This window comes from Pseudorca crassidens, chromosome X (assembly GCF_039906515.1).
Source record: "Pseudorca crassidens isolate mPseCra1 chromosome X, mPseCra1.hap1, whole genome shotgun sequence".
In the NCBI taxonomy this organism is placed as follows: domain Eukaryota; kingdom Metazoa; phylum Chordata; class Mammalia; order Artiodactyla; family Delphinidae; genus Pseudorca; species Pseudorca crassidens.
Window position 1 is genome coordinate 78,052,600 of NC_090317.1, and position 144,179 is coordinate 78,196,778.

Sequence of the window (144,179 nt, forward strand, 5' to 3'; positions counted from 1 at the left end):
GTTGCAGTTTGATTGGAGCATGGGATTTTTTGAATAGGGAAATATAAGATTGACCTGTGAAACAAAGACCTATATGTAGAAAAGAAATTACTGGAAAGAGAATCCAGCAATGTATTTACCGCGATTGTGTTTGAGAGCTGGTATACTAAGTAATTTTCTTCTTTTTTGTATTTTTCAAAATAAGCATGCATCATTTTTATACCAAAGAAACAAAAAAGGTATATTTTATTTTTTCTTGAGGGAAGATGAATTGTGTCAGGTTATCGAGGTGGACTTGAAAGGACCTATAGGTTAGTATAGTGGAGGCCTGGGGTCTCCTAACCACCAACCCGCCAATTCTGCCACTGTGTGACTTTGGATAAATCTGTTTCAGTTGCCGTATCTGTAAATTCATTAATTGATTTTAAAAATGCTTACTGAGCACCTACTATGAGCCAAGTTCTAGGTGCTGGGGATATAGCAGCAAACAAAACAGAGAAAAATTCCTGCTCTGTTTATTCTAAGCTTTAAAATAAAAGTCTTCTTATTTTCATCATGTGAAATCTTCAAAAGTATCCCCTACTTCCTCAGACTACATAAGGCCTGTTGGCACGCTTTATTCTCCATAGGCCCTATTGAGGAACTTACGTGTTGGTTCCTATGCCTGTCTGAAGACACCTAAACATTCCTATTAACATTTCCTCAGCTGCTCACCCCTTCAATGATACCACCTGTTTGTTCAGTGACCTTGGACCACATCTTCAATGATTCTTTCTTCCCTCTAAGGTCACTTTCTAAACCAACCAACTAATATACCTTCATTTCCACAACTCCCAAGGGATCAGGCCATGGGAAAGAGGGTCCGAGATCTACCTTCATCTACCATGGGCAAATGCCCCATTGCCCTTGGTGCCCTGTTCCAAATTCAGCTTGGTACTATTCAGCAGACTTAGGTGAACACCTGTGCCAGGCATGGTGCTGGACTGCCTGGTAAAATCTTTGCAAAGAGATAGAGTTTTAGATGGGTAGCTCTGCATTCTCTAGAGATCTCCAAGTTTCAGAGAAACAGGGTAATAAAAAAGTATGTCTCTCTGTTCTTAAGGAGCCTCTGAAAGAAAGGCCTTGGTCCTAGTGTTAATTCTGTCACTGTTTCCTTACTTCAGAATGGGAAGTGCTGATGAGGGGCAGTATCTCATTTAAGGATAGGTTTCCTGGAAATATTCCAGGGTGCAAAGACTGAAGATGGCCACTTAGAGAGAACTCTAAGTCTACAGGGAGCATTCCTAGACTGGTATCCCCAAACCTAGAGCAGAGCTCAGTAGCCTTAAAACCCTATGATAATCTCAGATTCACTGTTATAGGGATGGTGGGTGATAGGGAGGGGTGTGGTCAGAGAAAGAACTATAGATGTAGCCCAATGTAAGGTTCTCCCTGCTATCAATGAACACAATGCCCTAAGCCTAAGTGGCTTGCTGAGAGCAAGGAACTAATCATATCAACATTCAGCCAAGGTTTGCTTCCTTTTTCCCACATCTTGCCCTTTCTTAGCCCTTTCTATAAGAATCTAAGACCAAGGCCAGTCCTACTGCCCTACACTCCACTCCAGCTACTTGACCTTTCTGTGACTCAGTGTCCTTAGCTGTAAAATGGAAATAATAATGGTACAACTTCACAGGGCTGAGGAGAGGGTGACATGAGTTAATCTAAGTAAGTGCCTAGTGCATTTACTAGTGCATTATTACCATCATCAATATTATAACAAGTGGTATTTAATGAGTCCAAGGTAAGTTTTGAGACTCAAGGCGTATCTGAGGATGGAATGTTACTTTAAGGAAGGTATACCCCTCAACCCAGGAGAAAGAGAAATTTTTCCAAGCCTTAGGAGTGACAAAATATCATCCCACAAGAAAAAATTCAATAGCCTCTTTTTGGAGCATCTACCACCTTTCCTCAGGAGCAAATGACCCATACCTGCCTAGAGAGGGAAGGAGAGCAAAACGAAAATATCAAAACAAAACACAAAACAAAACAAACAAAAAACGCCAGACTTGACCCTGATGCCACACCAGATAAGGTGGGACCCTAATCTCTTTGGGCTTCAGTTTCCTCAGCTACCATATAGAATAATGGTACTAACTTTATTGGGTTGTGGAGACTATCATGGATATAACAGAGGTGAAAACAGTTTTCAACTATAATACATGCTCCAAACATAAGGTCTTAATGGGGACAGAAACTAACTGCTCCTGCCACAAGAAGAATTTAAACTGTACTTAAGGAAGAACTTCCTGGTAACTCAGGGTTTTCTATTATTGCAATGGGTTAGGGAGAGGGAAGAAGAAAGAGACAGTGACATCCTTGATAATCAGAAGCCATGTGCTCTGCCTGGCTTGGCGCTAGTATAATCTTTTCTCCCAACAGGAGAAAGGTCTAATTTCTGATGATCCCTTCCTCACTGAAGATCCCAGCTTTCTTTGGTTGCTGGACAGCCTAACACTGTGAGTATCATACCCAGCTTCTGTTTGCATTCAGTTTCCCCCTTTCCTTCCTTCCTATCTTCCATCTTCCTTCTTTCTTTCCTTCCTTCCATCTTCCTTCCTTTCTCCTTCCCTCTCTCCCTTCCTTTCTTTGTAAAAATTATTCCCTGACATACATCAACTACTGCAGTCCCGTGTGGGGAACTGTAATTGCCAATCACCTGTTCTCTTCCTTAGCCCCTCCTTCTTGCCCTGTCCCAACACTCCTTCCACATCCCTTCATCCCATTATCTAGATCCCTGTCTTGGGAAGATGAATTAAACTGTGGTGGTAGTATCAGATTTGAAGTTTTACTGAATCTACTCAGGGGATAGGCGAACATCACTCTCAGCCCTCTAGCTCCGAACAGCTTGCTTGGACTTCAGTAAGGCTGAAATTCTCAAATTTCAAAGGGCAAAAGGAGGAAAGTTGGGAATTTGAGTGTGAGAGGGACTAGGAAGGTGTGAGCCTTTAATGGCCATCACCATTAATGGTCTTTAATGGACATTCACCATCCTGTGTGTTTTAGGGAAGGGAAAGGGGACCAAAAAGACTAATAATAATGCTTCTAAAGCACCTACTATATACTGGGTAGTTCGTGTGGTTAGGATTATTATTGGTCCTCCATCTTACGGAGGAGGAAATGGAGGATCTGAGAGATGAAATAACCTCTCCAAGAGTACACAGTTAGTACGTACAAGTGCTGGAACTGACACCCAGAACTGCCTGATTTTTCCAGCCCAAACAGGCAATGGTCAATTAGAAACTGGCATAAAAAGTGGACACTCTGACCACTAGATGCAAGTATTTTTTTTGAAGTATAGTTGATTTACAATGCTGTGTTAGTTTCTGGTGTAATTAAAGTGATTTAGTTACATATATATGTATACATATATATCTGTATACATATGTGTATATATAATATTCTTTTTCATATTCATTTCCATTATAGTTTATTACAAGATATTTAATATAGTTCCCTGTGCTATACAGTAGGACCTTGTTGTTTATCTATTTTATATATAGTAGTTTTTATCTGCTAATCTCAAACTCCCAATTTATCCCTCCCCCACACTCTTTCCCCCTTGGTAACCAGAAATTTGTTTTCTGTGTCTGTGAGTCTGTTTCTATTTTGCAAATAAGTTCATTTGTATCACATTTTAGATTCCACATATAAGTGATATCACATGGTATTTGTCTTTCTCTGTCTGACTTACTTCACCAGCATGATGATCTCTAGGTCCTTTCATGTTGCAGCAAATGGCATTATTTAATTTTTGTTTATGGCTGAGTAGTATTCCATTGTGTGTGTGTGTGTGTGTGTGTGTGTATTTTATATATATATATATATATATATATATATATATATATAGCATCTTCTTTATCCATTCATCTGTTGATGGACATTTATGTTGCTTCCATGTCTTGGTTTTTGTAAATTGTGCTGCTATGAATATTGGGGTACATGTATCTTTTTGAATTAGAGTTTTCTCTGAATATATGCCCAGGAGTGGGATTGCTGGATCAAGGCAACTTTTCAGTTTTTTAAGGAACCTCCATACTGTTTTCCATAGTGGATGCACCAATTTACATTCCCACCAACAGTGTAGGAGGGCTCCCTTTTCTCCACACCCTCTCCAGCATTTATTATTTGTAGACATTTTAATGGTGGCCATTCTGACTGGTGTGAGGTGATACCTCATTGTAGTTTTGATTTTCATTTCTCTAATAATTAGCGATGTTGAGTAGAAGCAAGTAATTTAGGATGTGACTTTGGTCAAATCACTTCTCCTCTCAGCTTCCTCTTCCTCATCTGTATAATGGGGTTTGAGTTGGGTTGGTTTGGGGAAAGTGGAAGCAAAGGTGTTGGGCCACATGATATTAAAGATCTTGTAGACCACTGACATTTTCTATGTCTCAGGTGTTATGAATATGTTCCTCATGGTCATGCTCCTTTGGGATGCTTGGTATTGAATGAGATGGGTAATAAAAAAGGTCATTTGCCAGGAAGACAGATGATTTCTTTCCCTCCAGACATACAGGTTGAGAGCAGGGCATCAGTCAGACCAGAGAGTGGATACGGGGCTCTGGGCTAGGTGCTGACTGGGGAACTGCACAATTAGGGACGTAGATCATGGGGCAGACAACTTGTGTACATTTTCCCTCTCAAAATATCTTCTTTTAGGCATAAATTCCAAAACTTATCTAATATTTGCAATCACTTGGAGTGAGAGTTCTTTCAATTACAGATTGCCAGACATTTCCCTTGAATATTCTGAACCAACATATTTGGGGTGGGATTGATTCCTCCAAAGTTGGATGGTCCCTCACACGTGGCACAGACCTTTTTCCAAAGGGTCCTCAGCTGAGACTAACATCCATCAAAAGTGATAGTAACAAATCCTAAAGAATAGAACGGAAATAAGTACAGAAATCATGAATAGGAAAAGAACAGCCAAGTTTCTTAAGTATAGTATACATTGATTGATTTGCCCATATTAAAGAATCCTTGCATCCCTCAGATAGTTCCCAGCTGATCATGGTGTATAATCCTTTTAATATGTTGTTGGATTTGGTTTACTAGGATTTTTGCATCAATGTTCATCAGTGATATTGGCATGTAATTTTCTTTTTTTGTGATATCTTTGTCTGGTTTTGGTATCAGGGTGATGGTGGCCTTGTATAATGAGCTTGGAAGTGTTCCTTACTCTGAAATTTTTTAGAAGACTTTCAGAAGGATACGGGTTAACCCTACTCTAAATGTTTGGTAGAATTCAACTGTGAAGCCATCTGGTCCTGGACTTTTGTTTGTTGGAAGAATTTTAATCACAGTTTCAATTTCAGTATACGTGATTGGTGTGTTCATATATTCAATTTCTTCCTAGTTCAGCCTTGGAAGGTAGGACCTTTCTAAGAATTTGTCCTTTCTTCTATGTTGTCCATTTTATTATCATACAGTTGCTTGTAGTAGTCTCTCACGATCCTTTGTATTTCTGTGGTGACAGTTGTAACTTATTTTTCATTTCTAATTTTATTCATTTGAGTCCTCTCCCTTTTTTTCTTCATGAGTCTAGCTAAGGCTTATCAATTTTATTTATCATCACAAAAAAAACACCTTTTAGTCATTTATCTTTGCTACTGTTTTCTTCATCTCTGTTTTGTTTATTTCTGCTCTGATCTTGATGATGTTTTTCTTCTACTAACTTTAGGTTTTGCTTGTTCTTCTTTCTCCAGTTGCTGTAGGTGTAAGGTTAACTTGTTTATTTGAGATTTTACTTATTTCCTCAGGTAAGACTGTACTGCTATAAACTTCCCTCTTAGAACTGCTTTTGCAGTTTCCCATACATTTTCGTTCGTTGTGTTTTGGTTGTCACTTGTCTCTTGGTATTGTTTTTATTTCCTCTTTGATTTCTTCAGTGACCCAGTAGTTGTTCAGTAACATATTATTTAGCCTCCATGTGTTTGTGTTCTTTACAATGTTTTTCCCTGTAATTGATTTCTAATCTCATAATATTGTGGTCAGAAAAGATGCTTGATATGATTTCAATATTTTTTAATTTACCGAGGCTTGATTTGTTACCCAATATGTGATCTATCCTGAAGAATGTTCTGTGTGCACTTGAGATGAAAGTATATTCTGTGCTTTTGATGGAATGTGCTATAAATATCAATTAAGTCTATCTGGTCTAATATGTCATTTAAGGCTTGTGTTTCCTCTTTAATTTTCAGTCTGGATGATCTGTCCATTTGTTTCAGTGGGGTGTTAAACTCCCCCACTATTATTGTGTTACTTTTGATTTCCCCTTTTATGGCTGTTAGCATTTGCCTTATATATTGAGGTGTTCCCATGTTGTGTACATATATATTTACAATTGTTATATCTTCTTCTTGGATTGACCCCTTGATCATTATGTAGTGTCCTTCCTTGTCTCTTGTATCAGTCTTTATTTTAAAGTTTATTTTGTCTAATGTGAGTATTGCTACTCCAGCTTTCTTTTGACTTCTATTTGCATGGAATATCTTTTTCCATCTACTCACTTTCAGTCTGGATGTGTCCCTAGGTCTGATGCGGTCTCTTGTAGACAGCATATATATGGGTCTTGTTTTTGTATCCATTCAACTAGTCTGTGTCTTTTGTTTGGAGCATTTAATCCATTTACATTTAAGGTAACTATCAATATGTAAGTTCCTATTTCCATTTTCTAATTGTTTTGGCTTTAGTTTTGTAGGTCTTTTTTCTTCCCTTCCTCTTTTGTTCTCTTCTCTTGTGGTTTGAGGATCATCTTTTTGTATTTGGGTTGCTTTTATTTTTGTGTGTGTATTTATTGTAGTTTTTGGGTTGCTTTTCCTATGAAGTTTTGATATAGCAGTCTATACATGTACAAGGTTGTTTTAAGTTGCTGGTCTCTTAATTTCAAATGCAATTCCCATATTCTGCCTTTGTACTCTCCACTTCTCATGCTTGCTCGTTTTGATATCATATTTGTGTATGGATGGTTTCCTGCATTTCCTGTATGTTTGCTTTTACCAGTGAGCTTTCCCACTTGTGGTTTTCTAGTTTACAGTTGTGGCCTCTTTTTTTCCCCTTGCTAGAGAGGTTCCTTTAGCATTTGTTGTAAAGCTGGACTGGATGTGCAGAATTCTCTTAGCTTTTTTTTTGTCTGTAAAGCTTTTGACTTCTCCATCGAATCTGAATGAGAGCCTTGCTGGGTAGAGTACTCTTGGTTGTACATTTTTCTCTTTCATCACTTTTTTTTTTTACATCTTTATCAGAGTATAATTGCTTTACAATGGTGTGTTAGTTTCTGCTTTATAACAAAGTGAATCAGTTATACATATGCATATGTTCCCATATCTCCTCCCTCTTGCAACTCCCTCCCTCCCACCCTCCCTATCCAACCTATCCAGGTGGTCAAAAGGCACCGAGCTGATCTCCCTGTGCTATGCGGCTGCTTCCCATTGGCTATCTATTTTACGTTTCATAGTGTATATATGCCCATGCCACTCTCTCACTTTGTCACAGCTTACCCTTCTCCCTCCCCATATCCTCAAGTCTATTCTCTAGTAGGTCTGTGTCTTTATTCCTGTCTTACCCCTAGGTTCTTCATGACATTTTTTTCCTTAAATTCCATATATATGTGTTAGCATACGGTATTTGTCTTTCTCTTTCTGACTTACTTCACTCTGTATGACAGACTCTAGGCCTATCCACCTCATTACAAATAGCTCAATTTCGTTTCTTTTTATGGCTGAGTAATATTGCATTGTATGTAAGTGCCACATCTTCTTTATCCATTCATCCGATGATGGACACTTAGGTTGTTTCCATCTCCTGGCTATTGTAAATACAGCTGCAATGAATATTTTGGTACGTGACTCTTTTGGGATTATGGTTTTCTCAGGGTGTATACCCAGTAGTGGGATTGCTGGGTCACATGGTAGTTCTAATTGTAGATTTTTAAGGAACATCCATACTGTTCTCCATAGCGGCTGTACCAATTCACATTGCCACCAGCAGTGCAAGAGTGTTCCCTTTTCTCCACACCCTCTCTAGCATTTATTGTTTCTAGATATTTTGATCATGGCCATTCTGACTGGTGTGAGATGATATCTCATTGTAGTTTTCATTTGCATTTGTCTAATGATTAATGATGTTGAGCATTCTTTCATGTGTTTGTTGGCAGTCTGTATTATCTTCTTTGGAGAAATGTCTATTTAGGTCTTCTGCCCATTTTTGGACTGGGTTGTTTATTTTTTTATTATTGAGCTGCAATGAGCTGCTTATAAATTTTGGAGATTACTCCTTTTTCAGTTGCTTCATTTGTAAATATTTTCTCCCATTCTGAGGGTTGTCTTTTAATCTTGTTTATGGTTTCCTTTGCTGGCCAAAAGCTTTGAAGTTTCATTAGGTCCCATTTGTTTATTTTTAGTTTTATTTCCATTTCTCTAGGAGGTGGGTCAAAAATGATCTTGCTGTGACTTATGTCATAGAGTGTGCTGCCTATATTTTCTTCCAAGAGTTTGATAGTTTCTGGCCTAACATTTAGGTCTTTAATCCATTTTCAGCTTATTTTTGTGTATGGTGTTAGGGAGCATTCTAATCTCATACTTTTACATGTATCTGTCCAGTTTTCCCAGCACCACTTATTGAAGAGGCTGTCCTTTCTCCACTGTACATTCCTGCCTCCTTTATCAAAGATAAGGTGACCATATGTGCGGGGCTTTATCTCTGGGCTTTCTATCCTTTTCCATTGATCTATCTTTCTGTTTTTGGTCCAGGACCATACTGTCTTGATTACTGTGAATTTGCAGTATAGTCTGAAGTCAGGGAGCCTGATTCCTCCAGCACTGTTTTTCGTTCTCAAGGTTGCCTTGGCTATTCAGGGTCACTTGTGTTTCCATAGAAACTGTGAAATTTTTTGTTCTACTTCTGTGAAAAATGCCAGTGGTAGTCTGATAGGGATTGCATTGAATCTGTAGATTGCTTTGGGTAGTAGAGTCATTTTCACAATGTTGATTCTTCCAATCCAAGAACGTGGTATATCTCTCCATCTATTTGTATCATCTTTAATTTCTTTCATCAGTGTCTTATAATTTTCTGCTACAGGTCTTTTGTCTCCTTAGGTAGGTTTATTCCTAGATATTTTATTCTTTTTGTTGCATTGGTAAATGGGGGTGTTTTCTTGATTTCACTTTCCAATTTTTTCATCATTACTGTATAGGAATGCCAGAGATTTCTGTGCATTAATTTTGTAGCCTGCTATTTTACCAAATGCACTAATTAGCTCTAGTAGTTTTCTGGTAGCATCTTTAGGATTCTCTATGTATAGTATCATGTCATCTGCAAACAATGACAGCCTTGCATCTTCTTTTCCAATATGGATTCCTTTATTTCCTTTTCTTCTCTTGTTGCTGTGGCTAAAACTTCCAAAACTATGTTGAATACAAGTGGTGAGAGTGGAAAACCTTGTCTTGGTCCTTATCTTAGTGGAAATGTTTTCAGTTGTTCATCGTTGAGGACGATGTTGGCTGTGGGTTTGTCATATATGGCCTTTAGTATGTTGAGGAAAGTTCCCTCTATGCCTACTTCTGCAGGGCTTTTATCATAAATCGGTGTTGAATTTTGTTGAAAGCTTTCTCTGCATCTGTTGAGATGATCATATGGTCTTTCTCCTTTAATTTGTTAATATGGTGTTAATATGGTTGATTGATTTGCATATATTGAAGAATCCTTGCATTCCTGGAATAAACCCCATTTGATCATGGTGTATGATCCTTTCAATGTGCTGTTGGATTCTGTTTGCAACTATTCTTTTTTAAGATTTTTGCATCTATGTTCATCAGTGATATTGGCCTGTAGTTTTCGCTCTTTGTGACATCCTTGCTTTGTTTTGGTATCAGGGTGATGGTGGCCTCATAGAATGAGTTTGGGAGTGTTCCTCCCTCTGCTATATTTTGGAAGAGTTTGGGAAGGATAGGTGTTAGCTCTTCTCTAAATGTTTGATAGATTTCTCCTGTGAATCTCTATGATCCTGGGCTTTTGTTTGTTGGAAGATTTCTAATCACATTCTCAAGTTCAGTGCTTGTGATTGGTCTGTTCATATTTTCTATTTCTTCATGATTCAGTCCTGGCAGTTTGTGCATTTCTAAAAATTTGTTCATTTCTTCCAGATTGTCCATTTTATTGGCATAGAGTTGCTTGTAGTAATCTCTCATGATCTTTTGTATTTCTGCAGTGTCAGTTCTTACTGCTCCTTTTTCATTTCTAATTCTATTGATTTGAGTCTTCTCCCTTTTTCTCTTGGTGATTCTGGCTAATGGTTTATCAATTTTGTTTATTTTCTCAAAGAACCAGCTTTTAGTTTTATTGATCTTTGCTATTGTTTCCTTCAATTCTTTTTCATTTATTTCTTATCTTTATGATTTCTTTCCTTTTGCTAAGTTTGGGGCGTTTTTTTCTTCTTTCTCTAATTGCTTGAGGTGCAAGATTATGTTGTTTATTCGAGATTCCTGTTTCTTAAGGTACGATTGTATTGCTATAAACTCCCCTCTTAGAACTGCTTTTCCTGCATCCCATAGGTTTTGGGTCGTCGTGTCTCCATTGTCATTTGTTTCTAGGTATTTTTTTATTTCCTCTTTGATTTCTTCAGTGATCACTTCGTTATTAAGTAGTGTATGGTTTAGCCTCCATGTGTTTGTATTTTTACAGATCCTTTCCTCTAATTGATATCTAGTCTCAGAGCGTTGTGGTCAGAAAAGATACTTGATACAATTTCAATTTTCTTATATTTACCAAGGCTTGATTTATGACCCAAGATATGATCTATCCTGGAGAATGTTCCATGAGCACTTGAGAAAAATGTGTATTCTGTTGTTTTTGGGTGGAATGTCCTATAAATATCAATTAAGTCCATCTCATTTAATGTATATTTAAAGCTTGTGTTTCCTTATTTATTTTCATTTTGGATGATCTGTCAATTGGTGAAAGTGAGGTGTTAAAGTCCCCTACTATGAATGTGTTACTGTTGATTTCCCCTTTTATGGCTGTTAGTATTTGCCTGATGTATTATGGTGCTCCTATGTTTGGTGCATAAATATTTACAACTTTTATGTCTTCTTCTTGGATCGATCCCTTTATCATTATGTAGTGTCCTTCTTTGTCTCTTCTAATAGTCTTTATTTTAAAGTCTATTTTGTCTGATATGAGAATTGCTATTCCAGCTTTCTTGTGGTTTCCATTTGCATGGAATATCTTTTTCCATCCCCTTACTTTCAGTCTGTATGTGTCTCTAAGTCTTAAGTTGGTCTCTTGTAGACAGCATATATATGAATCTTCTTTTTGTATCCATTCAGCCAGTCTGTGTCTTTTGGTGGGAGCATTTAAGCCATTTACAGTTAAGGTAATTATCGATATGTATGTTCCTATTTCCATTTTCCTAATTGTTTTGGATTTGTTATCGAAGGTCTTTTCCTTCTCTTGTGTTTCTTGCCTAGAGAAGTTCCTTTAGCATTTGTTGTAAAGCTGGTTTGGTGGTGCTGAACTCTCTCAGCTTTTGCTTGTCTGTAAAGGTTTTAATTTCTCCATCAAATCTGAATGAGATTCTTGCTGAGTAGAGTAATCTTGGTTGTAGTTTTCTCTCCTTCATCACTTTAAATATGTCCTGCCAGTCCCTTCTGGTTGGCAGAGTTTCTGCTGAAAGATCAGTTGTTAACCTTATGGGGATTCCTTTGTGTGTTATTTGTTGTTTTTCCCTTGCTGCTTTTAATATGTTTTCTTTGTATTTAATTTTTGACAGTTTGATTAGTATGTGTCTTGGCATGTTTCTCCTTTGATTTATCCTGTATGGAACTCTCTGTGCTTCCTGGACTTAGTTAACTATTTCCTTTCCCATATTAGGGAAATTTTCAACTATAATCTCTTCAAATATTTTCTCAGTCCCTTTATTTTTCTCTTCTTCTTCTGGAACCCCTATAATTCGAATGTTGGTGCGTTTAATGTTGTCCCAGATGTCTCTGAGACTGTCCTCGGTTCTTTTCATTCTTTTTTCTTTATTCTGCTCTGCAGTAGTTATTTCCACTATTTTATCTTCCAGGTCACTTATCCGTTTTTCTGCCTCAGTTATTCTACTATTGATCCCATCTAGAGTAGTTTTAATTTCATTTATTGTGCTGTTCTTCATTGCTTGTTTCATCTTTAGTTCTTCTAGGTGCTTGTAAAATGTTTCTTGCATTTTGTCTATTCTATTTCCAAGATTTTGGATCATCTTTACTATCATTTTTCTGAATTCTTTTTCAGGTAGACTGCCTATTTCCTCTTCATTTGTTAGGTTTTGTGGGTTTTTATCTTGCTCCTTCATCTGCTGTGTGTTTTTCTGTCTTCTCATGTTGCTTATCGTACTGTGTTTGAGGTCTCCTTTCTGCAGGCTGCAGGTTCGTAGTTCCCGTTGTTTTTGGTGTCTGTCCCCAGTGGCTCAGGTTGGTTCAGTGGGTTGTGTAGGCTTCCTGGTGGAGGGGACTAGTGCCTGTGTTCTGATGGATGAGACTGGATCTTGTCTTTCTGGTGGGCAGATCCACGTCTGGTGGTATGTTTAGGGGTATCTGTGGACTTATTATGATTTTAGGCAGCCTCTCTGCTAATGGGTGGGGTTGTGTTCCTGTCTTTCTAGTTGTTTGGCATAGGGTGTCCAGCACTGTAGCTTGCTGGTCGTTGAGTGAAGCTGTGTGCTGGTTTTGTGATGGAGATCTCTGGGAGATTTTCACTGTTTGATATTATGTGGAGCTGGGAGGTCTCTTGTGGACCAGTGTCCTGAAGTTGGCTCTCGACCTCAGAGGCACAGCACTGACTCCTGGCTGGAGCACCAAGAGACTTTCATCCACACCACTCACAATAAAAGGGAGAAAAATGAGAAAGAAAGAAAGAAAGAAAGAAAGAAAGAAAGAAAGAAAGAAAGAAAGAAAGAAAGAAAGAAAGAAAGAAAGAAAGAAAGAAAGAAAGAAAGAAAGAAAGAAAGAAAGGAAGGAAGAAAGAAAGAAAGAAAGAAAGAAAGAAAGAAAGAAAGGAAGAAAGAAAGAAAGAGGATAAAATAAAGTTATTAAAATAAAAAATAATTATTAAGAAAAAATTTTTTTAAAAGAAAAAAACCCCACAAAAATGGATGGATAGAACCCTAGGACAAATGGTGAAAGCAAAGCTATACAGACAAAATCTCACACAGAAGCATACACATACACTTTCACAGAAAGAGGAAAAGGGGAAAAGATCATAAATCTTGCTCTCAAAGTCCACCTACTCAATTTTGTATGATTCGTTGTCTATTCAGGTATTCCACAGATGCAGGGTACATCAAGTTGATTGTGGAGATTTAATCTGCTGCTCCTGAGGCTGCTGGAGGGATTTTTCTTTCTCTTCTTTGTTCAGACAGTTCCCAGAGCTCACCTTTGGATTTGACCCTGCTTCTGCGTGTAGGTCGTCAGAGGGCGTCTGTTCTTCGCTCAGACAGGAAGGGGTTAAAGAAGCAGCTGATTCGGGGGCTCTGGCTCACTCAGTCTGGGGGGAGGGAGGGGTGCAGATGCGGGTTGAGCCTGCGGCAGCAGAGGCCGGCGGGATGTTGCACCAGCCTGAGACGAGCCGTGCGTTCTCCCAAGGAAGTTGTCCCTGGATACCGGGACCCTGGCAGTGGCGGGCTGCACAGGCTCCCCGGAAGGGAGGTGTGGAGAGTGACCTGTGCTCGCACAGAGGCTTCTTGGTGGCGGCAGCAGCAGCCTTAGCGTCTCATGGTCGTCTCTGTGGTCCGTGCTGTTAGCCACGACTCACACCCGTCTCTGGAGCTCCTTTAAGCAGCGCTCTTAATCCCCTGTCCTCACCCACCAGGAAACAAAGAGGGAAGAAAAAGTCTCTTGCCTCTTCGGCAGGTCCAGACTTTTCCCGAACTCCCTCCCGGCTAGCCGTGGTGCACTAACCCCTTCAGGTTATGTTCACGCTGCCAACCCCAGTCCTCTCCCTGCACTCTGACCAAAGCCCGAGCCTCAGCTCCCAGCCCCAGCCCATTCCGGTGGGTGAGCAGACAAGCCTCTCGGGCTGGTAGTGCTGGTCCACTGATCCTCTGTGCGGGAATCTCTCCACTTTGCCCTCCACATCCTGGTGGCTGCACTCTCCTCCACGGCTCTGTAGCTTCCCCCCTCTGCCACCCGCAGTCTCCGCCCATGAAGGGGCTTCCTAGTGTGTGGAAACCTTTCCTCCTTCACAGCTCCCTCCCACTGGTGCAGGTCCCATCCCTATTCTTTTGTCTGTGTTTATTCTTTGTTCTTTTGTCCTACCCAGGTACGTGGGGGCTTTCTTGCCTTTTGGGAGTTCTGAGGACTTCTGTCAGCGTTCAGTCGGTGTTCTGTAGGAGTTGTTCCACTTGTAGATGTATTTCTGATGTATCTGAGTAGCGTTGGAGGGCAAGAGGACCGGGGAGCCCTCAGGAAGAGAAGGAGGCGGCAGAGAATGGGCTTCCCAGGCCTCCGTCTGCCACAGCTCCAACCCCTCCGGAAGGAAACCCTTGTGTGAGGAGACTCTTTCGTCACTTTAAACATATCATGCCACTCCCTTCTGGTCTTCAGGGTTTCTGCTGAAAAATCAGCTGATAGCCTTATGGAGATTCCCTTATATTGTGTCTGTTGCTTTTCCCTTATTGCTTTTAATATTTTTTCTTTGTATTTAATTTTTGTTCGTTTGATTATATGTCTCAGCATGTTCCTCCTTGGGTTTATCCTGTATGGGACACTCTGGGTTTCCTGGATCTCGGTGACTATTTCCATATTAGGGAAGTTTTAGACTACAGTCTGTTCAAATATTTTCTGAGACACTTTCTCTTTCTCTTCTTCTGGGATCTCTATAATTCGAATGTTGGTGCATTAAAAGTTGTCTCAGAGGTCTCTGAGACTGTGCTCATTTCTTTTCATTCTTTTTTTTTTAATTCTCTTCTGTGGCAGTGATTTCCACCATTCCATCTTCCAGCTCACGTATCCGTTCTGCCTCAGTTATTCTGCTATTGATTCCTTCTAGTTTATTTTTCATTTTAGTTATTTTATTGTTCATCTCTGTTTGTTTGTTCTTCTAGGTCTTTGTTAAACATTTCTTGTATTATCTTCTCAATCTGTGCCTCCATTCTTTTTCTGAGATCTTGGATCATCTTTACTATCATTACTCTGAATTATTTTTCAGGTAGTTTGCCTATCTCCTCTTCATTTAGTTGTTCTTATAGGTTTTTATCTTGCTTGTTCATCTGCAACATATTTCTCTGTCTTCTCATTTTGTCTAGCTTACTGTGTTTGTGGTCTCCTTTCCACAGGCTGCAGAATCGTAGATCCTCTTTCCTCTGTTGTCTGCCCCCTGGTGGGTGAGATTTGTCTAGGGGCTTGTGCAGGCTTCCTGGTGGGAGGGTCTGGTGCCTCCCCTCCTGTGAGTGGAGCTAGGTCTTGTCCCTGTGGTTGGCAGGGCAATGTCAAGGGTTGTGTTTTGGGGTGTCTGTGAGCTTAATACAACTTTAGGCAGCCTGTCTGCTGATGGGTGGGGCTGTGTTCCTGTCTTGCTGGTTGTTTGGCCTGAGATGTTCCAGCACTGGAGCCTGCTGTCTGTTGGGTGGGGCCAGCTCTTGGTGTAGAGGTGGGTACCTCTGGGAGAGCTCACAGTGATTAATATTCCCTGGGGCCTCCACTACCTATCCCCTTGCCGCCACAGTGAGCTACATACAGCTAACCCCGCCTCTCTAGGAGATGCTCCAAGACCCCTAGGTAGGTCTAGACCTGTGTTCCTATGGAAGTACTGCTTTTTGCTGGGTTCCACTGTACATGAGGCCTTGTGTGTGCTCTCCAAGAGGAAATGTCCCTGTGTAGCCTGCATCTGCATGGGGTTAATTTTTTTTTTTTTTTTTGGTCAAGGGCTCTTTTTAGTATGGATGACTGCCACCTCTTTCCTCAGTGTGTGCTGGTCATTTTTCCCTTGATAGGGTGTTTGATTGGTGTCTTGGTGACCAGAGCCTACCCTGGATATTGAGTGGGGCCTCCCCTTTGCTGTGTGGTTGTCACTGCCCTGTCAGGGACAGTGTCTTCTCCTTAGTTTTTGGAGTAGTGGCCCCCAGTTCTGTTTCTTTACTGTGTTTCTGATCTGCGTTGCAAGGTAGGTGGGATTGGAGCACTCCCACTGGGAGAGAAGGCACTGAGAATTCTTCCTCTGGAGCTGTTCAACTGTGTGTGTGCTCTGTTGTGTCTCCTTTCACCCATTGTGCTGGCTCACAAAGTACACTGTTGTTGGGACTGGTCTCAGTCCTTTCACCATGGGTATGCTGGCAATTGGCTCTGGTGTCTCTCAGGCACTCTTTCACCAGGCCACCAGTGCAGAATCACTGTGGTCAGGTCCCAGGACTGCAGTAATCATGTACCTGGACCTGCTATGGGAGCTATTGAAGTAGCTCAAATTCTGGCCTGACCCAACCCCCATGTGTACATGCCCACAAATCCCACATCTGCTAAAGCCAGACCCATCTCAGCTGCAGGAGCACTTGTCTGTTCGGATGTTGTGCAGGTGCTGAATTTAGGAAGCCTTTAGCAGAGTTATAACTCTACCATTCACACTGGTGGGAGGAGAGATTTCAGCTCTCCTTCCTTAGTCACACCACCTCTGGGACTCAGCTGTGGTTTCAGTCTCACCTCTGCATGTGGGCCACCCACTGGCATCTGCTCCAAAGTCTACCAGAGCACACAAGCTTGTCAAGTGGGAGGGAGCTGCAAAGGCGATGGGGCAAGCGGGCTGCCCAGGAAGGAGGGAGCAGAGGCAGAAATCGGAGCTAGCATGTTGCCCAGGTGGGGAGGGGCAGAGGAGGCGTCGGTCGTGTAAGCCTACTCCTGCGGGGCCCCTCCCTAGTGCCCATGGAGGCAGGGGTCAGCATCTGAGGGCAGAAGCTGCAATGGTGGCCCCACCCTTTGCACCTCACACAACAATGGTGCTTTGCTTCTCTGGTGGTCCGGGCTTCTTCCATGAGCACTCCTGTTTGCAGATTTCCTTACTCCCGTCCCCTCAGGCTGTCTCTTCACAGCCAACAGCAGTCCCCTCCCCATGTCTGCTCTCCAAACCCCACGTTCCAGCACCCATCCCCCTTGTGCACTGGCAGACACCCATCTCAGCCTAGGGTGTGCAGAGCTAGATGGCACAGACCATCTGTGTAGGTCTTACTCTGTCTTGCCTGCCACATACCGGTTGCTGTGCTCTCCTCCAAGCCCCCGAAGCTCCCCTTCTGTCCCAGCTGATCTCCTCACCAGTGAGGGGCCTTCCCCAGATGCAGAAACTTCTCCTCTTCTTTAGTTCTCCCCCAACCAGGGGTGCAGGTCCCATCCCACTTCCTTTCCTCTTCCTTTTCCCTTCTTTCTTTTGGCCTACCTGGTTATGTGGGGATATTTCTTGACCTTTTAGGTGTCTGAGGTCCTCTGCTAGTGTTCAGCATGTGCTCTGTGAGAATAGTTCCATATGTAGATGTATTCTTGCTGCATTTGTGGGGAGAGATGAACTCCATATCCTCCTACTCCTCCACCATCTTGACCTCCCTCTTTGCCATTTTAATGTGTCTTGGTGGTGTCCTCTTTGGGTTGAGCCTGTTTGGGACTCTGTGCTTTCTAGACCTGGGTGCCTGTTTCCTTTCCCAAGTTAGGTAAGTTTTCAGCTATGATGTCTCCAACATGTTCCCTGTACATTCGTCTCTCTCTCTCTCTCTCTCTCTCTCTCTCCCCTCCTTCTGTGACCCCTATAATGCAAAAATTAGTATGCTTTATTTTGTCCCTGAGGTGTCTTAAACTATCCTAATTTTTTAAAATTCACTTTTCTTTTTTCTGTTCAACTTCGGTAATTTCAACTACTTTGCCTTCCAGCTTGCTGATTCATTCTTCTGTATCCTATAATCTACTGTTCATTCATTCTAGTGTATTTTTTATTTCAATTATTGTATTCTTCAGCTATGTTTGGTTCTTTCTCTATCTATATTTTCTATTTGTTAAAATTCTCTGTCTGTTCATTCATTCTTCTCCCAAGTTCATTAAGCATTTATGATTGTTATCTTGAACTCCTTTTTGGGTAGGTTACTTATCTCCATTTATTTTCTTTTTCTGAGGTTATATCTTGTTTGTTTGTTTTTTTTGTGGTACACGGGCCTCTCACTGTTGTGGCCTCTCCCGTTGTGGAGCACAGGCTCTGGACGCACAGGCTCAGCAGCTACGGCTCACGGGCCCAGCTGCTCTGCGGCGTGTGGGATCCTCCCGGACCGGGGCATGAACCCATGTCCCCTGCATCGGCAGGCGGACTCTCAACCACTGCGCCACCAGGGAAGCCCTCTTGTTCTTTCATTTGGAAGATAGTACTCTGTCTCTTCATTTTGCCTAATTTTCTCTGTTTATTTCTATGTATTATGTAGGTCTGTTACATTTTCTGACTTGGAGAAGTGGCCTTATGTAGGAGACATCCTATGAGGCCCAGAAGCATACTCTTCTCTGGTGACCAGAGCTATATTCTCTAGTGGTAACTTCCATGTTGGTTGCATGGGCCCTACTCTGTGGCAAGGCCTACTACTGTGGTTGTGCTGGTAGGTGAAGATGGCCACCAGCCCAGTTGACTGCCAGGCCCTGCCTTATGTGATGGTCACTGGCCCACTGGCTCACTGGCAGGCAGGGCTGGTCCTGGTGCAGCTGGCTGCAGGGCCCAGGGGACTCAGGGTTAGTGCTGGCCCACTGGTGGTGAGTAAGCCTCCGGCATTTGTTAAATTAAAGGGAGAACTCCAAAATAGTGCTTGCCAGCATGAGTGTCCTCACAGTAAAATGAGTTCCCCAAAATGGCTACTGCCAGCATCTCCATCCCCAGGGAGATTCTCAATTGCTCTCTCTCTCTCTCTCTCTCTCTCTGGGAGGCTCTCTAAGATCATCAGTGTGTCTGACCCAGGCTCCTTTCAAATTACTGCCTCTGCACTGGGACTTGGAGCATGTAAAATTGTTAATAGCAGAGTCTCTGTTTCCTCTGGCTCTCCGATATGCAAGCCCTGCTGGTGTCAAAGCCAGATGTTCTGAAGGTTTGCTTTCCTGGGGCAAGACTCCTGGGCTGGGAAGCCTGATGTGGGGTTCAGACCCCTTGCTCCTTGGGGAGAACCTATGCAATTGTCATTATCTTCCCATTTGTGGGTTGCACACCTGGAGGTGTGGGCCTTGACTATACCATGTCCCTGCCCCTCCCAATCATCTTGTTTTGGTTCCTTTTAAAAATCTTTAGTTGTAGAAAATATTTTCTGCTAGTCTTCAGATAATTCTCTTAGATAGTTGCTCTGTAAATAGTTTTGATTTTGGTGTGTCCATTGGAGGAGGTGAGCTCAGGGTCTTTCTACTCCACCATCTTGGCCACACCTTCTATAGCTGTTTAATTTCTCTGTGCCTTAGTTTCCTTCCTCATCTATAATGAGGTAATAAAAGTATTTACCTCATGGACGCATAATGAGTATGATTTAATATATATAAAGAGCTTAGAACAGTATCTGTCATATAAGAAGTCATATGTTTTATTTATTGTAGGTGTGTATGTGTTGGGAGTTGGGGACTAATTTAGATAGGGTAGGAAAGGAAGGACTCCATGAATTGGGACCTGAACAATTAGGAGCCAGCCATTGGAAGAGCATTGCAGATAGCGGGACAGTTAAAGGCCTTGATACTGGAATGAGCTTAGAATATTAAAGGAACAAAAATAAGGACCAGGACCAACCTGGTAGGAGAATCTGAGCAAAGAAGATGAGAAGGGTATAGGGGTTTCTAGCAGGTGGCTGGCAGCAGAGGGTAGAAAGGTATACAGGAGATCTAGTGAGGAAGCCATGGCAATCGTCGCAGCACCAGAGGAGGAGTAAGGAGATGTGGCATTAAAAAGTTATTTAGGGAACAGTATTAAAGGCAGGAGGACTGGGAACAGGGACATGGTAAGACGAGAGGGAATTGTCAAGGAAAATATCCAGGTTCTTATTTTGGAAAAATGAGTAGATAGTGGTGCCACCAAGTGAGAGGGGAACAGATGAGGATAAGCAGAGTAGGGTGACAATATAGAGAATATATTTGCTTATTAGACATTCTGAATTTGAGGCTCCAAGAAATATTTAAATCTTGTCTCTGTCACTCCATGCTGTGTGACCTTTGACAATTTATCCTCTCTGTGCCTTAGTTTCCTCATCTGTAATAATTGGCCTTGACTCAGAGATGTGAAAATAACATGAAGAACTATAAAGCACATTGAAGAGTGTCCAACATACAGTAAGCACTTAGTAAACATTAATTATAATTACAATTATTATTAGAAAGCCATGAGCAAATCTGAGATGTTGAGGGGCTGGGAAGGATCTATGTCTAGAATGTAAAGTGCTGGGGGGAGACAGACGATGATGAATAGTGGAAGAAAAGACAAGTCAAATTCTGAAGAGTCATGAATGCTCCCTAAGCTAAGCAAGGTAATGGATGTTCTCAAAGAGCAACAGGCTTGGAGCCCTCCATTTCAGCTCTAGAAAAATGATCTAGAAGTAGTGTGGCCTATTTCCTTAAGATCTTGACTAAAGGCTTCAAGAAACATCACCTATGCACAGATATGTAAATGTGGGATGGGGGGATATCTTTAGGAAGAAGATTGGAAGCAAAGCAGCTAAGGCAGTAAGGGTGCCCCATGGTAGACTGTGTACAGGTCTGGGGCAGATACAGGAGATAGTTCAAGGCTAAGTCCTGCCATTGTGACTGTGGACAAGTACCTTGGATCCTTGAGCTTCAGTTTCCCACTCTACAGAATGGGGAGAAAGGATTAGATCCAGAAATCTCTCTGGTCCCTTCCTGATCAGATATTATAATTAAGGGATATAGTAAAGCAAGCAATGGAGCACTACTCCTGGATGGCAGAGAAGGCCTGACCTAGGCCTTGAAGGCCTACCGAAGAGTCAGGAAGCAAGTTCTAGGCCCCTATCTGCCTGACTGCTTGTGTGACCTTAGACAAGTCTCTTATCTCTCCTCAGGAAAGTATTTGTCTAGTCTGGACTCCAGTGGCTCTCAAAGTGTGGCCCCTGGAACAGCAGCATCAATGCAAATTCTCAGGTTCCACTTTAGACCCACTGAATCAGAGACTCTGGAGGTGGAGTCTAGTAATCTGTTTTAAGCAGCCCACAGAGATTCCAATAGACAGTAAAATTTGAGAACCATTATTCTAGATATTTTCAAACTTTTGCAGTGAGGGAGCCCCCCCTTTATCTTTTCTTTTTTATGGATTTGTAATTTATATACATCTTGATGAATTTTTACATGTTTGTACCCTGTAACCACCACCCAAACCAATTGTATTTCCATGACCTCAGGTTTCCTTGTGCCACTTTCCAGTCAATCCCTCGCATCCCAGCTCCAGACAACCACGCCTGCTCTAGAACTTGACATAAATGGAATTATATGTTCTCTTTTGTGTCTACTTTTTTTTTCTGTACAAGATATTACCTGTGAGATTCATTCATACTGTAGTGTCAGTAGTTGTTTTTTCTTTAATTTCTACTGCTGAGCAATATACCATTATATGAATATACTATTGTTTTGTCCATTCTCTAGTTGATGAATATTTGTGTTGTTTTCAGATTTGGAGCTATTGCAAATAGTACTGCTACGTCTTTTGGTGGACAGAAGCACTCATTACTCTTGGATATGTACCCAGGAGTACCACCACCCCTTTTAAAAATTAAATCTTTTTCTTTTGAGATCACTGTAGATTCACATGCAGTTATAAGACAAATAATACAAAGAGATCTCATGTATACTTTATTCACTTTCCACCAATGGTAATACCTTGTAAACTATGGTATAATATCACAACCAAGATATTAATATTGACACAGTCAAGACAGAGTATCACTGCAAGGATCTCTCATGTTGCTCTCTTATATATCCAGATCTACTTCTCAGATGGCTTCCCCCCACTTCCTTAACTGCTGGAAACCTACACTTTGGAATCATTAAATACATTGATACCTGTGTCCCACTACTAGAGATTGTAATTTGATCTGAGGATGTGGTCTAGGCTTTGGAATCTTTAAGATTCTAATATGCAGACAAGTTTGAGAGCCACTGCCTCAAAGGGTTGTCGTAAGGATTTAAAGCTCACAGAATACATACTTACTTTTCCTTGCAAGTATTGGCTCACCAAGAAGGGAGGTGGTAAGTGAGAGTATGCCAGGTCCAAAACGGCCCGGAAGGCTGATCTGGGTCTCAGTTTCCTCGCCTGTAAAACTGGGATAACCACATCTAGGCTACAAAATTGCCATGTTTTATAAACCATAAAGTACAACATCTTTTGTACATACATATACTACTCTCCATTCTTACTTCATACTCCACTCCCTATTACCTTTTGCAACAGTGCTCAAGGTAATTTCTCTGACCTTCACTGGCACTGCAATAAGTGAGGACAGTAGGTGAGCAAGCCTGGAGGCCTTCCTGAAAAGAGGCAGGATAGGGCCTGACCACCCCAGGGGGAGTCCAGAGATATAAACCACCCCCCACAAGCAGCCCCAAAGCTCCAATGCCAAACAAGCCCAGGAGCATCATATGGTCAATGCAGGGCCCATCTACACCAGAAAAAATTGGCCTAGGGCTACGGAAAGGACACAGGCTATTAAGTCATACAGTCCTGTGCCCTTGGGCAGTTATTCTACTTTTTCAAATCCATTCCCTCCTCTATAAAACGAGGATAGTCATATCCACTCTCCATAGGACTGAAGTGAGAATGAAATGAGACCAGGGATAGGAAAGTGGTCCACAGAGTGCAAATTACAGTGAAGTATCTTACAGCCACCCACTCATGCCACAAAGAAAGATCAAGTCACAGTGAAGTCTTCCTAGATTTTATTGGCACTGAAATAGAACATTGGTTAAGCATAAACCCCTCCAAAAACAAATTTTAAAAACCCCAAAAATACACACACAAAAAAACTGAATATAAAATCTAACCTTTTTCCCCAGCTTCCCTGGGGTGGGGGGGTACTACCTTTAAGGCAGCTAGATTGCCCCACAATTCCAGGTTTGAATTTAGCCAATATAGGGCGTATCACCAAGAGAGTGTCAATATAATTCACAGCAATGCACATAAGACTCCGCAAGGTCAAGCAGGAGGCAAGGGGAGGGAGGGATCAAAGCCATGGGCTCTGGGCTAGGGGCACTGCATGGAAGGACAGTAGGGCCCCTTGGGGAATGAACTCTGAGGAGAAGGCAAAAAAAGGAACAATAAAACCAAATACCAAGAACCTTAAAAAAGGATTGTATGACCTATAGTGACAGGTGATATCACTAATACTGAAAGCTTCCTACATTAATTTTTCTGGCAAAATATTCTTTTACAATATAGTATATGCTTCCTAGGTGTAGGGGGTGGTAAGGGAATGAGGCCAAAATGATCCTGTCCCAACACTAATATCTTCTAAGGGTGCATTAGCAAGAAACACAGAAATCAATATTTAGTTAGATGCCACTAAAATATATAATACTGGTGGAAAGAAAAAGAACACACATGAGACAGAGAGGAGGAGGAGGCTGCTCCTGGGTTGAAAGAAAGAGGTGGGAGTGTGAAAAGGACCAGGCCAGAGCCCCTAACAGCTCTCTGGTTTACAGCTCCAAGGGATAGCACAGTTGGTGGCAAGACCTGGGTTAGAGATTTATTAAACAGAGGCAGGACCAAATCACCACCTTGGAGAGGTGTAAACTGTAGGATCTAGGCCACAAGCTTCTCTCACCATACTCAGCTTCTTCCACCCACTCACCAATTGAGCCAACTGACATCAAGATCTAGGGCTCACCAAACCAAGGCCTTAATGGCCCTGAAGCAGGAGCTGTGGTCCAACTCTGAAGGGAGAAGTAGTCTGGGACCCCTGGCAGGTAAAATACTGAAGCCACGTGTGAATATTTCCTCCCTTTAGCAAAAGTCCTGGATGGGGCTGGCTGGGTTTGGGGGTAACCATCCCTACTGTTCTACTTGGAGGGGGTTTGGGGATTGGAGTGGGGAGGGGCAGATCCCAAGAGGGGAAGAGGAACACAGAATAATAAGGGATATCTCTGCCCACAGAGCTCACTTGAAACAAGTCTAGGCTCCCATAAGGCATAGGGGCAGATCCTCTACCCAATCTTGTCTGAACAGAATGGCCAACGGCCTTCCAGGATGTTGGTGAAGCCTCTTGCAGGCACTGTCTCCCCCATATCACCCTGAAGAGAAACTAAGTCCCTGAACTCAGGGACAAGGTTTACTGGGACCAAGTTTGTAACAGGTCCAATCTGGGAGGTAGAGAGAAGAATGAGTGAACATCTTTTTAGCCTCCAATCATTACAAAGCCTAAATAACTCTAGAAGGGATGGACACTGGGAGGCCTAATCCTAGGGCAGTTGACATCCTAGAGCATATAGCCAGGGCTCCGCCTCCTTCTCTAAACCCTATGATGTTCCAATTCTGCAAATCACAGGACCATGAAGAGGAAGGCAGTGGTGGGGGCTAGTTTTCAACCTACTACACTTGACTCCTGCAAAGCAACAGTAAATGTGGGGGTATTTCCCAAATCAAGTGGGAAGTGCCTCTGAGCTGAGAAAGTGATCTCTTCTAGAAAGCTAGATCACCTGGGATAGAAGAAAAAGAGGGTCCCATCATCACCATAGTGGGCCATCTCTCTGCCTAGGGAAGTGAGTGAGGGCTGAGGGGCTAGGTTTGGTCCCATGGCTGTACTGAATGCTTGGCATGACTCCTGGGCTGCTCTAGTTAGTGGCTCCAGCACAGTGTGAGTTAGGCAAGAGTGTAGGAGTGTGAGGGCAAGGAAGAAGGGAGGAGGGGTCCCTAGAGGCTGGGTGCCCATTACATGGACTCAAACTCATCAATGCGCTGCTTAGTATTGCCCTGCCGGATTTGGCGCAGGGTCTTGTACTTGTCTCGACCCAGTCGCATGTTTTCAGCATGGATCATGTCATTAGCAGTCTTCTTGGACTCATCACGGGCATTGGCCAGCTCTGAAGTGAGGGCCTATGAGGGTGCAAGGGGATAAGGGGTTAATGGCTTCCTCTCATTTTACCTCCCCTCGTTAACCAGATGTACTTCCTGATTTATTTCCTTCTTACCTTCCTCCCACCCTCTCCACCACCTTTCTCTCTCACTCCCCCACCCCTGCCCCCCTCTTTATACACACAAACACAGACACACACATTTTTTGAGAGCCATTTCCAGCTCTGTTAGAACTGCAGTGGGGCAAGAATAATTAAAAAAAAAACAAAACCAGAACACCAACTTAGCAGATCAACTGATGACAGAATCCTGAGAGTAGAACAATACACCAAAGAGATTCAAGTAGGAATTGTGACAACTAAGTATTTTCTGAATATGAGGTAAATGGAATATGGGTGGAGGATGGAGCAAAAAAACAAAAAAAAAGGAAGAGGCGGTCCAGGCTCTGATTAATAAGTGAGAACTGGGACTTCCCTGGTGGCGCAGTGGTTAAGAATCCACCTGACAATGCAGGGGACACGGGTTCAAGCCCTGGTCCGGGAAGATCCCACATGCCGCAGAGCAACTAAGCCCGCGTGCCACAGCTAGAGAAAGCCCACGTGCAGCAATGAAGACCCGACACAGCCAAAGATAAAATAAATAAATTTATAAAAATAAAAATTAAAAATTAAAAAAATAAGTGAGAGGTGCTCTCCCTTAAAGCTCTCATTGAGAAATGCTTAAGCTCCCACAGAGCACTGAGACAGGCTCCTCTACTGCTCCCGTGCCCCGATGATCTAGGGAAGGCCATGGGCTACTAAGTCAATACACATGGTCTCCATGACGCTTTGGGTCAGCCTTGATACCTTCAGGTGCTTCTGCACACGCTCATTCTTCTCTGCCTCAGTGGTACGTTCCTCCTCGCTGCGATCCTTGGCCATGGCATCAGCCCGCAGTTCAGCGCTGGCCTCTGCACCGTTCTCATCCTGCTCATCCTGCTCATTCTCGGCAGGCTCTGCCACATGAGGCGTGCTCATGGCAGTCTTCAGCTCTGCACGGGTCTTCTCCAAGTCTTCTTGTACCATCTGAGCCTGCCCAGTAACAGAGGAAGAGAAGGTCTGGCAGTCAGACCAGGCTAACTTGCGGCATCCCTATGTGTGCCTAGAATGGTCCAGCAGAAAGCAGGCACCAGGTAGGCCAAGTCACTTTGCCTGACTGATCCTGAGTTCCTTCAGCTGTATAATAGGAGTAATTCCTATTACTAGTACCAAATTCCCTGGGGGTACTGGAGAATTCTGGGAAGTATCTGAGAAAGGCTTGGGCTCCTTCTCCCATGATACCCACTGTCAAGGAAGGATAGAAGCGTGAAGAAACCCAAATCCTCACATCGGTCAGAATGGCCATCATCAAAAAATCTGCAAACAATAAATGTTGAAGAGGGTGTGGAGAAAAGGGAACCCTCTTGCACTGTTGGTGGGAATGTAAGTTGATACAGCCACTATGGAGAACAGTATGGAAGTTCCTTAAAAAACTAAATAGAACTACCATATGACCCAGCAATCCCACCACTGGGCAAACCATATACCCTGAGAAAACCATAATTCAAAGAGAGTCATGTACCACAATGTTCACTGCAGCACTATTTACAATAGCCTGGACATGGAAACAACCTAAGTGTCCATCGACCAATGAATGGATAAAGAAGATGCGACACATATATACAATGGAATATTACTCAGCCATAAAAGGAAATGAAATTGAGTTATTTGCAGTGAGGTGGATGGACCTAGAGTCTGTCATACAGAGTGAAGTAAGTCAGAAAGAGAAAAACAAATACTGTATGATAACACATATATATGGAATAAAAAGAAATGGTTCTGAAGAACCTAGGGGCAGAATAGGAATAAAGACACAGACGTAGAGAATGGACTTGAGGACACGGGGAGAGGGAACGGTAAGCTGAGAAGAAGTGAGAGAGTGGCGTGGACATATGTACACTACCAAATGTAAAATAGATAGCTAGTGGGAAGCAGCCGCATAGCACAGGGAGATCAGCTCGGTGCTTTGTGACCACCTAGAGCGGTGGGATAGGGATGGTGGGAGGGAGATGCAATAGGAGGAGATATGGGGATATATGTATATATACAGCTGATTCACTTTGTTGTACAGCAGAAACTAACACACCATTGTAAAGCAATTATACGCCAATGAAGATGTTAAAAAAAATAAAATAATTTTTTAAATAAAATATAAAATAATGGGGCTTCCCTGGTGGCACAGTGGTTGAGAGTCTGCCTGCCGATGCAGGGGACATGGGTTCGTGCCCCGGTCTGGGAAGATCCCACATGCCACGGAGCAGCTGGGCCCGTGAGCCATGGCCGCTGAGCCTGCACATCCGGAGCCTGTGTTCCACAACGGGAGAGGCCACAACAGTGAGAGGCCCACGTACCGGAAAAAATAAATAAAAAAAAAAAATAAAAGATACTTCCAGGTATTATCTTTAAAAATAAATAAATAAATAAAAGAATCTAAGGAACTGGAGCCTATGCATATGATACCCCATCCCACACTGCTTTGTCCTGGGCACGGTATCTTACCTTCTGCTGCCATTCCACAGCCTCACTCTCCTTTTTCTGTCGGGCCATCTCCAGCTGGGAGATCCTAGATGTCAGCTCTGCCATTTCCAAGGCCTGTGGATCAATTGGAAGCTTATGAGAGGTGGGCCTTCTGGTCCTCAGGCCCCAGGTGTCTTCAACCCCAGATCCCCTGAGAACTAAGGGAACTTGCTGCTCCACTTGCTTGCTGCTCTTGGAGGCTCTTTTTACCACACTTCCTCCAGGAAGCCCAGAGGAACACTCATTCTCAGATCTACTATAGCACCCTATTAACTCCAAACTATTTCCTTATAAGTCAGAGCTCCCTGCCTAGACTATAGACCTGAGGACAAACAACGTGTCATCTCTGGCTCTTCCTCATCTCTCTCTCCCTCTCTCCCTCTTGGTATTGCCAATTGCACAGTTAGGGCCTCAGTAAAGCTTTGGAGATCACTGTGTCACTGCCTGAAGTGGCAGACCCTTTCCTGTTATCCTACAATGCTCAGGGCTCCACTAAGACTCTTCCCAGGACAAGTATAGGAATGACACTCAAGTGTCACAAAGTGATCTGAAGAAGGGAATAAGCTTATGCACGCCCTCACACTTCGGGCAAATCTCCCAGAGGACATTTCCCCCTGAGAATTAGGTTTTAGGTTCTTGCACTCTCACTCCAAACAGTACAGGGGAAGAGCATACGTCAAGGAATTTGGGACACAGGTTCTTAATTTCTGAGTCACAGAACCCTTGGAAATTGTGAAGAAAGAATAGATGCTCACCCTTCTCCCCTAAAAAATGTATAGACACACAGTTTTACGTGTGCTTTTAGGGAGCAAACCTTTAAAAGAGAGGCAGAAATGACTTCTCATTCTTACTCAGTCACAACAGTGTGACCTCTGACGAGTCTCTTCAACCTCTCTGAGTCCTAATTTCCTTTTCTGGGCATATTATCCCACAAGGATTAATCTCATAGGGTTATTAGGAAGAGGAAATAAGGAAGTAAGGAAAAGGGAAAAGTTGCTAGTATAGCTTGTAACACACGTAGCTAGTCAATCAAGTGTGAATCCCTTTACTACTTTCCTCCCTCTCTCCTTTGTCAGGTCATCAGCTCAAATCCCCAATTGCTAAGAAAGAGAATAAAAGTAAGGGTTAGGGAAGAGTATTTGCAAAATGACTTCTCAGCTTGCTTCTGAAGGAGCTATCTGCTGGAAGCCTGCTGAGAGTTACCCTGCTGGAAAGAACCAGTCCTGCAAGCAGAGGTAGCTGTGAATAGGTAGGCAGACAGAAGAGAAAACTAAGGTCCCATAATCCCAGCCCATTTTGTAGCTTTACCAGTTGTTCCTGGGTCTTCTTCTGGTCCCGGGAGGCCTGCAACAGGGCCTCCTTGGCCTCTTCAGCTTCTTGACGCTCTTTGGCCAGTTTCTCAGCCTCGCTCTGGGCACGCTTCCGCTCCTGTTCAAGTTCCAGAGCCCTGCGGGTCTGTTCTTCCAGTTCTGGGAAGAGAAGGTAGGGGAAAGGTGGTGAAAAGTGCAGAGATCAAGAAGGGACACCTAACTTCCTTCCTGGAAATGCTTCACCCCAGGACACAGCTGGCAGAAAGTTCTAGGCACTCTTCCTCTTGCTCCATCACTCCTCTATTCTTTAGTCATATCTGGAATATATGGCCTGAGTCTGCAGCTCAGACAGAAGGGTTTCCAGTTCATAGAGTCAGACTGTGGGAAAACCCAGTCTCCAAGGTGACTCCAAGCCTCACCTTGTTGAGCCTTCTTAGTCTGTTCCTCGATCTGCTTCAGCCTCTCCATCAGTTCCTCCTTTTCCCGTTCAATCTTCTCCTTCTCCTTTTCTGCCATCTCACGTTTCTTCTTCTCATTTTCCAGCAGAGCACTAGGAAAGGAGAAAGAAGGGAGGGAACAGGATAGCAAGGCCACATGGAAGCCTTGGAATTCCCAAGGCTCCCTGGCCCTGGCCCCTCAGTCCCCACCCATCCAACACACTCAGGGCTTGTGAGACAAGACCACTCTCCCTTCTCTCTACATTCTTGTCCTTACATCACAGCCCTGCGTGGGCCGGTATGCTCAGGGCCCTGTCAGTTTGTCCCAGAATCAGGAGATCCAACCTGGACTCTCAGCTTGTCCACTACCCAGTGGGTAATCAGTGGGTGACCTTAGCTACATCATTTCTTTGCTCTTGCTCTCAGTAACCTTATCTGTAAAATGGCCAAATAAGTCCTGCCCTATCTACCTTATAAAGTTACAGGGAGAAAAGTTTTGGATCTGTGCTGATATACTGTGCTTCAAGTCTGGTGATCCCTATGGCTGGGGCATCAGTCCTCTGCCTGCCCTCTGAAGCTCAGCTCTAGGCTCCTTTTCTCCAGAATTTGTTGTAAATCTAAAATAAGTATTTGCTTTTTCTTGCCCCAGTGCCTCTTCCAGGAGGCCTTCTTTTCTCCCTTGGCTAGATGTCTTTTCTCTTTCTGACCCCTCAGAATACTTGGCCTACCCTTCTCCATATCCCTCCTCCCTGTTATTTTTCTCCATAGTACTTCTTATCATGTCACATACCATATAATATGCTTATTTGATCTGTCTGTCTCTTCCCACTAGAATGACAGCTTCATGGGAGCAGAGCAGAGATTTTTGTCTCTTTATTTTTCACTGCTCAATAAATATATATTGAGTGAATGAATGACACAGCATTTGTACCTTGAACCGTTATATATATACTATTTTTTCCCTTTCTTCTACTATACTGTGAGGTCCTTGAGGGCAGGTTCCTGCCAGATCCAGTTCTGTAAACTGCCCCTAATTTCATTTTTCCGGAATAAATGTGAACTTTGGTGTCTAACCTCCCATACACGGAGTCATTTTCCAGCCTACTAGATTAGAAGCCTCCTGAGGTTCCAAACTCTTTATGACAGAGTATCTACTAAAACAGTGCTCTCAAACATTAACATGCACAGGAATCACCAGGGATCTTATTTTTCAAATAACTTACTGAGGTGAAATTCACATAATATAAAATTAACCATTTTAAAGTGAATAATTCAGTGGCATTTAATACATTCACAATGTTGTATGACCACTACCTCTATTAGTTCCAAGACATTTCATCACTCCAAAGGAAAACCTCATACCTGGTATTAAGCAGTTTCTCCACATCTCCCCTCTCTCCAGCCCCTGACAACCACCAATCTGCCTTCTGTTTATCTATTCTGGATATTTCATATAAATGGAATAATACAATATGTGACCTTTTGTGTCTGGTTTCTTTCACTTAGCATAATGCTTTAGAGATTCATCTACACTGTAGTATGCATCAATACTTTGTTCTAAAATTTTTAATGGCTGAATAATATTTCATTGGATGGCTGTAAAATTTGTTTATCCATTCATTCACTGATGGACATTTGGGCTGTTTCCAATTTTTGGTTATTGTGAATTGCACAGCTATGAACAGGTATGTGCATGTACCTGTTTGAACACCTGTTTTCAATTTTTTTCAGTATATACCTAGGAGTGGAATTGTGGAATTGTATGGTAATTCTACATTTAATTTTTTGAGGAACCATCAAATTGTTTTCTACAGCAGCTGAACCATTTTACATTCCCACTAGCAATGAGCATGAGTTCCAATTTCTCCATACCCTTGCCAACAACTGTTATTTTCTGTTTTCATTTATTATATCCATATTAGTGAGTATGAGGTGGTACCTCACTGTGGTTTTGACTTGCATTTCCCTAATGACTAAGGGTGTTTTCATGTGCCTGCTGGCCATTTGCATATCTTCTTTGAAGAAATGTTCAACTAGGATCTTAAGTTGCAGATTTTGAATCAGCAGCTTTGAGGTAGGTCTCAGAATACTGCCTTTCTAAAAAGTTCCAAAGTTGATGCTGATGCTGCTGAGCTTTGATGCACTTTGAGTAGCAAGGGTCCTCAGTGCAAAAGGGCTTGGTAGGGAAAATTCTGGTGGCTCTGCCCAATTCCACTCAAAAAACCCTAGAGTCCAGGTTTAAATGTGCATGAAGCCTTCTGCTACTGCTGCTATACTGGTCAGATAGCCCAGAGCAACCCAGAGTCCACCTAGAAAAGCAATGGCATGAGGGTCATAGATAATGGGGAACTATGAAATGTCCCTCCCTCCTATCAGCCTCTGAAATCCTAGGGTTCTAAATGCCTGCCTCCTGGGGATGGGGATGCCTGAGACTTAATGGAAGGGGTGTATCCCTGTACATCTCTCTCTCCCCCAGTACCAGGATGGCTTCATGCCTTGCCTTTAGCAGGCTTGGCACCTCTGAGAAGCTTCCTTGCCACAGCCCTGGCCCCCACTTCAGTTCCACGTCACCTACCGCTCCATCTGTTTCTGGTGCTTCTCCTCCCGGGCCTGTGCCTTCATCTGCTGCACCTCGATTGTGTCGGGCTTGCGGCGGCGCATGTATAGCTCATGGTTCCCCATACACAGAGCCAAGATCCGCTTGTTAATCCGCAGCCGAGGAGCATAGAAGACGAAGTCCTGGTGGAAAACCAGCAGTCAGAAAGAGTTTAGAGGGACAGATGAAGGTGGGCTTCTGCCTTCTGAAAAGCTAAGTCCAAAAGCACTGGAAAGATCATGTTACAGATGGGAAGACCAATTATCAGAGTGGTGAAGTGACTTGCCCAGGGTCAGATGGCAGGTTAGTGGCAGACCCAGGACTGGAACCCAGGCTTCTTGACTCCGAAACCAGTGCTCTTTCCACCGAGCCACAATTTCTTTCAACCTTTGCTTATGAAAAGCATCCTAAAATACCCTCAATGCAGTTGAAAGACAGAAACTGACTTTATCTGCTAATTAGATATCCTGCTGGGTCTCAGGGGCCTCTCTTAGAGGCCAAATAATCCCTGCATAATACCGTGGTGAGTGTAGTATGGGTGGGCTGGACTGGTTCTATAATCTCCTAAAAGCATATCCTAGACCCAGTCCCTTCAATCCTGTTTGGAATAAGGCAGTTTGTAAATACATACATGAATATATAAATCTGAACATCGATTATCCTGGTTGTTGTTTTTTAAATATGCCCTTGATCTCAGCTGACTTTGTTACTTACCTTTTTCTGATGAAAGTTGAGCACAGCAGCAGTATTAAAAAAACAAAACAAAACAAAGAAAAACAAAAAAAAAAACACACACACAAGAAAATCCAGTGAGTTTGAGTTTGTTACTACAAATACCACTGGACCAAGGTCACCAGCTGATGGACTAACCACCAGCTCCTCTGCCACTGAACCCAGACTGCTACCATCTCGCATTGCTTGGGGTGCAGTAGAAGAAGCACAAGAACCAGAGGTCAAACAACCTAGGTGTAAATCCCAGCTCTATCATTTTTAGCTATGTGATCTTGGGCAAATCACTCCATCCCTCTGAAACTCAGTTTCATCACTTATAAAACAGGTATGCTACTACCTACCTGACAATGTCGTTGAGGGTTTAAAGAGACAACATATATAAAGTTCCTAGCAGGGCAAGTTCAGAGACCTCAGAGCTGGAGAGGAATGGTTGAGGCCTCATGAGAAAGGTCTGGTTCAGCATGGCCATTGGCCCTTGTTGGACATGAGGTACATCAAAAGAGGAGAGTCTCCTCTCAGTTTTCTATCCTATTCCCAAGCACCAGCTTTCCAGTCTTGTCAGCCACAGGCAACTGAGTAGGTGACAGGAATGGCAAGCATGTTAGAGGAATGACTGGACTGAAAGCACTTTCTTGGTTTTGGATTGCTCTGGAAAGAAGTCTTGAGAGGACAGCAGCAAAGTTATAACAGAAAGAACACCTGGAGAATCATCTTTGGATCTGGACTTCTCCTGGCTCTGTCCTTTCTCCAGAATTAAAGATAAATCGAGTACATGAACAGTTTCCACTTTCTAGGGCCTAGAGGCTTTAAAAGATAAGATGTACTCTCTGTTTCCACCCCAGAGCCTCAGGGAAGTAAAAGACAGTGGCTAAGAGGCAGTAATTAGACTGCCTGTGGCTCTCCATAATCCATGCTTCTCCTGAGACACAGGTAGCAGTGTGGCACCAGTTATAGGATGCCTCCTGACCATTTCTTGGCATCAGCATCCCCTTTCATTGCCAATCGCCTTTTGTGCCTCCTATTCCCACCCACATACACAAAAAAGCCAAAAAAGGGAGAGAAATATAGAATGACACAATTGCTTTTAGCATTATCCAGGCCTTGGCAAGTACCTGTGTCGGCCAGTGGGAGGAGTCACTTACCGGGGCTTTTTTGTCAATGGGCTTGATGACAAATTTCTTGTCATTAAAAGAGATGTTCCTGATTTCACTCCAGGGGAAGCCTATCTTAGGAGTCAGTCTGTAAAAATGGATGCCAAGAACATTAGGATAAAGGCAAGACAAGAAGGACTTAGAGGGTTGGTGCCTTGCCCTCCCCACCACCAACTTCTCCCTTAAGGAGGTAGATTCATTGCCAGCTCAGCCAGTGTCATCACATGCCACCAGGTCAGTTGCCAGCATTGAGGGTGCACAAAGGACCTCCTGATACCACAATCAACATATCCCTTGTCCCAATATCTGAGGTTTGTTTTATTTTATTTTTTGTTGAGGCATGGACCTTGTAACAATCTCTCACAAGAATCCCCAGCCCTACTTAACTGGAACTCTTCTATTCTACCAAGGTTGTAAAAGTTGGGGAGAAGGTAAATAATAAGTTCCAAGACTCAGAAGTTACACAAAACAATAATATACTGATCTCCATCCTCATCAAGAGCAAGCCAAGAAGGGACTTCCCTGGTGGTCCAGTTGAGAACCCACCTTCCAATGCAGGGGACATAGGTTCGATCCCTGGTGGGGGAACTAAGATCCCACATGCTGTGGGGCAACTGAGCCCACATGCCGCAACTACTGAGCCCACGTGCTCTGGAGCCCACGCGCCACAACTAGAGAGAAGCCCATGCACCGCAACGAAGAGCCCATGTGCTGCAACTAAGTGCCAACATGGCAATAAATAAATAAATATTTTTTAAAAAAAAAAAGAGCAATCCAAGGAAAAAAAATAAGCTAGTGCGATAAGGCTGTAGCAAGAGGGATTATAGGCCAAAAGGCACTTAATCATCATATGCAAAGGAGATTAATTACAAATCGTGACAAGGTAGGTTTTAGACCAGTGTTGTCCAACAGAAATATAATGAGAACCACACATGTAATTTTAAATTTTCTAGCAGCCACATGAAAATAAGTAAAAAGAAATAGGTGGAATTAACTGTAACAGCAGTTCATTTAACCCAGTATATGTAAAATACTATCATTTGTACATGTAAATCAATATTTTTAAAAATATTAGTGAGATATTTTGTATTCTGTTATTCACACCAAGTCTTCAAAGTCCAGTATGGAGTTTACACTTATAGCACATCTCAATTCAGAGCAGCCACATTTCAAGTGCTCAACAGCTATATGTGGCCAAAAGCTACCATAGCAGACAGTGCAAGTCTAGTCAATGCAAGATTTAGAGACCTGAGGGAGGTTGTACAATCATCTGGACTGGTCTAAACTAGGTAGAAGAAGAATGATATAGGTGGGACCCAGGAAGTATAATCCTACTCTGTCAAATCCTAGGTGTCAAAGTGGCCCAAAAAACTAAGTAAGCTCTGAACTATACCTGTCATTCTGCTCATAGATGTTGAGACCCAGGGCATCTACTCCCAGCCACAGCTCTGAGCCTTTCTTGTTCTTGATGCTGAAGTAGTTCACACCATACATCTCCAGATCCTGGGCAATCTTCAGATACTCCAGGACAGCATCCTCCCTAAACAAGAGAGCAGGGTGGGGCGGGGGCGGGGAATATAGGGGACCCTGTGAATCAGACCCGGGGAGACAGAAAGCCTACTTGTTCTGCAATTCTGACAAGAATCTTGCTATAAGGGGTGGGAAAGAGGATGGAAGGTGAACAGATGATGGCGAACAGAGCACAACATGACTTTTGCCAAAACATGCTCACAGGAGCCTCAGGTCTGAGGTTCCCAAAGGGGAATAAAGGCGGGATGACCCTTGCTGGCCTCTGGCATGTTTGCTATCACAGAAGCCTCGTACACAGGCACATTATTAGCAGAGCCCAGATGAGGTGGTGATGGCAAAATGGTAAAATTTGTTCTTCAACTAGACAATTCCCAAATGGTATGCCACGTTTATAGAGCTCCTTCTTCATTTCATTCTTGGGGAGGAGACCCTGGTGGCGCAGAAGCTCCCTAGGGATCCTGAGATCCCCTCCATTTCTTTATGGTCAAAATTGTCTGGGCTATCAGTTGCCATCATTCACAAAAAGTACAGCTTTATGATGGCCCTGATTTGCCTTCCATTTCTAATTTCCTGTTTCTCTCTCTCCAATGTCCTCCAGTGTTCCTTGCCCTCTGCCTCTTCTCTCTCCAGAATCAACTCTCATTCTCCCTGCAGGGGCAATAGAGCCCACAGTTGCTAGGGCCGGCTTACCTGAGCATGCCCCGGTGCTCCTCATGCCACACCTGGATACGTTCCTCCCACTGGTCCTTGTTAAGTTTGTGCTGTTCCAGGACCCTGGAAAGACAATGCATGGTGAGTAGTTTAAAGCACAAAGTCCAAAAGCAGGGGTAAAGGGAAGTCTACTTAGCTCCCCAAGGGGTTGATGCAAAAAGTATGTGGGGTCATTACACCAGAAGCAGACTGAAATTACAGCAGGAGGTATTAATTAGACATAGGGAACTGCCTGAGGAGTATGAGAGATACAGAATGGGTGACCAAGAAAGACAATAGGAACACCTTCCTTTGTACCTTTAACCAGAAAATCCAATAATGTGCTGTGGTCTCTAAGCAGAGCAATAACATATCAACAGTCTGTGCTGGCTTGTGGGGCTAAGAGTAGGAACGGGCCTCATGGAGGCATGCACGCGCTCTCCTAGATCTTTGTGGTACCAACAGTTTGCATTTGTGAGACTATTGCTCAGGGATAAGATTACAGCCTGTGGCTACAGAACAAAGAACTGAGCCCAAATGGCTCTGGGAGAAACTATTGATAATGGGCTCAACCTCCCAGATCTACTAGATCATAAACAAGGCTTGCTTTAAATATGCTATCTCAGACATTATGGCAGTGACTTAGGTAGAGTCCCAGGGCACAACCACTATCCCTAATACCTTCAGGTGAGTTGTACATTTGCCACAGCTCCACTGGGACTGAGGCTACCAGAATGAAACAGAACTTTTCCTTCCAATCCAAAAGCCTATGAAAATAGCAAATGGATGCAGTGGGGTTAAAAAAATCAAGAGACTAGGGTTCTAGGTCACCTTAAATGAGCTGTGGGAGATTGAGCAGGTCAGAGTGAGCACCTCTGCACATCTATTTCCTGAGCTAATAAGGATTGTGCTGCCTTATTCATTTTCTATGTTGTTGTGATGCTAAAACAAGAATGAGTGTTTGAGAATGTTCAATTTTGAAGTTTAAAAAAGCAGAAATCTCTGTACACTGGTTATCAATATTAAAAGACTGTTTGAGCTCCCCACATCCCTGGCTTAAGTATTTCTCACTCCTATGAACCTCTGATATAAGAGGTCTAAATCAGTGAAAAGGATTGAGAAAATGGAACTGGGGCAAGGAGAATTAATCCATCTCTGGTTCTCTATATAAGCACCTGTTTCCAGGGGAATGAAGTCCTGTAATTAGGCAAACAGAGGAGGAAAAAAAGCTTTTTATTTTGAGAACCAGAGAAATAACAACAGGGTATAGTGCCATATGCAAATATGTCTGTCTGAGCAGCATAACACGGTCTTCAGACAGACCCTAGTGGAGAGGGACAGATCTGGCAACCTCTGTATAATAGGGATCAGTCAGCTTTGGGCTGCAGCCCACTCTGAACAGGGCAGATGGCCAGTACATCACCTCACCTCTGTGGCAGCAACTTGTCCCCGGCCAAGTAGCCAGACTTGTGGACTTCCTTATTGAAGTCACCATACTTGGACTGGACGGCATAGGAGGCCAGCAACACAGCAGTCTCAGGTGGGCAGTAAATATCATCATTGAGAATGCCCTCCTTCACTTGCAGGAAGAATAGTCGCTGTGTGATGTCCTGGATCAATTCCTCGGATACATCCTCAGGGTAGAACTTAGCCCGGAACTTGAAAAGCAGGGGGCTTTCCTTCCGCACATCCTGGGCAGTCACCTGGGAGCAGCAAGGGGTTATGGGCTCTCAAAAAATAGACTTTAGGGATGGGGGAGTGGCTGTAGGGTGGGGAGAAGACACTGAAAAGTCATCAATTTGGATAATCCCAAAGAGTTGGGTGGCAATTCTCCTGATAATTCAGAAAAGAGACACATTACTTTCATTGGGTACCCAATCCCATATCCATAATTGCTTCCTGTAGGGAATTTCTTCCTGAAAAAACCTAACACCCACTGATAGTCATAAGCCCTTAAGCCATCATCATCTGACAATATATCCAGCTGCCCCCACGTTCTGAAAGTAGGCTTAAGAAACTTCTCTCTTAAGGCCCCCCCAACTCCATAAATCAGCAAAATAAAGACTAGGATGTATGACTGAGGTCTGGGAATTGACTATAGGCAAAAGCACAAATCAGACTGTCTTTTAAAGCCTGAAATTGGCTATTAGCGGCTCCACATTTTTCCAGCAGAAGTCTCCACTCTTTGTGAAAAGAAGACTCTGCCAGCAGAAGGTGGGGCACCCATCCCCTAGACACTGTCAGGAAAATAAGCCATAGGACAGTAATGGAGACCTCCAAGGACAAAGTCAGCCAGTTTGAGGATAATGAGATGGAGAACTGCCATGTTCCTGCAGAGATGCTGCTTGGAGGTGGAGAGTTTGAATGGACATATACTTAAACCATCCCACTTGGAGTTCAACTGAGAGAGAAAATCAAGAAAGGACACATCTGTATGGGGCTCAGGCAACAGTTGACAGGCAAGAAAAGGGACAAGATAAAGATTATGAGACTTTCAAGATTCTTTCCAGTTTAATAGTCTATGACTCTCTGTTTAACAAATTTCCTAAAGCCCTTCAGTTTGGAAAGGAAAAAAGGATACCAATTCCGTCCTGAAGAACTACTAATGGCTGTGGTCCATAAGTGGGTCCCATCCTCCTTGGACACTGGCCATTCTCGCTGTTAGGAGTCCAAGTGGAGACAGCAAGAGGTCTGCCCTTATTCTGATCTAGTGGTCGATCAGAATTTTTCACTCATGAAAAACTGAGCCCTAGATGCCCTGCATTTGCCAGCGAACACATTTTACACCCCTGAGAAAGATCTGGCAGAGGAGTGAATTCCAAACCTGACGATGGGATAAGCAATTACCTTCTTATTGAGTTTTAGCCAAGTAGAGAAACCCTTAGTGTCCTGGTACTGCAGACCAAAAAACCAAACTTCCCTCAGGCCGATAGTTTTCACCACCTGAAAGAAAAAACACAAAACAACCACTAGTTGAATGCCTACCTTGTGCCAGGCACAGAGGACAGAAATGTGGAGCTCACATGGTCCCAGGGTCTGGCAAGAAAATATACTTGGGCAGGAGCTAAAAAACGATGTCAACATCTCTCTGAACAAAGTACTTTCGCTGAGGTAGGGACTGGATCGATTACTTATGAGCACGACCACACACCAATAACTTGATATCCATTATTTCCTTGAATGTTCACAATAGCCCTATGATATAATTACAATTGGGCCAATTTTATAGATAATAAAAGTAAGGTTCAGAAGTGAAGGTTCAGTTAGTAAGTAGCAGAGTCAGGTCTGTTTGACTCCAAACCCATTCAAATCCAGTGCTTTCTGCCACCACCACCAGCCCCCTCAATTATGCCATGCAGCTTCACACACCCAGGATGGATTAAAAGCTGAAGGTAAAAACTGTTGGTTTAAATCCTGAATCTTGTTCTCCTGGATTACTTCTTTATGTTTAGCAACTAGGAATAATGCCCACACCCTTCAGACTGAGTCCTATTTACAATGTCCAAATAAAGAATGTTTGAGGAGACAGAGCAGGGACTGTGGTATCTATACACCCCAAAGCTGTGCTGTGCCTAGGGGCTGAGATGCTTCTTTCCAATCCTGATTAGAGTTCAGTCATGATTCCCCTTTACCACTCACACAGGTTGAGAGTGGGAATGAGGGTGGAAACAGGGTGAGCACCTCAATGTGGTAGCTGAGGGGCCCCATGGTGTTCTGGGCATCTTGGCTGAGCAGTGGGCAGGAAAGGGAGGCCAGCCAGGAGAAGACAGATGGGGTCTGTTTTCCAGTCCCCGACATTAGCATGTAAATAGTTCTGGCCGGTGGCTCAAACCCAGCATGCCCACCACTGAGGATAGAGGCAATAAAGCTGAGCCACATCCTAATGAGGTCACACTGGCATCAGAGTCTTCTTTATATTTTCTTCTATTGTGGGGGGGTGCCGGGGGGGGGGGTTGAGGTGAAGAAATTTACCTGGACTTAGAAACAGGTAACAAGGACCCAGTGTTGCTTATGTCCTCCCTGTGAATAAATCAGTATCTCCCCTCAAAACGCACACACGCACGCTCACTCACACACACACACACACACACACACACACACACACACTGCACTGTATCCAAAGTCTGCACTACACATCCAAGGCCAGGCCCCATAGTCACTCCCAGAGCTTACGATCTAGAGCTTCAGAGGTCCCAAGGAAAAAGTAGATCATGTTTATTAAAGTACCTGTTATGTGCCAGGTATCAAACACTGAACAACCATGAGATAGTTATTATCTCCATTTTATAAATGAGGAAAATAAGGCTTAGAGAGGCAACCTGTCTAAAACTGTAGAGCCTAGACTAGAATCCTAACTGTATGACTCCAAAACCTATACCCTTTTCTCTTGCATGCTATCTCCTAATGCCAAGGGCTCAAAGGATCTTAGAAGCCCTGGGGTTCCCAAGTGACTAACTCCCTTGTCTCTCTTTTGGCCCAGATATCCCAGCCAGACAATGAACTTTGACTACCTCTGCATCTAGATATAGTTCCTGGCTTTCCCACTAGACTCAGTCAACAACAGCTTTGGAGAGAAGCCATATCCCGAGGTCATTAACCTTCGTGAGCTCACCAGGGTATGCATGGTGATCACCCCTCCCTTTCTAGCTTGAATCAGGTATCAGAAAACCTCAGTGGAAGTCTCAATTCTGTCTCCAATTTGCTGTATGATCTTAAGGTAGCATATTTCCCTCTGTGGGCCTCAGCTTCCTCATCTATCCAGCTTCCCCATCTACTACAAATGGTGTGGCTTAAATGACCTCTTTCTGCTCTCAAGTTCTACCATTCTACTAATTAGGTTATTTGTAAATGACCAAGAAATACAACCCCATTTCCCACCTACCTCTTGCCAACTTGGGTAACTAGGAACATGCTTAGAAAAAATAAATAAAGGAAGATGCAGGGTATGAGGAAAGATCAAAAGACTTCCAGGATTCAATGGCAAGGTGAGTCCTTGAGTCTAAGTCAATAGGCAGTAGGAATTACCAGGTTTTAGATGACAACAAAGTAGTCATGTTGAAATGTGATTTTGGCTTTTTTGCAGAGGACAGAGGGAGAGGATGTGGACAGGAAAGATTTTTTTAAAGCACCTCTTATCCTATATCTAAGATAGGGCCTAATTAACAATTCTAATGGTTTTTCACAAGGCTGCAAAATAATAATGTACCAAGGTACAGTTGGTGGAAAGAAATAAGTTCCAAGAAACGATTCAGCCCCAAGAGAGAAAGGGACCCACTGAAGATGTTGAAGATGGACCACTAGGGCCAGGATGCTAGGTCACGGCAGGGCAGACTGGGAACAGAACTAGTAGGGCAGCAACTGGTTTTTGTCTGTACCAATGGCACAGCTGTAGAGGCTCAGAGACCCCAGAACTAAAAGGAAATGAGGAAGGCACGGACTACACAGCCAGTCCCACAGGTCCCAGGAGTAAGTTCCTTAGCCTCTTCTTGCACCATGTTGTCTGTTTCACTAGTGGGATGGGTAGTGGTGTGATGAGAAGAGGATCATGGGAGCCAAAACAGTTCCAGGATCTAGAGTATCTCTGAGGATAAAGTAATAGCTAAAGCGATATCTAAAGAAAGATTTCAGGATCAGCAAGGCATTTTAATCTCTCTGAGCACTGCCTCTTCCCTTATGAATACAGAGAAATCAGATGCATATAAATTTTCCACTTCCTTAGGCTGTAGGGCTTGGAGAGATGAGCAATGTCTCTTAGCCTCCACTGAAGTCCTAAAGTGAGGAAGTGAGGGTGTTGGGGGAAGGAAATATGGTCTGAAGTCAGAATCAAGACTGAAAAAGAACAAAGGATAAAACAGATGACCCCCGGACCCCAGGCTATAAGGAAAACTCCAATTAAGGTCCACAGGGTGCTGGGAATCATTTGATCAGGCAACTCTTGGCCCCATTTCAAAGTCCTGAAATATGGAAATGAGTCCAAGCTTAGCTTGCTTCCAGCTTTGCCTCCAGCTGAGACCTTACTCCAGAGGAAACAGAAATCTCGTTTTCTAGTGGGAAAGAGTATCTAGGTCCCAGTTCCAGGAACAACATCTGTGGCTCCAGTGACGGGTCCTTACCATTCCACTCTGAGAAATGGCTGCATCCCTGAGAAAAAATGTCTTTCTTTGCTCCCTTTGATTCCAGAGAGCCAGCTCATCTGGCCTGAGCTAGTATTTCTCAAAGCTGCCATGGAAGAAATCCTTAAGCAGCAGAAGATAATGAATGCATATACCCCCGGGACGGGGGTGGGGTGGGGTGGGGGTGGCAGCGTGAGATACAAGAAGATGGCTGCAAGCCACAATTTTTTTGAAGCCTGAAGGTTTAACCTTAATCATTTGTGCAAATTTTACTTTCTACTCCTTAAATATCCATGTTTTAATAATGAAATAGATATTATCTACAAGTAAAACTGATGCGCCAAGATACTAAATCACATCCATCCCACGGCTCTGTGTACCTCCTGGAACCTGCCACATTCACTTAGAGGGACTAGGACTTCAGTTTGTAAGACACTGGCTGTGGATTCTATTCAGCCACACAATAGAAACCCCCCAAACAGACTGGAGCATTGCAGGATCCAAGCAGCATAGACTAGAAAACTGGGGTCCAGTGAGGGAAAGAGATTTGCCTCTGAGAAAATCCTCACTAATTACCAGGAGCATCTGGATGTAAGCAAGAACTCCCTTTTGCCTCTCTTTTGCATGTGAAGGCTACTTACGTCTGAGGTCTGGGGAGGGGAGAGGAGATTAGGTCAATTCTGGAAAACAAAGCCCCCCTCCTCATATCCCTTATGCATCTATCTGAGTAAATAAACTAGTGACATAAGCAGTCACTTCAGAAGTCCAGAGCAGGATTGGGAAGCAAGGCTTGGGCCTCAAGAGGAAAACTGCATGAGAAATTATGTGCAAAACTGCACCAATGCCCAAACACCTGAGGCCCACTGAGATCCCATTACAGGCTGGGCAGCAGCTGCATCAGCCACCCACCTGAAAGCAAATCAGTGCACAACTGGAAAATTCCAGGAGGGCTGCCACCATCGCTGCTTCTGCTACCCCACACTGCCTGTGCCCAAGTGGCCACCTGCTCTGTAACACAGAACCCGTTCAGCTAGGGTTCTAAGTTTAGGGACCAAACTTTGTTCTTAGAATGGAAACAGGCAAATAAAGAGGAGGTCACAGAGGACACAGCTGACAAAAGATTGCAATTGCTATGCTTTGCTATAAGCTTTGGTTCAAGCCACTATACTACTTCCTAGCTATCTGACCTTAAACAGGTATTTTCCCCTCTCCAAGCCTCAGTTCATCATCTATAAGATGGGGATACTATTATTATAATAATAGATATTAGTTATTTTATAAAACAAAAATGGTAAAAAAGAGAAGAAGGGATTGCTGCCTTCAATGCAGAGTCGACAAATCCTAAGGCTTTCACTAAGCCAGAAAAGCATCCTGATTTCATGGCTCCCTTATCTGAACTCCCAGGGGAAATTCCACCCACTTATTTAGCCCTTAACAAGAATAAGCAACATTAGAATGCCTGCTATGCACCAGGCACTTTACTTACTCGAGGATTAAATAAGACTACAAAATCTCTAAGATTAGTGTGATTACTATTTTACTGAGGAAAGTAAAGTCCTAAGAGGCTAAACAGGCCGTCCAAGGTCACACGGCTGAATAGCAGGACAGAATTTGAACCCAAGGCTGACACCAAATCCCATGCTCTATATACCACCTCTATATACAACCTGAGCCTCAAGGGTGTTTGTTTCATTCAATGTGAGAGGAGAGTTGCATGTACTTTTCTCTGTTTCCATAGGTGAGTAACTCCAAGTTCCTTAAGGACAGAGATGGTGTTTGATAGGTCTAGAGATTCTCCTAGAGACACAGTAGACCTTCAGTCAATACTGAATCAGTCAATGAACAGATGAATGAATGGATGGATGCTCTGAGATTTCACCTCTCTTCTAGAGCTCAAAACCTTAAGTGGAGGGGGCAGGTAGAGCTAGAATAGAGCTAGAGCTAGAGACCACGGCTGAGGAGGAGCCAGGCAGAGGGTTCTTAAAGTGGAACTTATTATGGCAGCACTGCCCCTTAGTGGCACCTAGGTAATCAAGAGCCCTCAGAAGAACCTCACGCTTTAGAAATGGGGCTAAGTAACAAAATCGCTGTAACAAAATGTGTTCTCTCTCCTCCCTAGCTGTGAACACACTCACAAGAAGGAACAAAAGCAAACGGGAAGAACTATGGGCCCCACTTCCCTTTCCCACCAGGCCTTGTAACTCCTCAAGCTATGGCTTCCCATTGTTGCCTGTTATTTATCGCTGGTGCCAAGGAGGGTGCTTCCTCTCCAGTCAGCTTCCTCTCTGGTCATCAGCCAGACAACTGCTGGATTCCAGGATGGCCCCAGAGCTTCTGTCAATTCCTCCCAAGGAGTCCAGCTCCTTCCTCCTAGGCCCCTGATCTCCCTGAATGATGGATCTCAAAGGTCAGACAGAATGGACTTCCCTCCTTATGCCTCATCAACTTAGAGAGAGGGAAGAAGGGAAGAGATCAAATGCCCCAGTGGCCTGTGAACACGCATCTCTGAGGATTTCCATCCAGACCGGCCTTGGTCCCGAGAGTGCCAGATGCTCAATTCTGTGCCAGAGTTGAAATTTTTTTTTTCCTGTAGCTTTCACCTATGGGATCCCAGCTCTGCTCCTTCTGACCTCACAGAACATGACTGCCCCCTCCTTCCTACAACAGCCCCTCAGTGATCTCAAGACAGAGAATACATCTTCTCTTGAGTCTTCTCCAAGCTAAACAGGCTCGTTCACCCCAAACAGAGTAGCACAGTAGGGAAAAGTATAGTTTTACAGTCAGAGCTATATTTGAAACTCTGTATCACAATTTACTAACTACATAACCTAGAGTGTGTTTTTTCACCTCTCATAGGCAGGGTCACTACAAGGATTCAAACAAGGTTAGTCCATAGTAGGTGCTCACTAAATCATATTTCTCAAAACAACACTTATCTTCCTGGTGGGAAATCATGAATTTCCGGGTTTCCTCCCTTTCCTCTCCCCAACCAGTATGAAAGATTCAAGTCTCTCAAGGGCTTTTTTGGGGAAGCAGTAGCTTTCAGAACTAGCACATCAATCTGGCCAGGGCTCCCTACCAACTGGGCTTCCCTCAGAACCACACCCACAGTACGCAAACCAAACCAACACTAACAAAGAACTATCCGGCCCTGTGGCTTTTCAAAGTTAACAAACCCCTTTGTTCAAGTATTTTTCTGCTCTAGGCTCTAAATTATGCCTTCTTCACCCTCCACAGCAACGCCCTCCAATGCAAATGGACAAAGCCCCCAGTGTTGAAGGCAGGGAACAGTGTCATTTGTTTGAGAGAGGTGGGATATAGAACCAGGGCTCTGGGAAGGCGTCTGGGTAGAGGCCAAGGGAGTCTCTGGTACCCAGCTGGACTATAAAATCCACATTGGCTGATACTCTCCTCTCTACAGATGCTGCCCAGAATGATACTGCTGTCTGAAGCAAAGGGCCCAACAGCCTACCTATGGTATGGACACCTTCTCCCTTTTGTCCCAGAGACAGTAGAAGCCTATCTAGGAAGAGCTGTCCCCTCACCAGGTATCCTTCCCCTCCCCACCCCCTGGCATATGCCAATTACAGATCACACTCAAGTGAAGCATTTCCCTCCTTTTTACAGAAAGGGGTCATCTGAAATCCAAATAGTGGGGTTAGAAATGGGAAAGAAAAGATATGGAATACAGAAATAAATGCCACAGATAAATTTCTGAGAGATAACCAGATTTGAGATATCAGTTAGACAGTGTACAGATGGGGAAACTGAGGCCCAAAGAGGGGAAAGTTTTGTGTAAGGTATCAGGAGAGTTAGTGGTAGAGCCAGGCCTAAGGCTCCAAATTTCCAACTTTCTATCCAGTGCCCTTTCGACTTCACCAGGCTGTCCCTTGAAAAGCTTTCCAGTATAAAACCTGCATGCAAAGGGAGAATGCAAAACCTTAATGTAATCAAAATGCATTCAGTCATTCCAGACTAGCATTGTAATCACTTGTGAACTATGTGAATGTCAGCACATTAATTGTAGTAAATGTGTGTTTAAATGTTCCTCTGACTAATTTGTCTTTTGTAAATTAAATATCAATGACTACCTTTCACCATTCGATACAAAACAAACTCCAGAGAAGAAGCAAGTTCTAGCTAGATACAAAGTTAGATATGCTGAGGATCTTCAAGCCCATCTCCCAACTCTAGCTGATTAATGAGACAAGAAGTGTCACAGCATTTGGAAGCTATCATTTATTACATCTCTACTACATGCCAGATGCTTCACATAACACTCACTTCTCTATTTATATTTTCTTATTGCCTTTCTCTCCTATTTCTAATTTATCCTTTTGTATAATTATAAACCACCGTAACAAGTTTTCTGAGTAGCAAGTGAGATACAAATAACATACTCTTTCATAACCTCACAAAAAGCCTTTGAGGTAGGTATTAGACCCACTTTTGGGGGGCAGGGCCAGGAGAGGAATGAGACTACCAACCCAGAAAGGTTCAATAATTTTCCCAAGGCCTAGCTACGAATATGAAGATTTTGTTTCCCCATCTGTAAAATGGGGCCAGTACTAATTCCTGCATTCATTGGGCCTTGTGATAGTCAAATGATATGGTACACAAAATGTCTGTCACAGTACCTGACATACTGTAAGCCCTGGACAAATGTTAACTTTCATCTGTAATAGCCATAGACAACAATTTTCCCACTCTACCACATGACATCAGGGACTCAGGAGACATGCCCAAGCTGTCCTCACATTTCTAGGCATATTTTCCTTCCTTTTACATAGAGATCTGAATGGAAAACAGCCTTGCACCATCCCCATCTCCATCCTCTCCCCTCACCAGTCAGGAGTATTCATAGTAACAGAATGATCTCATTTGAATATAATCTCCTTCTTCCTTTCCTTTCCCAACTCTGGGTAAGCTCTCAGACAGCAGAGGTACTCAGAGAGCAAAGGAAGGGAAGCAAGAGGGCCTGGAAAATCCATTAAGGGGACATGCGGTCCCAACATCCAGGACAATGTTAGACTCCCACCTCACCAGAGGCGGGTGTGGAAGTAGGATAATGGCCCACCTGGAGGGATTCCAATCTCTGGAAATGGGAACCCATTTTTACTCCTAGAAGTCTGGTCACAGATGGCACACTCCTTTGGCCCCTGGAGGGTCTTTGAATGCTAACAGATTCTGTGGCCCCCACCTGCCTATTACATAGCACATCCCTTTTGACAATGATGATTCACAGCAAAGGAACACCCCTTGGATTGGAGATGGGAATGACCACTTCAGCATTATCTCCATGGCATGATTACAGGAGCTGAGGTATCCTCTTATTGCATTCATCACCCCCAGTGGTATCCTAAGTCCCAATATTCCTTGAGGGAAATGTACATAGAGCACACTACTTCAGAGAGAATATGTTGGTTTCCTTCTACTAGGAAGAAAAAACAATGTGACAGAGGCCATGTTGTAGTGACAAGAACATGGGGTTCAAATACCAGCCAGATACCAGCTGAGTGCAATTAAGTTATTTAATTTCTGAGCGTCATCATCAAAATAGAGATCACTTACATCTTTCAGAGTTGAGAGAAAGGCTTTGCATGCTGACATTTTAAAAGCATCTAGCACAGTCATATCCTACTCACTTCTCTTTTCTCCCATGTTCAGCACCAAGGATAGGATTAATCGGGGCCATCAAGGTGTAGGCTGCCAAAGTTAAACTTTGCCTCCTTTGTTATTAAGGCTGAGGCCAGCCTTTGTTTTGACCTATCCTGGAGGAGTGAGTAGAAGAGATTCCCCAAAAGTGGGTATTATGGTGGAAGCTATTGGGAGAAGTGGGGGGCTAAGGAGCAACAAGTCCCTCCCTTACCTGGTCAAACAGCTGCTTGCCAGTGGTGTTGGGCTGAATGGCAAATTCCAGCTCTGCGTCCATGGTGGTCACACGCACATTGATCTAGGATGAGATCAAAGGAGGCAAGTTAGTTTTCTGGCTCTATGCTCAGCAGAGCCTGGGACAAGTCTCTGTTCAACCACAGGAGAGGGAACTAAGATGCAAGAACCTAAGACACTTAGATACTGGTGTGAAGGAAGGGAGACTATTTTAACAAACAATAACCTAGCCCCTGCTCCCAACCAGTTTACTGAAGACAAAAAACCCCAGAGCTACAGGGCAATGCTTACCAAGGGGCAAACAAATGAATGCAAATCAACCTACTATCAAGAGGAAACAAGTGTTGACTGTACTTCTTCCACCTACACCAGCCAGCTGCAAGCCCACAGCGTTCTCTCCCCACCTCTGATCTATAGCCTGGATTATCTACAGCACTGATCTTTGCAGAGGCAAGTTAAGGGCAGGATAAAGAACACTGCATTCTAAGCCTAGCATCATAACTGGTTCACTCCACAACCTTGGATAAGTCTTATCCCCTTCCTGGGCCTTAGTTCCCCTCATCTGTGCAAGGGCAGGAGTGCAGGGGGTGGAGGTTGTCAGTTACACTAGGCAATCTCCAACAACCATTTCAGTGCTGACGTCTATGGTTCTATATACTGACTTACATTGTTAACACTTCCTGTATTTATGTCTCACTGGTCTCCCTAGGCTCAAGATAGGAAAGGGGCCTCAACAGAGATAGGTGTGGGCAGCACAGAGGTGCTTGACTTCCCAAAGCCAAGTCAGCAGAGAGAAAAGGAATAGGGACAGGCCCAGATGGAAACACACAGTATTTCACAGGCACTAGAAAAAGTACCCTCTACCTTTAAGAAGAGATCTCCTAGCCAAAGTCAATGATAGCTGAAATTTCATCAATAGAGATATGTTCCTTTGGCTGAAAGCTTGGTGGTGGTGGTAATAGTATTAATAGCAATAATAAGCAGCAGCTTTCATGTATGCAGACTTATTACTCACTAGGCACTTTATATGCACTACCCCATTTAATATCAACAATCACCCTGTGAAGTAGAGAGTATTATCTCCACAGTGGGGATGAAGACTTAGATATTTGCCTAAAGTCACATCACTAGTAAGTGGGGAAGACAGGGTTTGAATTCAGATCTAAGTCCAAGCCTCACAATTTAAACCAATACGCCAAACTCCTCTTACACCAAAGTGTAAAAGTCTCCATTAAAAGAAATCAAAGATTAAGTGTTCTTTGTTGTTGTTGGACATTTTGCTTAAGTAACCTATATGGTATAGCCACAAGATGGCTTGTTACATGGTCATATAAAATATTCATAAAGACTATTTCATGCCCAAGGCAAATACTTCAGTAATATTAAGTAAGGAAGACTAAGCAACAAGATTTCATGAGCTCAACTTTGTAAAAAGTATGCATACAGAGGTTATTGGAACCATACCCAAGTGTTAGTCAGTCTTGGTTTTTGGGTAGTGATCTTATGAGAGCATTCTCCCTTCTTTAAATTAAAAAAAAAAACTAATCTACATTTTCTAAGATGCTCACATATTACTTATACTATTGGGAGGGAACTAAAAATAGAATTGTCAAAGATGCAAATCCCCACGGAGTGGGTAAGACATAAGGCCTTATCAGTCTTTGACACCTATGGGCCCTTCCTGAGCACAGGGGTCAGCTAGCAGGGAAGAGAGGGCCAGACAGCAATTTTGCCAGCTAAACAATTCTGATGAGGACTAGGCCTGGGGAACAATTTTGTAAATAAATCTCACCAGGGAGCCAAGGAGGAAATCTATTTCAGGATTGACAATGGGACAGGAAAGGCCATGAAGGCAGGAACAAGTAAGGCAAGTACCCCAGTGGGAGACAACGGGCAGGGTTAGCCACTTTGACTCAGTGTTACCTAGGCTTCCTGCCAATACAGTGACCTCCATAGAATAGGCCCTCATAAGGTAGGGAGAATGAGGCCCAAAGGGCTGGAATTTGGCCTCAACATCTAGCCTTAAATCACCCTTGAGCTGAGTCAGGTGAGCCCTCAAAACACCAATGACTTGATAGGGATAGGGAAGAGTAGAAAAGGGACAGTGGCCCTTTTAGTGCACTGAGAAATTTCATTCTCACCTCAAGGTTTCTGTCTTAATTAGAGTTACCTCTCTAGTATCCAAGACTCAGTGGGTACTCACAAGATACTGGCTAAATGAACAGTACTAAGCAAGGGGATATAAGAGATAGATATAACATAGTATACAGAATCAGAGGTGGGAACATTTTACATCTTGACATTTTTGTGCCATGGACCTTGCCAAGCAGTTTAGTGTGGTCTATGGACTTCCTTCTCAGAATATTTGTAAATGCATGAAATAAAGTAGATACAAAGAGACCAATTATACTGAAATAGTTATCAAAGTTTAATATGTACTTCTTTATTATATTATATATTTACCTAACACTGGGTCTTATTATTACTACTGTAATTTCAACTTTGTCTTCGGCATAAATGATATTTTGAGAAATCTATAATAAGTAAATCGTGATACAAAAGTATCTTAGATTTCCACTGGTGACAAAGTCATAGGTACTAACTTTTTTTTTTGGCCTACATTCATAATTGAAAGAGGGGCTAAATTTCAGTGAGAGGTTAGTGAAAACAAATATGTAATTTTCCTCCATCCAACTTCATAGATCCTTCCCACTTCAAATTATACCCATGGACTTCACGGAGGCTCAAGGACTCCAGGTTAAGGAGCTTCCTATAAATTTATTTCAGTTTACCCAATATTAATGGAATAGTATGTTTAAAGAACTATGGTTGCAGTAGAGCTACAGGACCAGTCCCTGACCCCAAGGTACTTACTGAATTAACAGCAAAATTATAATATACAAGGGAAACCCTGAGAAGTGACATACCAGAACAGAAGAAACATTTTGTGGAAATACGGAACCATAGTTCAAAGTGGTATTTGCACTGGTCTCTAAGGATAACCTGGATTTTGAAAAAGGGAGAGTGTGGGAATTGGGGGGAAGAGCATACAAATGCCCTAGGTAGAGAAAGAAACACGTGCAATGGCCCAAAAGGAGACAGAGATAAAAGCATGCAGGTCTATACTGCTGAACTGAATGAATAAGCATTTTCAGAACTCTAATGGAAAACTGATTAATTCATAAAAGTACTAACAAAAGATCAAGATGAAAAAAAAATTAATTACATGGGACTGAGTGAACTGATGAGGATGATTATAATTTTTGTGACTTTCTGTTTGAATAAAAAAAACACATTTGTAATTAAAAAAAAAAAAAGCATGCAGGTCTCCTCCAGGGTAAATGAGGCCTGCAAGGTGAAGAGTGGGCAGAGAGGCCAGGAAGGTAGGTGGAAGGCCTTGAAGAATATGCTAGAAAGCTGGGCCTTAATCCTGTTGAGAGTGGCCAGCCACCCTGAAGGTTCTGAGCAGGGTGGGGCAGAATCAGAACAGGGCTTTTTAGAAGAAAGCACCCAGGGAGGACACCGAGGAAAGGGGTGGGGCTCTAGGGAACATTCCACAGCTAGGAGTTCTCTTTATTTTTTTTTTAAGATTTATTATTTATTTATTTATTTTATTTATTTTTGGCTATGTTGGGTCTTAGTTGCAGCACGCGGGATCTTCGTTGGGGCATGCAGGATCTTTCATTGCGGTGCACGGGCTTTTCTCTAGTTGTGGCGTGTGAATTTTCTATCTCTAGTTGTGGCGTGCAGGCTCCAGGGTGCGTGGGCTCTGTAGTTGTGGCGTGTGGGTTCCAGAGTGCATGAGCTCTGTAGTTTGCGGCACACAGGCTCTCTAGTTGAGGTGAGGGGGCTCAGTAGTTGTGGCACATGGGCTCAGTTGCCCCGCGGCATGTGGGATCTTAGTTCCCTGACCAGGGATCAAACCCGTGTCCCCTGCATTGGAAGGCGGATTCTTTACCACTGGACCACCAAGGAAGTCCCAAGAGTTCCCTTTAATTCACACTACTGGGAAGAATTTTCAAAGGAAATTCAGTGTCTCTTGCAGATCATGTCAATCACAGGTCATACCAATCTATCATCTTCAAGGGCTGGCCCACAAGTCCAAATATTTAACTTAAATATTTGGTAAATAAATGTTTCTTAAATAAATCAACTGGTAGAAAAGAACTCAGCCTGGGTTAGGAATAAGCATGTCAGAGAGGCTAGTACTGTACAGCTTCCTCCCTCCTAATAGAGCATCGCCCCAGAACAAGGGCTCTCCTCAAATCTGAGGCTGTCCAGCTGAAACCAAACTGGAACCTACTTCTCTAGAATCTCTGCTCAGAGTTTCTGTCATTCCACTGTGGCTGCTTCTCGAGGGAAAGCAGCCTGTGGTTCCCTGAACTTCACTGTGGAGACAAATAATCTTAGGTTTAAAAAAACTGGAAAGAAAAGCAAACACAAAGGGACTTCTCTTCTTGCCATCACTTAACTCAGAAGAAAATGTGAGTCATGAAGACAGGGTCATGGGTCTGTGTTCTCCTTTTTTTCTGTGTGTCAGAGGTAGGGGGTAGTAAGGGTAATAGCATGACTGGGGTTGAAGGTGATAGGTATAGGGCAGGAGTGTTGATCAAAGAATATCCCTTGTTTTCCATAAGAGTAATCTGAGACTCAAATGTGTACAAGGAGCTGCAGGCCCAGACCCACTGCCACACAGGGCCCACTGGATGCTCACCCTAGTGGGCACCCACTGCCTTCCTTTTGGGCCTGGCCTCTTCAATCTCAATGAGGAGAAGAGGGCAGTCTAGTTTGAGAGGCAAGAACTTGAAAATAAAGCCTCCAAAGTCAGCAGAAAGTTCCCAGGCAGGCCCTCAGCTCAGCAGGAGTGGAGGAGCTGGCCTGGGTGGAGTAGCATTTCAAGATGTGGTCCCCAACAGAGAACTAACGCCCTGTCTAAGCCTGTCCTTGAAAACTGTGTCTCTGGAGAACATTTAGAGTTTAAGGAACAAAAAAAGTCTGGGTGTGGTGGGGGGGTGACACCCTCTCATACACCCTAGCCCTCCCACCCCTAGTGCAAGAACAATAAATCCACTGTTATTTATTGAACAATTGAACACAGACACTTCCCACACCAAGCCTTTCATTGGACACTAACAAGTCCATGTCAGTGGTCTGTCATCCAAAGCCCTCAACAAACTGGGATCTCTCCTGTGTCCCCAGTTGGCTGGCCTAAGAAACAAAATAACCAGGCCACATGCTACCTCTGCCTTGGTTGCAACAGCTGGGGTACTTTGCTCTCTGGACCTGGCCAGCTTCAAATAAGGGAACCTCTCTTTCCCTAGGGCCAGGAGCACCCAGATGAGCAGTAGCTGGGCCACAGTGAGATCAGGGCAAAGTTTCCTCTTACTCACCCCTGTCACTGAACTACAAGATGGCTCTTTCCTGGAAAGGAATTTGGGGGAGATAGAGGACAAAGCAGAGAGAGTCAAATAATCACAAGTGGCTTGTCTGAAGCATGGACCTGTAAACAGAAGGCAAATGGCATTACCAGCCTCACACCATGGATAAGGAAACTGACGAGCATAAAGGCAGGTAACAGAAGGATGGAAATGAACACTTACTGTATAGCAACTATGTGCCAAGCCCCTTCACTCACAGTCTCACTCAACATCACTGAAACCACATTTACTCAGCCAGCAAGTGGTGAAGACAAGTCTTCTGGACATTCCCAGAGCACCATCCTTGACTCCACCTACCTCTCCAGTAACGCTGATTTCACTGCTGACTTCAGACACCGCCTTGGCAGCTATTTTGGCTAAGGCCCAAACACTTTAGCATAGGAAGCCTGGGCACATCTGGGAAGCACTGCTTGGGAAGGCCCCCTTGCCAGGGCAGAGCTTATGAGTCAGCCCAGTCGGGGCTGAGCTCAATGACATCACCCCTCACCTGCCACCCCACCATTCTCTTCAAAGGCCCAACTCCTCTGGGCTTTCAGTGGCACTGCTGCTATGGAGAAGGCAAAGGTAAGTGTAGGAGGGTGGCCAGAGGCAGGACAAGCCCTACCAGGGTAACCCCAGAACTTCAGTCTCTTCCCTGGGCAGAGAGCAGTCACCACAGTGTCACTCAAACTGCCTATCCCCATTATTTAGGCTCTAGCATCCACCACTTCCTGCTTCCAGAACTGGGGCCAGGGCAGGGCAGGGCAGGGCAGGGCAGGGCCTGGTCTGTCTTGCCTCTTGGGATGACAGCACTGCCTCAAGCAGCTGTTTTCCATAAGGGGTAAAACAAGGGTTGCTTTGAATCTCTAGCCTAGGAGGCATTCTCCCCCTCCCCCTTCCCCTCCTCCTCCTCCACTGACTCACTTCCCGGCAACTCAGTCTCTTCCCTGTGGACTTGGAAGTGGTACCTGGTACAGTTATCTGTTCTGACCTCTTCCTGCCCATTTCCAGACCCTTAATACAGCTGGCAAGACCTGCCTAGGGTTAACCCTTCCTATGCCTGTGCTTTTTCCCAGTAGGTTCTAGAAAGGAGACCACACCCAACCCCATGCACACCCATACCTTTAATGGGTCAGCAGTAATTCTTTAATCACTCCAACTGCTGCAAAGGGCATGGGAGACAACGGTCCCCTTTCACTTGCTTTGTCCCAGTCCTGCCTTCCTAAAGCTCCCTGAGAAGCATTTCAACTGGGAGACAAGGGCATATTGGATACTGGGTGTTACTCCTCCAGTTATCATATACTTAGAGGAGTAACCCCAAACAAAACTAACCCCTCTTAGCAATGAGAATATAACTACATTGTCACTATAGGAGGAGAGCTCAGGACAGAGAACAAAGCTGAAAAGGTCAAAGGTCAGAAACAGTGAGGTTACCTTAGTAAGCTACAGCTTCCCCATTAATTCAGCCTTAATTGCACAGTCTTTTGCTCAAACTCAGACTAAGGTAGATTCCCCCTCTTCTTCTCAACACATGAAGGTCAGGAAGGAAACTAGTTCCTCACCATTTATACCTAACTCCAGGACTTATTTTCAAAATCAGCTCATACAAACCATATCCCAGGAGCAAACACCACCCACTCCCCTATCCCCCACCCCAGCACATCTCTCTTTCCAAGGCACAGGGGACTGCCCCACAAGCTCCTTAGCATAGCCATTCCTCTTTAAATTTCCTCAAGATTTCAATCCACTCATCCTAGAATCTCATCTGGCACCTCCAGAATAAACCCTTCTGAACTTCTCATCCCTATTCTCCAAAAGAATAAATAATCCAGAATCCCCAACTATCAGACCTGAAAGGAACCTTAGAGATCACTTGATTCAAACTCTGCAATATACAGCTCGGGAAACTGAGGTCCAAGGAAGGGGAAGCACTGGCCCAGGGTCACACAGCTGCTGGACAGTGTGAGAGCAAGGATTAAAAATCTGGCTCTTGAACCACTGGCCATAATAAGCAATAGAAACATCCTAGCACTTCGAAAACAGGAGACATGTCAGGCTGTTGAGCTGGAAAGACTATGTGGAGGAGGCAGGACCAGCTTGCTTCCATGAAAAACTCCAAGCTGACACCGAATGGAAGTCTAGTTTATGACAGAGGGCAAGCCTAACTTTCAGGCTCTGATACATTCACCATCACCCATTCTAGGGAGACTAAACCTTTTATAACAGCATGGAAGGAAACTCAAAGATCCCTTGTTTCTAGGATATTTTCTTTTGCAAAAACTTGGATAGCAACTGATTGGGAAGGTCCCTGGCAGCAGTCACAGCCAAGCTGGAGGTTGGGACAGGGCGGGGAGGTACAGAGAGGGTGGAGACGACACAGCAAGGAAAGAGGCAGGGAATTTGAGGAACGGATTTATATCTAGATAGCCAAGAACAACAGATTCTTCAATTCTCATAAAACTTTGAAGCTGCCGAAATAAAAGGAAAGAGGGCCCATCATTAATAAAATAAGTCTCTCAAATGGGTTAAGCCCCTCTCTGGGGCCCCACCCAGCTGGGCTTCAGTCTCTAGCATCAGTTTCCTGCTTGACCCAGCTTCCTGCCTACAAGTTTCACAGGAAGTATTTATAGACTGGAAACACAGACCATTTGCAGCTGCCTGGAGACACCAGTTCTGCCCAGAGCACCAGAAGAGGGCTCTACTTTCTGTGCTCAAGAACACATCACAGCGACCTCCAGCATCCCAGCTCTGAAAGGCACTGGAGATGATCTAAGCCTCAGCTTGGGTTCCATCCATTACTCATGGGATTTCTGCCCTGTCCTGTGCTCCTCGGTATTAAAATTGCTGAAGCCAGGATCAGTCAACTATGCAGGAGAAAGGGGAGGCTTCCAGGGTAAATCAAAAAGCTGTTTTCTAAACTTATGGTTACCAGCGGGGAAAGGGAGGAAGGGATAAATTGGGAGATTGGGATTGGCATATATACACTACTACATATAAAATAGATAACGAATAAGGACCTACTGTATAGCACAGGGAACTCTACTCAATACTCTGTAGTGACCTATATGGGAAAAGAATCTAAAAAAGAGTGGATATATGTATATGTATGACTGATTCACTTTGCTGTACACCTGAAACTAACGTAACATTGTAAATCAACTATACTCCAATAAAAATTGAAAAAAAAAAAGCAGCTCTGTTTTCAACCCCAGAGCTAAGCTAAGGTCAGCTTCCTGCCAATGTTGCTGGTAAGCCAACAGCCAAACCTGGTATCTGGGGAACTCACAAAATTGCAGCCCTCGTCCCAGAAATAATGGTCTCAGTTCTTTGAGGAACAAATCATGGTATAGCAGAAAGAGGTTCTGGAGTCTCTCTGACCTTCCTCTTTCTGAAACTCAGTTTTCTAATATATAAAATGGGTCTAATAACATCAACCTCACAACAGGGTTACTGGGAGATTTAAGTTAAAATAACAGACATGAAAGTACTTGGTATATCATAAGTAGAATGTGATGATTACTAACCCCTCCTTTTTAAGCCATATTATTACAAATATTCTACCTCTCTGAAATGATTTAAAACAAAAACCTGTTCAACTGCACCTAAGGGCTATGGATTGCCCAAGAAGACCTCCAGAGAACCCTCCTAGCATAAAGGACTCTTTGACTGTAGGGGCAAACTCTAAAAATGTGATTAGATTTCTACTTGGTTACACAGTTTGAAGCCATGCACATCAGGTAGACACACACACATCCTTGCATTATTTTAAATGTTTTCTCTCTTGGGAGGGATGGGGATTTCCCCCAAGAAGCAGAGCCCTGAGGGGAGGCAGAATACAACAGAGCACCTATGCTACCTTGTCCTTTTAAAGGCTGCCTGATTTTCTTTCCTCGTTCTAGGCTCTGCCTTGCCATTTTCTCCAAACATGTCCCATCAATATATACAAGTTCCCAACCCTTCAACACAACACACTAAGACGTCCAAAGTCCTTCAGCTGTTATCCAGAAAAATCACAAACTTTTTAAAATACAGATTCCCTGGCTTCATCCACAGAGATCATGATTTATTATTATGTAAGAAGCAGGGCCTAGGCACCAGAAGTTAAGAGCTTCAGATGATTCCAAGGCCCAGCCAGGTTTGGGAACCTCTGGAATGGAATACAGCCTCTCATGTGCTGGTGTTAATATGGCCAGAGGGATGCTTGATGGAAGGGAAACAAAGCCAAGTAGAGAGCAGTAACTACAGGGACATCTAGGCCGGTTAGCCTAGTGAATGGCTCTCCAGAGTTGAATGCAGTTCACCTCCACAAAAGATCAGGAATGCAGTCAGTCCTGCTACTGCCTCCAAAGCCCTCTGCAACCTGGTCTCTTTATTTGTAAAGTAGGGCAGGAATTATCCTTGCCCCTCCCTACCTAGTATCATCACTTCCCACCACCACAGACACTATTATATACTAAAGCAATTTCTCTCTTGTAGCAGGAACATAAATTTGTAGTCTAAAAACCTGAGGGCAGCATCCATCTCTGCCAATAACAAGTCATGATCTCTCAATCATCCTATCTGTAAAATGGGCATAATGACATCCACCTGGCAGACAGTTGTGCAGTGGTAATGTGGTGTTTCCCAAACTTAACTGTTGGGAATCATTTGGGGCACTAGTTTAAAAACCCAGATACCTGGACTCCACTCCAAGCTTACTGAAACAGACTCTCCAGAGGAGGAGCTTGGGAAGCAGTAGCTTTGTCCCAAGTGATTCTTACCCTCTGGGAAGTTTAAAGAAACATCACCTGGCACAGATGCTGTTGAGATGAAATGAGAGGTCAGACCAGAGCTCCGGTCCTCCAAAATGCTTCCTGGCCCAGAGATCCTCATGGCAGGAACCTTTAGGTTAGAACCCAGCAGAGGATGCTCTGCAGGCAGAAGAGGGAGGAGAAAGCTTTGGAATTCCAATCAGAAAGCTAAGTGCAGGACTTCCCTGGTGGCCCAGTGGTTAAGAATCTGCCTTCCAATGCAGGGGACATGGGGTTCCATTCCTGGTCGGGGAACTAAGATCCCACATGCCCCCGGGCAACTAAACCTGCAGGCTGCAGCTACAGAAAAGCCCGCTTCGGAAGACCCAGCTCAGCCAAAAAAAAGGAAGACAGCTAAGTGCTTTCTGATATGACCATACCCTCAGGCCACTGTCCAGAGCCTTCCATTATCTTCCCATCTAGTTAAGAATTAGACAGTGGGAGGAAACAACTGGTGCAAATACCTCAGCAGCCAAAACACATTGATCAAAATACTCTAATTAGGGGCTTCCCTGGTGGCACAGTGGTTGAGAGTCCGCCTGCCGATGCAGGGGATACGGTTTGTGCCCCGGTCTGGGAAGATCCCACATGCCGCGGAGCGACTGGGCCTGTGAGCCATGGCCGCTGAGCCTGCGCGTCCGGAGCGCAACGGGAGAGACCACAACAGTGAGAGGCCCGCGTACCGCGCAAAATAATAATAATAATAATACTCTAATTAGGGCCCCAATCAAAATCTTGTCAAGTTCTCTGCCCCTTAAACACTTTCTCTTGGGAGAACGTTCAGGCAAGAAGCAGACCTTAAATGATACTCTCTCTTTCCTGGATGCTCTGGGAACTTGGGGAACAGAAAAAACATGGTGAGAGGGTCTTGTATTTGCATATAGATGTGAACAGATTGAGGGTGGGAGTGAGCCTGGGACTCTAAAATAGGTGTGATTAATAACAGTGCACTGGAACCAGCTCGTACTAGAGCTGATCATGTGCCACTCCGTACAACTCCTCCTTCAAAGCCCTTGTATTGGTAGTTTGAAATTGGCCATGGTGAGAGTATTTACACCACAGGGATTAGTAAACAGTTCAAATCATGGCTTCACCAGAGAGTTTGTTGTGAAACATTTACCAGCACATGAAACACACATGAAGTAAGCCACCTTTAGGCCCATTTTACAAATGAGGAAACTGATCTCAATGAACGGAAGCAACTGCCATCCTTTAGTTGCATGATCTTGGCCAAGAACCAGGTCTGTCCAACTAGCAACAAATCCCAGGCTCTTGCTACCAGCACCCCAGGGCAGTAGGAAGCCCTCATCAACAAAAAGGGAGCTGACCCTTTTTGTCAGCTAACTAACACCCAAAGGGCACCTAAGTGCACCTGGTGTACCACCAAGGAAAGCAAGAGGTAAAGAGCCCATGACTAAGACATGAAGGCAACAAGAGACAGTTTCATCCCCACCAGAGGAGAGAGGCTGGAGTGGAGCAGGGAATGGGGTTGGAAAGCCCCAAAGGAAACCACAGCACTTTCTTAAGGTCTCTTTACAAATACATGATGGAGAGTGTGGGTCCTGGAAGGAAGCCCTGGGGGCACTGCAAGTCCCTAGATCTCTTGAAGCATCAGTTTTCCTGAAAGTAAAATGGGAGTAACAATGCCTACCTCACAGATTGTTGTGAGGACAGCATTATCTCCTTTACTCATAAGAAAGGACCTGGCTTGGCACCTAGCATGTATTAGATGTTTGATACATTTTAGTTCCTTTCTCCTGCAACCTCATTATCCAATCCAGGACCTCTGGCTCACCCTTATACAATAAAAATCCTAACCCCATGTGCACAGTGCTTTACACTTTAAAAGACACTGTCCACATGCATTCTCTCACTGAACTCAACTCTGTATGAAAGGCAGAGCAGAGATGAGCACCATTTTATAGACAGGAAAAATGGAAGCTCAGTGAGGTAAATGGCAATTTGCTCAAGTGTGAAGGAGACAGGACTAGAACCCAGGTCTCCTCGACTACTAGCAAGTACACTGTTCTTTGCCCTTCCAAGTTTCTCTTATTTAAGGTTGCAAGAGAGTCCTTCCAAAGGCTTACTTGCTATCATTTATTTCATCCAAGAAACCTAGTGGCCTCTGGCCTCTAGCTCTGTCTCAGGGTGCTACAAGAGGGGCTCTCCTTGGGATGGGAGAAGACCAAGGCAGCACAGGGTGGGAACAGTCTTTCTTCTAGTGGAGGGAGCCACACCATTAGTTGGAAGCAACCAGCCAAAAACAGTGGACCAGTAACCTTGAGATAGTCCCTTCCCCCTCTAGGTTGGAGTGTCCCTAACTGTACTGGGTAGGTCTTGATCAGTGGTTTTCAGTTTTATTACTTTTTTAAGCAGCTTCCTGCCTCTTCATTCTCCCAAACAGAAAATCTCATGAAATTTCAGGATATAAAGTACATAAAAGTAGAATTGTTCTGGTCGAAGGATGGCTACAGCTCCCCAGGCATCTTGGCCAAATACAGTTTGCAAACCACTGGACTAGCAGCTTGGGGGAAGGGAGGGAGCTCCAGTTCTAACCCTGTAAAAATCTACTCATCTTAACTCTGCTGATTCCTTAGAGGACTTAAAGACTCCCTGGGGCTCAGTTTACCCATCTATGGTATGAGGTGATTGGACCAGTTAGTCTCTAAAAGCCCTTTTTTGCCTTGTGATTCTAGGAAAAGGGAGCCCAGCAATCCTCGTGGTGGAGAACTGTGATGAGAGACCAACAAGAGCAAAGTCTCATCCCTATGCCCAGAAAGCCCCTTTGCCTCTGATGACTCTGAACTTAACTCTACAGTCAGTTCCTCAAGCGCTGTCAGCTGGTCGGGTGGGCAGACAGGCAGGAAGGCGGGCGCCCCACCCTCCCTTGCACAGGAAGCTAGCTACATCCTCTTTTCCCCACCCCAGGCAGCACATCTCCAAAGGTCCCCAGAAGAAGTAGTGGGGGCGGGGAAAAGAAGAGGATGGGGCCTGAAAGGAAACTGAACATGCAAATCACCTTAGTGTTCTAGGCAGCCATCTGTTCAGAGGGGAGTGACTGGGGCCTGGGGATAAGCAACAAAACAACCCCATTCTCTACTGGGGTACAGCTCCCTGGACAAAACCTTGCCAAAATGGCCTATGGCTGCAGGAGTCACAAGGCATGGGCTGATACAGCGGGCAGCCTGGGCCCACCCACTTCTTGCCACTGAGTTTCTCCAACCTGAAGAGCTGGGCCTCATTCACAGGTGTTTACAGTTCTTTCTTAGAGTAAGAACACAGACATGCCATGGGTGGGTGGGTGTACACGAGTTAACACTCGAGAATAGAGGGGCTCTTCATGCCTCTCAAAGCCAAGGAGGCAGGCACCAACCCACATGGCCACACTACCAGCCCACTTTCCCGTGCCCGCCCCCATACCCTGTGACTGGGCCCCAGCCCTCCCCACATCCTGTTCTCAGAGAACACGTGGCTGCCTGGGGAAAGATAATGTCATTACCACACTTCCCCTCCCTGGAAGAGGCGTTCCTTGACTGGGGAGGGAGCTAGAGTAACCTGCTTGATCAAGCTGAAAAATCTGCAGTAATCTCCCAGTTTCACAGACAGGGACAGGAAGGGTGACCAGCTAACCACTGGAGCACCTTCCACACTGGAGGACCCATGCCTAGAGAAAGATGGTGATGGTCCAAAGTACTTCTGGAAAAATGAATTTTCTGAGAAAACACAAATTGGCAACTTCTCCTATATTTGGAAACTGAAAGAAAACATGCCAATGCTCTTCCTTGATTAATGAACCAGGAGATGCAAAAATACAGTAAACGTATTTTTTAAAGGCTCCCAAACATCACTGAAGTCTCACTACACATGGGTTTTAGATGCCAGTATCAGCATTTCTGCTAAAGCAACATGATTTGCACAGGGTCTTAATGGGCCTAGAGTGGCTTTGGCCACTGGATAAAAGAAAATGACTTCAGTCCAATAGGAACAGCTCCCCCAACAAGATCAGAGGAAGGGATGGTGAGGGGGTACCACAGTCTGAGCCCACTCATTGTTCAATTTCCCTTCACTCCTCTCTGACCAGCTGACGCCCTGGATCCCCCCTTGTCTTCCCTTCCCAGACTATAAGTAGCAAAGAATGCAGTTGAACATTCCATCTGAATATTCAGGGAGGGCCTCCTCATTCATCCAGGGTGAGAAATCAGAAGGCAGATGCCATTCCACAGCACTGCCTCACTAAGTGCAGACCTTCAGTGCAGCATAATCCCAGGCTAGATTTATATGGGAGACCTTGACTGACTACCCCTAAACAAGTCGTCCCCAGTCCCAACCAGCCTGCTGCTCTCTGACACCTAATCTTGCAGCCCAATCTAACTCTTGCCCCCATCAAGGAACAAGGTTTGTCATATAGGCCTTAAGAAAATACCAACTTTTAGCACCTGCCTCCAGTGGATGTGCTGAAGGCTTAAGAGTGGCATCTGGCATCACACCTGCCCTAGGTATCTCTGTTTGTAGCCACAGTCTTCATTTTTGTCACGGTAACCTTCCTGGAAGCAGAGGTATAGAGAGCCCAAATAATGTCCTTGAGCTCTGTGGATCTATGATTGTTTTGGAAAAGTCCTAGGGCAGGGTGAGGGGGGCAGTCAGTAAGAGAACAGGGACATGACATCCAGCTTATTAATTTTGGTCCCTATGTAGATTAACATAACTTCTTTAAATGCTGGCTCTGTATTTTTTGAGCTGATAAAGCCACATCTTGCCCTCCAAACCACAAGCTCAGCTACTAATTTACTGAGACCAGTAAAAACTGTTTAACCTATCTAACCAACAATACCAGGGTTTTTAGCACCCCTACCACCAGAAACTTACAATCTTTGTATCCCCTAATGGTAAGGTTGAGCATGCATGAAACCACTCACTCCCAACACATACACACATCAGAGTTCTTCGGGTAGGGTAAGAAGCGCCCACACCCTAACTTTGGTTTAGTTTCTTTCCATAGCAGCAGGAAAGAGGCCCACCAGAATCTCTATAGAAATTACCTGGCAGCCTCTCTTATGGCCCAGGCAATAGATATTGTTCCACAATCCAAAGTGAGTCCTAAAATTGTACCTACAATTCTAATAAGACCTAGAAAAGCAAACAGGGCCACCTCTTACCTACCTCAGGTTTTTCAGAAAGGACCTCTACCCCTGACACAGTCACATATATATACATGCTTGCTTCACACACCACTATGGACCAGGCCTTGAGATGATTCTAATGCTTGCAAATGTGCATTGTGAAAGTGAGTGAGCAAGTGTGTGAGAGTGTTTTTGTTGGGGAGGGGTTGCAAGTTCATGGGGAATTACCGTGCTGTACAGCAAGAGCAGTGATAGAGGTAATCAGAGGAAACTGTGGAAACATAAAGGGGCACCCAGGCCATAATGGAGAAGGCAGGAGGGCAGGTTTCTAGAGAAAGAGCAGACCTGTCCTGAATGACAAATAATATTTTCACAGGAAAAAGATGTTAAAGGGAAAGGGAAGCTCATGGTATTCCAGGTAGACAAATAGCCTGTACAAGGACACAGAGTGTAGGCCCTTCAAATGCCATAGGAAAATATACAATATGTGAAATCCCTCCCAAAAGTACAAAGTTAAGTATCAAGTCCTCCTTTCCCAGCTCTCTGACCCTCTTGCCAGAAATCAGAAGAAAATACATTAGAGAGCTTTCCACCATCACAGTATTAAACACCAGCTCATCAGATGTGGGGGAGAGGCATGCCACAGGCAGAGACAGAAATCCCTGAAGACAAAGCCAGACAAGGTGGCCTAGTATACAAGATAAGGTAGGAAGCTGGTTCTATTCCACACAGCCACACTGAGGTACCAACTTAGCTTAATGAGCACTCCCTACCCTAGCTTCCACAAACCTTGGGGGAACCACTCTCCAGATCTTGAGGGATCCTACTACAACCCACTTTCAGTCCATATGGAAAACCTGTCTACCCACAGATAGACCTGGAAGGGTGACCAGACTAACATCCCCCTGCACACTACCCTACACCCCCCCCCCCCACACACACACAGGAAGTGAAAGCTACCAGCACAGCAAGGGCTTGGGGTGGGCCTCAGCTATGGCTGCCTAGCTTCTGCAAAGGGGTGGGGACCCAATGATTTCACAAACTGTTTTGCTTTCTTGAGTAAGGGTTCCTCTAACCATTGTCTCCTCTGAACATTCTCTCTTCTTCCCATTCCAAAACCATCCTGTCTAACCTGGGTCTCATAATACCCAACTCCCTCATCTTGGGACTTTCAAGACTCCCCAGAGCTGGGGTTCTTCTTCACAGAGCAACAGATTCACCCACACAAATTCTTGGACTGTTTCCCCTCAACGGGCTGCAGTGGAAGGTAGTGCAGTGCAGGGAGCCCATTTACAAATTAGAGGAAAAGCCTAACTAGGGTACTAAAATTCTTTGATCTCAAATACTTAAAAGACGGCAAAATACAATGAAAGAAATTAAGAGAAAAGGGGCTTTTATCAAGCACCTTCAATATGCCAGGCACCCTTCTAGGTATACTTTCATGCTCATGCGCTCTTTTCTCTCTCATAAATTCCAAGGAAGTGGGGGTCATTTTTTATCTCCATTTTAAAGATGGAAAACTAAGATTCACAAGGTTAAATACCTTACCCAAGGTCATGCAGCTATAAATAATGGTTGAAAATAATTCTACAGGGGCTTCCCTGGTGGCACAGTGGTTAAGAATCCGCCTGCCAATACAGCAGACACAGGTTCAAGCCCTGGTCCAGGAAGATCCCACATGCCGGAGCAACTAAGCCCGTGCACCACAACTACTGAGCCTGCACTCTAGAGCCCACAAGCCACAACTACTGAGCCTGCATGCCACAACTACTGAGCCCACGTGCCACAACTACTGAAGCCCACGTGCCTAGAGCCTGTGCTCCACAACAAGAGAAGCCACCACAATGAGAAGCCTATGCACCACAACAAAGAGTAGCCCCCGCTCGCCACAACTAGAGAAAGCCCACGTGCAGCAACGAAGACCCAACGCAGCCAAAAATAAATAAATTTTTTTAAAAAAGAAAATAATTCTACATAATTGGCCCACTTAATTTATCTTATGGCTACCATCTTCCTTTCTCTCAAGTCACCTTGAACAATGCCGACCAGACACTGGCCCAAAGAAGTCAGGAGAAAAACCTGAGGCAACTCTACTTGCAATGCTCACCATTAATTGTCGCCTTAAAACCATTTAAGCTAGCCTCACTCACTGACTATTCACAAACATGCTTCAGTCCCTAAGGGTAGAAACATCTTTACACATTCCACAAGTCTTCTATACTTTTGGGCGTAGAGGTATAGGGCTTTGGGGACAGAAAGGAAGGGGAGAGGAGTAACAGCCCTGGTCACCCCTCAGAAAGCTCAGTGGTTGAGTCTCCCAGGCCTAGTAGCCTAGAGTTGGGTGGGTATCTACAGTCCTAGGTGTGTTTGGGGAAGGGTGGGGACAGCAGAGGAGAAAAGAGAAAGCATTCCAAAGCAGATCTCGTACAACACCTCTTATAATCCTGGCTTTTCCAGGAGAATGACTCAGCCTTGGCACCATACTGTCTCCATTACAGGATTCCCAGGAACTCGGCAAGAATGGGCATGGGTGACCAAATAGGCATATACCCACAGAAACACACAACAGTTAACAAAATGCAAACCTCCAGAACACTGGATGTAAGGGCTCCAGATAGAGCTGAGAATGCCTCCCTGTCTGGGTAAAAGCTACGCTCTAATATCACCCCTAAAACAAACGGTCTCTGTATCTTATTCCAAAAGTACCCAGGATTCCTTCTGTTCAAGCACAGTCTGGAAAGAACACAAAAGAGGCACCTTCTCAAAAAGCCAGGATTGATTTTAGGAGGCTCAGCAAAGCCAGGGATGAAGTGTTCGGGGAGGAGCAGGAAGAATCAGCCCCTGCTCCAGAATCCCCTGTTGAACACAGCTTTGGACTTTTGTGATTTTGTTTTCAAATCTCCCTAATTACCATCAACAGGAGCTGCTTACTTATCAGATTTGGGGCCATCTGAGATGAAAAGCTAAGTCTTACACAGGAACAGTGAGCTGGAGGAGAGCATCATCTATCGGGTTCTTTCCCCTCCAAGAAGGATACAATTCTAATTCTAACCCCCAGTGACTATGACACCAAGTACACACCAGAAGGAGTCAATGTGGTTTGGTTAGTCAGTAACCAACACAGAAGGGACTAGCTACAAACATCCCAATCATAAATCAGGAGTCAAAGGCCTACCATGTGCCTGGCTCAGGGAAGAGGAATCATGAGTTTATAAGAAATTGGTACATAATAGGGACTTTCCTGGTGGTCCAGTGGTTAAGAATCCACCTTCCAATGTAGGGGACGCGGGTTCGATCCCTGGTCAGGGAACTAAGATCCCACATGCCGCAGGGCAACTAAGCCTGCGCGCTCAAGAGCCCATGTGCCACAACTAGAGAAGCCCACGTGCCGCAACGAAGAACCCGCATGCCACAATGAAAGATCTCGCATACATCAACTAAGACCCAACACAGCCAAATAAATAAATATTTTTTTAAAAAAAGGATTTTGGAATCTTAAAAAGAAAAAGAAATTGGTATATGATAACTTGGTAGTGTAAAGCATAGATTACCAGGGGTTGGCAAACTGTTTCTATGGGCCACATACAGTCTCTGTTGCATATTCCTCTTTTTTCTTTTTAACAATGCTTTTAAAATATGAAACCTATTCTTACAATACATACAAAATCAGGCCTCACGGGCAAGTCTGCTAATTGCTAGACTAGGCTAGTAACTCCATTCACTATCTGCAAGGTCTCAAACCTGGACCAATAGCACTCTTCACATTCTACTTTCCATAGAAGATGGGCAGAAAGAGTCTTATCTGAAAGTTAACCAAAGAAAACTGGACCAGATCATCATACACAGTAACCTATTCCCTTTCTAAGTAAAGGCAGTGGGGGAAAAAAAGGTAATAAGCTTAGACCACTAACCATCTATTCCCCAAAGGCTCATTCAGATACCAGAAAGGCCCTGGGCCAAGCTGACCCCCCTGCAATAGCAGGCCCCAGACCAAAGGCTGAATCAAGGATTGTGGGGCCCCTAGGCCTCTGGCTCAAACCCCTGGCCTTGAAGAGCAAGAGGCATGCATGAAGAAGAAAGAAGAAGGGCACCTTCCTAGCCGGCCTATTAAGGGCTAAAGAAACAAAGGGACATAATAAGTGGCTTGTTTCCCTCCCTATCCCCTTAGAAAATATTTGGAAAATAAAAGAAAATCAAGTTGGAGCTGCCAAACTCAGCGGGAGGGACAGCTAAGAATGAAACTAATGCCAACCACAAAGTTCCAAGGCTAAAGACCTCCATTAGTGGCCAACACTGCACACAAGGCTTTCTCCTCTGGACGAGGTCTAGGATCTTCAGGATCCAGTTAGCACTTCTCTCACAAGGAAGTGGTGAAAAGAAACAACCATTCAAGAGTGCCCACCTTCTAACCTCCCACTTCACGCCCTGGCTCCTCATACTTGCCCCTCCTGTAGAAAAAGAAAAAAAGAAAAAAAAAACATATATGCGAAAGTATGTGTACTCTAAAAGTCAACTACTACTAAGAACTGTGGGCTTCTGGATACAAGGAATACACCAACAGCTAATGCTCAGATGCAGCCCTTTCCTCCTCCCTAGCTTCCAGATTCTTCCCCCACGAGACAGAAGGCTTCTAGGGAATCTAGCCTGACTCAAGGGAGGGACCAGGAGAAGAGATGCCTTCCAATCAATTCAGCAGCTATTGAGCACCTGCAAAGTGTGGGGCAGGGTGCTGGGCACTGAGAATACAGAGATTATGACAAGCCCCTACTTCAAAGCGTTCCCCATCTAGTAGTGAAAAGATGTAATTATTGGATCCCAAAGAATGCAGTGTGTGCTATATCCACCCTGAAGCTCCCAGTCACCTTTCTCTTCAAATAAAAAGTTCCTTTGGAGGCTGGGAGGAGAAAAGAAACCAAGATACCCTCTTAGCACTGCCTGGTTCTCCACACTAAGCACCTTCTTGTGCTTCTGGGAAGACTGGGAGCAAAGCCCTCTTTCCAACCATAAAAGGAATTTATTCTCTAATTGGGGTGCCACATACAAAACAGTGGGAAATAATAAAAGACCACACTGTGATATGGTACCAGGGCTTACAAGAGAGCTTGGGGTACTCTGAAAGTACAGGAGCAGCAAGGGCTGGGACCTAGTCAGATGTAAAGGCCATCCAGCTGAAGCAGGAAGTGGAGAATCAGCAGTCTTCAGTTCCAAAGCACCTTGCCTTGGACACAAGGCAGGGTCCCAGCCCAGCATTTCTATATGGAACTGAGGAATGAAGTCACCAGGTCCTTGGGCTCTTACTCACCAACTCCCTGTAATGTTCCCACTAACTGAATGCCTTGGTGTCCACAGCATTACTCACTTTCCATCCTGTCCTACCCTTTCTCTCCCACCACCACTGGTATGCAGATGCCTAGCCAGTGAACTTGAGCTCTAAAGAGAGCTGCTTACCTCCCTGGGGTCCAGTTAGTTTCTGTGAACCTCACCCCTTCCTCTAGTACTTGAGGTGGGGAGTGGTGCATAACTCCCATCTCATCCAGGCCCAATAACCAAGTTTAGAGGATGCTCAATTGAGCTGTTTGGGCCACCTTTACTTCCAGCTACGAATGGAGTGGAAATAGCCCTAGACAAAATCTCAGCTCAGCTTAGCTATATTCATGCTGTGTTCATGGGCATAGGCCTCCGTTTCTTAGGCTCAGTTTTCTCAGATGTAACATGGAGAGGCTTCAGTTAGGGATGTAGTTATCAACCCTGGCCCAAAATTAGAATATCCTACGGGAGCTCTTAAAAAATACTGATGCCCAAAGCCCTAAGCCAAAACATGAATCAGAGTCTACAACATGCTTCCACAAGCTGGCCAAGACCAACTAACTGTATAGGCAAGCTGGACTTCCCCAATGGATCAGAAGGCTGTTCCCATGCAGAACTCAACACCCTACTATAAGAAGGGGAGCCCTAACAGTTAAACTCCACCTTCATTCTAGCCCTTAGGGCCACTAGGGTCATGAGTTCAAATTTCCCCCTTTTCCCAATCTTGCTTCAAATCCACAATAAAAGAATTCAAATGCATCAGCACTAGTAAATTCAACCTCACATGCTTTGACATTAAGCAAGCATTATGATTTTTCCTTCTTCTAAAAGACCAGGCTTATCTGCCATTACAAACTGGGTTTCTCCATTGCCACATCTGGTCTCCACGGCCCAACTTTAAGGACCTCACACTCTACACAACGGGAATGGTGACAAGGGAGAGCTGTTCCTCCTGCTTCCACAGCCTTTGACTGCTCTAGTGACACACTGCTTAGTGACAGTGTCACATTCCTGAGGGCTTACCAACTACTTGTGACCAGGAACTATCTGGCCAGAGACTACACTAAACTGTCTACACCTCATGATGCCATCCTATTGCCTGTTTCTGGGGGGCTGCCCAAGTACTACCTTTCCAGAGCACCTCTTCCTTCCTTACCCAGATCAGGCCAGGTCTGACTCTTGCCACCCTGGCCTGCCCAACCGTCTACCCAATTATGCTCCATAACATTTCCAAGGCCTTTCTATGAAGGGTTCGCCTCTAAGGCCAGGTGTAGCTGATCACTCCCAACCTCTCAGAGCTGGCAGGGTTGCCATTTGGCCCAGTATCCCACAGAATGAGAACATTTCTGAGATGTATGCCACAATCCCCCTACCCAAGGTGGGGCAGACCAGCCTCCATTGTTGAGGGAATACATCTCTGAATAAATCACAGACTTGAGGAGCAGGAATGGCACTCAGAGATTAGCCAAACCAACTCCTCATAGAACAGACGGTGGTCCCAAAAGGGGCAAGGGCCTGGTAAAGATTGCCCTGGGAAGCTAGCAGCAGAGCTCAGACTAAACTCCAGCTCTCCAACTCCAGAAGAGTGCTCTTTCCACAATTCCCCAGTACCTCTTCCACTAATGCTCCCACCAAGGTCCAAACAAGACTCTACATTAGCTAGGCTGAAGCAATCCCCAAACAATTCTCACTTCCTAACAAGCAACATCTATGTGTCTAAGAGCAAGGTAAAGCCAAGTAAGTTATTGGCCCAACCAGGTGGAAAGCTCAACTAGCCTTGAAGGCAGTAGTCTGACATTAGCAAGAAGGGTAACATACGAAGCCAGATACAAAACAAGTGTCAGGCCAGGCCCCAAGCAGGCAGAACACAAACATGACAGGTGGACATCCACACACAGATCCCAACTACTACAATTCTCTCTGAACTTTATTCTTCACTCATGATCTTTTAGGAGAGACTAAAGGGATGTTGAGCAACTATTAGAACAGGGGAAGGACCTGATGTTTAAAGCTGAAACTTCCTTTCTAGTCTCAAAACTCTGGCCTAATCATGACTAGAGCTTAAGTCCAGGCCTTTATGAAACAACACTCATCTCCCCTTTCTACACCCCCTACCCCATGCAAAGTCTAAAACCAAAGTCTAATGTTTCCCACTGAACTCTTGTGCTCCTTATTCATTAGCTGAGTGATTTCTGCAGTCACTTAACCTCTCTGAGCCTCAGTTTCCCCATATGAAAAAGCGGGGGTAATAATTCCTAACCTTAAATTCCATATATATGTGTTAGCATATGGTATTTGTCTCTCTCTTTCTGACTTACTTCACTCTGTATGACAGACTCTAGGTCTATCCACCTCATTATAAATAGCTCAATTTCGTTTCTTTTTATGGCTGAGTAAATATTCCATTGTATATATGTGCCACATCTTCTTTATCCATTCATCCGATGATGGGCACTTAGGTTGTTTCCATCTCCGGGCTATTGTAAATAGAGCTGCAATGAACATTTTGGTACATGACTCTTTTTGAATTATGGTTTTCTCAGGGTATATGCCCAGTAGTGGGATTGCTGGGTCATATGGTATTTCTATTTGTAGTTTTTTAAAGAACCTCCATACTGTTCTCTACAGTGGCTGTATCAATTTACATTCCCACCAACAGTGCAAGAGGGTTCCCTTTTCTCCACACCCTCTCCAGCATTTATTGTTTGTAGATTTTTGGATGATAGCCATTCTGACTGGTGTGAGATGATATCTCATTGTAGTTTTCATTTGCATTTCTCTAATGATTAATGAAGTTGAGCATTCTTTCATGTGTTTGTTGGCACTCTGTATATCTTCTTTGGAGAAATGTCTATTTAGGTCTTCTGCCCATTTTTGGATTGGGTTGTTTGTTTTTTTGTTACTGAGCTGCATGAGCTGCTTATAAATTTTGGAGGTATGCTAACACATATATATGGAATTTAAGGGGAAAAAATGTCATGAAGAACCTAGGGGTAAGACAGGAATAAAGACACAGACCTACTAGAGCATGGACTTGAGGATATGGGGAGGGGGAAGGGTAAACTGTGACAAAGCGAGAGAGAGAGGCATGGACATATATACACTACCAAACGTAAGGTAGATAGCTAGTGGGTAGCAGCCGCATAGCACAGGGAGATCAGCTCAGTGCTTTGTGACTGCCTGGAGGGGTGGGATAGGGAGGGTGGGTGGGAGGGAAGGAGATGCAAGAGGGAAGAGATATGGGAACATATGTATATATATAACTGATTCATTTTGTTGTAAAGCAGAAACTAACACACCATTGTAAAGCAATTATACTCCAATAAAGATGTTAAAAAAATAATTCCTAACCTGCCAACTGGAGAGAGTTAATGAATATCAAATGACATAATAATAATAGTGGTAAAAAGGGTTTTGACAACTACAATGCATATCGCAAATGTAAAGATTATCAGTATTTGTGTTGGGGACTTTTTTTTTGGTCCAGACATGGGGTGAGTACAGCTAGGAACACTGAAAAATAATTGCAGGGCAATGCCAGCCAACCTATAAAGGGATTCCTTCAATTCACATCTGACAGGGCCATTTTAAACAGGGAACTACTTGGACAACAGGCAGCTACCCTCTAAACTTATACCTCCCTCCCAGATTCCTAACCAAAAAATTCCCTTTTCTGGGCTGCTCAACAGCTAGAGGTTCCAGCGGAACTTGCCCAGAGAGGTCTCTAGTAGTTCTTTCAAGATTTCTTCAGTCTTGCCTCTTTCTGACAAAGGCTAGATCCCAGCAGGGGGGGCGGGATTGAGAACTGTTCCAATCCTCCCTGGAATAACAGTCCATATAGGGCAATCTCACACATGGTCTTTCCTAGCTCCATCCTTTGAATGGTTGCCTCTCTCCCAATCCCAGTCTTATAAATTTGTCACATCTACCTGAGTTCATAGGCTGGAGGGATGGTCACAGAGGGCATAAATGATCTGCGAAGTAGAAGCCCATCATTTTCCTTGCTCCAGAAGCCAAAGTTCACCATTATTCTTTTGGTTAAGGTCAGTTATCCACATCAATGTAAGAATAATACCCTGTGGATAACTCAGCAGTAGCAATCTAACCACTTCACTTCGAGTTTTTTTTGGAAATATTTATGTAACTAACTATGTCTTGTTTGGACTATCAGAAGAGCCAAGGGAGTTTGCATTCCCTGGGCTCATATGGCTTAGGACAGGCAGTCCACACATAGCTAGTAGAAGAATGTTTTGTTATGGATAGTTGAGAGCTGATTATATTTCAATGCATCATTCGTCCCAAATGGTCTATAAATGATCTGTTCCACAGAAGTGAACTTTTCCTGATAACTGAGGCTTACCCTTTTAAGGATCATAACCATTCTTAATGGTGAGGTGAAAGCCTTTCATCCACTGAACACATTTTACTGCTTTTGTCAACAGAAGGTGAGAAAATATGATTTACGCTTCTCTGAGCACCTGAATCCTATATGCTTGATTTTCTATAGAACTAACATTCGAGGGCTTTTTAATATATTCTTATCCAAGTTTCCCACCAGCACTGAGGATTATCATCCCCACTTTACCGATGAAGAATGGGAGGTTAAGGAACTTCCAAAAGGTCACACAGCTAATATGTGTTGAAACACATATCTTCTTACAAGCCTGACCTACAATAAATTCCTGAAGATACTTTGGATCCAAGCCTTCTCAAGTAGTGCAAGGAATTCTTTAAAATGTCATTCCCTTGCCCTTTTTAGACTCTGACCTCAGAGCCTTGCTCTCCCTGCCCCACAAGGATTCAGAAAGCTCCAATCCCTCAATTTGCAGGCAGCTTCCTGTTTGTCTAAAGGGGAAGGAATAATGCCTGCAGTGGCCTGTAGTAGGCCTGGCCTAATCAAGGTCAACCTCTGGCGGCAGAGGCTCTAGGATTAAAGGCTGGGCGAGCATAAGCTCTGCTCCACCCACCGTGAAAGTCTGGGAACTAAGAAGACAAGAGAAGGGTGGGGCATGCCATGAATGAGCAGAAGAGAGCCTGCATTTCTGGTAATCCTGCTTCTCCTTGCCTGGCCTGGCTTCGGATCAGTACCCTCAATCTAACAAGCTTCGAAGAGTAGGAGTGGCCACTGGGCTAGATTTTTTTTAATATACTGTGTACAGCTGACCCTTGAACAACATGGCTTTCAACTGTGCTGGTCCACTTATAAGCGAGTATTTTTCAATAAAAACGTACCACAGTACCACACAATCTGCAGTTGGCTGAATCTGTGGTTGGTTGGTTGAATATGCGGATGTCGAACCAGGGATATGGAAGGCCAATTGTAAAGTTATATGCAATTTCGACTGGCAGAACACGGTGGTGGTGGGGAGCCTATGACCTCCCTATTGTTCAAGGGTCAACTGTATTTATTTGTATTTCAAAAAACACTATCTTTCTCAGCTCTTCAACAGGATGCCTCAGCTATAGCTGAGCACTCTGCAAAATTCCACTTTTCTGCCACTTGGACAAGATCCCTGGTAAGTACGGGGTGAGGGGATTCTAATCCAGCTTCACTGCTCTTCTCTGGAGAAGACTGGAAAGGCATGTGCACACCAACAAAAAACACAGCTTCTTTCCTCAACTTCAGATAGCTATAGCAGCCAGAGGTCTTCTGAGGAACAGGGTTCTCAGTCAGGTACTGTTTGGAATCAAACTACCCCAAACTGGCGAAACCACAGAAGAGGGAGAGGGCCACGTTAAGCACAGAAAAGTGGTTTACCCTACCACAAATCACTCCACTCAGATCACTTAGGCATGGGTGAAATCACAGCAATCTCTAAATGTGGGGCCTACTGAGCTTGAAAAGGGGAACAGCTTTCATCACCCTATCCTTCATCCCAACAGAAGGGTCCACAACTCCCTCCTTCTCCAGAAAGCCTTCTCTCTCAGGCAGGCAAGCCCTTACAATGTTCTCTTTATTTTCCATTCAATGAAGAATATGAGCCCTTTTCATTTGTGAAACACTTTTAAGTGCTTTTAAGTGTTCCACCCACTTGATAATTTGATTATTAATGAGCCCATATAGATGTTAAAATCTGATTTGATATGAAAAGATGGCCACCACATAGTAAGTTTAAAAAAACAAGTTGCAGAACAGTATGGATTTACATTATGTGTGTATTTAAAGTTATATGTATATAAATGCATTTAAAAAGGAGTCTAAGTTCATATAACTAACTAGGTCACATAAATGTTGGTTCTCTCTGGAGAATAGAGTCAGGGCAGAAAACAGGGGATTTTGTATTTTTCAGTGTTGTTTTATTTCTCACAGCAAATACGTATTAGTTTCACAATGAAAAAACACAAATCAAAAATTGTAAAATAAATAAAGTCTGGTTTTATTTAAGTCTGCCCTACCAAAAAGCACAGACTATGTCTGTTTCTATTCTTCGTACGGTGTCTAGCTCAGCACTATAAGAACAGATGGAAAAAGTCCTTTAAAGACCAGATAACCTTCAGAGGCTCTTGCTATTTTAGGCCACCCAACCCTATCTAGTAAGCCTAAACCTATACCTCCCAAATGCTGGCCATACCCCTCTCTCAAGGGAATGTGTGGGAGGAAGAATACCTCCTACTGCTCCCCAAATTAGCCTACCTTGACTAAAACAGGCCGAATTCTGCAAAGATATGCAGTCTGGGACCTAAGGCAGCCTGGGTGATGGTGGTGGCAGTGGTGGTGACAACAGCAGCAACAGCAGAACACGGCTGCTGGGTGCCCCAACATGATGATCTACAGCATTTCCCTGCTGTCCTTCTCTGGCCCTACCCATCTCTAAGCAGAGGAGCCAACTCAATCCTTAAACCTTGGGAGTACAAACCTCTCAGGATTAGATTACACAATGCAGTCCTGCAATGCTGGCCATGCCACAATGAGCAACACACATACAAAAAAAGTAAAAAATTTTAAAAGCTGGGTAATGCTTCAACTTTGTACTCTAGGGCCAAACTCTGGGTTGCTTCACAAACGCAGATAGAAATGCTTGCATGGCTACCTGTTAAAATCCACTAAAAACTTTGATTTGAATATTCTCCCTTGGTATGAACACTACTGCATTGTGTGAAGACATGGGAAAAGGGAATGGAAATTAGCTATGAACAAGCTGGTCACTCACACACAGGTAAACAGGTTCTTCAAGGCGCACAAGAGGGAAAACTCCTCCCCATTTCTTGGCACTACTTAGCTCCACTCTGCCAGGGCCCAGCTGGGTCCACATTAGGTAATTTCCAGTGGGTCCCTGAAATTGTTTGGCTTTCTAGTAGACCTAGCCAAAGGAGTCTGTGCAAGACAATTCCAACTTGACAATAGTAGCTATTAATGTATTTATTCAACAAATATTTGTCGAGCACCTCCTCTATGTCAAGCACTGTGCTAGGTACTGGGGATAAAATGGGAAACTGTCCCTGTTCTCAAGAAGCTTACATTCTCAGTGGGCTAAGCTGATAGAATGAAAACAACACACTCCTGAGAGTCTTGGCTTAAAGCCTTGCTTCTGCCCCTGACTCTCTACATGACCTTGAGCAAGTCTCTTCACCTTGTTGTGTTTTACAGTTGACAAAGATCTTCCATAGATTCAGGTAATTTGCTTCCTTTATAAAACATAAAATTCTGGGGTGGATTCGGGGTTTTCAAATGGCCAGGACAGCAGCAAGAAGCCATGGGTAGTATGTGGAGAAAATAAAAGTCACACTAGATGGAGGAGAATCTCTATCCAAAGACCTTGAATGTTCCCCATGAGCTATTTGCCCAAGACAGGTGGGATGGGCAGGCCTTTGAAGAGCATATAGTCAGTGACAGACACAGAGTCCTGTCCTTCTAACAGTACATGGCTGGTTTGAGGCCAGAAGGCCTGAAAGGTGCCCAGTTTCACTGAAGCTTCTATAAATACTTCCACCTCCAGATGAAGAGACATTAGGAAACCCTCTACTCTAGTACCACTCATTTGTTGCTAAAGAGCTGAAGAGAAGGTGGTACCTCCCTCCCCGGCCACTTGTGGCCATTTTTTAGTAGGGCTGTACTGGGGCCAGTTGGAGCCATGCTGCCCAGGTAAGTGGGGAGATAGGGACTTCCCTGCATACCTCCCACTAAAAGCATCAGGTTGTGGCACACCTATGGGAATGCTTGCTCGGGGAAACTCTAGCATCTGACGTTATGGGCTCAGAAGCTTGATGAGCAACACACATAGAGCAGAACTTTAAAAGGCCAACTGGAACAAAAATTATGGGGTGTCATGGACCTACCCTCCCTCCCCTGTGCCCCACACCTCACAGAGCACTTCCAGGTGCATTAGTGCCCGAATCTTCACCATAACCCTAAGAAGTAGGGTGCTATTACCCTTTCCATTTTACAGATGGGAAATCGAGATCTGGAATGGTTTGAGAAGTCTACTCTGGTGTGTCAAGGCCAGCAAGACTCTCTCTCAGGGCTCTCCACCCTATAGGTGCTAATGCATCTTCCCTTCTCCAACGTGTATTTTCTCTATTATCAGTACCTAGTATGTCCTACCAGGTGCTCATCCAACACTGTTGGATCCCTTGCATACAGTACTGCTGCTTCCCCTTCTCCATGTCTGTCACTGACTATGCATTCTTCAAAGGCCTGCCCATCCCTAACCATCTCCACAACAGCCCCTTCTTGAAGCAGGAGGAGTTAGAAACTTTCAAATCCACAAGTTTACTAAAGGAGAAAGCATGGGAGCCCAGGTGGCTTCAATACCACATGGTAAGTATCATAACAGAAATTCTTACAAGGTACAGTGGGCACACAGAAGATAGTACAACTAATACTACCTGGGAGTATTAAAGAAAATATCCAGTGGAGGTGTCATGGAGTGAGGGGAGGGGAGGAAGAGACACTTGACATTTCAAGTTGAAAGAAGAAACATATGCTAAAGGTGAAAGATATAAGAGGTATGGCTTACTTGGGGAAACTTAATCCCACAAAGCTACAGCATAGCGTACATGTGGGGCCAAGTGGACCTGAGTCTGGAGAGAGAGCTAGGATGGAGCCTGGTATCAAAGGGCTCTCCATATATACCATGCTAAGGGGTTTAAATTTTCTCTTGTTCACATTCACTGCAGTGTTATAAATACTGGCAAATGCTGGGAGTAATCTAAATGACCGGCAAAAGGGGAATGGTTAGTAAATTATGACATAGTCACTGGATGGAATTTTGTAAAGGCATTAAAATGTTCATTTTTAAAAACTAAATAGCATTTACCTAAGTTTTTAGTGATATGTTAAATAGGGATAAAGAAGTAAGATTTTTTTATGTACAATACGATTATACCATGGAAAACTAAGGTACATATATGAGATGTGATGAGAAATACACATAAACAATAACTGCTATGTTAAAATGGTGGACTTATGGAAGATGTCTCCCTCTATTTGCTAAACTCTGTCATATGCCACGTTGGGTTTTATGAAAAGGAGAAGTATAAAAATAACCACTCTTCTTCTATTTGACTCCTCTTTCCTTCTCCCCTTCTCTCTCCTCTACCGGTTTCCCTACTCTCCCTCACCAACAGCATTTCTAATCTACCAACTGTGACTGGAATCCTTAACAACACATGTGAGGCCCCTAGGAAGGAAAGGCTGCCAGCAAGGTGGCTACTCCAAGCAGCAAGTTCCTGCATGGTCCAGAGGCCGTTCCAGCTCAATGCTGGAGAAGAATCTTCCACCCAAAAGCGTTGTCCAGCTTTACCCAACTAAGTCTTCTCTGATTAAACTGCCCTAAGAACTTATTCCCAAAGGAAAGAAGACAGACACCAAGAAGACTTCTATCTTGCCCTCACTCCAGGAGGCTCAGGGCAGGTGAAGATCATGTTCATGGCCAACTCCTAGGTGGTTGATATACAGCCCGGGATCCTTGTGCAAAATGTCAGTGAGGAGGAAGAAGAAGGGTGAAAACAGATCCAGCCAAGGGCACACCATCTCCAGGAACTAGCTTATGCCTCATCAGCCTATCACTCCCTCATGGGAAATTCAGAAATCCCTCCCCTTTCATCTACAGGTCTAACACCACAGGAAGCCATATTCACAAAATGCAAGATAAGTTGAAGGCTGAACACTAGGCCTATGGCAATCTCCCTCACTAGAAATTTCTCCCCTTCACTCCACCCAAGACCACATCACCTAGCTCTCCCGATCCAAGGGCAACAAAGGCACCGGTGACTCTGACAGAAGAAGGGGACGGGGAGCTTAGCAATTTAAGACTCAGCCAAAAGCAATTTCATAACCCTAAGGAGAGGGATGTTGTGGGGGAAGGGAGTAGAGGAAGTCAAATCTCATTTGCATTTCAGTTTTGGTTTGTTTCTTGGTCTTCTCCTTCCCTACTGGAACAATGACCAATTCAAGGGTCTTCTATTCTTCCTGGAGTCACCAATGACCCAAAATAGCCTGCAACTGTACTCTGCAGGCTGAACTCAAAGGCCCCACCCCCAAGGCACTCAGTTAACAGTTGTCTCTCCAAGCCAGGATACCTATGGCAAGCTCTGTGGTAGGTGGATCTAATACGCCTAAGGAAAACTCACTGAAATAGAGAGGGCTACTTACACTTTGATAGCTGGGGGGGAAATGACACTTCCAATACCATTCTAAAGAGGAAAGAGCAACTTCTCCAAATAGTCACTGTTCTCTGTTCTGTTACACTCTTTCCAAGAACCTCTTACTATCTTCTTAAAGACTAGGCACAAATAATCTGAATGTCAGAAAAAGCCAATGTTCTCATTTTACAGATATGAAAACTAAGGCCCATAAAAGTGACCTGCCCAAGGTCACACAGGCAGAGACTAAAAACCAAATATCCTGATTCGGTCTGTTATTCTTTTTGTTGTACCATTTCTACTCAAAAGCATTAAAAAAAAAAATTCCAGACAAGTGCTCCAAGCTGTGTCAAAAGCTAAGCTCTTCTAAGCTAGGGCTAGACAGCTCAGGACTGGAGATAAGAGGCAGAGGGACGCTGGACGCAGCCCGCTCAGGAAAGTCAATTGAGAAGCCTAAGCAAACGAAAGGCACACGTAAAGAACTCAGCAACTGGAAGGCTTTACTTACTCCAAAGGAGTAATTTCAGATGCTGAGAGCCCAACCGCGCCCCACCCCACCCCCACACTCTGAGCCTTTCCAGGCTGAGCAAGACTACTCTTAGGCTATCAGAGATCTAAGTAAGAAGCTAGAGGGAGGTGACCAGGCAGAGTAAGGAGGGCAATGAGAGATAAGAAAGCAGGGTGGAGAAATCACAGTCATTCCAAAGCTCTCTCATCTTCCTCTCTCCTTTCTCACTGGCCCCCACCCTGGCCCCAGCAAAGAGCCTCACCTCCTGCTCCAAACAAAACCCAAAGAAGGAGAAAATAAAAGTTTGCAGATGGCACTATATAAACATGAGGAAGGTGTTCCCTGTACCAAAGAAGAACAAGGCACTAGTTGAGGTGGCAAAGGCATTTGAGGGGGGAAAATATAGCCAAATAAGGCATACTTGACTGGTAAGGAATCATCAGGAAAGGTTCCAGAAGCTGACGTCGCAGGGGGGAAGCCTTTAGTCATTGGTTTCCTCTGGCAACTGGCCTAAGGCCAGGCGGCAAACTCCCAACCTTAGGAAAATGCCCAGGCTATGGTAGAAAGAAAGGCAACTAAGGCTAAATTTTCCCCAGGCCCTCTTCAGGTCCTGCTGGAGCACCTCTCCAAGTACCAGCAGAGAGGTGTAGTATAACCCTGAAGCAAAGTGGCAGATGTCCTCACCAAGCATATGCTAGATTGGCCAAGGCCCAGGTGCCAAGAAGAGTAAGGAACCTGAGGAAAAGGGCTTTACTCCAGTTATATATTTCTGATATTGTTGGTATTTTCAAGTCAGAGAAAAGAAAAATTCAAACGTAAAATGTTAAGTTACTTTTGCTCTCAACAAGGGAACTTCTATGGGTTAGTCAATCTCCCAGGAATATCTGCAAGGATAATTAGAGAGATGTTTGGCTCACTTAAAACCCTTGAAGATAGCAAAGATTTGTACACCTTAACTAAAGACAACCAAATTGGCTATTACCTTGACCCCCACCCTCCAACTGCATACCACAGTTTAGTCAACCCCAGTTAAAGATTACAACAGGTATACAACAGGTATATAGGAATACTCTTGGTATACTTCATCTAACCTTCAGGCTGAGATTTCTGAAAAAGGACAGGGGTGGGGGAGGGGGGAGGGGCAGATTAGACCAAAACAGTAAGATCAGGAACCTTATCTAAATATACTTCAGTGGAGAAAAACGAGCCTTGACCTTTCCCAGGTATTTAAGGGAGGCCAGGACTAAAGATAGGGAAGGAAATGCTGACCAAGCCCGATAGGTATGCCTTATTCCCCCTCCTATCTGCCAAATAAATATCCAGGAAAGGATTTCTCAGGGTTATACTTTGTTACGTATGACCAAATGCCCACATCTCAACTTTTCTCTCATTAGATCCGGATTGATACCCTGCCCACACAAAATATCTACCAAATTCCCACATAGAACGGTCCCCAGGGACAGGAAGAAACTTCAACCTTTGAAGTCACCTATCACAGGAGTTACCTGGCAAAGCATTACTACTAAGCAAACACAGTGGTAGGTCACCATACCAGTGGCCTAGGAGCTAACTCAACACTTACCTTATGCCACAACAAGCCCACTGAAAGGAGCATCAAATCTGGTTCTGTCATCAGGCACAGCCGAAGAGCTGTGCTTTGAAAGTTACCCAAAAGTTCTTTCTTCAAGTTTAAGGCCCAGATGCTCCAGCTGGGTCCTGGCCAGAAAATTCCACACTCTTCAACCTATCACAATCACACACGAAGAAATCCTCCCCTCATTTACATCCTTTCTCAAATACCTATGTCATAGCAAAGCCACTGAGAGAACTAAAAGCTGGTTTTAGGCTGCTGACCTAAAGAGAGTAATCACTAAGCTCTATTCCTTGGTTTAGCTCACATGGAAACATGAAGGAAGGAGCTGCTCACATACCCACTTGGGCAACAAAGACAACAAAATTTGTTTTAGTTAATTCACCGGATTCTGGAAAACCCAAGGTAGAGTCTCCCCCAACAGACCCCTTCAGAAGGGGTTTGCCAGTTGAGACAGGACTGTTGGCTCCAACTGACCCTATAAAAAGCAACTTGGTCTATGCTGACATGTACTCTGTGGCTTGTACAATCCACAATCCCTTCAAACAGTCAGCACATCAAGCCTTCCTTCATTTCAGACAAACTCATTTTCAAGAGAACACTGGCATAGGGCCACTTGGTTTACACCCACATACCAAAACTACATCACTGTCCCACCCAGAAAAGCCACTGCCCCCAAGTGTACACATCCTCTAAGGCCCTGTTCATGTCCCAATAAACTCCCTTCTTCTCAAAATCTATAGAAAATGTCATGTACACACTTTTGTCAAACTGTTTTTAAGTGAGTTAGCCCTAAATCTCCAGTTAAATAGGAGATCTATGAAGGCAGCAATTGTATCCTCCATTCATTTATTTGTATCCCTTATAGTAAATAGTACCTAGTAACCACTCAAATAACAGTGAGAATGCAGCTGCCTGCCTTCATTCTTACCATCCTACCTAGCACAGGGTTGGGCACATAGTAGTTCCATAAATAATAATAACTAACATTTGCATAGCACTGATTAGATAGATGCTAGGCACAGTTCTAAGCACTTTATAGGAATTGCCCTGTTTAATCCTTACAACAACCCTACGAGATAGGTACTACCATTATCTTCACTTTACAGTTGAGGAAAATGAAGCACATATGTTAAGTAACCTGCCCAAGGCTACAAAACTAGTTGGTCACAGAGCTGGGATTTGAATCCAAGCAGTCTGGTTCTAGAGTTTGTGCTTTTCACCAGTACTCTATGTTCCCTTTCTATAAAGGCCTAAAAAGTCCTTTTTTTGGCTAGCTACCTTCATCAGCCTTGGCCTACAAAACCTAAAGGTGAGTAGTGAGGGTTGAGGCCAGGACACTCCAGTCTGTATTCAAATGGTTGCAAAGCAGAAAATAGCGTCACCAAAGTGGAAGAAAGTACCATAATATTCACCTAACTCAAGGAACAAGACAAGCTGGAGCACTGAGTCAGAATACAAAGAGGTCAGAGCTCAAAATTTTAAATGGCAAAGAGAAAGTGGGGAACTTGGGTGAGGGGCAGGCAGGAAGAGAAAAAAGTCATTTTGAGGCCCCAGAAGAAGTGAGTCACCCGCTGACTGAAACTTGCTACAGCAGAAGCTATTTAGGGGAACTCCACTGTGGCCATATTGTTAATGTAATCACCACAGAGCCAATTCTCTGGACGTCTGTGTCTCATGGATGAAAAGAATCATCCTTCCAAGTCAGGCAAGTCCAGTGAGAGATCACTAACTTGGGAATCAGGAAAGCCAAGTTCTCCTTTCAAAACTGTTACCGAGGGACTTCCCTGGTGGTGCAGTGGTTAAGAATCCACCTGCCAATGCAGGGCACACGGGTTCGAGCCCTGGTCCGGGAAGATCGCACATGCCGTGGAGCAACTAAGCCCGTGCACCACAACTACTGAGCCTGCACTCTAGAGCCCATGAGCCACAACTACTGAGCACGCATGCCACAACTAACGAAGCCCATGTGCCTAGAGCCCATGCTCCGCAACAAGAGAAGCCACCGCAATGAGAAGCCCGCGCACTGCAATGAAGAGTAGTCCCCGCTCGCCGCAACTAGAGAAAGCCCGCACGCAGCAACAAAGACCCAACACAGCCATAAATTAATTAATTAATTAATTAATTGGTAAGGATAATCATAGCTATCATAAAAAACAAAACCTGTTACCAACTTCATGTGATCCTGAACAAGCGGGCTAACCTTTCCAGGTATGAATATGGGAAAGAAATAACTCTACTCAATAAAGACTCTTACTGGGACGTCCCTGGTGGTCCAGTGGTTACAAATCCGCCTTCCAATGCAGGGAACGTGTGTTTGATCCCTGGTCGGGGAATTAAGATGCAACATGTTGCAGGGCAACTAAGCCCGCACACCACAACTACTGAGCCCGCACGCTCTGGAGCCCGTGTGCCACAACTAGAGAGAAGCCCACACTCTGGAACAAAGAGCTCATGTGCTGCAACAAAAGATCCCGCATGCCGCAACTAAGACCCGACACAGCCAATAAATAAATAAAAATATATACATATATATATCTAAATAAAGACTCTTAAAACTGTGAAGTCTAGCCTCAAGCAGGAAAACATAGCTAGTCTCCTCTCCTTACCTCCCTTCAGTGCACATATCTACTTTCCACCACACTTTACAGCCAAAGCAAAACACTTACCTTCCTGGGAAGTGCTACAAAGAATCCCAAAAGCAAGGTCAGAGCCTGAACCATCTCAATTATCTCCATACAAAGTAACCTTTGAGATGAGCTCTACATACTCAGAACCACTGCTCTTCCCAGGACCATTTTAACACTATGGTCAAGTCACCCACAGCACAAAGGGCGAAAACACTGAGCACACTGCATCAAGTGCCATTTGAAAGGCAGACATTCAAAATTCCTCCCTTAATCTGGGACCAGGCAAGTTGGATTTTAGTCATAGCCTTATTACCAGTTCATTCAAATTACTTCTGTTTGTTGGACTTTGGTATCCCCATCTAAAATATAAACTAAACTTAAACTACAAAGTTTAAGGCCAGCTCCTTTGCTCTGTGATTCAACACTCCTGTGAGAAACCCAGACCACTCAGAACAATCAGCTAAAAGGGAAGCTTAAGGCTAAGGAAGCTCTTGGTCATCGTAAATACAGATGCATTTGAAATGCTGCACCCCACAACAGCCAGCCTTCAGCTCATTGGTGATAGATACCTTAGGAGGTCGGTTTATGCCCACCAGCTCCTCACTGTCTACCAGTATATCTAACTACCACACAGGTTAAAAGTAAACTTGAAATATAACTCAGTAGCTTCCTGGCCTCTCAGCGACAGTCAAGGAGAAGAAATGGGGGGAAACCCAGGAGGTTTTCTGAGTGTTTGTCTGAGGCTCTTCAGTCAACCCACAGCCTTCACAATATAGTCTCAGTTGGTTTCTTTCTTGTTCCTCAGACATAGCCCATAGACATAGGCCGTAGTCTGTAGCCTCAAGAGGAAACGGCCAAGAACACTCATGCCAGTGTTCGTGTCAGAGGTACTAATGAGACAAACCAATTCCCAAGCTAGAAACTCTCTATTCTGAACCCAGTACCCAGGAAGAAACAGCACTCCAGAGGTGTAGGGAGACAAGAAGATACATTTTAGCAAGTGCTGTTGAACTTTGTATTCTCAGCATAGCCTAGCACACTGCCTGGTACAAAGAAGGCACTCAAATGTTAAGGAAAGGATGTCTGAAGGAATAGACGTACCAATGGGAGGCTTGAGGTTTGTACCATCAAGGCTTTCAAGAACATCAGTACTGGAAGGGTCCCTAGAATGTATCTATTACTAGTACAGTTCTCTCATGACAAGCTGGAGAGACTGAGGGCCTGAAGAAAGACCTTGCCTAAAGGCCCACTTCATTTAGATCACTTTACTGAGGACAGGGAAGATGTTCTTCTTACATGGAAAGAGAAGAAGAAAAATTATCAGGTCAGTGTTACCTGCCGTTTCCCAACACCCACCTACCAAATCAATGGAGTCCTGAGCTAACCCTCCAAGTGACTGCTCCTGCACCACAAATCAGAACCTGGAACTGAAAAGTTTTTCAGCTCTATCAAGCATTAAATAGGAGGAGGGGGGCTTCCCTGGTGGCGCTGTGGTTGGGAGTCTGCCTGCCGATGTGGGGGACAAGGGTTCGTGCCCTGGTCCGGGAGGGTCCCACATGCCGCGGAGCGGCTGAGCCTGTGCGTCCAGAGCCTGTGTTCCGCAGCGGGAGAGGCCGCAGCAGTGAGAGGCCCGCGTACAGCAAAAAAAAATAGTCTTCCTTTAAAAAAAAAAAAAAAGGAGGAGGAATGAACAGCAAAACCAGTCAGTCACGACAAGACGACCTCCTTCACTTGACCAACAGACTTCCCCAAAAGGTATCACCTTTGTACTGTTTTCTTCAGGGGAAGAAGAGTAGAATGAGGTAGCAGGGAGAAAATATCATGAGTTAGGAAAGATATACATGATAAACTCAGTTCTATCTTTGAAAGATCAGAAACAGACTGTTCCCAACCTGTAATGATGCCAATTTTCAGCAACTCTAGCCGCTAAAGACCCAATCCTAGTAGTGTTGGTAGACAGATATTCTCCCTTCTGGGGACCTTGAGTTTTGAAATTCCAGTGACGGGGATTCCCAGGAAACTACAAAGGGACCTAGATATCCTGTTGCCAAGTAACACTTAGAAAAGATTTCAGAATAAATGTAGCTGTCAACTCATCTCATCCCTCTAGACAGAATTGGAATTGGAGTCAGAGAAATAGACCAGATGACCTCTGAATGTCCCTTCCAGCTCCACCATTCAGTAAAGCAATCTCCTGAGAGAAGGAAGAAAGAGAAAAGTAAGAAGAACACCCTCAAGGGCTTCCCTGGTGGCACAGTGGTTGGTAGTCTGCCTGCCAATGCAGGGGACACGGCTTCCATCCCTGGTCCGGGAAGATCCCACATGCCGCGGAGCAACTAAGCCCATGGGCCACAACTACTGAGCCTGCACTCTAGAGCCCGTGAGCCACAACTACTGGGCCCACGCACCACAACTACTAAAGCCCATGAGCCTAGAGCCTGTGCTCTGCAACAAGAGAAGACCCCACAATGAGAAGCCTGCACACGGCAACGAAGAATAGCCCCCGCTCGCCATAACTAGAGAAAGCCTGCATGCAGCAACGAAGACCCAACGCAGCCAAAACTAAATAAATTTTTTTTTAAAGTTTAAAAAAAAGAACACCCTTAAAACAAGCTATTGTTACAGGCAGCTAGATAATAATGAAGAGTTAGCAGACTTGTGACCAATACCATCTCTGTCACCCACTCATAGAGCAACCTTCCCTTCTCCAAGCCTTACATAGAGTATAGATTAGTTGGTACCTTCGAGGGTCCCACAAAGGCTCTCTTGCCACACTAGCCCCTCTTCCCAGAGAGCTATTCAAGGAGAAGCCTAAAGGAAATCCCCAAGATGGTTCCTGCTCTATCATCTAAACTTCACAGAGGGCCAAGTGAACTGGAGAACCGAAGAAGTGGACAAATGCAGGATCCAAAGAGTAGTCTCTCTCACATAACCTCCATTCCTGATCCTTTGTCCACCCCTGAAGTCTACAGGCAGGGAAGGGTTAAGAGACTGATATTCTGCCTCCTATTCAGCAAGTACCACTTTAGTGCCACTCGAGTGGCTCAAGTAATGCTAGGAATGGCAGGAGAATAAACAGTCCACACAGCCCCTGTTAAAGTTTAGCTGAATGCAGACCCAGAAGCCTTCAGATACTTCAAGGAGCTGGACTCCTTACATCTGCTCACATGCATGGTCCCATCAATGACCATTTGATCACCTTTCCCCTGACCTGTCGAGCTAGAGCTAAAAACTCAGCAAACTGAAGAGGTTTTACGAAGACTGATCCTCTAACTAAGTCCCAGATTCAAATCCTAGCTTCACTACTGACTTGCTGCATCATTCTAGGTCAGTCCCTCCTATCTGTGGGTCTCAGTTTCGCCATCTATACAATGAGAACAATTGGACTTGACAATTGTGAAGAGCCTTTTCGACTCTAGTAAACCAAAAACTCAAGAACATCTTGAAAATTCAAAACAGTCACTTTTTAGGGAATCCAAGAGTCCCAAAGACTTTGTGATCTAAAAAAGTTAAAGAGGGTAGGGAGGGGAAAAAACTTTTTTTTTTTGTTTTACAACTGTCTTATCATCATCACAAAGTATTGACAGTAGTTAATAAACTTCTTCATTCTGGCTACTAAAGCAGACTCAGGAAACTGGCAAGTAGAAGCACAGAATCCAAGAACTGGTTGTGGGGACGGGCGTGTAGAGGGGCATGTTTTAACAGATTTAAAGGTAGCTGGGTGACTAAGGGAGAAAATTGGCTGTAAAAGTGAAACTAACCCTAGACAGACTGTAGACATCGTTCATATGAATGAATGGATTTGATTTTTCCACTACCTTCCCTATCTGTCATACTCCAGAAATAGCCTAAAGCACACTAGTAAAGAAGGAATAGAGAATAAGGAATTTTTTCTCTTCATTAAAGTTACTAGCTGGTATGCAGTGAACTAGAGTGTGCCCCTGGATGCCTCAGCATTGGGATAAGGAATGAGAAAAGTAACATGAGGCACTTTGTGACACCTCAAACTCTCACCAGGAGACCACACAAATGCCAACCTTGGTTACTTTGCCCAAATCATCTACTTCCTTTTATCTGAGGACCAGAAGTCCTGAGAATAGGGGCCAATTTGCTTTGAGCAAGAGAGGGGGCTCAACTTCAAAAATCCTTCACTGAGTGAGAATAGAGGGTCAATGGAATGAGCATCAAAAAGCACAGACCCCGATCTTGGTTCTGTCACCATGTGCCCTTAGGTGGTAAGTCCTTTCCTGTTAGGCCTAAATATCCTCATTAGTTGAGAGAGAGAGAGATACTAGATAGTGTCTGAGATCTCTTTCAGGTTAAGATTCTATGGTCTTAACAGGCATGATATAGTTGTTTCTCCTAAAAGTTGACCATTCCTTACTTGGGACAGGTCCCATTGCCCAGGTGGGCGTCACCCAGGTGGGCTCAGGAATTTCGTAACCATCGCAACATGGTGGGGAGGGAGATTAAGAGTCAGGTAGGGGGTGTAACGCTGAAACTTTTTCAGGCAGGGTCGTCCTTTGTCCTTGAAGCACCATTGTCCTTGGAGTACCACAATTCCTTGAGCCAAACAGCATAGGAAATTCTCCAAATCTGCCAGTCTATCAAAATTCAGCCCTCTCCTTCCAATATGATTCAAGTTTCAGTCAATCTGTATAAAACTACTTTCAGTACCCTAGGCCTGACCTCAAACAGCTCATACTCCAATCTCTCCACAGCAGGAAAAAGATCACCATGCTGTCGTCTTTGCCACTTTTGACTGAGACAGGATGGTTTAGATAACTTTGAGATAATTTCCAGGCCCATTAAGTTGCACATAAATGAGAGATATCTCAGGATTGAACAGGAGACATGTCACTAAAGAAAAGCGGTTGTGGGGCACAGTCTATTCCCAGAGATCCACCCACCTATTTAGGCAAAGCCACATCTGAAAACGAGTCAAAGAGTCAACCACAGAGAGATAAAGCCAAAGAGAGGCTTCTGGAAGGATTTTTATAATCCTCTGTGATAGCAGAGACTGCCCTCCCCCCTTTTCAAAACCATTCTGTCTCACTTTGTGTGTATGTGGGGCGGTAGAAGGGGGTGTGTGGAAAAGCCCCATGTCATAAAACCATTAGCAACTGAAAAGAGAGAGAAGGTAGAAGTACACACTTGTTGAAACCTTGGTGTTTTTGAAGGACAGGTTCTGGAAAGGCAACAATGACTTTGCAGTAAGGCTGGAACACAGCAATGTGGCAACTAAAGCTCAGCACACACCAAAAGAACTGGGCCCCCCACTCCTCTCTTTCAGGGACCCTCAGTCCTTCTCAAGGCCACTAGTCACTATCTCAGCTCTACAAGGCTCAGGCAGTCCTAGGGAGAGGGGTCTGGGATAACTGCAGAGCCTAAGCCAGTGCAACAAGTTGCCTGGCCTAAGGGACTCAAGCTAGGGTGGTCACCCAGCTTTCCTGAGCAAGGGAAGAGCCTCAGCAGCCATTTGGCATGACTTGCACAAAAGCAAGCAGGGCTCATTATTCAGGCACACCCCTCCCCCCTCCCTCCTGGGCATCCGGCCCCCCCTAGGCCCCACTCCCAGGAGGCTTCTTCTCTTCTCAAAACAGCCAGTAGGGTGGAGACCAGATCCTTAGAAGCTACCACCACCCTAGAAAGGTGTGGCCCCACTGGAGAGTCCACACCTCACAGAATAGTACGGAGTGAATAGGAGGAAATAGAGAGCCAGTAAGTAATGGGAAAGGCAGGGATTTGGCGAGTGGAGAAGAGGAAGAAACCAGTCTTCTCCCCGACCCGCCCCCCACCGCGCGCGTCCAGCCGCCCCCCAACCGCGCGCGTCCAGCCCGCCCCGCCTGCAAAGTCTTCTTGCCTCCCTTCAGACTGGTGCCTAGTGAAGTGTTAGCGCTCCCGGTTAAGAGCAAGCGGCCTCGATGAGTCCACAACTCTCTCCTCCCCTCCTAGTGGGAAACAGCTGAAGCCGCCTGGGGAGGCTGTGGGAAAGGTGAGTGGGGTTACGGGATCCGCCCTGAGCAGCTCCCACCCTCCTCCTTGCTTCTCGGTTCCCATGGCCCCTCCTGGTCAGTGGCAGCCTCGCCCCATAAAAGCGCCAATTCCTGGACTGGGGTAAGTGTCCTCTTCCGAACCAGAGTCCTCTCCCCTGCGCCCAGGGCCCGTCAGGGGTAAAAGGAGACCTTGGGCCCCCAAGGAAGCCTTCCCTACTGTGGCAATCCAAACACAAGGAACTAGAATCTTTGAAAGAAACCGGCCCGCCCGGCCCACACTTCTATCCCTGGACCCCTTTACCCGCGAGGGCGCGCCAGACCCGGACTCCACTGCCGCCCCTCCCCACGCCTGGCCTCGGCGGAAGGCGCGGCATCGCGAGCGGACGCGCGGCTGCCCAAGTCCCCGGCCATCGGCGAGGGGCTATGAGGGTCCGCAAGAGCCCCCGGGGTCGGAAGCGCCCATCCCCGGCACTCACCGTCTTGGGCATGGTGGCGGAAAAGGCGGCGGAGTTGGTGAAGTTTGGCTGGGAGCTGTCGGACGGCGCTGAGAACGCAGTACACAGGGCTCGGACTCCGGGGACTGGGGGTTCGGACTGGGTCTCTCGCCAGCGTCGGGGCGACTGCTCCGCTTCCTGCTAACGGGCCACGACTTCACAAACCCCACCCAGGAAAGAGCCGCCCCCGTCGCACCGCCCGCTCCTTTATGTGGCCCGGCTTCCGCACCGCTCCCCGCCCTCGCGCCCGCCTTCTAGCCGGCCGCGGGCCTCGCCCCGCCCAGCCCAGCCCTGCCCTGCCCTGCCTGGCCACACCAGCTACTTGGGGGCCAGGCTGGGCCTGGGCGCCCCGGTGGGGGCTCTCACCCCTCACCTGGGCCTCCCTGCCCCTCTCCCACCCCCTTCACGGCCCCTGGCCCTCAGCATCCGGGCCATTCGGCCCCACCCCCAAGTAGGGCTGGGCCCTAGGCCGCACCCTGGAAAGAGGCTTACAGCTCTGACTGCAACTTTCCACTAATGGGGAGCTCACTACCTGTCAAAACTCTCCGTTCCTACTCAAGACGGCTCTGACTCTCAGAAAGTTCTTCCCGTGTGTATTTGAACTCCTCTGTGGCTCCGCCTATGGATCTCAGCTCTGCTCCCTGAGACAACACAAATCCCCTGCTGTCCCTAACTCCTCAGAAGTCTGAAGATCCCATATCCCCCTGAAACTTCTTTTCTCTTGGCTAAACTGCCTCAGCTTCTCCAACACTTCATCAATTCTCTTCTGTAGGATTCTATATCGCTTTTCCCATCATATTTCAACCCCATCCTTGCTCAATCCTCATTTTTATCAGAATTGGGCTCCTTTTTCCCATATCTGTCTCTATTCACTTTCCTTCCTACAAATCCCAGTCTCCACTTTCTTCAAATCCTGATCCTATAGCCCCCACAACACATTCACTGATACCTGATTCACTGTCTGATAATTCCCCCAGGTTAGATGCACCCCCAGTCCACTCCTTTGAGATATGTCTGCCAGCACCCTTTCTGCTTCTTGTCAAGGTCACAGAATCCCAGGATAGAGGTGTTCTAGACTGTAACAGTCATCTAGTTAAGTCTGAGCTTTAGTTTGAAAGTGACGGGCCATAGTTCTTTTTTCTACTATCCACTGGTAATTGTGCGGAGGCACGGTCTGAGTATTCTTTGTGAGGTAGGGTAACACATACCTCAGGGATGATGAGCCAGCTTGGGGCAGTGAAAAGGATATTTGAGAGGGATGGTCGGGACACCTGGATTTTAGTCATAACTTTGCCATTAACTCACTCTCTGATCACTGTGTAGCCTTGGGTAAGTCCCTTCCCCTCTCTGGGCTTGAGTTTCCCCTTCTGTAACAAGAAAGGGCTGAACTCCTGGGCTTCCAAGGTCCTTTCCCACTCTGACATTATAAAAGGATAACAAAGGAAGTAGACTTCCTAGGACAATAGATGAGTCTAGCAGGGTTGCATAAAGACTGGCGTTGCATTTGCTCTCAGGAATCAGCAGTCCTATTCACTATGCTTTCCCAGCTCAACAGGGTCCATGCATCAATGTACCTCAGCTTCTCTCAGTGCTGTCAAAATCCATTGATATGTGCTAGGGAAAACAGAGTTCCCTGCCCAGACCATTTTCTGGAGCTGAGCAGTTGACCCAAGGAAGAGCAGCACTCCCCAGAAAGCCTCAGCAGCATGGGTAGCAATGGCATCAATCACATTCCTTGACATTGTCATGGCCTTTTTCTCCCAGGAGTTCAAGGAACTCACTGATTCCCTCATTCATATTCTAGAGCTCACAGGGGCCTGGAACTAGGCTAAGTGCCTAAAGCGGGAGGAGAAATTGATTGGAAACTCCAACTTTCATTGTCCATCCTGGAAAGTGGAAACCCCCTGTGTGTCATTCCCCACATCCCATGCCAACACACCCCCTGCTCCAAACACAGACACATAAGAGACCTGATTAGGGAGTGTCAAGCATCTGAACACAGTATTAAAAGGGAAAAGAGACACAGGAGTTCAAGTGAGGGAAGGGAAGTCAAAAGGTAGGGAAGCAAGGAGGTTGATGGAAAGAGGGGCTGAGAGAGGAGGTGGTTAGCCCCCTGGGGAGAAGGGTGGGGAAATGGGAGGAGACTGTTTAGTCTAGCCCCCATTCAGGTCAAGGGAACTGAGGATCCAAAAGAGGAAAGAACTTACTCAAGATCAGGCAACTAGTGTGGAGAATGGATTCAGGGGTAATAAAGAAGACAAAGGGCTCAGTTAAGCTGTTTCTGTAATACAAGCAAGAATTTTTGAAGGCTAGAATCAGAGGAGTAGTGCTGCCGCCACTTCACCAGACAGAAGTTTGTTATGGTGATTATAGTCAAGCAGCTGGACATTGCTTGAAGGTTAGACTTGAAACCTCCTGGCTAGGAGGGACCCATATTTGATATTTCCATGTCTCCAAAGCAGAGCAGAGGCAGCTGAGGTGCCCTCTTGTTCTTCAAGATGGCCAGGGAAACACACCTTTGTTTTTACCTCTTTGTAAAATACTTCATGCCTATATGGCCAGAACTAATCTCCCTCACCCACCCCACACCCTAACATGATCCCATGTGAATTGAGTTAGCTCAATCTTCTTGGGGCCAGAGTAATCCCAATACTTAGCTTTAGACATGATGAGGTTTATGCCAGTGTTTGTAGAGAGAAGACATGGGAGTAAGGGCTAAACATCCCCACATATGTTGGCTGGGTGAGGGAAGTAAGAGGTATGAAGATACTTGGGGTTTTTTTGTTTGTTTGTTTTTTGTTTTTAATAGTGTGCTCGGGGCACACTATCACCTATTCTGCCTTTTATTAATTTTATTTATTTATTTTTGCTGTGTTGGGTCTTTGTTTCTGTGCGAGGGCTTTCTCTAGTTGTGGCAAGCGGGGGCCACTCTTGATCGCGGTGCGCGGGCCCCTCACTATCACGGCCTCTCTTGTTGTGGAGCACAGGCTCCAGACGCGCAGGCTCAGTAGTTGTGGCTCACGGGCCTAGTTGCTCCGCAGCACATGGGATCCTCCCAGACCAGGGCTCGAACCCGTGTCCCCTGCATTAGCAGGCAGATTCTCAACCACTGCATCACCAGTGAAGCCCAGACACTTGGGTTTTTAGAAGAGCTGAATTCAAAGTTCAAGGAGGAACAGGCAACTATTTTTCAAGCAGTAAAGCTAGGTGAGGGGCAGTGCAAGGACATTCTGAAGCTGGAGTCCAAAGAAGCGGGGGTGGAGGGGGGGATCTGAATCAGGGGGTAGGAGATACAAAAGGAGAAATCTGACCTGTGCTTTAGGGCCATACATGGGTTCAAGTGGAAAGGCTCAGGATTCCTCGGAGGCTGGGACTGTTCCAGAGCTGCCCCACATCTGGATGTCAGAGTCAAGGAAATGGCAAGCAGGAACTGAGTAAGTCTGATTTATGTGAAAGCCTATGCCAAGCTCAAGAGAGAAATGAGATTGGACTTGTAATCACTTCCCACTCAAGATATAAGCTCACTGCAGTAAAGAAGCTTCTGCATTCTAAATGGTATTCCTCTTTCAGAGGACACAATAGTGCAGGAGAGGCAATATCAGAGAGGAACTGGGTAGGGTGCAGTCCTGAATCCCAAGAATACTTTGACTAAAGAAGCATTCCTCCCCAATCCATTGGATGGTAACAGTTAAAAGTTCCCCTTCACTCAGAACTTTCTGAGGACTGCTTTTCATTTTCATCATTGTTAGAAAGTCCTTCTTTACATCTAAATTAGATCTCTTCTGCTTCACTCCACACAATTGCTCTTGGCTGATGCTTGGGTAAGGAATTAACTAAGCCTCTAAGTTGCTCTTCTCCTTCATTCATAGAAGAGAAATTTAACAGAGAGGTGAGGACAAACATAAGCTTAAGGCTATGCACTCAGAGTCCTTCTCTCTCTCTCTCTTAATTCCCCTGGATCAGCAGCCCAAGCACTAGGCTAGCTGTGCTCTTTACACAAACAAGAAAATAAGCAGAAGGATATACTCTTGTCTCCCCAAAGGTAAGAGGTCCTCTTGTCATAATATGGCTGAGAGTAAAAACTGCAGCGGTAGAGAAGTCTTGCTTTTAACCATCCTCAATCTTCTACCTACTTCTTGGAAACAAAAGCTAGGGTTTGGTTTAAAGAAGAGAAGATATCATTAATGAGGCACTTATCGTGTGCTGAGCAAGGGGGAGGCCATTTCAATACCTAACAAGAACCTTTAAGGGTAGAAATGAGGAAATTTAGGGTCTAAGGAGTTATCTAAAAGTCACACAATTTGTTGTTGGTGGGACTGGGATTTGGGGCCCGGTCCTGTGAGTCCAAGGTCCACCTTCTTTCCACCAGTCTGACCTGTGACCTTCTCAGTCCCTAGCTGTGACCAGGCAAACCCGAGGAAGGAGATGGATTTTAAGATTCATATCACCCCTGCACCTCAGTGGTCAGACTAGACAGCTTGAGAGAATGGGTGTGTAATAATAATAAACAGTGGTAATATGGCATCTTGCCAATATAAAGTGCCTGGGAATATTTATTATTAATCCTACAAATGGACCACAGTGAGAGGGAAGAGAGTTTCTCTCTGGCTTTTCCTCTTAGTAGTAAGGCTGGAAGCTTTTTGAGAGCTTCCCCCAGCCAGCCAATATCAAGTCAGTTTGAGCCAGTGCCATCTTGGAATGTGAAATTAGCCCTGCAGAGAGGGTCTCCCAGTGGAATCACTAGCTCCCAGCCCTACCCCCAGCAGCCAGTGACCAGCAACCACACCTGTGTCTGGTCTGCCTATGGGGCCCAGAGAGAAAACAGCCCGCTGAGCACATGGCCCTTCCTTCTGTGAACAACCCACAATTTAAACTCAATACACTTAGAAGGAAACTATCCATCTGTCCATCCTACCATGCCTCCAGCGGTGACCAGGTGCCTGCTGGGTGCCCAGTTCTATGTGAGGCTCTGCAAGGGGTACTCACCCACTTCCTCCCCAGGAGCTCTCCTTCCCAACCGCTCTGTGTTTGTTGGTGGTTTTGCTGTTAGCGCCGTCCTTTGTATGCACGATGTCGTCATCTTTAACTCCCCTCTGCCTTCCCCTCTACCATCTGATCACCAAGCCCTGCTCTCTGTCTGTCTGTCCTTCATAGCTTCTCTCCCTCCCATCGCTGCTGCCAGTGCCCTAGGTCAGCCCTCACCGACTCTCCCTGGTCTCCCTGACTCCAGGCTGCCCCACCCAGGCCATCCTCCACATGGTCACCATGGTGATCTTCAGAAATGCAGCCTTCACCTGTGCTTGAGCACACGTCAGATGACCCCCTCCACCCAACACACACACACTTAACCTTTGCAGGCTTCTCTTGCTCCCACAGCTGCTCAGCACAGCCCTTCCGCTCGAGCCAGGCTACTCTCACCGCATGCACACAGCCCAGTGTGCTCCCTCTTGTCTCTGCACAAAGCCTTCCCTTGATCTCTCCTGCCCTCCTTGTGCTCTCTGCCTCCCCCCAGCTCCTGTAGTGCCCAGGTCTGCATTGCTCATCTGGCCTCCCGCCCACATTCTGCTTTGTCTTGTCAGCTGCTGCTTTTTTTTTTCTTTTCCTCCATCCCAGGCTGGGCTGTAGTTGTCCCTCAAAAGGGATCACACTTTGTGTTCCATGCAGAAGGAGCACAGCACACTTTCAGGCATATCTTTAGAGCTCAGGATAGATTGCTCAGCTAAAGAGAGGGATCTACTATTCTCATGTCCAACCCTAGAAGCCTATCAACTGGTATTATGTGCAGATTCTCTGAAGGCCCAAGTTCCCCCTTACACTGCCTCAAATTCTCCTGTTAGGAGACAAGACCAATGAATAGAGCCTTCTATTCCTATCTCATTACTCCTCCCCCCATTCACAGCTCTATTTGTGGGGGTGGGCTGGGGGTGTGTGTGTGCATGCGCCAGCTCTACTACCAGTCTATCTTAGGGAAACACTCTATTGTTCACAAAGAGGCATCTATAAGGACATTTACTACAATACTATAATAATAAAAAGAAACAACCTAAATGTTCATCACTATGGGACTGACTATATACATGGTATAGCCATACAACAGGATGTTATTCAGCCTTTTAAAAGGATGAACTACTATGAAAAGACTTTTTTAAAAATCTACTCTGAAATCACAGAACAGTATGAATAGTATGATACCATTTATGAATTAAAATATCTATGTTTTTATAAATATGTTTGTAAGTCCCCAGAAAAGGGGAAAGATGCACATGAAATTGATACTAGTTGTTACCTCTGGAACGGGGACTGGGATTTTAGAGGAGAGTAAAGGGAGAATTTTTCCTTCTTAATATATATATTTTTATACTATTTGAGTTTTTCAATGAGCCTGAAAGAAAGAAAGAAAGAAAGAAAAAGAAAGAAAGAAAGAAAGGTGAGTAGGAGGAGGAAGAAGAGAAGGAAGAAAAAAATCTGGGAGGGAATGTGGATAGGTTGGGCAACAGAGTCAGGATCCAAAAAGTTTATGACAAGCCCGAGTGATGGTAAAGCTTAAAAGGATAACAGATGTAAAGGTTGTGCTTGGGTCCAAATAATCACCTTGTGAGGAAAAGATGGGAAAGATGTGACTTAGCAGCAGTATGGCTAAAAAGACCTCTGAGGTTTTACTTGTTAATAAACTACGTGAACGTTAGCAGTGAGCTGTGGCTGCCAGGAGAGTTAATTCAAACTCAGAAGGCTAATTTTTAGGGGGAAGGGGACAGTCCTGCCTTTTGCTTCCCTGGTCTGAGCCCATCTGATGACTGTATCCTTCTGTGCACCCCTCTTTAAGGGAGAGACACACACACTGGGGTATATGTCCATGTGAGCTAGCTGGGGAGAGAGCTGGGCCCAGGACACATGAATAGTTGGAGGATCTGAGGTTGTTTGACCTTGGGAAGATTCAAGGAGATGTTGTCTATGTCTTTGGACTGCTAAATGCCCACCTTAAGAAAGAAGGAACAGACGGGCTCCATATGACCCCAAAGGGCAGAGCTCAGAGAAAGCTATGATGGATGCAAGGAAGAAGGTCCTTATGGTCATATCTGTCTAAAACTGGAAATGGCCACTCAATGAATACTGAAGTCATAATTGGAAGTGTGTGAGCAAAGGTTGGATGACTACACACTGTGGGTGGTTGAAGAGGAGATTGCTATACTTTGAGAGTCTATGAAACCAGCATGTTAAAAGCTTCAAGTAAAAACAGGGCTATTTTCAAATCATTATTTCATTTACTCCTAAGAAAAACTTAGGTAGACTTAGGTAGACAAAGTAGGTATCAATCTTTATTTGACAGATAAGGTAACTGAAATTCAAAAAAGTTAGGGCACTTGGCCATGATCACACTACAAGTAAGGACTTGAAATTAAGCCATTTGACTTTATTATTCATCCATCCATTTTTTAAATTCATTCAGAAAATGAGTGTGTGTGTGTGTGTGTGCTTATTATACACAAGGCACTGTACTAAGCCCCAGGGATATAGACATGAAAAGACGGAAGAAATCCCCACTCTCACAGAGCTCATTGCCCGGTGGGAGAGACAGAGAAGAAACAGAAATAATGTGTTCTTTCCACTACTCCCCACATCCTAAGTGTTGAGGTATAGGGATCAAAGGTTTCATCTCAGCAGGGCCAATTGAAATCATTGGCCCGTCATGGAAAGCTCCTATGCTCTGTAAAAGGAGCCCATAGGTGAGTGGAAAAGGAACAGAAGGAAGGATAACTCGTGGGTTTGAACAGACTCTTCCCCTCATTACTGAGGCCTCCATAAAAGTGCTGCTCAGCACCTTCTGCTGGTGGCTTTGTGCATTTATATATGTATTAAGCCATTTGACGTTATTATTCATCCATCCATTTTATTCATTCAGAAAATGTGAATGCATATTTGTACCATATAGAGATAGGCATATATGCAGCAAGATAGCAGCATGAATTTTTGTATGTGTATGGGAGAGAGAAAGAAAGCACCACATAGAATGCAGCATGAGATAGTATAAAAGAGCACTGAATTTGAAGCCAGAAGACCGGGTTTTAGCCTCAGTTTTGCCATTTACTAGTTCGATAAATTTAGGCAAATCAATTGATTAACCCCAAGCCTCAGTTTCCTCATCTGTAAAAATTGAGGTAATAATAATTGATACCTTCCAGGATTGTTGTCAAGAAGATATATAAGGTTGAACATGAGAAGTATTTTGCAAACCATAAGGTACTTGCATGTGGAAAAAGGATGGTCATAGCTGTGTTTATTTGGGGTAGAAATGCATGTTCCAGGGTTTTCCTGGGTCCAGATGTGCCTCTATTTGGTCATATGTGTATTGTCTATATGCTCCCATACTTGTCTATTTATGCATTTGCATGTATGTGTGTGTATTTCCAAGTGAGTGACATGTAGGTTCATCCTCCTGAAATACTTTTTCTTTCCTTAATCCCTAGTCTCAGACCAGAAAACATTCTAACATTCTTTTACCTGAGAAATGTAGGTCTCAAACATCCCTAACTATATTTCAAGAGCTCTTCCCCTTCTTCCCACCGCCCCCCAATGCACTGGGTATGTTCAACCCAGCCATTTGTATACATGCAGATGAGAGCCCATATGTGGATGTTTCTCAATGGGGAAAATGCGGGGCCTTCCCCTGGGTTGGACATGCCTTTCAGAGCCAGACACATCATGTGCTCCTTAACCTCCCCAGTGGCTCTAGATGATGTGCTGCTGGTGGATGTAATGCCTCAGGGGAAAAAGAGGAGCTGTTCCCCACTTCCCCTCACACAAACACCACTCCCCAACCCTTTCAGCCTCCCCTTCTCAAAGGCTTTGGGATTGGGAGCTTGAGAAGTCTGGCTCTACTTTCCTCAGATCAACAAAGCCTCAAATGTACTGCCAGATGTCCCAAGACCTCTGGTCAATTATTCTGAATGTCAGAATGTTTGGGAGAAGAGAGAGAGCCCTGTGTTTAACTCATAGAAACACTGAATCTTAGAACTGGCATGGTCCTTCATCACTTCCTAATCCCACCTCTCTCACATCCTTGTGAAAGGATGAAAACAGAAATCAGAATCCTGAAATATCACACCTTTAACGTCATCTAGGGTACATGTCCCCATTTTATATGTGAGCACATAAAGACCAAGAGAAGCAAATGAACTTGCTCAGGGAAAAACTTAGCTCTCCTGAGTCCCAGGCCAGTGTTCTTTCTGCTGGATCTCCGAACTCAAGAGCAATAAGGGTCAAGCAAGTTAGGAGAAAAGAGGAATGGTCCTACAGTCCTGTTGCTTTGGGGATATCTCCTGGAAATAGAAGCTGAGTGGTTCTTGGGGAGGGGAATAAAGGTACAGAAGCATGCTGGTGAGTCTCTCTGCCGAGAACAAACCTGGACAAATTACCTACCATGGCTCAGCGGAGTATCTGACACCCAGGAAAAATGTGGGCTCTCTTGTCTAGCAGTTGATCTGGAAACTGAGTAGGTCTTATTCCTCCTGTGACATGAATTCCAGATCTCCAGCCAAAGCTCCTGACATCAAGGATTGTGGCTTGCATTCTCTCTTCATCTCCCAGAAACGCGCCCAACTCCAGGCCTCCTGATTGATGATGCTTGCCATTGAGATGAGATCATCCTGGCTTCCTGGGCAAAAGCCTCTGTCTGGATCTACCCACTGGCTGGATGTGTCCTTGAGCTGCAAGTACACCAGTCCTTTGGTGCTCCACATTCTGATTGTCCCCATCTTCTAGGGAGTTGAATCAGCACAGTACACTGCAGGGCTCATGGGGTTGCCTGCTGGTCTAGGGGGGCTGCTTCTCATCCTTATGCCTCTGACCTCATAGACTACATGGAGAATGGAGGTGGAGGCAATGAAACCCCTTCACCTTATCACATTTATTTGATTTACTTCTGTGAGGTATTCTGCTCCTACTTGAGCTCTCCCACTCTTTAGGAAAGGCTGGACTTGGGCTACTTCCACTTACCATTCAGTGTCATACTTTTTCAACTTTGGGGTCTTTGCAGATGCCTTTCCTTCTGCCTGATACACTCTTCCTGGAACACTCTTCCTCTAGCTATCTGCATAGCTGGCTCCTTCCTTTCCTTTAGGTCTCAGCTTAAATATAATTCCTTTCTTTGTCCGTCCTTTCTAAAGTAGAATGCCTTCTGTCCCCACCTCCCCCCAAAAAACCCTTTATTCTCAGAGATTTGTTTCCCCAGCACTTACTATAGTTTGCAATAATGTATTTTATCTATGTATTTGCTTATTTAATGTCTACCTCTCTGCAGCAGGCAGAATAACAGAATAATGTCCCCCCCAAAATGTCCACCTCCTAATCACCAGAACCTGTGAATATGTTATATTTTATGACAAAGAGGAATTAAGGTTGCAGATAGAATTAAGGCTGCTAATCAGCTGACATTGAGATGGGGAGATTATCCTGGATTATCCAGGTGAGCCCAATGTCATCACAAGGGTCCTTATAAGTGGAAGAGCAGAAGAGGAAGGCACAAGAAGATGTCAGAGTGATGTGATGAGGATTCAACCTGCCATTGCTGACTTTGAAGATGGAGGAAGGGATCACAAGTCAAGGAATGCAGACAGTCTCAAGAAACTGGAAAAGACAAGAAAACGGATTCTCCTCCAGAGTTTCAGAAAGGAACGTAGCCCTGCTGACCCATTTTAGATTTCTGACCTCCAGACTGTAAGAGAATAAGCTAGTGTTGCTTTAAGTCTTTAAGTTTGTACTAATTTGTTATAGTAGCCATAGAAAACTATTACACTCCCCGTTAGACCATAATTTTGATGAGGGCAGGAACTAGGTTCTGCTTACCATCGTAGCCCCAGCATGCAATATAGTGCCTGGCACAGAGTAGGATCTCAATTAACACTGGTTGGTTTTGATAATGAATGGAGCCTGGGCATGCCTTATGCCCCACAAACCCTCCCTCCATAATGCCCCTCAGTGTGGGGTGGCCTTCTCTTCAAGGGGCTGAGCCCAAGAGAGGCCAGTAACTTCCCAGCCAGTGTTTGGTAGGAGAAAGAAACTAGAAGCCTGGAAACACATCTTTTATTTCTAAGAAAAGGAAGCCTGTGAACTCTATATCAACCACCTGTCTATCCACACAGGAATGTACAGATGTTCTTTTTCACACTTTCTTATATACAGATGCTGATTTTCATCCAAGAACCTTTTCTGGAGCTCCTGCTATCTGGCATGTGCAATGTTAACAATGATGCTCATATGTTATTTGTGGATGGTGGTGGTTATAGTCTGTTTTCCCACATGTTAATTTTATTATCTTATTTATTCCTTGTTTTGACAAGGTAGAGATTCCCAGCCCTACTATGAAAAGGCTCAGAGAAGTTATGAGCCCTGCCCAAAACCACACAGCCAGGGTATAAGAGCTGAAACTAGAGTCCAGCTCACCAGACACTAGACCCAGTAATAATTTTACTTTTTTAAACTACTGCCTACCTCCACCATTCCTTTTTACACAATATCCCATATGCTGGACCTACCTTATTTCTTCCCTTAGACTACATCCTGAACATTCCACCATCTCCCTGCTGAAGTGATACACCCTGCCTTTTAGCAAGCACTTTTTCTTCATTTTCCCTCTAGTGAACGAAAACAGTAAGTTGAGTAGAAGGGTCATAGGATTTGGCATCCTGGCCTAGGTGTGAGTGCTCCTCTGGTGACTTATGAACAGTGTGATTTTTGGCACTTTCTCTCTGTCCACAGCCAGGCCCTATACCTTTCATTTCCAGACTCATCTCTCCCTTTAAATGCAGCTGGATTTCTCTATCAGGCTGGTGTCTTCTTTGCCCATGCCCACCCCAACCCCCACTACACACACACACACACACACACACACAAATGCCCAACAATAAATACAATCTTAATTGAGTGTTTATTATGTATCGGAAACCTTGCTAAGTACTAGATATGCATTATTATCTCATTTAATCCTCACAACCACCTCAAATCATTAGTATTATTATCTTTGTGTTATAGATGAGGAAGCTGAAGCTGAGAGAGGTTTAAGTAAGTTGCCCAAGGTCATTGGCATCTGAAGATGAGAGGATATAAGCCCAGATGCTCTGACGCAGGACACACACTTTTAACTACTGCACTCACTTGGTTATTCTATATTCACACACACATACACACCCTGTACATTCACACCTTAGAGACATTCTTCTAGCTACTCCTTCCTCCTGGAAAGTGGGGATGGGGTGGGGGGAGTAATGAAAGTAGTGCATCAGACAGAAGGAACAGGATCTATAAAGTGAAGAAAGCAAGAGAGATCACAGAAATTTAGAAACCTGCAAGCAGATTGATAAGGCTGGAGCACTAGGTCATGTGGCAAAGAGGCTCCACATTACAGATTCCTCTAACTCAACACTTCAAAAAGTCGGATTTCTCTTATCTTCCCTCTCAAACCTGTCCTCCTTCAGAAACCTAAGAGTCATTCTTAATATCTCTTTCTTCTTCACCCCTACCATTTCAGTCCATTGCCAAGTCCTATCAATGGGCCTCATAAATAGCTCTCAAATCTGTCCACTTCTCCCCATCTCTACTGTTACTACCCTGGTCCCAGCTGAGTCAAATGGACAACTGTAGCAGGTTCCTAACTGATCTCTCCACATCCTTTCTGGCTCTTCTCCAATCTATTCTCCACAAAGCAGTCAGAGGAAACTTTTCAATATGCAAATCGGATCCTGTCACTCTCTAGTTTAAAAACCTTCAGTGGCTTCTTCTCTTAGCTCTTATGATGAAGAACAGAATCTTTGTCATGGCCTTTGAAAGCCCTTTATGGTCTGGCTCCTGCCTGCCTCTACAGCCTCTCAACCAACTCTCTCTGTTGCTATTTGCATCCCAGTTACACTGGCGTTCTCTTTCTGTTTCTAAAATGTATCATGCTTCCTCCAATCTATCCCCTACAAAGACCTTTGCATACTATTTGTTCTGCAGGGGGCACATACTTCCCTACACCCACAATTTACCTAGTTAACACCAACCTATTCCTTCTTTTAGACCAAATACCACTTCTTGTGGAACTTTCTAAAACTTAGGCCCCCTGCCATATGTCCTCAGAGAACTAGCCACCCTTCATCCAGAGAACTGACCACAGTTTGTAAGTATACATTCATTTGAGTCTTGAGCTGATTAATGTCTGTCTCCCCAAATAGCCTGTAAGTTCCATGAGGGCAAGAACAGTACATATTTTTGATCACTATTGAATGCCAGTGCCTAGAACAGTATTTAGCACATAGTATAATTGGTACTCAATAAGTACAAATAAATGAAAGGTGGTAAGTTTCCAAAGGGTCTTGCAACTCATGCTAAGGGTCTTTAATGTTATCCTCAGGGCAATGAGGAACTGTTGATGGTTTTAAAGCAGGGGGATGACTTGATCAGGATTTGCTTTTAGAAAGAATAATGTTACAGGCCAGAGGAAGACAGATTGGAGGGGATGAGATAGGGGTGTGAGATATAGAACTCAGTTTGGAAGCCATTGTAATAGTTCAGGTGAAAATAATGAGGATCTGAAATATTTTATCTCCTGTGGGCCAACCATCTGTCAACTCATCCAGTTCTCAATTTGTTCCATAAATGATCTGAGGTAACTCACCACCGAAATGCAATAGAATTATAAAATAAATAAATACAATTTTTAAATCAGTATGACAGACATTAGAATCAGAAGACAAAATTGAGGAACCTTGTTGATGGTGAGAGAGGAGGATAAATTGGTAAGAATAGAGGACAGATATGGAAGCCACTAGGGCTGACACAGTTGAGCTGTGAATTTGGCTCTGAGCATCCTGTACTCCATATGAAAAGGGAGACATGATCAGTCACATAATTTTCTTTGTAGAATGGGAAAAGTCATATTCATTCTTCAGTACTGGGCTAGGATGGTAGTTTTAGGAACAGAGAGAAGAGGATACATTACAGAGAAATTAAAGAGATAGAATTACTAGGACTCAGTGATTAGAAGCTCTAGAAGAGGACCAATTTGTGGGGCAAGAAGATGAAGTTTTTGGACACGGTGAGTTTGAGGTATCCATGAACCATCAAGTGGAGAGGCCCAGGAGGAAGCTGAGCAGTCTTATCTCAACGTTTCCTCCCGCATTCCCTGTCCTCCCTAACCCCACCATGCATTTCCTCTATGCTGGAACCGCACCTAATCATCCCTAGGTCAGTTCAAAGCTCTGTTCCTTCGAGCCTATTGTTCCCTCAGTTTTATAATCCTTCTCCCCCTGACCAACCCCTATCAACCTTTACATCTCAAGCCATATGTCATCTTCCCTGGGAAGCTGCCCACCCCCACCACAGGTACTGCCTTCCTTCTCTGTGTTACCACTATGCTTTGGACACCCAGCTCTCCTACTGTCCTATAATTACTTTTGTCTGCCTTCCTCATTAGACTGTCAGTGAATGAACATGCTTCAGGAAAACTCCATGGGGGAGAAAGGAAGAGAACCTTGTGCTATAGGGAACTGAATTGAAGGGATCATTACATGAAGCCCAGAATACAGATGGGGAACACTCCCCCAGTGCAGATTGGAACAAGAACCAGAGCAGAGATCTTGGGGGATGCATTTCCAGGGAACAGAACTGCCAGGGGTAGAGAGGCCCGGGGCCCCTGGGCCCCTTGTCCCGGAGCAACCTAGGAAGCACACTCTTTGAGCGACAGCCTGAAGGCCAGCCAGCTTGGGCCCAGAGTCTATCTGGCTCAGCCTAGACTCAGCCCAGACAGGGGAGGGTGAGACTGAACCTCCACACAGGAGCTGGGCCTCCTCCCAGTCCAGTATCCCAGGGATGAGTCAGGGCTAGGTGTCATTCCATTACTCAGCAACTTGGGCCAGGAAAGTGTGTGTCTTGTTCTGAGATTGAGGATAACGCTAACTCTCACATTGTTTTTGTTAATCCCTCTCTATTTGTCCTGGAGTTAAAAGTGGTTAAAGAGAGTTAAATATCTGACCCAAGCTTAAAACCCTTCAATGGTGTTCTGACATCTACAGGCTAAAGTTCAAACTCCTTAGTAGGAATTTATATGACCAGCCTCATCTGTCCAGCTACCAATCACCCTGCTTTCTAGTCACACCAACCACTGGACTGGACTGAAGAACCATGTTTTCTGACTCTTCTGGGCCATTGGGTCTGCTTTTCCCACTGCCTAAAATGCCCTTTCCCTGCTGGCTTCCCCCCGCCACACACACACCCCTGTTTACCTGAAGAACTATTACTTTTCTTCAAGTCTCAACTCATCTCATCTGAAAGGCCCTTCCTGACCATAGCCACTTCCCCAAGCTGAATTTGGTTCCCCTGCCTTGAACTCCCATAGTCCCTTGAGCTTCCTTTTCTCTTTGTGCTCAGACAATGTTTATGGGAAAAATTAAATACAGTGCCCTCATAAAGGACATATGGGCTTATGGGAGTCAGGGAGGTGGTTGGACAATGTTATGTAACTCTGGAATGAAGGGGCTGGGCATCAAGATGTGCTGAGTTTGAATCCCAGCTCTGGCATTAATGAGCTGTATGATCTTGATCAACAGTTACTTTACCTCCTAGGCCTCTGTCTCTCCATCTGTTTAATGGTGGGATAGGACCGAAAGGTGTCAGTGGTCCTTTCCAACATTTTTTAAATGTTGAAAGAAGAGGTAAAGAAAACCATGGGAGAGAAGAAAAGGATAAATGAGAGCCAGCCAATCACCACAATGGACATTACAGATTTGACTGGCAAGAATCCTATGACCTTTACAGCCTGGCAGGTAGTGCTTATTATTTATAACATTCCATCCAGTACTGTATGCAGTGCTTTACAGATCACTGAGCCCTTTCACTAATGTTATTCCATTTTATAGTAGCAAGTGAGAGAGTCAGCATAAACATTCAAAGGCTATTCCTGTTTCACAGAAGAGAAAACTGAGGGGGAAAAAGAATTGGTTGTCCCAATCTGTGTTCAAATAAATGACTGAAGGTTTAAATACTTGCAGTCACACTGTGGTGGCCACCCTTTCTGATTTGCTGGGGATGTGGGAAATCAGAAAAGTTTTAAAATCAGAAAAATCCCAGGAAAACCGGAAAGTTTGGTCATCTACACAAGTAACTAGCCCTCCTGCCTTTAATCACCCTTGAGGCAAGGGGCTGTAGCTGGGGGGCAGAGGGGTAGTACTGTCCCTTCCACATGATTCTGCACTACTGAGAACCAGAAGGCTGATCTAGCCCTGTTTGTTCTCCCCCAAACTAGATTATATCTGACTGGGCTTCTCTTAACTTGGTTCACAGCCCTGGCTACACATTAGAATCAGTTAGGAAGACTTGCAAAAACAACTATGCTTGAACCCCACCCTAGACCAATTAAATCAGAATCTTCTGGCTTGAGTGAAATCTGGGCATCAGTATTTTTAAAAACTCTCTGGGTGATTCTAATGCGCAGCCAGGCCTAGGAGCTACTGAGTCTAGCTGTTCTAAGCTTTAACTGCACTGTAGATTGGGCCCCTGGATAGAAAAATTCCTCCCCAAAGGCCTCCTCCCCTCTTCTGCCTTACTTAGCTTCCCAGCATACAAAACTTCTCTAGATACTCTCAGAAGAGGCTTTCTGCAGAATGCAGAAGCCCTTCCCTACCCCTCCCCTTTTCCTGGCAGCTTAAGGTGATCCCCTTCCCGGAATTATTGGCATTTTTGCAAAGAAACTTTGGAAAGCATTCAAGATTCAAAGGACAAAGCACTATGGTGAAAAATCAGACATTGGGGAGGTCTCTTAAAACAAGGGGATCCGCCTAGTGCCCTTGGAATCACACCACCTAGGTAACCGCCTACCTATTCAGCCTAACAATCAACCAATTTAAACTCTCTGACCCAGACGGAGGGAAGGGCTGTAGGAGTTCCAGTCTCCTTGCTGGAAGCCCTGCAGTCCCAACAGGTCAGATGCTGTAGGAGAAGGAAAGGGCTAGTGGGGAAGAGAGGCCAGGAGAGGTAAGGGGAGATCTCTCCAAGGGACTGGGGGTGGGAAGCCAGGCTGACTATGGTCTTTGCTCTAACTCAACACAGGTCCCACCAGGCTTTATTCCCAGGGGCTCCTGCCCTTGCCTTTCCCATCCGTCTCAGGCAGGCAATGCAGGTCCACATTTGTCAAGTGTGAGACTCAAAAACTAGAGGGGAACTGACTTGGAAGCCATCTAACTGACTCCCTGACCCTCTTCTTACTTACCTCCAGTGGTGAGAAGCTCACTTCCCATACCTAGCTAGACAGCCTACTCAATCACAAGAGAACTAGAGCATTTAAAGAGTTTCTTTTATTTAAGCCAGAACCAGTTTCCCTGGAATTTTTATCCTCTCTGGCTCCAGCACCTTCACCTATTTCCCTGAGTTGGGTCCCTTCTAGCCTACTTACTTCCCTCTGGATAGACCTCAATTTTTCATTTGTCATTTGTCTGTGTGCCTGTTAACACACCATGCCCAAAGCTGGACGCTGGAGGACTGTGCCCAAGGTGTAGCTGAACTTCTTCTAGAAATGATATTTCTCTTAATATAGTCCAGGATATATATATATATATATATTTATGTTGTCTTGCACAATGGTCAGAAGGCTCATGTGTTTCTGAAGAAGGAAATAAACTACTTTTAAAGCTAATATATGTGTGTGTGTGTGTGTGTGTGTACACACACACACACACACACCAACCATAATTTACACTCTCTACATGATGATTTATAATTTGCTTTTTTTCACTCAAAAGTATTTCATGGGCATCCTTTTATATCAACTAATATAAATCTATTTCATCATTTTAAGTGGCTGCATAGTGTTTCATTGCATGGATGTACCATAGTTTATTTAAGCATTCTGCTATCTAAGGACACTTGGGTTATTTTTAATTTTGTATTATCAAACAACATTGTAATGAATAACCTTATGCATATATCTCTACACACTGTTCCACAATTATTTCTCAGTGAGTCAAAGGGTAAGCAAATTTTAAATTTTGATACGTGTTGCCAAATAATCTTCAGAGAGATTGTTCTTTCATTTCCATGAGCAGTGCATGCAAGTACTTTTATCCCCACATGCCCACCAACACTGGGTATCAATCATTTTAATCTTTGCCAATATGCTAGACAAAAAAAAAAAAATTCCTTCATCTTTATCTTCATTTATATAATTACTAGTGAGGTTGAGCATCTTTTCATGTTAAGTTAGTCATATATTGCTTATTTTGTGAATTGACTCATATCCTTTGTTCAATTTTTCCTGAGGTGTTCTCTTTTTATCATTGATTTAGAAAATTTCCTTATAATTAAGGATATCACCCCCTTATATGTCAAATATCTTGCAAATATGTCATCAGTTTTTCCTTTGTCTTTTGACTTTAATTTTTCACAATGCAAATTTTTTTTCTGTTGTCAACCTTATCAATATTTGTTTTGTTATTTCTGTTTTGTCCTGCCAAGGTTATAAAAATATTAATCCATATTTACTTCCAATACATTTAAGCCCTCATTCTGGCTACTATATCATTCTTCTGCCTTCCATCAGAGCTTAGCATCTGGCACCTGCTTTCCTTTGCTTCCTGCTAGAGATTAAAGCTAGTAAACTGAGAAATGCTAATAGCCACCTATGTGTTCTCAGGCTCCCAGGTATACTGTCCTAACATGTTGATAGGGAATTCTTGGAAGCAAGTGCTACCCCACAAGAGTACCATTCTAATGGAGTAATTTTGAGAACTAAGACAGGTAGGTGAAGGAAATGATTTGGAGGCAGTAGGTTCAGGGAGGTAGGTAGTGGAAATAGCGGAAATAGTACCAAGTTTAAAGTTAAACAAATCTGCATTTGGGATCTCAGCACTAGCTGTATGTTGTGGCCAAATCATATTCTCTCTCTGAGACCCAGTTTCCTCATCCATAAAATGAGAAGACTACCATGTGTTCTTTATGTTTATTGCCTGTTTGCCCTCTGTGTCCTCCCCCTCTGGTCTCATTCACTGTACACTCCCAGCACCCAGCACAGTACCTGACAGATAGTAGATGCTCAATAAGCTGTTTTAATTTCTACCAGTAGGCATGTGTTAATGGGTTTTTTTTGGGGGGGACAGATGTTGGGAGAGGGGAAAGAGAGAATGTCAGGTTGTGAGAATATGGAGAGTGGCAGGGAGTTTGAACATTCCAAAGGGAAACATGGCAAGTAAGAGAATAATTTAGAAAGGTAAGTGGGAACTAACAAACAGGCTTAGGCTTACATGTCAAGCTAATGGATTTTGGATTTTATCCAATAGGTACTGGAGAGCTAGTGAAGGCTTTAAGCAGGTGTGACACACTCCTGCAATCCCACCCCAACCCCAAATTACGATAGGTTTCTCTGGCCAGTATGGAGGCTAGATTGCCCAGAGAGAGTCTAGAAGCCAAAAAAACAAGCTATTGAAACAATCCATGACAGATATAGTAAACTAGGACACAGGTGATGGAAATGGATCTAAGAGATTTTTTCTCCCTTCCTTTTTGAGAAATATAAATAGTGCCCTCTCCAGTCTTCCCCATGTATACATATTCAGGGAGCAAGACCAGCTGACTTCTAGGATGCCTTCCAGATAGGATACTTTGGCATCTTGGGGTTTGAGGTGCTTTATTCACCTCCATTGTGCTCCCTGAGTGTCTCATCATGTGTTGCGACTACTCCCCTCTCTCTCCAAGACACTCCACTCTGGGCCAGTGTTACTACTGTTTTCTCAGGCCTGGTGGGAGCTCAGGAAGGATAGACGGCAGGCCTTAGTTCTTCTATCATCAATGAATCCTCTGACAACCCAGGCTGAATGGAGGGGGTAGGAGTCTTCTGGGATATTTTGAAAGCTTCCAAAAATAGCCTCAAGGCCTCAGTTAGAGAGCACAGGGCCAGGACACTGACTGAACATTGGAGCTCACAGTTTTTGCCAAGTTCCCACCCCAGCCTCCATCCTATTACTGAGTAAGCCAGTTTTCCCTCCTGCTTTAGTTTTCTCTTTGGAGGGCCCCACCCAAGCCTGAAAAGTTCAAATTTAGCCTTAAGTCTCCATCCCTAACTCCTCTGGAGAAAAAGCCCAGGATACAGCAACTTAACTTCTTTAAAAGTCCCTGTGGGCTCTGTGATGGGAAAGAAAATAAGACAAAGAGAGGGAGATAATGAGACCAAGACACACATCCACAGAGGTCAAGAAGCAAAGGAAGAAACACTGAAATATGAGGAAAATAGAGAAAGAAAGACAGAATGACAGGAGAGAAATAGAAAGGATAAAATAAAGGAGAAACTGAGTCTGAGAGACTAGGGCAAAGAAAGAGAAAGACTAAGAGATATAACTGAATAGAGAGGGCAAGAAAAAAGCAAAGAGAAAGAGGCAAAAATATATATATAGTCAGAGACAGTCAGAGAAAAAGGGAGAGTGGGAGCCAGAGAAAAGAGGGAGCCTCAGTTCCTTGTCCTGTCCTAAACTCCTTCATCAAGCCAACAACTTTTAGCTAGAGGCTTGAACTGAGCCCTTGAGGCAGTCCCTACGAAACCCAGTTCCTCAGGGGTGGGAACTGAGAGGGCCCCCCAGAGACCATGACAGACAGAGAGACCAAGGCAAGTGTGGCCGTCAGCCCAAGCAGCCCTCATTAGGCACTCACACCCACCATGTACTGCAGATAGGCCAATAAATAGTCACCCTCAAAGCCAGTGCACAAAAAAATGACCTCTAAAGTGAGAACACTTTCCTATTTGATATTTTAAAACACTTCAAATTAATTATCATGAGATATCAGAATATTAATTAACTTCTTTACACTGATTTCAATGGCTTTTTGTTTTTATTTTGAATTACGTATTGGCAGGGCCACCACAATCTGTTCATCATCTGGGACCTTTAAAGGTTTTCACCTGATGTGCCACCGTGGTTCTGGGTGTTAGTTTACAGTGATGAAAGGACGTGCTTCCCTTCTAGACCTGTTTGGATGCCTCTCTGACTGCCCCTTCTCAGTCATTTTGTCAGAGTCCTTGGATAAGAAGTAGAAACTTTCAAGCCCAAACCTGTCCTTTGGGGGTTGTAAGGATCAGTGGGGAGAAAGCAAAGAGATTTGGCCAAGAAGGTGAAGAAGCGGTGTCTAATCTAGTAAGGCATTGGACCACATAGGTTTAAGGCCCAACTGCCTCAGAAACACTGAGTAAACTTGGGCATGTGACTTCATCCTTCTGAAATTCAGCTTCCTTTTTAACAAAACAGAATACCTATCTTGCCAGAGTTCTCATGAGGTTAACAAGAGAATAAGCTATTAGAAACTACAAGTGTGAGAAGAGTTCCTATTATTACAAATAGCTTTAAGGAATGTCAGACCATTAAAGCAAACACACTTCCTGGTAGAGATGAGGCAACCCAGGCTCTCTGAATTTCACTAGGTCAGGCACAGGAAGAGAAAGCAAGAAAGCCTGAAAGAGGCCTGGGGGAAAACAGGGGAAACAGGAGCAGGGGGTTAAAAAATGGAAATCGGAGTTTATTGTCTTAATAAGAACTGAGATGTGATTAATTACACATCTATGGCCATGTTTGGGCTTTGTTTGGTGATGGGTTAGGGAGGAATTATAAATATGTCTAATATGTAGAGAGCTTTTTATAACAAACCATTGAAAAGGGAGCATGGCCAACCCATCGGAGACCCAGAAAATAGCCAGCTCCTTGACATCAGGAGTCTGAGAAAGAAGCCTCAGGAGATAAGGGACACCATAAAAGTCTCCAACCTGGCTAAATGTCACTCCTGGAGATTCTATGGCTCCCCAGTACCTATGAGGTTAATTCTAAACTCCATTTTGTAGTAAGTCCCTGCTCGATCCCTCGCTGCCTCCTCCACAACCTTTTGGTTGGGGAGACTTTTCTCCACCCCAATCTCCCTGTCACACAGCCATATTAAACTTCTGGCCATCATCCCCTATGTGTACTCTCTGCCTGAAATGCATCCATGTCACTCCTCCCTTTACTTAGCTAAACTAACTTGTTCTTCAAAGCTTAGCTAAATATCACCTTTCCTAGGAAATCTTGCCCAACCATCTTCCATCCCCAGTCTGGGATCTCTTAATTTCTGGTTCATGCCTCCTCCATTTAGCAATCTGGGTTGACATTATTGTTTCCATGTCGTTTTCTTCCACAATATAATGACTATTTTGAAGGTGGGGACTATATCATTAACATTTTTGTAATAATTATTATAGCTAGCATTTACCTAGCTATGCCAGACACTTAACACACATGAACTCTCACATGAACCCCATTGAGGTGGACACCATAAAATAGCTCAGGTCATACAATGAGATATCACTATAAACCCATCAAAATGTCTAAAATAAAGAAACAGTGACAACACCAAATGCTGATAATGATATGAAGAAACTGATTCACTCATACATTGCTGCTGGGAATGCAAAATGGTGTAGCTCTGAAATACAGTTTGGCAGTTTCTTTTCTTTTTATAATTTATTTATTTATTTTTGGCTGCATTGGGTCTTCATTGCTGCACGCGGGCTTTCTGTAGTTGTGGTGAGTGGGGGCTACTCTTCATTGTGGTGCATGGGTTTCTCATTGTGGTGGCTTCTCTTTGTTGTGGAACATGGGCTCTAGGCATGTGGGCTTCAGTAGTGGTGGCACATGGGCTCAGTAGTTGTGGCTCGTGGGCTCTACAGCTCAGGGTCAGTAGTTGTGGCACACAGGCTTAGTTGCTCCATGGCATGTGGGACCAGGGATCGAACCCATGTCCCCTGCATTGGCAGGCAGATTCTTAACCACTGCACCACCGGGGGAGTCCTGGCAGTTTCTTTTTCTTTTTTTTTTTTGAATTTTATTTTTTTAATTTAACTTTATTTATTTTTTATACAGCATGTTCTTATTAGTTATCTATTTTCTACATATTAGTGTATATATGTCAATCCCAATCTCCCAATTCATCCCACCACCACTTTCCCCCCCTTGGTGTCCATATATTTATTCTCTACATCTGTGTCTCTATTTCTGCCTTGCAAACCAGTTCATCTGTACCATTTTTCTAGATTCCACATATATGCGTTAATACATGATATTTGTTTTTATCTTCCTGACCTACTTCACTCTGTATGACAGTCTCTAGGTCCATCCACGTCTCTACAGATGACCCAATTTCTGGCAGTTTCTTATAAAACTAAAAATGTAACTACCATATGACCCAACAATTGCACTCTTGGGCATTTATCCCAGATAAGTGAGAATTTCTGTTCACACAAAAACCTGCACATGAAAGTTCATAACAGCTTTATTCATAATAGCTCCAAATCAGAAACTACCTAACTGTCCTTCAGTGGGTGAATGTTTGAACAAACTGTGGTACATCCATAACATGGAATACCACTCAGCAATAAAAAGGGAATAAACAATTAAAACATACAATATGTATGGACCTCAAAAGATTATGCTGAGTGAAAAAAGTCAATTCCCAAAGCTACATATTGTAAAATTATAGTCACTTAACATTCCTGAAATGACAAAAATTATATATATGGAAAACAGATAAGAGACTGCCAGGTATAAAGAAGAGGGTGGAGGTAGGAGAGTGGTGAATATGGCTATAATAGGAAAACATGAGGGATCCTTGTAGTAATGGAAATGTTCTGTATTTTGACTGTTTCAACGTCAACATCCTGGTTGTGATATTGTACTATAGTTGTCGGTAACTGGGAAAAAACTGCAGAGGACCCCCCTGTCTTATTTCCTACAACTGCATGTGAATCTACTACTATCTCAAAATTAAGAGTTAATTTTTTAAAAAGGAATAGAGTACTGATACATGTCATGACATGGATGAACTATGTAAAAATTATACTAAGTGAAAGAAGTCAGTAACAAAAGACCACATAATGCATCATTCTATTTATATGAAATATTAAGAAAAGACAAATCCTTAGAGACAGAAATTGGACTAATGGTTGCCTAGAGCTGGAGGAGGGGGAAAATGGGAAGTGACTGATAAAGTCACTTTTTATGGTGATGAGAATGTTCAAAATTAAGATAATAGTGATGTTTGCAAAACTCTGTGATTACTAAAGCCCACTGAATTGTACACTTTAAAAGGTAAAGTTTATGATATATGAATTATATCTCAATAAAGCTATTGTTTAAAAAATTATAGATCATGTAGCAAAATAGCAAAGTAGAAAATTCCAAGCTCTCATTTCTCCACAGAGACATCAAAAAATAAGCAGAAAGTGTTAGAACCAACTTTGTTAGAACTCTGAAAAGCAGTCAAATGTTTCTAGCAATCAAGTGAATGCTAAATCAAGAAAAAGGCAACTGGAAATGGTAGGAGAGCTTTGTGGTGCATACCCTTGCTCCCCCCTTCCTCGGTATGGTAGCAGTCTTAACGTGGTAAAAGCCCATGCTTCCAGTGTGGGACCCTGGTCCCTGGTTCCAGAGGGAGCAGAGAAGACCTTATTTGCAAAGTATTGTATATGTCTGTTCTAAGTTTTATGAGGTCTACTTGAAGGACTAATGCAAGGAACTTGTCTCTACTTTGCCTAACTTAGAATTCAGACCACACTAACTTTCACCCCAGCTCAGTGCAAACCTGACTAAGTGTTAGATTGCCCCAGCACAGAACCAGTCTGTAAAGACTGGGAGAGGTGTTTCAGGTTTTTCTGAGGGAGGGTGCTTTTCTTTTATTGTTGTTATTTGATTTTGTTTTTAGCTCCTGGCATTCAGGGAAATCTCTATCAAAACACTAGCCAAACATGAGCTAAAGGAATAGAGACTTCAGAGACCATTCATGACAAGGAATACAATCTTTTCAAAAATAGTTTGGAGTACTCACTAAACATACAGACTACTCCAGCCTTTCAACAATCAACAAAACAGCAAACCCTGGGAAAGGAGGAGAATCTGATTTCCAGAGTTATAACATTATAATATTCAAATGTCCAGTTTTCAACAAAAAAAAAATCACAAGATATGCAAAGAAATTGGAAAGTATGGCCCATTCAAAAGGAATAAAATTAATAGAAACTATCCCTAATGAAGTTCAGACATAAGACTTACTAGGCAAAGACTTCAAAACAACTGTATTAAATATGTTCAAAGTGCTAAAGGAAAACATGAAGAAAAAACTAAAGAAAATCAGAAGGAAGATGTATCAAAAAGTTTTGAACATCAATAAAGAGATAGAAATTATAAAAAAAAAAGAACCAAATGGAAATTCTGGAGCTAAAAAGTATAGTAACTGAAAAAATTCAACAGAGGGATTTAACAACATATTTAATCAGGGAGAAATAAAAATCAGTGAACTTGAAGGGAGGCCAATTGAAATTTATGAAGTGTGAAATTTATCAAGTAGAAAGAAAAAAGAATAATGAAAAGTGAATAGAACCTAAGGGACCTGAAGTAAATCAAGTGGAGTAACATACATATTATGGGAATCTCAGAGGGAGAAATGAGAGATAAAGGGGAAGAAAGAATCCTGGAAGAAATAATGTTCAAAAACTTCCCAAATCTAATGCAAGACATGAATTTACAAATCAAGAACCTTAACAAATTCCAACTAGAGTAAATTCAAAGATATCCACACAGAGATACATGATCAAACTGTCAAAAGACAGTATCTTGAAAGCAGTAAGGGAGAAAAGTGATTCATTATGTAAATAAATACAAGAGATTCTGAAGAAGATTAACACCCAATTTGTCATCAAAAACCATTGAGGATAGAAGATATTGTGATGATATATTTAGAATGCTGAAAGGAAAAAAACCCCTCTCAACAAAGAATTCTGTACCTGGCAAAACTCTTCTTCAAAAACAAGGGCAAAATTGAGGCATTTCTAGATAAACAATAGCTGAGGAAATTTGTTAACACTGGACCTGCCCTGCAAGATAAATGCTAGAGCAAGTCTCTTAGGTTGAAATGAAAGGACACTAGACAGTAACTAGAAGTCATATGAAGAAATAAAGATCTCTGATAAAGGTCCATAGATAGGTAAACATCAAGGCTAATACTTTTAACTCCAATTTTTATTTCTTACATTATTTAAAAGACATATAAAAATAATTATAATATGTTATTGGGCACAAAACATATAAAGTTGTAATTTGTGAAACAGTAACACAAAAGGACTGAGCTGTATAGTAGCAGAGTTTTTGTATGCTATTGAAGTTAAGCTGTTAATAATTCAATTTAGATTGTTATAAACACATAATATGTTATTAACATATAAATATGTTAAACATAATCCATATGGTAACCACACAAAAAAATCTAAAGTATATACATATAAGGAAAAGAGAAGGGACTCAAAATGGTTCCTCATGAAAAAAAAAATAAACTCAAAAGTAGGCAGTAATGGAGAAAATGAGGGACAAAAAAGAATACAAATAGCAAAAGGGTAAGTAAGTCCGTACTTATCAGTAATTTTCTTAAATGTAAATGGATTAAACTAACTAATCAAGAGGCAGAGATTGATGAAGTGGTTAAAAAACATGACCCAACTATATACTGTCAACAAGAGACTCACTTTGTATCCAAAAAATGCAAATAGGTTGAAAGTGAAAGGATGGAAAAATATTATCCATTGCAAATAGTAACCAAAAGTAGCTGGGTGGCTATATAAATATCAGATAAAATAAAATTTAAGTCACAATATTACAAGACACAAAAAAGGAAATTATATATTGGTAAAGTGTCAATGCAACCAGAATATATAATCATTAGAAACATATATGCACCAAACATTTGAGTGCCCAAAACATAAAGCAAATGATGACAAAATTGAAGGAGAAATAGATAATTGTACAAAACTAGTGGAAAACTCAATAACCCACTTTCAATAATAAATAGAACATCTAGACAGAAGATAACCAAGAAAACAGAGGACTTAAGTAGCACTGTAAACCAACTAGACCTAACAGACATATATAGAACACTATGCAACAATGGTTGAATGCATGCTTTTCAAGTTCATAGTGATGCATTCTCCAGGATAAACCATATGTTAAGTCACAAAACAAGTCTCAATAAATTAAAAAAAAATTGAAATCATACAAAGCGTTTTATCCAGCCACAATGGAATGAAGCTAGAAGTCAATAACAAAAGGAAAATGGAAATGATGTAAATATATGGAAATTAAACATCATAATCTTAAATGACAAATGGATCAAAGAATAAATCACAGGGAAAATTAGAACCTACTTAAATATAAATTAAAATAAAAGCACAACATACCAAAATTATTGAGATGAATTGAAGACAATTATCAGAAGGAAATTTATAGCTGTCAATACCTACATTAAAAAGAAGAGAAATCTATACTCAATACCCTAACTTTACACCTTGAGGAATTATAAAAAAACCCAAAGGTAGCAGAAGGAAGGAACAAGAAAGATTAGAATTGAGACAAGAAAATAGAGAAAAGAAAACCAATAGAGGGCGTCCCTGGTGGCACATGGTTAAGAATCCGCCTGCCAATGCAGGGGACACAGGTTCAAGCCCTGGTCCAAGAAGATTCCACATGCTGCAGAGCAACTAAACCCATGTGCCACAACTACTGAGCCTGCATGCCTAGAGCCTGTGCTCCACAACAAGAGAAGCCACGACAATGAGATGCCTCCACTGACCACAATTAGAGAAAAGCTCACGCATAGCAATGAAGACCCAACACAGCCAAAAATAAATAAATAAATTTATTTTTTTAAAAAAGAAAACCAATAGAGAGAATTACTGAAACCAGAAGTTGGTTCTTTGAAAAGATCAACAAAACTGACAAACCTTAACTAGAATGACAAAGAAAAAGAGAGAGTATGCACATGAAACTAAAGACAGAAATAACAGTGGGGACATTGCTACTGACCTTACAGAAATAAAAAGGATTGTAAGAGAATATTAGGAAAAATTATATAACAACAAATTAGATAACTTAGATGAATTGGAAAAATTCCTAGAAACATACAAATTACCTGACTCAAGAAGAAATAGAAAACCTCAACAGACTTATAACAAGTAAAGAGATTAAATCAGTAGTCAAAAACCTCCCAAAGGAAAATCCAGGATCAGGTAGCTTCATTGATGAATTCTACCAAATATTTAAAGAAGAATTACCACCATTGGTATTCTTAGATATGACACCAAAAACAAAAAAGAAAAAAATTGATAATTTGGACTTAATGAAAATTAAAAACTTTTGTGTATCAAAAGACATTATCTATAAACTGAAAAGACAACCTACATAATGAGAGAAAACATTTGCAAATCATATATGTGTTAAGGGCTTAATATCCAGAATATATCAAAAACTCGTACAAGTCAACAACAAAAATACAAAAAGTCCAATTTTAAAAATGAGCAAAAGATTTGAATAGAGACAAATGATATTACATAAAGATCAAGGGATCAATCCAAGAAAATATAATAATTATATATATATATATGTGTGTATATATATATATACACACACACACCCAACATAGGACCACCTAAATATATAAAGCATGTATTAAGAGACATGAAGGGGAAATTGACATTAACACAATAATAGTAGGGAACTTTAACACCCCACTTAAATCAATGGGTGGATCATCCAGACAGAAAATCAATAAGGCAAAACTGGCCTTAAATGACACATTAGACCAGATGCACTTAATAGATATACATAGAACATTCCATCCAAAAGCAGCAAAATACATATTCTTTTCAAGCATACATGGAACATTCTCCAGGATAGATCACATGCTAGGCAACAAAACAAGCCTCAATAAATTTAAGAAAATTGAATACATATGAAGCATCTTTTCTGACTGCAACACTCTGAGACTAGAAATCAACTATAAGAATAAAAACACAAAAAACAAACACATGGATGCTAAACAAGATACTGCTTTAAACAACAAGTGGATCACTAAAGAAATTTTTAAAAAAATACCTGGGGACAAATGAAAAAGAAAAACACAATGGGGCTTCCCTGGTGGCGCAGTGGTTGAGAGTCCACCTGCCGATGCAGGGGACACGGGTTCGTGCCCTGGTCCAGGAAGATCCCACATGTCACGGAGCGGCTGGGCCCGTGAGCCATGGCCACTGAGCCTGCGCGTCTGGAGCCTGTGCTCCGCAACAGGAGAGGCCACAGCAGTGAGAGGCCCGCATACCACAAAAAAAAAAAAAGAAAAAAAAGAAAAACAATGATCCAAAATCTATGGGATGGAGGAAAAGCAGTTCTAAGGGGGAAGATTACAGTGATACAAGCTTACCTCAGGAGAAAAGAAAAATCTCAAATAAACAACATAACCTTATATCTAAAGGAACTAGAAGAACAAACAAAACCTAAAGTTTTAGAAGGAAAGAAATCATAAAGGTCAGAGTATAAATAAATGAATTAGAGACTATAAAAACAATAGAAAAAAATCAATGAAACTCAAAATGGATTGAAGACTTAAGTGTAAGACCAGAAGCCATAAAAATTCTAGAAGAAAACATAGACAGAACATTCTTTGACATAAATTGTAGCAATTTGGGGGGAGCTATCTCTTAAGGTAAAGGAGGCAAATGCAAAGATAAACAAATGGAATCTAATTAAACTTAAAAGCTTTTGCACAGCAAAGGAAACCATCAACAAAACGAAAAGACAACCCACAGAATGAGAGAAAATATCTGCAAATGATACGACCAATAAGGGGTTGATATCCAAAATAAATATACAACTAATACAATACTCAACGTCAAAAAAACCCTGATTAAAAAATGGGCAGAAGGGCTTCCCTGGTGGCTCAGTGGTTGAGAGTCCGCCTGCCAATGCAGGGGACATGGGTTCGTGCCCTGGTCTGGGAAGATCCCACATCCTGTGGAGTAGCTGGGCCCATGAGCCATGGCCGCTGAGCCTGTGCATCTGGAGCCTGTGCTCCGTAATGGGAGAGGCCACAACAGTGAGAAGCCTGCATACCACAAAAAAAAAAAAAAAAAAATGGGCAGAAGACCAGAATAGACAATTTTCTTTTTAAAATTTTTTATTGAAATATAGTTGATTTACAATGTTGTGTTAGTGATTCAGTTATACATATATATAATATATATATTCTTTCTTTACATTCTTTTCCATTATAGGTTATTATAAGATATTGAGTATAGTTCCTTGTGCTATACAGTAGGTCCTTGTCGGTTATGTATTTTACATACAATAGTATGAATATTTTAATCCCAAACTCCTAATTTATCCCTCCCCCACTCCCTTTTGGTAACCATGTTTGTTTTCTATGTCTGTGAGTCTATTTCTGTTTTGTATATAAGTTCATTTGTATCATTTTTTTAGATTCCACATATAAGCAAAATCATACGATATTTGTTTTTCTCTGTCTGGTTTACTTCACTTAGTATGATAATCTCTAGGTCCATCCATGTTGCTGTAAATGGCATTATTTCATTTTTTTTAATGGCTGAGTAATATTGCATTATATATATATATGTGTGTGTGTGTGTGTGTATATATATATATATATATATATATATATATATACCACATTTTCTTTATCCATTCATCTGTCAATGGACACTTAGGTTGCTTCCATGTCTAGGCTATTGTAAATTGTGCTGCTATGAACACTGGGCTGCATGTAACTTTTGAATTATGTTTTTCTCCAGATATATGCCCAGGAGTGGATTGCAGGATCATATGTTAGCTCTATTTTTAGTTTTTTTAGGAGCCTCCATACTGTCCTCCATAGTGGTTGTACCAATTTACATTCCCACCAACAGTGTAGGAGGGTTCCTTTTTCTCCACACCTTCTCCAACATTTATTATTTGTAGACTTTTTGATGTTGGCCATTCTGACTGCTGCGAGGTGACAGCTCATTGTAGTTTTGACTTGTGTTTCTCTAATAATTAGCAATGTTGAACATCTTTTCATGTGCCTTTTGGCCATCTGTATGTCTTCTTTGGAGAAATGCTTATTTAGATCTTCTGCCCATTTTTTGATTGGGTTGTTTTCTTTTTGTGATATTGGGCTGTGTGAGCTGTTTTGTATATTTTGCAGATTAATCCTTTGTGAGTCACATCGTTTGCAAATACTTTCTCCCACAGAATAGACAACCCTTAGAATGGGAGAAAAGATTTGCAAACAAAGAAATCAACAAGGGAATAATTTCCAAAATATACACACAGCCTAAGCAGCTCGATATCAAAACAAACAAACAAATCAAAAAAATGGATGGAAGATCTAAATAGACAATTCTTCAAAGAAGACATACAGATGGCTAAAAAGCACATGAAAAGATGCTCAACATCGCTAATTATTAGAGAAATGCAAATCAAAACTACAGTGAGGTATCACCTCACATGGGTCAGAATGGTCATCATCAAAAATCTACAAACAGTAAATGCTGGAGAGGGTTTGGAGAAAAGGGAACCTTCCTACACTGTTGGTGGGAATGTAAATTGGTACAGCCACTATGGAGAACAGTATGGAGGTTCCTTAAAAAACTACAAATAGAACTACCGTACGACCCAGCAATCCCACTACTGGGCATATACCCTGAGAAAACCATAATTCAAAAAGAGTCATGTACCAAAATGTTCATTGCAGCTCTATTCACAATAGCCAGGACATGGAAGCAACCTAAGTGTCCATCGACAGATGAATGGATAAAGACGACATGGTATATATATATACAATGGAATATTACTCAGCCATAAAAAGCAATGAAATAATGCCATTTGCAGCAACATGGATGGACCTAGAGATTGTCATACTGAGTGAAGTATGTCAGACAGAGAAAGACAGATGTCATATGATATCACTTATATGTGGAATCTAAAAAAAATGATACAAATGAACTTATATACAAAACAGAAATAAACTCACAGCCATAGGAAACACACATGCTTACCAAAGGGGAGTGGGAGAGGGATAAATTGGGAGATTGGTATTGACATGTACACACTACTATATATAAAGTAGATAACTAATAAGGACTTACTGTATAGCACAGGGAACTCTACTCAATACTCTGTAATGACCTATATGGGAAAAGAATCTAAAAAAGAGTGGATATATGTATAACTGATTCACTTTGCTGTACACCTGAAACTAACACAGCATTGTAAATCAACTATACTCCAATAAAAAAATTTTAAAAATAAATAAAATACCTATAGTAAAAATAAATAAATAAAACTAGTCAATGTAACCAAAAAGAAACAGACTTACAGATATAGAGAATAAACTACTGGTTACCAGTGGGGATACGGTAGGGGGAAGGGGCAAGATAGGGGATATGGTAGGGGGAAGGGGGAAGATATGGTGGGGGAAGGGGCAAGATAGAGGTACAAATTACTATGCATAAAACAAGTAAGCTGCAAGGATATATTATAAAGCACAGGGAATATAGCCAATATTTTATAATAACTATAAATGGAGTATAATTTATATAAATTTTGAGTCACTATGTTGTACACCTGAAACTAATATAGTCTTACAACTCAACTATACCTCAATTTAGAAAATAAATGAACTACATACAAACAATTTTTTTAATGTGCACTATGCACACAATGGAATATTATTCAGCTTTACAAAAAGAAGGAAATTCTGACATATGCTACAACATGGATGAAACTTGAGGACATTATGCTAAATGAAATAAGTTAGTCACAAAAAGAGAAATAGTGTATGATTTCACATATATGGGGTATCTGGAGTAGTCAAATTTATTGAGACAGAAAGTAGAATGGTGCTTGCCAGGGACTGGAGGAAAGTGCAAATAAGAAATTATTGTTAAATGGGTATAGAGTTTCAGTTCTGCAAGATGGAGAGTTGTGTAGATAGTTTGCACAACAATGTGAATGTATTTAACACTACTGAACACTTAAAAATTGCTAAGGCTGTAAACATTGTTTTATATATTTTACCAGAATTAAAAATAAAGTAAGTAAATAAATATCAAAAGCTTTAAAAAAAGAATGGAAAGTAAGGGTTGGCAAAGTTGTGGAGAAATTCGGACATTCCTACATTGCTGTGGGAATGTTAAATAGTGCAGTCACTGCAGAAAACAATTTGGCAGTTCCTCTAAAAGCTAAACATTGAATTACATATTATCCAGTAATTCCACTCTGATGTATATACCCCAAAGAATTGAAAACAGGGACTCAAAACATATATTTGTATGCTAATGTTCGTTGTAGTATTATCCACAATAGCGAAATGCAGAAACACTCCAAGTGTCCATGAACAAATGAATTGATAAATAAAGTGGGTATATACATACAATGGAATCTTATTCAGCCACTAAAAGGAAAGAAATCTGATATAGGCCACTGATACATGAATGAACCTTGAAAACATTATGCTAAGTGAAATAAGTCCGAAACTAAAGGACAAATATTGTATGCTTCCACTTACATGAAATATCCAGAATAGGAAAATTCATAGACAGAAAGTAAATTACGGGTTACTGGGGGCTGGGGGGAGGGGGAGAAGTAAGTTATTGCTTAAAGGTTACAGAATTTTTGTTTGGGTTAATGGAAGAATTTCAGAAATAGATAAGTGGCAATGGTTGCACAACACTGAATGTAATGGTGCCACTGTGTACACTTAAAATGGTTAAATTGGCAAGTGTTATACACATTTTATCACAATAAAAAATATCCAAAAAAGAGGGGAAAAGTGAAAATAACAGCTACAAGTACTACTCTTACTGCTGTGATCTAGTGTAACCCTTTGTAAAGTACCTCCTCCATGCCAGGTACTATTTTAGGTACTGGGGAAACAGTCATGAAGAACTGTGAGAAAAGACAGATGATATACAAACAAGTAAGGAATCAGGAAACCAAATTTATAGCCCAGCACTGTTGTAGCCCTGGCACTATGTGGCTTCTGTTCTCCATGACCACTTCATGAGCCCCTGCCTTGGGCCAGACCCTAGAGACATAGGTTGTAGAACTATGCTTTACATATGGTCAAGTTCATGGCAATGAGTAGTTACTCTGCAAGCAATTTTTGCCCCTCCCTTCCCTCTGCTCTCTAGGTGGCCAATTTTCCCTTGTCCTGGATAGGCTTGAGCCTCAAACTCAAGAGCTGCCTTGGAATAACAGAATCCAGGCCAGGCATGGAGAATTTAGATGTTTCTCACCCTTCACAATATTCCCTTGGGTGCTGGCACCTCACTGCCTTCACCTCTCCTGGAATCAGTTCCTTGAGTGCCTGGACAGCTCCTGGCACTGTCCGTCCCCTGGTTTTTGTCCAGGCCTGGCTGACTGACTTCACCCATCTCCTCCCTTCCCCATCTCACCCACCACGGACTTTGAAAGTCCAGGGCTCCAGCTCCAGGGCTCTCAACATAGACAAAATAATGGGCCAATTCAAGGCCTAATTTAGTTATTGACTATTTCGTGTCAAACAGGCAAAACCAAACCAAAGTCATTCATTCCTCAATTTGGCAAATATTTAAAGAGCCCCTGCTCTGATCCAGATGTTAGCAACTTCACTTTGCAGCCAGAATAATGGTAATAACCATTTCTTGAGCACCTATTATGTGCTGGATACGTCTCATGGATTAACTCACTGACTTTTCATACAACCCTGTGTAGGGGTGGGGATTATCCCGATTTTTCAACAGAGAGGCTGAGGTTCAAAAAGACATGGCTAGGGCTTCCCTGGTGGCGCAGTGGTTGAGAGTCCACCTGCCGATGCAGGGGACATGGGATTGTGCCCCGGTCCGGGAAGATCCCACGTGCCACGGAGTGGCTGGGCCCGTGAGCCATGGCTGCTGAGCCTGCGGGTCCGGAGCCTGTGCTCCGCAACGGGAGAGGCCACAACAGTGAGAGGCCCGCATACCGCAAAAAAAAAAAAAAGACATGGCTAAGACCACTGAGGGGCCTGATGCACCTAGACCATTCCACAGCTCATGTATACTCCACACAGCCAGTGCACCATGCACTCTGCCAAAACCTCACTTTTCAATGTACCCCTACAATCCACACCACACACTGCTCACTTCACCCATGTTTCTCTTGTATACCTCTCATGTAACATGTCTCTTAGACATACTGTCTGTATCCAGTGTTTCTTGAATACCACACAGAAACTGACATGCACATCCATACAGACAGACTTTACAAAGACACTGGTACTAGTCCTCTTCCCCTGGCACTTTACACACATACACATATGTTTGCACAGGCCATGCAAATATTAGGCCCTGGGCTTCCCTTGTGGCACACTGGTTAAGAATCCACCTGCCAATGCAGGGAACACGGGTTCAAGCCCTGGTCTGGGAAGATCCCACAGGCCATGGAGCAACTAAGCCCATGCACTGCAACTACTGAGCCTGCACTCTAGAGCCACAACTACTGAGCCTGTGTGCCACAGCTACTGAACCCTGCATGTCTAGAGCCTGTGCTCCACAACAAGAGAAGCCACCACACAACGCAATGAAGAGTAGCCCCTGCTCACCGCAACTAGAGAAAGACTGTATGCAGCAACGAAGACCCAACGCAGCCAAAAATAAACAAACAAACAAATAAATAAATAAATAATAAGCCCTGCCTCCTTCCCACCCACTGTGTTCTGGTAACAAAACTAGGCACAGAGATTCTTCACTTATTCTGCCACATCCCCCTTTGAATCTCCTCCCTTCCCAGACCTGCTCTATCTCCATGTCAAGCTGTTTTCATTTTACCCACAAACAGATCCCACGCACAGGCTCATGCTCACTGATAGGCACAGCCCAGGCCACACCCAGGAACTGCCAACTCTTCCCCTACTTCCTTTGTTTGTTTTCCCAACACTGTGGATTGGGAGTCACTTAGCAGAAGGTGGCTATGCAACAGAGCTCTGCCCCGGACTTCAGGGAAGACCAGTCTGGTAGGGCTATGCCCCCTTCTACCTGTCCTTGCACTTTATCCCTCTTTCAGTGTTGGAGTTTTTTTCCCTATATCTGCCTTTATAGTGGGAGATGAACCACTGAACCATTTTCTCTGGCTCTTATCTTCCAGATACTTGGTCAAAGGTAAGGAGGAATTGGAGATCAGTGCTCATATAAAGGCATGGAAGTGGGGTTTTCCCTAGGAGTTCAGGTTTTAGAGTGACAATCAAGTGCTTGTTCTATAGCTACCACTGCCTTCCCCCTTCCTGGAGTTAACCCTCAGTGCCCTGTCCTATGCGCCCTTAAATAAAAGGATGCCAGTGTCTTTCTTCACAGTCAATATGCCTTTAGGTGACTCCTTCCCTGGTCCTGTCTCTATTTCCCCCATCTGTCAAATAGAAACCAATTATGAGGTCTACCCTATCACTGTGAGAAGTGGAGAATGCAAAAGGAGCCATATCAGGCCTGGTCTAGACTGGACATTTTCTGCATGGCTGCCTTTTCTCAAGGTCTCCCTCTGTATCAGTGGCCTTGCAAGGGTTCTCGCATATCATTTTAGGCCCAGAACTGATGTGTCAAAAGTAGCATGCTAATCTTGAGAAAGAAAAATGGAGCTGGAGGAATCAGGCTCCCAGACTTCAAACTACACTACAAAGCTACAGTAATCAAGACACTATGGTACTGGCACAAAAACAGAAATATAGATCAATGGAACAGGATAGAAAGCCCAGAGATAAACCCATGAACATATGGTAATCTTATCTTTGATAAAGGAGGCAAGAATATACAATGGAGAAAAGACAGCCTCTTTAATACATGGTGCTGGGAAAACCAGACAGCTACATGTAAAAGAATGAAATTAGAACACTCCCTAACACTATACACAAAAATAAACTCAAAATGGATTAAAGACCTAAATGTAAGGCCAAACACTATAAAACTCTTAGAGGAAAGCGTAGACAGAACACTCCATGACATAAATCACAGCAAGATCTTTTTGACCCACCACCTATAGAAATGGAAATAAAAACAAAAATAAACAAAGGGACCCAATGAAACTTAAAATCTTTTGCACAGCAAGGGAAAACATAAACAAGAGGAAAAGACAACCCTCAGAATGGGAGAAAATATTTGCAAATGAAGCAATTGACAAAGGATTAATCTCCAAAGTTTACAAGCAGCTCATGCAGCTCAATACGAAAAAAACAAAAAACCCAATCCAAAAATGGGCAGAAGACATAAATAGATATTTCTCCAAAGAAAATATACAGATTGTCAACAAACACATGAAAGGATGCTCAGCATCACTCATCATTAGAGAAACGCAAATCAAAACTACAATGAGGTATCACCTCACACCAGTCAGAATGGCCATCATCAAAAAATCTAGAAACAATAAATGCTGGAGAGGGTGTGGAGAAAAGGGAACCCTCTTGCACTGTTGGTGGGAATGTAAATTGATACAGCCACTATGGAGAACAGTATGGAGGTTCCTTAAAAAACTAAAACTAGAACTCCCACAGGATCCAGCAATCCCACTACTGGGTATATACCCTGGGAAAACCATAATTCAAAAAGACTCATGTACCACAATGTTCATTGCAGCTCTATTTACAATAGCCAGGACATGGAAATAACCTAAGTGCCCACTGACAGATGAATGGATAAAGAAGATGTGGCACATCTATACAGTGGAATATTACTCAGCCATAAAAAGAAACAAAATTGAGTTACTGGTAGTGAGGTGGATGGACCTAGAGTCTGTCATACAGAGTGAAGTAAGTCAAAAAGAGAAAAACAAATACTGTATGATAACACATATATATGGAATCTAAAAAAAAAAACGTTCTGAAGAACCTAGGGGCAAGACAGGAATAAAGACACAGACATGGAGAATGGGCTTGAGGACATGGGGACTGGAAAGGGTAAGCTGGGAGGAAGTGAGAGAGTGGCATGGACATATGTACACTACCAAATAAATAGATAGCTAGTGGGTAGCAGCTGCATAGCACAGGGAGATCAGCTTGGTGATTTGTGACCACCTAGAGGGGTGGGATAGGGAGGGTGGGAGGGAGACGTAAGAGGGAGGAGATATGGGGATATATGTATATGTATAGCTGATTCACTTTGTTATAAAGCAGAAATTAACACACCATTGTAAAGCAATTACACTCCAATAAAGATGTTTAAAAAAAAAAAGTAGCGTGCTATACTGTGATGTGTAAGCTAGCAGGCCTTGTGGCCAAACTGCCTGTACTTGACTCTTTACTAGTTATTTGACCTAAGGTGAGTTGCTAAATCATTCTGACCTCAGTTACTCTGTCCTAGAAATGGGGTTCATGATGGTATCTCTTTCATAGGGTTGTTTTGAGGATTAAATGAAAGGATGCAAAAGTTCTTGGTTCATTGAAAATAATCAGTAGATGTTTGTTGAATAAATGAACAAACTAAGTAATACCATTTCTTCTTAGGCTCAAGATCACAGACCCAGTAAATACCAAATATAATACCTGCCACTCACTGTGTGTCCCACTGGAATGCAAGCTCCATGAGGGCAGAGACTTTATGTCTGTTTTGTACCCCAAGCTTCTAGAACAGGGCCTGGAAAAAATAAGTGCTTATAAATATTTCTTCAATGAATGAATGAGCAAATGAATGAATACTATATTCCAGGCACTGTGTTAGGCATGTGGGACAGAGTTCTAAGACAGGCAATACCTGTCCTCATAGAGTTTGCAATCTAGTCATTAAATTGATAACCACACCAATAATTGAACCTGGGGTAAATACTGTGAAAGAAGAGGGGAGGATGCTGTGAGAGTGAAACACAAAAGGAATTTCCTAGTCTGGTAGGTGAGAGGGAATCTCCCAGAGCCACTGACCATCTGAACCTGAAGGAGTGAATCAGACGACAAGTAAGGAAGAGAAGATGGCAATGAACTTGGACCATTGAAAGATCAGAAAATGGTCAGCATGGGCTGGATTGTGGTGAGAAAGGGAATGAGTAGCAAGAAGTAGGATTGGAGAGCCTGGGAGAGGCCAGATTATGTAGGACCTTGTGGACCATGGAAAAGAATTTGGCTTGTGGTCCTCACATGATAGGAAGACACTGGAGGGTTTTGAGCAGGGGAAAGGCATAATCTATGTTTTACAAAGATTCTTCTGGGTTCCTTATGGAGAATGTGTTGTAGGGGGCAAGGGTGAAAACAAGGAGACCTGTTAGGAGGCTATGGCAGTTGTCCAGGTGAGAGATGATGGGGACTATGACCCAACGGTTGGAAGTAAATGAGGAGAGAGGTGTATATATTAGGGATATATTCTGAGTATAGCAAGACTTGCTGATAGACTGAATAATGAGGGGGTGATAGAGGAAGAGGAGACAAAAATAACTCAGATTTCTGGCTTGCCACCTGGGTATAGTGATGCCATCTTTCTTTGATAGGGAAGATTGTGGAAGGACAGGCTTTGAGGTGGAGGGAAACAGAAGTTCTGTTGTAAACCAAAGTTGTCTTTGGTTTACCAGCAAGACATGCAAATGGATATGCTAAACATGAGTCTGGAGCCCAGGATAGAGGCTGGGCATCTTTAATAGAATTATAAGTCTTGAGTGTGCTGGGGGAGCCATGGGGCAGTTGTGAGCAAAGGAGCAACATGAACTAACTTTTGTTTTAACACTATCATTCTGGACGCTGGGTTGAGAACTGACTATAAAGAGGCAAGGATGTAAGTAAGACCAAGAAGGAGGCTATTTCAGTCATATGGGCAAAAATTGATGGTAGCCTGGACCAGGGAAATGGAGATTGGGGAAAGAGGTCAAGTTTGGAAAAAGAGCCAACAGTCCTTGATAACAGATTGGATATGATAGGTGAAGGAGATGGAAATGTCAAAGATGACGCCCAGGGTTGGGGTTTGCCCAATTGTGTTCATGATGGAGCCAAAGTCTGAGCTAGAGACCACTGGATAAGAATAGATTTGGGGGAAAGACATTCCCACTGGGGGAAGCCAGAGAAGATTCCCCCAGAGGGGAAAATGTTCAGTTTCTCTCCCTGACCTCCTTGTTCCTTTTACTTTTTCTTGCTTACCTACCACAAGCTTCAAAAGGAGTCCATACATTCTACATAAAATTCCACTATCAGAGAATCTCTCCTTCATGTTGATGCATAGTGCTTTCTGGCCTCTGTTAACACTACAAATTATCCCTGGGAGATCACATCTACTCCTGTGACTTCAATTACCATTATTATTCTGATGACTTCCAATGTTCTATCTATAGATCTGCACACTTCTTTGAGCTCCAAACCCACATGGCCAACCATCTACTGTATATCTTCCCCTGGACATCCCACATGCAACACAACCCTACTATGAACCAAACCAAAGTCTTCATATTGCTCCCCGTACATCTGTTCCTTTGCCCCAGTGTCCCCTAGATGCATAAATGTCCTACTGGTTACCCAGAATTCCATGACCAAAAGAACATGTAAGTTATCTTTGACTGCTCTTAATCCCCACATCTAACCCAACACTGAGTCCCACAGATACTATCTTCTTCTTCACAGTATACAGTCATTGTTGAGATTGGGTTCTAATGCCAGATTTCCTTGGCTTATATGCTGGCTCTGCAACTTACTAGTCACTTAAACTTTCTGTGCCTCAGTGCCTTCACCTGCAAAATGGGAATGATGATAACAGTACTTATACCTACTTCATAAGGTTGTGAATTAATCCAGGTAGATCACTTAGAACAGTTGCCTAGCACATAGTAAGTATTTAATACCTGTTAGCTATCTATGATAATAGTGATGATAACAATGATTTCCCAAATATCCCTCCTGACTGTAACTGCTGTAGTATAGACTCCCTTCTTGCCTGAATCACAAAATCCTCCTAACTTAGCTGAATAGATGAATGTAATAGATTTGCCATGCACTGTGCAGGGCACTGTCATGACACAAAAGTTTATTAGATATGATTTCTATCCTTCTGGAGAAGCAGTATTGCCTACACCTGCTCTGTCCAACATGGTAGCCACTAGCTTCAAGTGACTATTAAACTTTAACTTTAGATTTATTGAAATAAAATTATATTAAAAATTAAGTTCCTTAGTAAGAGTAACCACATTTCAGGTGCTCATCAACTTGGAGTCAGACTACTTAGATTTACCTCCTGGACCTGTCATTTCCAGCTGTGTGACCTTGGGCAAATCACATAACCTATCAGAGCCTATATTTTCATCTATTAAATGGGTCTAATAATAATAGTACCTACCTTAAAGGGTTGTTGTGAGGATGAAATGAGTTGATACTTATAACGTATTCATAATAATACTCAATAAATTTTAGTATTGTAGTTTAGCAGTAGCAATACTACACACACACACACACACACACACACACACACAAATACATACATCCTCTTGGAGAAAAGTAGTATTACCAGTTGATGAATCATAAGGGCTACTAAGGGTTTGGTCTAGCAGTTGGTGCTTTTTGAGTTCAGCATGGTGCACTGGAACCATAGCTGAGCTAGGGTTCTGGAGAATCCAAGTTTTAGTTCTAGTAGTAGTTCTAGCCATGGCTATAGAATTCATTTTCTGTGTAACCTTGGGAAAACTGTTTCCCCTTCACTGGCCTCAGTGGGGTGATTGCACTGTTCTAGATGGTGTCTCTGCCCTACCAGTTGAAGCACGCTTTAAGGGAAAGGATCCTATTTCAGATGGCATAAAGGAGTTAAGATAGATTTTTTTTAAACTTGGCACGTCTGAGGAATAGTAATTAAAGCTGACATTTATCGAGTGCTAACTCTGCACTGGACACCATACATACCATACATTAGTTCATTTAATTCTCAGAACTGCCCTGTGAGGTATTAGTTATCCTCATTTGGCCAATGAAGAAACTGAGGCTAGAGAAGTAAGGGTTTGGAAAAGCAAAGCCACTGTTCACTCTCAGACAGCCAGCGGTGAGTGGTAAGGTAGATCGTCAAACCCAGGTCCGCCTGACACCAAGACCACATTCTGAACCACCCTGTCATACTGCCTAGGAGCTTGGTGAAAGATAGTGGGGCTGGAGAGGTAGGTCAGAGTCACTTTAGTATAATTATGGAGGAGGCATTATGGTTGTAGAGCACTCAGAGCATGTCCTAACTACCTTGCTTCCCCTATCCTAAGATCTGTCCTTGGCAGGGCCCCAGCTAGAGTAATGCTAACCTTCCCTCCCAATCATCTAGCACTCTGGGCTGGGAAGGGGGCTGTTTCTCCTGAGGTCCTCCCTTCCGCTTTTCCTGGCCTGGGCAGTGAGTCTCTCTTCATAGTATTTGAATCAGAGGAAACAGATAGACTGAGGAAGTGAAGAAAAAACAGGCTGCCTGGGCTCTACAAGCCAATGTAAACACTCAGTGGTTTCCTGTTGTTGCAGCCCAAAGCGTCCCATGACATCATTCCTGGCCTTTCCAGAACACACTGGCTTGGCCCAGGGCTAAGTGGCAGTCGCCCCCCTTCCCCACCAGAGTTAGATCCTCCGGAACTGAAGAACTTCTCTGGGCCAACCATTCCCCACCTGCCTGGTCAGCCACTTAGGCCTTTCTAACCCTATAAGGTTTTGGAGGCTACAGACCGGACATGCTGTCCCACTTCCCAGAGGCCCAGTGGCTTATGGGTCAGAGCAAGGTTTCCTAAACCGGAAAAGTTATTTTACTTCTTTTAATGGAGATTTGGAGTCAGGAGAAGGGGAGAAATGTATGACACATAGACTCTGAGACAGGCCCTAACTGCTTCCTTCCCTCTCTACCTCACCCAGGGGCATACAAGTTTATTTCTCAGTGTTGGTCACAAATTCCTAGAAACAGAACTTTAAGGGCCCTTTCAAGACCTCATAGTCTAAACTTTCCATGGTGTAGATGACAGCACTGAGGCCCAGAGAGGGAAAAGGAACTGGTCCCAGTTGCACCGTTGGTCAGTGCAGCATAAGCCATCCACTCCCGTGGTCTGAAATTGAGCTATCTCAAGCCTGAGCAGGATGATATAGTTAAAAGAGCTCTTGACAGGAAATTCAGAAACCAGGGTTCAAGCTGTAATTCCTCTATGAGAGATTAGATAAAGTTCTTTTTTTCTTTGAGCCTTGGCCTAGACAGCCATAATTCAATTCAAGGCAACACATACTTATTGACAGTCTACTGTGCCTGATAGAGCTGCTGGCTCCTGGGGAGGAGAAGAAAGCATGATGAGAAGACTCCCCAGTTCACAGGTTGAAATGGAAAGAAAATGAAGTGGATGGTCTAAACTCTGTAAGTGACCTAAAGCCTGTGTGGACTCCACACTTCTGTCTCTAGGCAGAATCAAACCATAATCAGGTGTCTGGGGTCCTTCAGGGCTGCAGCCCCCTCCCCACTTCATTCACAAGGCAGCCGAGAACTCTCATTGAGCCAGAGTTCCATTTGCAAAAAACTTTCTCAGTTCTGGTCTCATTTAGCTGGGTACATTTGCATAGAGAGGTAGTGAGGTCCTAAATTATTGTCTGGAAATCAAGCCAAACACATTATTGTAGTTCCTACAGCCAGCAATAATTGGATTTCAAGCTGTAGCTGTGCCATGGAGCACAGGCAATTTGAAATAGTTCTTTTAATCAATCAAGTTCATCACAGCCTAGATTAGCAAGTAGAATTCAGAAACACATTTAGGGAAAAGGATGACTATTCCTGCACCCCCAAATGCATAAGACAATGTGAAGTCATTCTGTTAGCCAACAATTTAACCACAGCATAGATTAGATGAAACACACAGAAAATATAGACTCATTTAGATGCTTGGAGACACGCATCGATACACAGATGCAGGAAGCTGCACATGAGCATTGGGAGACACAAAGAAACATACACTCTCAGAGCAACAGACACACAGAAAAAAAAAGATGCACGCATGCACACACACACACACACACACACACACACACACACACACATTGTAGCTCCAATGGGAAGCTACAAAAAAAGTTAGCTGTCTGGAAGTTCTGAGGGACGACTTCCTGAACCCCTGTTCATCCTTCTGCTTCCTCCCCCAACAATCATCCTAATTCAAATCTTATAGAGTATTTTTTCCAAAGAAGCCTTAGAAAGCCATCCTCTCCTCACCACATCCATACCCACTCCCACTCCACTGCATCAGACCCGTCTATCACCAGACAACAGAAAATATCTTCTATCAGCGTTCCCTGATGTCAGTATCTTTCCACTAATACACTTTCCCTGAGGCAGGCTGCCTGCCAGAGGGAATCTTTCTACAGCTCAGCCCTGTTCTTGCCTCATCTCTGCTCAAAAATCCTTCCTATTCTCTCCACTGTCAGCGCAAGCAAACCTGGACACCTGACATTCATGGGGCAACCAAAACCTGGAACTCCTTGCCTCTGTTCATGCCCTCTGCTCTCCAGAAAGCAAATGGCACCTTGCCCAGCCCCTTACACATGCTCACCCCAAGCTCTCCTGACCCTTGTGCTATTCACTTGGACTAGAACCACTCCGTCTGCACTTATCAAAATCTTACCCATGTTAGATTTTCCTGGGTTGTTTGAATTTTTCAGTAGGATGACTCCATCTTTGCATTAAAATTTTTTAAATGTTTTCATCCTTTAAGGCCCAACCCTAAGGTAACCTCTTCCATGAAGTCTACCTCTAAAACCTCCCAAAAGCACTGTATAAGAGAACAGAACTTACCCCATTTAGCCTTCACAGCTTTGTGTGTCTTGGTCCTCAGAGGAGAGCTGATTGGGGAAAAGGACGAAATCCCCTCATGCTACTGCCTCCTCTGGGGCAGTCAATGTGCTGGCACTCTTCTTGTGTTACTGCATTGCCCACAGTCCAGCAAAGACAGACTGACAAAGCCCAGGCCTCTGGAATCTCACTCCAGCCTCTTTTTGAGTTACCTTATTCTACTCATGAGTTTGAGTCTTGACATTGCCACTAGCTTGCTGTGTGACTACAGGCAAGTCTCAACTCCTCTCCAGCCTCAGTTTTTTCAAGGATACTTCCAGTTCTGGATTCTATTATTGCAAGATGCAGGATTTTATGCAGCTACTCCCATGAGGACATCAGGGACTAGATATGTCCACTATCTCTATTATTCTCTCTCTTTCTCTGCCACCTCCCCTGCCTGTCTCTCTCCTCACTGTTTTGTGTTTCCTTATCTCCTCTTTCTCTGTCTCTTTTTGTCTCTTCCTGCCTCTCTCCCTCTCCCTCTCTCTTCTCTCTCTCCCTCTCTCTTCTCTGTCTCTCTCTCTCTCTCTCTCTCTCTCTCACTGGCTTTCTCCCTCCCTCCCCTCTTCCTTCCTCTCCCTCTCTCTTTCCTTCTATCTTTCTGTCTCTTTTTCTTCTCTCTCTTCCTCTTCTCCCTCTCTGCCCTTCTCTCTCTGCTCCCTCTTTGTTTCTCTGCCTCTTCCTTTCTGCCTCTCTCTCTTCTATGTCTCTCTGTTTCTGATTCTATCTCTCTGTCTCTGCCCCACCCTCAACCCCAGGGGGTGAATCTGGCTGAATAGCTTCTAACTCAAAACAGCTCTGATGCTTCCTGAGTGTTGCTGGTGAGTAGAGGTAGAAATGAGGTCCCTCTGAGGGCCTCAGGAAGCTCAAATCCCTCACCCCTCCCCTTGAAAAGGGCTCACAGAGCTAAGGAGGAAGGCAGCCAGGATGAAGGGTCTCATAGCAGAGTCAGCTGGCTCCTACCCTCCAGCTTTTCACCTAAAGAGAGGGCATTGCCCAAAGAATCTCCATCTCCTAGATGATCTGAGCCGGAGGTTCTTAACACCCAAATGCTCCATCTTCCCACTCCTCAGCCTTACCATTTTACAGATGTGAAACAGACAACAGGAAAGGAATGACCCATCACTCCACAGTGAAGTAATGGAAGAACTAGAACTAGAATGCTGGTCTCCTGACTCCTAATCAAGTGCTCTGAAAAGATTATAAAATTGATTTAACACCATCAGTTGAAAGGCACTTTTCAGAGCATTTTGCTAGAAGAGAAGGCTGAGGATAGTGATGGGTCAGGTAGAGACTTGATAGATATCCAGATTGTGAATATTCAAAAACAGTGTCTAGATCTTCTTCATCTCCAGTGAAAGTTCAATATAGTGTCTGACACTGATGAATAAATGAGGGAGGAAGCTGCCATCAGGGCAGTTGGGGGACACTGATGCTTCCTCTGGGGCTCTGGGTGTTCATGTGGAAAACTCCAGAAACTTGGAAATCAAAGGATCAAGGGATTCTTTGATCAAGGGACTTGGAAATCAAGGGATTAAGGGATTAGTCTGTTCTAAATTTGTTCAGTCAAGACTTCCCCCCTGTCCAACCCCCATAAATCAGTTTCTCTTTGTAAAAGGAGTAATGATATCTGCCTCATCTGGCTCCCTAGGGCTTGGAGCAGTTTCAATGAAAGAAAAATATAGGAAAGAACCTTGACAAAAACAAGACAGCACTCTGCAAATGTGATGGCTGGGTGCTATGGTGATATCCTAGCTAGCAATTATGTTCTCAGCAGGGGCAACTGTGGGTGCTGAATGAGTCATCCTCTCACTCTCAAACCAGAGGCCTTGAAAGGGGAGAAATGAGGTGAGCCTTTCGTTAGGAGCTTTTTCCATGAAGGGGGGCCGGAACAAGGGTGGACAGAACCTCCCCCCCCCCACATACATACACACTGTGCCCCAGATTCCAGCCTCTTAGGGACTAAATGTCCAGCTTAAGCAAGGACTGCAAGTATCTGCTATTTAATTCAGAGATGCCAAGTCCCCAAGCCACTGGAGCTTCTGAGGCACTAAAAGTCAGAATCCCCAATTTTTCTTCAGCCTCTATTCTACAGCCAGCCTTGGGTTCTAGTTCTGACTGTAATTAATTTATTCTGTGATTTCAGGAAGATTGCATTCCCTCTCTGAGCCCTTTCCATCTATAACGTACAGGATAATCTAGATGCCTAACATTATCTTTCAAGAGTCCTGGACTAGAATTTAGAATATCTGGGTTCCAGTCCTAGCTCTGTCACAACAACTGTATGATTTTAGACAAATTCATTCCTGAGCCTCAGTTTCTGAAACTATAAAATGAGGCATTTGGATTAGAGGCTTAGTGCTGTGTTTCAAGAGTTCTGGACTGAGATTTGGGAAATCTGAGTTCTAGCTCTAACTGCCAGACTGAATCATTGTCTGAGTTTAGACTGGTCTCATCCCTTCTCTGGGCCTCAATTTCTCCTATCTATATCATAAAGGGATCCAAATATAAGTTTTCTAAAACACATCCTCTAGTTCTTTTTTTAAAGTTTTTTTTTTTTTTTTATTTTTGGCCATGCCACATGACATGTGGGATCTTAGTTCCCTGTCCAGGGATTGAACTCGTGCCCCCTGCAGTGGAAGCATGGAGTCTTAACCACTGGACCACCAGAGAAGTCCCATACACTCTGATTCTGATAGCCTGTGGTTCTAGAATTTTACGAAGGCTAAAAATGAAGTGAAAGGAGGGGGAGACCACACCCTGAATAATTTCTCATAAACTAGCAGTGGTTGCCCTCTATAGGTCAGACCTGAAAGCACAGGCCAAACTCGACTTGACCTGCTGAGGCCAACTCTGCCAAAAGAGCTGAAGCAGGAGTGGGACACAGAAGACAACCAGATGCTTCACCAGAAAAAACCAGACACATAAACTAGGGGTTGGCCGGCAGACTTTCTGGCCCCTCCCTAATTAGAGGAATCCAGACAGAAGTGTGTGCTGGGAGATTGTACCTTCCTTCCCAGACAGCAGTAGCAAGAGGCTTTCCAGTGCTGTACAGAGGCCATGGCCAGTGGGGTCTCTGCCATGGGTAACATATGTAGATTTGGGGTGATGTGGCTCAGTATTTAGGGGTGGAGTGTGACTGTGCTGTGAGGGTGAGTATAAGTTAATTCTGTGACTGAGAAGTTTTCACATATGAGACACACATATCTACCATATGCTCAAATTAAAGTGTTTAGCATCCCCATCTACTTCTTGCCCTCCTCAGAGTAGAAACAATTCATGCCTTTGCAGAAGACCCAGTATGACCTTAGTACAAAAATGAGAACATAAATCATAAGGAGAATAAATACTGGAAAATGCTCAATATTTGGGGAAGGCCCTAAGGTTCAAGGGATTTGTGGGCTTAGTCTTAGAGTTTCACTATATTTGGGACAATCTGTGGACTCATTCTTGCAGGGCATTATGTGCTGGAGGCTTAGGATGAATTCAGATGTATGGTTCTGTTACAGAAATAGGCACAGACTAAGCCTTTTATTGCTGTCATTCTATGTTCCATTATAGAAGTACTAGGCAAGTCACGAAACCATATACTCCCCCACCCTCCTTCTTGGTTAAAACGTCTGACCATCCAATGCAGATGCAAGGGGGAACACAAAGGAAGACAGTGTTCTCATGTGACAGAGGTGGTTGCAGCTCTAGTTCTGCTCCTGACTCACTATATAAACCAGGTCAAGTCCCAGCCTCTTTCTGGGTCTCAGTTTCCCCACCTGAAACAGGAGGGTGTTGGACTTGATGAACTCTCAGTTTTCTCCCAGCCCTGACATTTTACCTCATTCTCTTTATAATGTTCTGTTACATTCTTTTCCTACCCAAATAGGGCCCAGCCATTCCCTGAGGTCTTCCAAGGCTCTCCCTGACATCCTAACCCCATCTCCACCCCCTCATCCCACTGCTACCATTGCTGCTGCCTACAATGGGATACAGTCTTCTCTACTTTTGGCTGGAAATTCTAATCATCCACTTCTGATGCTGGTGAGTTAACAAAGATTGATACAGTATTTCTCTGAAGTAACAGAACTCCCAGCTCTGCCAGTACTTCTGCGTGCCCTTGGGAAAATCCTCTCCCTTCGCTACACCTCATTTTTCCCATTTTTAACTTAAGGGCAGTGGACTAGAATGGTCTCTGAAAGCAGCTAAGTGTTCCAACATCTTTCACTACTAGGTAATGAGAAGATGGAGATTGTCTTTGATGTTTTGTCATACTCTTGTTCTTCTTTCAGTGCTTCTTTTTTTTTTTTTTTTTTTTGCGGTACGCGGGCCTCTCACTGTTGTGCCCTCCCCCGTTGCTCCGGACGCACAGGCTCTGTGGCCATGGCTCACGGGCCCAGCCGCTCCGCGGCAGGTGGGGTCTTCCCAGACCGGGGCACGAACCCGTGTCCCCTGAATCGGCAGGCGGACTCTCAACCACTGCGCCACCAGGGAAGCCCTTTCAGTGCTTCTTAAATGGAAACCTCTCCTTCCTCAACCTCCCACCTATGATAAGGGTTTCCACCACCATGCCCTAAACAAGAAAGCCAGCCTTCCATTACACTTCTTCAACTCCTGGACCTGTCTCCTTCCTCTCCCTGCCCTGTTCCCACCACAAACAAAAAGTTCTTCTTTCCTAGTCAAGGTGTCTATGAGTAATACTAGTTTATTGTGAGGAACACATACAATAAAGATAGAAACTGCTTTTTACTCTATCAAATTATTTGTCCACACATCTTGCCATTAGTTTATTACGCCACCCTATCCCTGCTGGTGCCCATAATCTACTGTCAGAGGAACCACAGATGGACCCTGGAATGGAGACTTCAAAGGATATTTTATTTAAAAGTTTTGTAAACAGAATTACGCTCACAGCTTCAGCAACAGTGAGAGTTCAATTCAACCTCCCAGTTCAGCCTAGTTGCCTGGGGCACTTCCTCAGACACCCCAGTGACCTGACTTGAAGTCAGACCTGAGTACGTCCCTTCTCTCCTTCCTGGAAGCCAGTTCAAAGAGAGGTGCATGGTTGTGGGCACCACAGGAAAAGCCAGGAGGGAAGAGCATGCAGGTAGCAGAAAGAGGAGGGGGAAAGGAGAGGGAGGAGAAGAAAAGGTAGGAAGGTGGGAATATTCAGTAGCAGCAAGGATTGGAGGTAGACCCGTTGTGGGTACTGAAAAGTGTTTAGAAGAAATTAAAAAAAGAAAAGAATTGTAAATGAGTAAAAATCCAAAAATATGTAAAAAATCTTGAAGAGGAAATCACTTGCTTATTCTTGCCAACAAATCCAATTTCCTCCTTCCCATCTATGTAATATGCAATGATAACATTTCGTGTCTATTAGTGACTATATATTGTTATTGTAGCTGAAATAGTGTGACTAATAATGACTAATATATCATGGTTAATGATGGTTAATACTATATCTAAAATATTATTAAAAAATCAGAGATGGGAAGGAGAGGAGAGGAAGGGGGAAGGACAAAATGGGATGAAGAGGAGGTTATCAAGTTAGAGTGCTACTCTGGGTTCAGACCTGACTGACTCTCATCTGTTTAATGTCTCTGAGAATCTTCAAAGGCCCCTTTATGATTCTAAGGAGCACTTGTGCCAGGAGCAGTACAGGGAGCAATGTTACAATCTGGCTATACCTGGGCACTGCTGGTACCATTCACCATCAACACCCATAACAAGTCAGATATCCACAGCCAATCACCAATGATATCTATAGGTGACTGATGTTAATATTATATTGCTACCATCACTCAAAATTTCCCCATCTAGACTACAGTCTAGCTGGGGGACTGGGATTAGGTAATGGTAAGGGAGAACTTGTTGAGAGGGGCATATAGCACCAGTCCAGGAAGAACTATCCTCTATGCCTCCTGGTCACTCTAGGATTAAGAGAAAAGTCTAGGGTGGGGCAGGGGGAAGCTGAAGCCTAGCTGGCCTTGCCCCTAAGCTGCCTCCTTCAGGGTGCCTCCCTGATGATGGGAAGGAGTCTACCTTTCAGGCCATGGCTAGCTGATCCTGACTAGCAGGGATTGCCATGACCTGGGACTACTCTTGAAGGATTCTTTGCCAAATCCAAAGCCAGAAATCCTTATCTGTAACCAAAAACTGACAAGAGGAAGGAAGGGAAGGTGGGATACACCCGTCTAGACCACTGGGACCATCACAGGATCCCACTGGGCCTACGTTTCTGGCGAGCCAGGGCTACAGCATAATAGCACTGGAAGCAGACTAGGAGCACAGGCACCAGCACGACACTGGTGCACAAGCCCACAGTGGCTGTGACAGCAGCATTGAGCTGGCGCAGAGCAGAGAGAGGGTAGACATCTCCATAGTCGACAGTGGTGAGTGTTATGACAGTCCATCAGAGACATGTAGAAATGTCTCCAAAGTGAGGCTCACCCTGACCTCGGGTGGACATACTCAAGAGCTCCCCATAGAGGAAGAGCAAGCCAAAGAATAAGATCTCAGCCACCCAAATCAGGAGAAAGGCACACAGAGGACATAGAGAGAATGAATGGCCCCAAGCATTAGGCTGAGATGGGGTTGCCATTCAGCCTTGTCACCCACTACCAGTTCCACCAGCACAGGGAACAGACAGAAGATGTAGGCTAGATTGAGAGGGCTACACAGGAAGTGCACCTTATCAGGGCAGGAAATGGCACGGGCAAAGAGCTCAGCTCCAAACCAAAGGGCACAGAGTAGTTCCAGGTAGAGCAGGTCGGGGGCACAGTGGTAAACGAGACCGTTGTTCTGCTGCTGCTACTGCTGCTGTTTTTCCCCCTGCCCTCACCCCATGTCCCATAGGAATGAAGTTGACAGAGAAGTAATCCAGCTGGACCTCTCTCTCCTGGAAGAAGATGACCAGAGCACACACGGCAAAGAGTGTGGAGATCATAGAAAAGCACTGGGGAAAAAGAGGCATGTCAGAAGTACCCCCATTTACCAGCCATCCCACCTCTCTAACTAGACTCCCACCCTTCTTCCCTCCCCCGTTTTTGGAGATTCCCTCAAATTGTCCTGAGCATCTCTTCAGATTCAGGTCCCAAACACCATGTCAAGTGTGTAGCCATTGTGGCAACTTGGCAGGGTCCTTTGGGAGTACAAATGACTAGCATGGCACCGCACAATGTTAGTGAGTTACCTTGGCCCCTAGGGAAGACTGGGGTTGGTCAAGAAGCACCCAGAGCCATGGCTTCCAAGTATTCCGCAGTCTCTGGTCTTCACTGGAGTTCCACTGAAGGCACTCATCCATGTGGACATTCTCACAGACCTCCCAAGATAGGAAGTCCTGGGTTTGTGTGTCCTTGCCACTCAGCTTAAGCCAGCAGCAAGGTGCCAGCAGTGCTTCCACCAGGCCCCAATAAGCCTCCTCTAGGACATCCCGACAAACATTGGCAGGGCAGTGCAGCTGCTGAGTACCATAGCCAGCACATAGCCAAAGGGCTCAGGATTTTGGTCAAAGAAAAACTCTTGAATTGGTGGACCCTGAGCAGCTGGGGTGCCAGGTTGGGGTGGCTCAGTCAACTTGTAGAGGCAGGTGCCTGGAAAGGCCCACAAGGTGCCCTTGTAGGTCTCATGGCACGTGCCCACCACGTTCAGGATCAGTTTATCGTCAGCCCTCCATGACCAACCGTGAGTCTGCTTCTCGGCTGGCTCGGATCCGCTAGCAAGAGGAGGGATGACAGGGGTTACGACGGGGTCCTCCTGCCTTCCTCTCCCCTCCCAGGCTTGGCCAGAGCAGGGAAGGGGCTGAGGGCAACAAAAGTGATGTGGTAGCCCAGGCACCCAAGAGAAGCTACCTCAGGCACCCAAGAGAAGCTACCCTAGGCATGGAGGTGGGGATGTCTCTTCCTTCTGGGTCTTCGGGAATCAGGAGGACAGCCAGCTCTCAGGTATGGTCACAGTGGCTAGCCAGAATCTCTCCTGGACCCAGCAATTCCAAGAGAAAAACCAGCCTAGCATGGAAACAAATGTCTTTCAGAGGCTCTTGGGAGACACCTGGCCTGGTGACTCTGAGAGAACAATTGTGCCATGGTATACAGCAGGGTAAGTCACAGACAGGCGAACACAGACTAAATGGCCAAGATGGGGACAGGGATGTCGCTCAATCCTCTGTCCCTCACTTTAAAAACTTGGGACAGTGATGGGGTGGGGTGAGGGAGGGAATAAAAAAAGGGGTACTGAGGGAGGCTAAGGGCAGGGAATGGGGAGTGAAGATGGGGATGACAGGGGAAGTTGGAGGGTCTTAGAGATCCCTAGGCCTCCACAGGGAGTAGGAAGTGCCTGACTTGAGAAACTGGCTGGGGGGTCAGCAGACCTGACAGCGATGCGTATTTTTTTTGCTTTAAACATATATTTTTAATTTAAAAGGCTGTTAGTAAAGATGAAAGGTTAAAATGTGAGTTCTAATCATATTTGGAAATTTGTGTATTTGAAAAACATTAGTAAACTAATGAACAATTAATTGTGTCAGTTTAATTTTTCTTTCACATTAAAAAAATCAAACAAATATTTTGTGAAGTGTTCTTAGGCTTCTTATTTTAACTCTGGGTTTGCGTCTTGGATTTCCAGATATAAAATGATTTTTTTTTGACTCTGACTCCCCTGGCACCTAGTCCTGGGCACTCCTCAGCAGCACTACCAGCACCACCAGCACTAGCAGGAGAAGCAGCAGCCTCTGTGGATCTCTCTACTGGGTGCCCTAAAATTGCTTTGGGCTAAATGAGTTCCTTGCCTGGGAACAGAAAGGAGTAAGAACAGAGTTGGGCGGGGTGGGGGGGGGGTCTGAAGAGAGACAGAGGGTGGGAGGAGCACAGAAAAGCAAACCAAAGGAGTCAAAACACCTACACAGATCAACATTTCAGTGTTCCCTACCCCCTGACAGGCAACCTGCTGGGGCCTCCTGTGTTTGTCCCTGAGGGCTAAAAAGGAAGAGGGCACAGACAACCACCTCCAGTTTGGGAACCTCAAACCCCCTACCCCGAACTGCCCCCACTCCTT

At 43.8% G+C, this 144,179-nt stretch overlaps 1 protein-coding gene and 1 long non-coding RNA gene across 3 annotated transcripts; both read right to left on the bottom strand.

Annotated features, from left to right (window-relative positions):
* Window positions 1-22,896: 22,896 nt before the first annotated feature.
* On the bottom strand, window positions 22,897-90,719 carry MSN (moesin). 2 transcript variants are annotated; one of them, XM_067723187.1, is made up of 13 exons: window positions 90,506-90,719; window positions 48,067-48,150; window positions 38,932-39,027; window positions 37,513-37,787; window positions 36,085-36,168; window positions 35,258-35,404; window positions 33,856-33,952; window positions 31,961-32,124; window positions 29,368-29,498; window positions 28,947-29,107; window positions 27,621-27,713; window positions 25,890-26,114; window positions 22,897-25,065 (listed from the first exon to the last, which is right to left on the bottom strand). In XM_067723187.1, exons 1-13 carry the CDS (start codon window positions 90,515-90,517, stop codon window positions 24,901-24,903), a joined length of 1,734 nt encoding a protein of 577 aa, XP_067579288.1. In that variant the 5' UTR covers window positions 90,518-90,719; the 3' UTR covers window positions 22,897-24,900. The 2 variants fall into 2 exon arrangements, with proteins under 2 accessions (XP_067579288.1, XP_067579287.1); XM_067723186.1 differs by lacking the exon at window positions 90,506-90,719 and adding an exon at window positions 81,395-81,470.
* On the bottom strand, window positions 39,993-48,060 carry LOC137217004 (uncharacterized). Its single transcript, XR_010939972.1, has 2 exons — window positions 45,670-48,060; window positions 39,993-44,360 (listed from the first exon to the last, which is right to left on the bottom strand). It is a non-coding gene; the product is annotated as an uncharacterized lncRNA (long non-coding RNA).
* Window positions 90,720-144,179: the final 53,460 nt, after the last annotated feature.

What these genes read in the sequence shown, in the direction of transcription:
- MSN (XM_067723186.1), bottom strand. Translation starts at nt 81,445, where the DNA reads ATGACAGAACCAGATTTGATGCTCCTTTCAGTGGGCTTGTTGTGGCAT. An exon ending in GACAAGTTGCTGCCACAGAG is followed by an intron (nt 36,169 to 37,512) that starts GTGAGGTGATGT and finishes TTGTCTTTCCAG; the next exon opens with GGTCCTGGAACAGCACAAAC. An exon ending in ATCTATGAGCAGAATGACAG is followed by an intron (nt 33,953 to 35,257) that starts GTATAGTTCAGA and finishes CCATTTTTACAG; the next exon opens with ACTGACTCCTAAGATAGGCT.